The 144,179-nt window shown below is 43.1% G+C and overlaps 2 protein-coding genes and 1 long non-coding RNA gene across 11 annotated transcripts; 2 read left to right on the top strand and 1 right to left on the bottom strand.

The window, feature by feature from the left end:
• Positions 1-60,629: 60,629 nt before the first annotated feature.
• Positions 60,630-76,480, bottom strand: LOC133260169 (uncharacterized). Its single transcript, XM_061438367.1, has 3 exons — positions 76,445-76,480; positions 73,671-74,842; positions 60,630-65,244 (listed from the first exon to the last, which is right to left on the bottom strand). Exons 1-3 carry the CDS (start codon positions 76,478-76,480, stop codon positions 65,151-65,153), a joined length of 1,302 nt encoding a protein of 433 aa, XP_061294351.1. The 3' UTR covers positions 60,630-65,150.
• On the top strand, positions 74,174-122,401 carry PCMTD1 (protein-L-isoaspartate (D-aspartate) O-methyltransferase domain containing 1). 9 transcript variants are annotated; one of them, XM_061438730.1, is made up of 8 exons: positions 74,199-74,264; positions 84,436-84,561; positions 88,024-88,106; positions 92,804-93,235; positions 105,670-105,772; positions 116,532-116,703; positions 118,718-118,841; positions 119,793-122,401. In XM_061438730.1, exons 4-8 carry the CDS (start codon positions 92,929-92,931, stop codon positions 120,155-120,157), a joined length of 1,071 nt encoding a protein of 356 aa, XP_061294714.1. In that variant the 5' UTR covers positions 74,199-74,264; positions 84,436-84,561; positions 88,024-88,106; positions 92,804-92,928; the 3' UTR covers positions 120,158-122,401. The 9 variants fall into 9 exon arrangements, with proteins under 9 accessions (XP_061294717.1, XP_061294712.1, XP_061294716.1 ...); XM_061438733.1 differs by lacking the exons at positions 84,436-84,561; positions 92,804-93,235 and adding an exon at positions 111,554-111,743 and having other exon boundaries at positions 74,174-74,264; XM_061438728.1 differs by lacking the exon at positions 84,436-84,561 and having other exon boundaries at positions 74,174-74,264.
• On the top strand, positions 93,242-103,222 carry LOC133260413 (uncharacterized). The gene is made up of 2 exons (XR_009740806.1): positions 93,242-97,781; positions 98,925-103,222. It is a non-coding gene; the product is annotated as an uncharacterized LOC133260413 (long non-coding RNA).
• Positions 122,402-144,179: the final 21,778 nt, after the last annotated feature.

Here is a 144,179-nt window from a genome sequence, read left to right as displayed (position 1 = left end):
AAAGAAAGGCAATGCCAAAGAACGTTCAAACTATCACACAATTGCACTCATCTCACACGCTAACAAAGTAATGCTCAAAATTCTTAAAGCCAGGCTTCAACAGTACATGAACCGTGAACTTCCAGATGTTCAAGCTGGATTTAGAAAAAGCAGAGGAACAGAGATCAAATTGCCAACATCCACTGGATCATAGAAAAAGCAAGAGAGTTCCAAAAAAAACATCTACTTCTGCTTTATTGACTATGCCAAAGCCTTTGACTGTGTGGATCACAACAAACTGTGGAACATTCTGAAAGAGATGGGAATACCAGACCACCTGACCTGGCTCCCGAGAAATCTGTATGCAGGTCAAGAAACAACAGTTAGAACTGGACATGGAACAATGGACTGGTTCCAAATCGGGAAAGGAGTACGTCAAGGCAGTATTTTGTCACCCTGCTTATTTAACTTACACTCAGAGTATGTAATGCAAAATGCCAGGTTGGATGAAGTACAAGCTGAAGTCAAGACTGGTGGGAGAAAATCAATAACCTCAGATATGCAGATGACACCACGGTTATGGCAGAAAGCAAAGAGGAACTAAAGAGCCTCTTGATGAAAATGAAAGAGGAGAGTGAAAAAGCTGTCTTAAAACTCAACATTCAAAAAACGAAGATAATGGCATCCGGTCCCATCACTTCATGGCAAATACGGGGAAACAATGGAAATAGTGACAGACATTATTTTCTTGGGCTCCACAATCACTGAAGATGGTGACTGCAGCCTTGAAATTAAAAGATGCTTGCTCCTTGGAAGAAAAGCTATGACCAACCTAGACAGCATATTAAAAAGCAGAGACATTACTTTGCCAACAAAGTTCCGTCTAGTCAAAGCTATGGTTTTTCCAGTAATCATGTGTGGATGTGAGAGCTGGACCATAAAGAGAGCTGATCACTTAAGAATTGATGCTTTTGAACTGTGGTGTTGGAGAAGACTCTTGAGTGTCCTTTGGACTGCAAGGAGATCAAACCAGTCAATCCTAAAGGAAATCAGTCCTGAATATATAACGGAAGGACTGATGCTGAAGCTGAAGCTCCAATACTTTGGCCACCTGATGCGAAGAGCTGACTCATTGGAAAAGACCCTGATGCTGGGCAAGATTGAAGGAAGGAGGAGAAGGGGACAACAGGGGATGTGATGGTTGGATGGCATTACCGACTCGATGGACTTGAGTTTGAGCAAACTCCAGGAGATGGTCATGGGCAGGGAAGCCTGATGTGCTGCAGTCTACGGGGTCTCAAAAAGTCAGACACAACTGAGCAACTGAACTGAACTGAAGCTTATTTGGCCAGCCTTGCCACTATAACCTCATTTCTTTAATGGGTTGGGTTTACTTTGCAACAAAATATTTATAAAAAGTTAATTATGACTTATATAAGTGATAAAATAAGTTAATGTGGGTGATGTGTAACTTAAATCCCCAATTAAGCATAATTCAATTTAATTCCTTAGGACATCATTTACATATTATTTAAAATTCTCAGTTTATTTCAAGACACTAGGTGACATGGTGTGGGAAAAGCTGTTTTGAACTTTCTTCCAAATTTGAATACTTTTAGAGAACGAGACTATACAAGCACATGTACATAGAAAGTCATGATTACATAGGCATAGATGTACATGAAGATAGATCAATAGATAAACAGATCCATAGATAAATCAATAGACAGATCTATAGATAGAGAGATACATGATAGATACAGACGTAGTACAGAGTAAAATTGATATGAGCCAAGGTGGAAAAGACACTGAATTAAACTCATTTGACATACATTCTAGCCTTTGATCTGCAAGATATTTCTTATCCAATGATTTTATCTCTTTTTGTCTTCCTCCAACAAAAAAATAAGAAGTTGGATTAGATGATCTCTTGGGGACCTTATTCTAAAGACATTTTATTAAAATACTCCCAGTGAAACAATTTCTACTTCAGTCATCTTACTGCTACTTTATTTTTTCTTGTATCTCTTGCTCAGTTCAGTTCAGTTCAGTTCAGTCGCTCAGTTGCTGACTCTTTACGACCCCATGGACTGTAGCATCCCAGGCTTCCCTGTCTTTCACCATTTCCCGGAGTTTGCTCAAATTCATGTCCATTGAGTCGGAGATGCCGTCTAACCATCTTGTCTTCTGTCTTCCCCTTCTCCTGCCTTCAATCTTTCCCAGCATCAGGGGCTTTTCCAATGCGTTAGCTCTTCACATCAGGTGGCCAAAGTATTGGAGCTTCAGCTTCAGCATCAGTCCTTCCAGTGAATATTCAGGACTGATTTCCGTTAGGATTGACTGGTTTGATCTCCTTGCAGTCCAAAGGACTCTCAAGAGTCTTCTCCAACACCACAAATCAAAAGCACTTTTCTTTTTAACACTAGTTCTAGTAATAGAAGATAATTCTCTTAATAGAAGTCATCAGGTCCAGGTACATTTCATATTGAAAAAGGCATATAAAAATGAAATTAAGGTTAGAGTTTACCTTAAATAACATATTGGAACAAACAAAAGAAATTCTGCATCTATCAAGAATATTGTTTTGGAACCAGTAAATTCACTTAATCTAATAATTCCACATTAATAGCATTTTCTCTCTGGAGCTGAACCACATGAGAGCTATTTATGCAAAAACAGATAAAAACATCTTCATTTCAGATTTTCAGCCTCTTTTGTAAGATAACCTGAGGGAAGTCATTCTAGTAACAATTGATTATATTAGAATTTCAAATTCAAAGTAGAAAAGAATTGCAATATGTGTTGAAATGCCTAGAAAGTGGGCATTTTCTAACTAATATGGATAAACTATACTGTCCATAGAATTCTCCAGGCCAGAATACTGGAGTAGGTAGCCTTTCCCTTCTCCAAAGGATCTTCCCAACCCCAGAAGTCAAACCCAGGTCTCCCACATTGCAGGCAGATTCTTTAAAAACTGAGCTATCAGGGAAGCCCATGGACAAACTAAAATGGTAAATTTCTTCTGATTTATACTACGAGAAAGAAACTTGGTTTTGTGACATTATTTGTATAGAGAAAAGTAGTATTTATATTTCAACTCAACTACCATAAGTGTTGTTTTTTTTTTTAATGTTATACTTAGATACGTTTGGCGTTGGTCAAAATTGATGGTGTCTCAACTCTTTAAGCTAAGCTAAATATATTGATTCTCTGAAAACAAACAAGAAGATGGACATTCTATGATAACAAGAGACTGAGAGAAGTCCAGGACTTTATTACACATGTATCTTGTACCCAAAATGTGATTCAACATTTATTGATAGATATTATTTTCATTAGCCTAGCTTTCTGTTGGTTTCATTTAAGCCATATGCCAGAGAGATTTCTTCTTTTCTTTTTTCTCAAAAGTTGAAACTGGTTCTGAGCCTCACCTCCTTTGGAGGGCAAATACAGAGGGTGAAACATGTAACCATATAGTGTGTGCATGCTCAGTCGTGTCTGAGTCATTGTGACCGATGGCCTGTCACCAGGCTCCTCTGTCCATGAGATTTCCCAGGCAAGAATACTGGGGTGGGTTGCTTTTTGCTCCTCCAGGGAATCTTCCTGACCCAGAGATAGAACCTGTGTCTCCTTCATTGGCAAGTGGATTTTTTACCACTGAGTCACCTGGGAAACCTATATATTCCCTCCCCTGGGGCAGAAATGAAGAGCCATTGTACAACTAATCATTCATATTTGGGTGATGTTTTATGGACAAATTCCTCCCTCTTCCCTAATAACATTTAAAGGGAAATATCCAGAAAATTCAAATTTCATTTTTGCAATATGTACAATGAACAATTCAGGCAAAGATGTTAAAAACCTTGATGTTATTAATTTATAGGACAATAGATAACAGTCTCAGTTTCCCATCACATAGGACTGCTTCCCTGAGAAAGGAAGAGAGTCTGCCTCTCAAGGGTCTCTGTGATACTCGTGATGTACAGTTTACCAGCTGCTGTGACGGGTGGACTAAAGGATAAAGGAGCTGGAAGAGGACACCTTTGCTTTTCGTCAGGGTTTTCTCACCTGCACATCTGTGAACAACAATCTGTAATCACCTCTTTGCAGACACTACTTTGTTCGTTGGGTTTGTGGTAAGAAGTCTCCTCAAAATAAAGTTTTTCCCTCTAGGATAGAAGCTGAGAGGGGCCACCCACACTGACTGCCCTGGGCCCGGTGAGCTTGGTCTTGGTGAATGTCACCTCCTCTGCCCAGTCCCTCCAACCAGCTATGAGAGTCACTCGCAGACTCCATGAGCTTATTTGTAACAGAGAAGAGAAAACAAATTGCTTTACCAGTGTTTTAATTCAATTCCACACATTTTTTAGTCTCAGAATGTCTCAATTGGAAGAATTGGTCTGAAAGTCTTCTTCCAGCAATTCTCCAAACTGCCATTTGGTGCCTGGATAATTATTAACACCAATCTAATAAGAGGAGAACAATCTGTTTGTAGAAATTTTCCTGGCAGTGGTTGTGATGGTTTCAGTCCACTTTACATCATTAGAAAAAAATGTTTCATCCCTTTATGTTATTATCAAGCTGCTAATTTTTTACAGTTAAAAAAAATTCAATTTCATATGGCAAAGACTTTGGGAATTTTTTTTTTATTCATTCTCCTAAGTGAGTGCAAATATTTCTGAAATGATAAAAAAATGCCTAATTTTCCATAGCATTTTATATATCCTTTGGTTCCCTTATATTTTAGAGCTTTGTCCTTCAATACATTTTGAAACATTCTCCTTAGGTAAGCAGCATCAAAATGAATTTTCCTGGTTTGAATATTGATAAATGCATCTTGCCTGTTTTCTGAAATTTTGTTTTATGAATAACATTCAGAAAATTATACACTAGCAATAAATCATAAGAGAGTGAAATAAGTCATTTTAGAATCAGAGATTGTGGTTCACCCTTTTAGTTAAATACAACATCCCTAACATTGTTTACTCCATTTTGTGCTTTTCTATTAGCCCAATCATCTCAGCTGTGCAGAGTGTGTATTTCATAAAGTGACTGTTTCTACCGTTGATAATTGTGAGCACTGCCCTCCTTCTCCTCCCCACCCCCCACCTCATATTGTTATGGCATCACACTCACCCACCACATAATTACAGTTATCAAACACCTGTTATGTTTCATTCAGAATCCAAAGGCATTAAATACCACCTTTTGCTGATGACTCCCAAATTTATGCTTCCAGCTCTGATGTAATCCAAAGCTGCAGCATCAAATTCAATCGCATACCTGATGTCTATTGTTAACTAGCTAACGGACATTTCAAACTTAACACATCGCAAGCACAGTTCTTACATATAAGCCCTTAAACAGAATTTACAACCTCAGTTGTGGTCAGCACCTTCTGCTGCTGCTAAGTCATGTCAGTCGTGTCCGACTCTGTGCGACCCCATAGCCGGCAGCCCACCAGGCTCCCCCATCCCTGGGATTCTCCAGGCAAGAACACTGGAGTGGGTTGCCATTTCCTTCTCCAGTGCATGAAAGTGAAAAGTGAAAGTGAAGTCATTCAGTCCTGATTGCTAAACCTAAAAACCAAGGGGCATCGTGAACTCCTCCATGAACCCAGACAAATCCCCAGTTTACTACTTTTTCTCCTGCCTAGATTGCTAACAAGATTCTATTTTAGACCTCTTTATTTCATTCAGCTCTCAGGAGCCAAAATGATCTTTATAGAACACAAGTCAGATCATGTTACTCCCAAACCCCAACATGCAACACTTCAATACCTTCCCATGTCAGTCCAGTTCAGTCACTCAGTTGTGTCTGACTCTTTTTGATCCCATGGACTGCAGCACATCAGGCTTCCCTGTCCATGACCATCTCCCAGAGTTTGGTCAAACTCAAGTCCATGGAGTCAGTGATGCCATCCAACCATTGCATCCTCTGTTGTCCCCTTCTCCTCCTTCCTTCAATCTTGCCCAGAATCAGGGCCTTTTCCAGTGAGTCAGTTCTTCACATTAGGAGGCTAAAGTATTGGAGTTTCAACTTCAGCATCAGTTCTTCCAATGAATATTCAGGACTGATTTCCTTTAGGATGGATTGGTTGGATCTCCTTGCAGTCCAAAGGACTCTCAAGAGTCTTCTCCAATGCAACAGTTTAAAAGCATCAATTATTCCATATTCAGCTTTCTTATGGCATCCCACTCCAGTACTCTTGCCTGGAAAATCCCATGGATGGAGGAGCCTGGTAGGCTGCAGTCCATGAGGTTGCTAAGAGTTGGATATGACTGAAGCGACTTAGCAGCAGCAGCATAGAGCTTCTACATCTTAGACTGCAAAGAATACGATCAATCTGATTTCAGAATTGACCATCTACTTTTGTCCATGTGTAGAGTCATCTCTTGTGTTGTTAGAAGAGGGTGTTTGCTATGACCAGTGCGTTCTCTTGGCAAAATTCTATTAGCCTTTGCACTGCTTCATTTTATACTCCAATGCCAAACTTGCCTATTACTCCAGGTATCTCTTGACTTCCTACTTTTCCATTCCAGTCCCCTATGATGAAAAGGGCATTTTTTTTTTTTTTTTTTTGGTGTTAGTTCTACAAGGTCTTGTAGGTGATCACAGAACCGTTCAACTTCAGCTTCTTCGGCATCAGTGGTTGGGGCATAGACTTGGATCACTTTGGTATTGAATGGTTTGCCTTGGAAACAAGCAGAGATCATTCTGTCATTTTTGAAACTGCACCCAAGTACTGCATTTTGGACTCTTTTGTTGACTGTGAGGGCTGCTCCATTCTTTCTAAGAGATTCTTGCTCACAGTAGTAGATATAATGGTCATCTGAATTAAATTCACCCATTCTGCTCCATTTTAGTTCACTGATTTCTAAAATGTCGATGTTCACTCTTGCCATTTCCTGTTTGACTACTTCCAATTTACCTTGATTCATGGACCCAACATACCAGGTTCTTATGCAATATTGTTTAGCATTGTACTTTACTTCCATCACCAGTTACATCCACAACTGGGTATTGTTCTTGCTTTGGCTCCATCCCTTCATTCTATCTGGAGTTATTTCTCCACTTTTCTCCAGTAGCATATTGGGCACCTCCTGACCTAGGGAGTTCATTTTTCAGTGCAATATCTTTTGGCCTTTTCATACTGTTCATGGGCTTCTCCCATGGCAACTGGAAAAAAAAAAAAAACACAACTAAGTTATTAATGCTTGTTTTTCACGGGTTAACTGCATAATATCTTGAGCAAGGAGATTAAACCAATCAGTCTTAAAGGAAATCAACTGTGAATTTTCATTGAAAGGACTGATGCTTAAGCTGAATCTCCAATACTTTAGCCACCTGATGTGAAGGGCCGATTCATCAGAAAAAAACCTGATTCTGGGAAGGATTGATGGCAGGGGTAGGGCGACAGAGGATGCAATGGTTGGCGGCATCACCGACTCAATGGACATTCATTTGAGCAAACTCTGGGAGATAATGAAGGACAGGGAAGGCTCACGTGCTGCAGCCCATGCGGTCACAGAGACCCGGACTTGACTTAGCAGCTGAACAACATCTTGTGTCTGCTACACACAGGACAGGGACATACAGAAGGCAACGCACAGCCTCTACTTCTGAGAGCACCGTCAAGAGCCTGCCACTCTAGGTGGGAGCCCGGGCTGCTGTTGACACCGCTGCCCTGGATTGCTGTGTCTTTTAATTTCAAGACTGCAGTCACCATTCACAGCGACTTTGGAGCTGAAGAAAGTAAAATCTGTCACTGTGTCCGCTTATTCCCCATCTATTTGCCATGAAGTGATGGGACAAGATGCCATGATTTTAGTTTTTTGAATGCTGAGTTTCAAGCCTTTTCACTCTACTCTTTCACCCTCATCAAGAGGTTCTTAGACGTATCTATATGTTAAAGTGACTATTTTGACTACGGCTGAGAATGCAGGGCCTGTAAACACAGTTTTTCCTGTTTGCATGAGCACGACCTTTGGAATTGAGAAGAGTGGAGAGAAATCCTGGTTTCATTGATGACTCTCTGTGTGATTTTGGAGGTAACTTCCCTGCAGTCTACTTCCTTTTCCTGTAAAATAATAATAATTCCTGTATCATTATAGATAACATTTTTGGTTCATCAGATGCAATGTTCTGATATTTATTACAATCTTATTCAATTTTTCTTTAGTTCTGTCAGAACTTCTATGAGAACAAAATATTTCTAAAAGTAATTGTTCTTGTATTGGCACTAAGGGGCTTTTCTAGTGGTTCAATCGATAGAGAATCTGCTTGTAATACAGGAGATCCAGGATCAATCCCTGAGTCAGGAAGATTCCCCTGGAGAAGGAAATGGCTACCTACTCCAGTATTCTTGCCTGGAGAATCCCATAGACAGAGGAGCCTGGCGGGCTACAATCCATGGGGTCGCAAGAGTCTGATATGACTTAGGGACTAAACCACGAGCACTGGCACTAAAATTTATATTCATCTATTTGTTGTAGGGACAGCTTTTGAAATTTTGCCTATTTCTACAAAGAATGCACTATTTTCCGTTCCATGAATAGAAAGGCATTTTGTGATGGTTGCTTTTTAATTAATGTCAGAATAAATTCTTATTGCGTGAATTAGCCAATACGTGGCAGAACTTCAGAGAAAACTGACGTTCTGTTGTCCCTGTGCAAACACTGTCTGCGTAACCCAACAGATAATTAACAAAGATGCCTGTGCTCCAGGTCAGAGTTTTCCATTCAAGCTTAGCTTATTTATATTTTAAACGTTATGTCATTTTCTTTCAATATAATAATAATCTGCATTTTTTGGACTTGATCTTAATACAAAAGCATCCCATTTTACAGGAGAGGATGTTGACATGATGTAGAGATAAGGAAAAAAGCTATTTGATAAAACATGAGGAAAGGTACTTAATATATCGTACAGAAGGTGGCTCTTGTTGTTGTTTAATCACTAAGATGTCTGACTCTTTGCCTCCCCATGGACTGTAGCCCACCATGCTCCTCTGTCCATGGGATTCTCTAGGCAAGAATACCGGAGTGAGTTGCTATTTCCTTCTCTGGGGGATCTTCCTGACCCAAGGACTGAACCCAAGTCTCCTGAGTTGGCGGGTGGATTCTTTACTGCTAAGCCACCAGTTTAGGGGAAATGTGTTTTAGGGGAAAGGTAAGGTCCCCAAGGAGGTGGACAAAGAAAGCTGATTGTTCAGCTTAACAAAACAGTAGAAAAAGAAGCAATGGGAACTAAAAATAAATAAACAAATGAAATAAAATGATAGAAAAATCCAAAGAGAGAAGTCGAGTAGCACAGGACCAGGAGAAAAGGTGAGGATGTGAGGTCTCCTTGAGCAGGGTGATCTGGGCTCCCTGCCTCCCGTTTCCTTGCAGCCACCTGCGACTCACCCGAAAAACCTGCAGGTCCTGAAGCACCTTGTGCTTCTGAATATCACGTGCTCTCTCTCCCTGCACTTGCGCTCTCGTGTGCTTCGACGTGCTCTTAGTCCCGGGCTGCATTCAATGCCTCTTTACAGACGTTTGCAAATGTTCTACCCCTTCTGCAGAATCTGCCCTCAAGTTCAAATCTGCCAACAGCAGCTTGGGTTGGGTTTTGTAAATTAAAATAATTTTCAGGCACCCTGGGACATGTGTATCCTATATTACTCTGGCATTCTTGGCAAGAGCTCAAAAGTCATTGTACACCACATTAATATTCAACAAGCCCTTTAAAAATGTTTCCGAAGGTGGGGATGCAATTTCAGGAGCCCATCCGCCTCCCAGGCATTTATAAATATCGAATTGTTTTAGTGCAGAGGCGCTCTCAGTAGACTTCACTATGAACTGTTCCCCTTAAAACAATCTTTCAGCACACCACACAGAAATTCCCAAAACTATGGTGTTGGAGCACATGGCACAATACTGCTGCTCAGCAGTGAGACCAAACTTGGACTGTTAATTCCATTTATGAGATGTAAGTCATGGAGGAGCCTATCGCATTGATAGGCTTGAAACACTCAGAAGCGTGTTTCCAGTTCACACATTTCTTTTTTTTTTTTTTCCAGTTCACACATTTCTGACCTTCTGTCCCACAATAGGAGCGGGATCTGATGATGCTCACACCACTCACACCAGATCACTGCCAGGGATGCAGAGACCCAGCTTGAGGACTGTCTAGGGCTGCCTCAGACAGGACGAAGGCTTGTAACAAGGGACTTCCCCAATGGTCTAGTGGTTAAGACTCTGCACTTCCAATGCAGAAGGCATGGGTTCCATCCCTGGTTGGGGAACTGAGATCCCATGTGCCCCACAGCACAGCCAAAATAATTTTTTAAAGCCTTCTGGCTGGGTCTTCCCTGGTGGCTCAGTGGTAAAGAATCTGCCTGCCAGTGCAGGAGACACAGGTTCCATCCCTGATCCAGGACGATCCCACATGCCGTGGAACAACTAAGCCTATGTGCCACAACTACTGAGTCTGTGCTATAGAGCTTAGGAACCTCTACGTGAGCCCTCTTGCAGCCACTACTGAAGCCCGAGTGCCCTAGAGTCCATGCTCCAGGAACAGTAAGAGAAGCCACCATGATGAGAAACCCTCACACCTCAACGAAAAGTAGCTCCTGCTCGCCACAACTAGAGAAATGCCGTCGTAGCAACAAAGACCCAGCACAGCCAAAAGTAAATAAACACATAATTTTTTTTTTTAAAGCTTCCTGGCAGAACCCCACCCCTGATCCATCTTTCGTTCACTCAAGAGGCCCCTCTGAAACCAGAGGGCAAATGAAAGGACGAAATCTGGCAGAATGAAGTCAGAAGGCAACACCTTATTTTCTAGAACTGAACAGAACACAAAATAACAATGTTTATCAGCAGTTTGAATGATTCAGGAGCTGTCCCACAGGGCAAAGGGCACACTTCATACTAGATAGTGTCTTTGAAAAGAGAATGATTTAAAAAGAAAGACATATTTTTGTTTCTGTTTTTCTCTGTGGGCTTTTTTGTTTGTTTGTTTTGTTTTGTTTTCATTTTGGTAGACTTTGAATTTGAATTTGGTTGTTTGGAGGAGTGAACATCATTGTTTCCTTCTGGAGGGGAGTTCTTCATGGAGTTTCTTTCCCACCCAAATTGATATAGATATTAAAATTTGGTGCTTAAGAGGAAAGACTTTAAAAATGATTAGCAACGTTTCAATTAAAATTACAAATGATAAAAATAAATAAATAAAAATAAAAAGAAAGACATAAACATGTATCCATTCTCCCCCAAAGCCCCCTCCCATCTGGGCTGGTACATAACAGTGGATACATATATATGTTGGGCTGAGTCCCTGTGCTATTCACCTGAAACCACCATGACATTGTCAATCAGCTATACCCCAATGCAAAATAAAAAGTTCGAAGTAAATACAAACATATCGAATATTAATATATTAATATTTTTAAAAAAGAAAGATGAAGGAGGTTGAAGCTTTTCGAGTAGCTCACACTCCTGCTTGTCAACCTGCAGGAGCTGTGTTTGCACTCAGGTGGGAGGGTGGTTTGTAAACCCTCCAAAAGCCTGGAATACCATCCAGTTTGCGGAGAAGTGAGTTAGCAGGTGTTGGTTCTTTTGGAGGTTCATCCAAAAGGACAGAGAAAATCATCTGAAAGAGGAGCTGTCCCTCTCAGAACTTCCACTTAGGGGAAAAAAATGCCAGGATTTCTCTTATTTTGTTTTGGCTCTTTTTTAGTGGTAATAGGAGGAGGTAGGATACTGTTGGCTCAGACTTTTTGGAGAAAGATATTGATGATAAAAGATAATTACAACAGTTATTGTATTAGTCAGTTAGAGATGCTATAACAAAATACCACAGATTGGGCAGCCAAAACAACACAAATGCATTTTCTGACAGTTCGGGGGTTGGAAACTAAGTTCAAATGTGGGCAGGTTTGATTCCACTGAGACCCCTCTCCTTGGCTTGCAGATGGTAAAGAATCTGCCTGCAACACAGGAGATCTGGGTTCGATCTGTCGGTTGGAAAGATGCCCTGGAGGAGGGCATAGCAACCCACTCCAGTATTCTTGCTTGGAGACTCCCATGGACAGAGGAACCTGGCGGGCAACAGTCCATGGGGTCACAAAGAGTCAGACACAACTGAAGCGGCTAACATACTTTGTTTCCGCTGGGGCCCCTCTGGGCTTGCAGACGGTCTGCTGTTCACTGTGTCCTTGTGAGGTCTTTTCTCTGTGCAGGTGCACCCCTGGTGTCTCTTCTTCTTCTTCTTACTATGTTGGATTAGGGCTTACTTTGATTTAATCACCTCTTGACTTACTTTAACCTAGATAGCATATTCAAAAGCAGAGACATTTCTTTGCGAACAAAGATCCATCTAGTCAAGGCTATGGTTTTTCCTGTGGTCATGTATGGATGTGAGAGTTGGACTGTGGTGAAAGCTGAGCGCCGAAGAATTGATGCTTTTGAACTGTGGTGTTGGAGAAGACTTTTGAGACTCCCCTGAACTGCAAGGAGTTCCAACCAGTCCTTTCTAAAGGAGATCAGTCCTGGGATTTCTTTGGAAGGAATGATCCTAAAGCTGAAACTCCAATATTTTGGCCACCTCGTGCGAAGAGTTGACTCATTGGAAAAGACTCTGATGCTGGGAGGGATTGGGGGCAGGCGGAGAAGGGGACGACAGAGGATGAGATGGCTGGATGGCATCACCGACTCGATGGACATGAGTTTGGGTGAACTCTGGGAGCTGGTGATGGACAGGGAGGCCTGGCATGCTGCAGTTCATGGGGTCACAAAGAGTCGGACATGACTGAGCGACTGAACTGAACTGAACTGACTCACTTTAATCACCTACATGACTTACTTTAATTTAATCACCTTTGTAAAACTTTGCAATCTTTTTTTGTTGTTTTGTGTTTTCTTTTAATATATGCTTTTCCATTATGATTTATCACAGGATGTTGAATATAGTTTCCTGTGCTCTACCGTAGGACCTTGTTGTTTATCCTTCCTACATATAAACATTTACATCTGCTAACCCCACCCTCTCACTCCATCCCCCCAGCCCTCCTCTGTGGCAACCACAGTCTATTCTCTATGTCTGTGAGTAAAGGTTTCCAGTCTTTAACATGCTTTTGTTTCCAACATTCTAAACAGAATGGTCTGCTTTAACCAGTGACAAGGGCACTTCCTGACAGCTTTTCCCATCTCAGCATCAAAGGATCCCCTCTTTTGAACCTCTGAAATCTCACAAGAGCTTCCTGAAGCATTGGAGATTCCCAATTATCAAAAAATTTTTTTAGATTCCCTATCTTGAAAGTGCCCAAGTGCGTTTCTACATGACGGCATAAACAGAAGAGAAGTCATGTGCACCGCAGGGTCTGGCCAGTCCCAAAGGATGCAGCCCTTCTCAGCCCTTCTAAGGCCCTGGGGACTGGCCATCAGGCCTCCTGTTTGCCCAGCCACGGGGACCCTCCACATTCGGAGCAATGGTTCACTGGTCATCATCCACAACCCAAGGAAATTTTAAAGTGCCGAGAAGACATTTCTTCTCATTTTGTTTTTGTTATGCGATATTTCAGATAGATACAGTGATAGTTTTGAGAATAATTTTATAAACACTCATATACCCTGAATTCAGCCTGAGAAATCAGACAGTACAGACACATTCTGCTCCTAGATGTTTGAACATTCATTTCATTTGCTCCCTGGGCTTTATTTTAATTACATGACAAGAAGTCTGATAAAACTGCCTGGGCAAAAATTAGAATCCAAAGTTCAGGTCACACCCTTGGCTCAGATGACCTTCCTCCCTCGCCTGTGTCTCAGCCCAGCTGAAGACTTTCTGTCATAATTGCTATCGGCTACTCTGTGTTTTTATTTTTACTTGTTCAAAAGCAAGCGATCAAAAACTTGCCCCCCACCCCAATCCCTTTAAAATCAATCTGTCCCAAACCTTGATCTCTGACATTCACAGGTGAATGCACATTAAGAGAAGCTTTTAGGGTATTGTTAATTACCTTTAAAAACGTCCTAGGCTTCTTTCGTCATTCATTAGCTATTTAGACAATGAATGACTACAACATCTGGTTCTTTTTATGAATTCACATAACATTAGAAGAGGAATGTGGAAAACAGTCATTTCATTTGGGTCATTTTTAGGCTTTCTGAATCAAGAGGTACCCCGGGACCCGGCCATTGACACTTAGTGGAGAGGGAGTTATTTCAGGATCCAGCACTCCCAACATTCCGACTGGAAGTTTGAGCTTGCAGCACAAGTTCTGATTGTAATCTGTTCTAAAGCTGATATAATCACTCGAGTGTCTGTTAAAACCTCTTGTGAAATCATCCTCATTAGAAACAATTGCAGAAGTTTGAGCAAAGCGTATTTACACGCCAATTTATGAACATGGGTTGATTTATCTTGGAAAATATTTGACTGATTCAGAAAACACTTTCTCTGTATGTTTTGCTTCGGTATGTTAGAAGTTGTTTTTGGAACTAAGAAACTGTTCCATTCTTTCATTTACCGGAATGTATACATCATGTCTATTTTCTAAAGAACTGTGAATGAATCATAATATTTTCTTTTATACTTTGGAATGGACCCAGAATTATGACTGATTCACTGGGTTTCTCACAAAATATAATACTTGGTAGGAGAAGAGGACTCAGAGGTAAACCTAAATTTTCTCCTTAGTTTCCTAGACAAAGAGAGATTGTAAGGTCGAATCAGATTCACTACCTGTTGTTCACGCAGAACAAAAATGAAAAATCAAACATGTGAGTCACTCTGTTAGTTTCCTGGGGTGGGAGTAACAAAACAGCACAGCCTGTTCGACTTAAAAACACAAATCCATTTCTCACAGTTTTGGAGGCTGGAGGCCTGAGCTGAGGGTGTAGGCTGGGCTGGTTTCTTGGGAAGCCTGTCCGTGGCTGGCGGGCGGCCATGGGGCTTCTTCTCCTATGGCTTCACTCGGCCTCCCCTCTGGGTGCTCCTGTCTGAGTTTCTGTGTCCTCATCTCCTCTTCTTACAAGGATACCAGTCAGGTTGATGAGAACCCACCCAATGACCTCATTTCACCTTGATTGCCTCTTTAAAGACCTGCAACCACAGTTCTGTTCTCAGGGACTGCGGTTAGGGCCTCATCATGTATAATCTGGGAACATGAGTCAGGCCCCAACGGCTGCACAGCCTGTCTGCAAAGCTGGTTGCTGATGGGCGGCTGGAGGACAGGGCTCAAGGGCTGCTTGCTGGAGGAAGCCCTTATGTTTTAATTCAAGGGGGTGATTTTTATCCCCACTTTCCATTCTGGTTCAGTGTTATCTAGCACAGCAGAACCAAAGAATCTGCTAAATATTGACAGAAAGACGAACAAATTACTGGCTATTCAGCTGAAAAGAAAACATTCACCTTCATTCCCTAAGGCTGCCTGCGCCCTGCGCCCAGGGTGTCTCTGAACCAAGCCGAGCCAAGGCCTCGGCTAAGCACAGACCTGCCTCTGCGAGCCGGGAGCGTGCCCATGACCCCGGAGCATCCCCACAACCCTGAGAAGGAAGGTAGGGACTGGAGCCCTGCATCCGGGCTGTCCCCCTCGGCCACCTCCAGGCACAGGCCATGTCCCTTCTGGGAGGGAACCAGGGGCAGCGCCTGCCTTCACTCTGAGGCCACTTTCTCCAGAAGGCCTCAAATCTGAGTGGAACAATTCCATATAAAACATATAATTCTGCCGTTTTCATTTCCATGAATGGGGAAAATGGAATTTTATGCATACTGTATTTCAGAAAATCCTGTTGTATCCTGGGTACCTAATCTCCATGGTCTGGGGATTTATTGCCATAGAACCTGCCTGGCCTAAGGCTTTCTTGATGATTCTTCAGGAACAGAAGCAATGAGAGATGTGTGTTGTCTTGAATCGATTGATTAGACTTCTAAGGTGCTAAAGAAAGCATGAAGGGTGGAGGCACCAATACCAGGGGTCATGGCGGAGACTTCCTGGCTGAGGTCGAGAGGAATAAAAACCCGGCAGGTGTATTTTTGGTTTCTCCTCTCTCCCTGGAGATCTGTTCGTGTGCAGGATTCACAGTGATCATAGGTGGAGCATTTTTACTCTGCTGGGAACATGTTCAGCTGGCCTTCTGCCTGCATTATATACAATGTCTGGAGGTCTACACTCGACCACCCAGCTGGGCAGGACGGGGGCTGCAGACACAGCAGGAAGGGGCTTGTCACTCAGAACCACACGGTCCTGGAGCAAAGAAGGTGCTTGAGTACCTGTGCCAGTACTGGCATCTACCTGGGAGATTTGGGCCCACCTGGCGGCAGGGGACCCATCTCGTGGAAGCTGGAGCAAGGCTAGTGGAGGAAACATCAGAGTTCTGAAACCTCCATCCAGGGTCTCCTCACCCTGGTTACCACTACGCTTGCCCCTTGTGAACTCTATGCTTCTAGAGTGACCTCGCCGTCTTCTATCACAGTGCAGTGATGCTGGCTTATCCACAACTGGACCCAAAGCCACACGGGGCTGGGAGCACAGTCCAGTCACCCTGAGTCTTAGGACAGTGGCTCCGAAGAGCAGTGAATGCAGGCTTTCTGGAAGAAGGCTCTTTCCCCCCTGATGGAAGTATCAGAAGAGCTCAGCTTTGCTCCTTTGTACGTCCATCCTGTGGGCAAGGAGTCTTTGCCACTCAGAAATGGTGAATTGCATCTCAGATGAAAGCATTTGATTAGAACAGGCCTTGTTGGCCAAAGCACCTCCTGCCAGTCATGGCGAACAGTGCCAGGGTGTGAGCGAGCCAGGTCCTGGCGGCTTGGGGATTTCAATAACCATCCCTACTCACATGCTTAAAGCAGAAGCAAAATCCTTCAAAAGATCTTAAACTGTTGAAGTGAGGATGAAATACATAGCTGATCTGAGAGCTGGCATGGCAGACAGAGCTCTCCTGCTCTTTGATCAATACTGAGATGGGCTGAGTCTCACAACCAAGAAGAACCACCTGGATCACACAGCAGGACACTTCCTTCTGTGCACGAGGGGCTGACGTGGGGAGGGCCAGTGACGCAATGGATGAGCCTATGGCTGGCCGGTGGTTGAGGCGGGTCGGGATATCCACCCCCCGGCTCTGGCTGGGGCTGGGTTGTGGGGGCGGTGGGTACCACTGCAGGGGTGCAGAGCCCACCCTAACCCTACTGCTAACACAGCCATTAATGATCTCTGCCCACAAGGTTCCAAGACCCAGGTCCCAGGAAGGAGGGTCTGGGGTCCTGCTCAAGGCTGGGGAGTGGCAGAAGACCAGCGGCAGGGGGCCCTAGGGAGACTCCGGCCCAGGAGGTGGCCCAGGGTTGGGGGGAGAGGGAGCAGTGGAGTGTGTTTTAGGGGACATATTGAGTGGACCAGCTTCAGAGCATTTTACAAAAGTAGTTTGCTGGATACACTGCTTTCTAAACAAATTAGCAATTGTTGATCCTAGTCATGCTTTATTATGCTTATTTTCCCATGTCTGCTGGCAGATCTTGCCTAAGGCCGTAAGAAAAAATGGTGCAGCTAGAGTTTCTGTCCAGAAGAAACTGTGTCCTCTCTCTTCCCTCTCAGGGGGGGAAACCAAGAGGCCTAGATGCACAAAACAGATGCAGTCACACCTGGAATATTATACAGCTGTGAAAAGGTTGTGTGATTTAGCATCATTCCAAGAGCTCAAAATCCAGGTGGCTCAGTGGTAAAGAAACCACCTGCCAATGCAAGAGACTCAGGAGATGCTGGTTTTACCCCTGGGTCAGGAAGATTCCCTGGAGAAGGAAATGGCAACCCACTCTAGTATTCCTGCCTGGAAAATCCCATGGACAGAGGAGCCTGGCGGGCTACAGTCCATGGAGTCACAAAGAGTAGGACATGACTGAGCAGGCATACATGAATCATGCGAGGCAGCAGACAGCATCGAAGCAACTGGCTACACATTTAGAAAACAGACAGGCAGCCTCAGCCCCACAGACCCCCGTGGACAAGTACAAAGACACCACCCAGAATCAGCCCTGGAGGACCGGGAGCAGGCGCTCAGCAGCCTAGATCTATCCACATTTCTCACGTTGGTGCCAACGAAAGTGTATTTATGTGATTTTTTTTAAAAGATGTATTTAAAAGCATGGTTCCCATACCAATTACTTTTGTCTCGCAAACAAAACGGACACCTCTAGCAAAATTTCCTTGACTTGAGGAGATGAGCAAAAGGTAGAGTGAGAAAGTCTGGGAAAGATGTGGCTTTTTAAAGCTCAAGGAGAGCAAGTCCAAGAATCTGCAGCTGGGCTGGGCTGGGGGTGCTGAAGCACTTGCCCAAGGAGCCCCCAGCTGCCACTAAAACAAAGCCGCCGGCCCCAGACACCTGCAGAGATACCTCAGAGAGGTGCGTCTGATGAGGTCCTACAGGGCCAGCCCATGAGTCAAGGTCTGGGTTAGAAGAACTCAGTGCCCAGTCCATGGTTTCATCCAAACCACAGACTGTTTCTCTTCTAGATTTTCTAGAGTAAGAAAATCCTTCTTTTTCATTACTTAGACTTCTGTTGTGGTTCAGTTGCTAAGTCATGTCCAACTCTTTGTGGCCCCATGGATTGCAGCATGCCAGGCTTCCCTGTCCTTCACCATCTCCCGGAAAATTAGCTCAAACTTAGGCTTTAGAAGATCACATAAGACGACCTCTCTATTATAAAGCAGACCTTGCAAACTTGAGGAGCAGAAAAAATGATATTAACATTTCATCTCACTCTTCTTTCCTTTCATTTTTTCTCCTTTTTTTTTTTACTTACCAAAATAATTTGAGCTTTTACTGTTTTGTTTTTTTTTTAATTAACTTGGGCTCCTTTTATTTTGAAGGGATAACCAACAAGGTTCTACTGTATAGCACAGAGAACTCGGCTCAATGTCAGCGGTCAGCCTGAATGGGAGGGGAGTTCGGGGGAGAATGGATGCATCCATATGTATGGCTGAGTCCCTTTGCTGTCTACCTGAAACTATCACAACATTGTTAATTGGCTATACTCCAATGTAAAATAAAAACTTTTTAAAAAGGAGAATTAAGTTTTAAAAAATAACCTGGTCTCCTAAATAAAGTGATCCAGCAATTAAATAATTGAGTATTTCTAAGATTAATCAAGGATTGCTGAGGGTACCATAATTTTATTATACACATACTATCAAGAAACTACAGAAAAATCACCAGCTCACTTGAAGCTCTGGGAATACTGTTAATATAGATCCTAACAAATGTTGAATGTGCCCCCTTTAAAATGAGAAAATAACCTTCAGCTCCTTTAAAATGTAGAGTTTGGCATTTTACTAAATTTCATAGGGAGAAAATGTAATGAGTCAATAAACCCAATTTGGAGGCTGGTTATTGTCACATAAATTAATTTGCCTGCTAAATGATCAGATTCACATCCACCTTTTTCCCCACCATCTGCCTCACAACAAAGTTGGCATTGGACTCCTTTGAGGACGGCCTGTAAAAATGTCATTACTTAAAGGCTTATTATCCACCGAGTGATGCTGAACTCCAATTTCCCTCTGCTTGCCGGCTGATCAGGTAAAGAAGAGTCTGGAAATTTTTTTTCCCAAAATGGTACCCACCCGCAGTTCGCCTCAAGGCATCTCTTCCTCCAAGGCGGTCATCCAAAGGAGCGGTGTCGCCCTGTGACCTTGGCCTCCCGCTTGGCAGGCCACCGCCGTTTAGTGGGAACATGGCAGGCCTCGTGTCCATGGCTGTATTGCGACTAGGCTCTCCAAACACTTGTGATCTGTGAAATCTCCCCCGACTGTCACACTGAGCGATCCCATCCCAGCTCAAGCAATCAGGCACCTGGCAGGCTCCACCAAGCAGAATGCCGGCCTGGGGGATGTGAGCGCCAAGTCTCTGCTGTGGCCAAGTTCTAAATATGACCCCAATGGACTCTGGGGGCCGAGACACGCCTCACCAGGATCTTCACACCATCCTCGTCTGATGGGAGACGGGGAGATACAGTTGATAGAAAAAGCACAGTAGCTACAAAGGGACTCTTTGATATTTAAGGTTTAAAAGCTAAGCTATAACACTCCGCCATAGGTAATTCTTTGTGTATTTTTATTTTTTGCCTTTTCATCCGTGCTTTTCCCCAACGGTCGAGATGGCATCATCTCAGGCCATGTAATTCCCACTGTGTAAGCTTCACTGTAATGACATGATGTAGATTTCTTATTAGAAAACTCCATATTTTTTTAAAAGATGTGACATGTAAATAACGCAGTGACTCAAATGATGATTGATAATCAGATGACCAAAGAAAGGATATTAGGAATATTTTTTACCTCAGATTTTCACAAATATATTATTAATCTACTAAAAATTTTGAGAATTTACTGTGTTATTAATACACAAAAACAAATGCAACATAGTGAGAGATGGTCCATTCGCACAGGGCTCCGTGTCTAGTCTCTAACAGGAAATTCAGACTGACTGAAACAAGAATCTACTCTAGTACGGGATGAAAAAAAAAAAAAACCTGCTGTGAGGTTCTGTAGAGGGACAGAGCAGGGGTGTCATGCAAGCCTCCCAGTGACAGGCTGAGGTCCCCAAGCGGAGAGACCTCCATGAGGTCATCAGGAAGGGCCCTGGGGAGCGCTGGCTCTAGTGCAGGGTCAAAGCAGGGCAGAAAATCGATTCTCAAGGGTTTCTGTGAAGGGTTTTAGAGTTTGCCCAGTCGAGAGCCATTGAAGAATTTTAGGCAGAAGAGTAACGTGCTCGGGATGAGTTTTAGAAGCTCGTTCATCTGCTAGCATTGCAGCAAAAGTCCTGGGGTGGGTGGATCTGAGCATGGAAACCAGCCTGGAGGCTGTGGGGATTCGCCAGGTGGGAGATGGTGAGTCAGGCAGGGCGGTGGCAGCAGGAAGAGAAGGGTGGTATGTTAGGATGACAAGTGGGGATGAGCCACAGAGGGGACAGCAATGTGGTGGCGGGGTCTGGGTTCCTACCTCAACACAGGCTGTGAGCATCCGAAGACAAGGGAGCCTTGGCTAGTACCACTTGCCTGAAGGATGAACAGTGAACTCATGGACTGTAGCCTGCCAGGCTCCTGTGTCCATGGAATTCTCTAGGCAAGTGGGTTGCCATTCCCCTCTCCATGGGGATGGACCCTCATGGAAGGGATGAGGAAGGAATGGACCCTCCTTCCTGACCCAGGGATTGAACACAGGTCTCCCATTTTATTCATATACACTCTCTAATTTTTAATTTAAAAATAAAAAATATTTCATTTGTTGCTGCTAGTTCAACAACATGATCAAACTTTTCCAAAACCTGCTGCCAAGTCATTGCTGACTTCATTTAAAATCTGATTCTATTTTAAGTATGTCAAAAATTAGGCAAATTTATTTCCTCTAGAAAAGAACTCTCAATGTCGAAACACCTTTTAGTCATGTTGACTCATTTATAATTTTGAAACAAAGTTAATTATGACTGTTTCAAGATAACATAAAAATATAGTTCAGATTTGTTACTAGGCCACGTGTTTGCTTCTCTGTAAGTTGTACTTCCGATTGTGACTTCTGAATTCCTATAAAATGTACTGATCATCCCTTTTTTGTATTTTAACTATTATTATTGCACTTTGTTTTGACTTAATTTTCATTCTCTCTCATTTTTTCTATATAGTCAAACATGGCATATCTAATGTGCCTTCATATATTATACTGTTTTTCAATAACAATAAAGTAAGTGTTTGCTAAAAAAGATATTGGCATAGAATCAATACCGACTGGTGGATAGCTGCATTTCAGTTTGCTTCCTAAAAACTATGATAAGTTTAAACACTAGTCAGCTGAGCAGACCTGGCTATTGGAATAGGACTTGCATTATCTTAAAAGAGATGAAAAAAGGAAAGCCAATCAAATGTCAGGGGTATATTTAATGCTGAACAAACAAACACACACATCCCCCACATGCATGCATACACACACGCACACACTACCCTAACACACAACATGCACATACATGTGCACACACACATGCACACACGTCCCCCGTGCACACACTCACATACATACAAGACATGTGCATGCACACACACACACACACACGCTCCCACATGCACACATACGTGCTTGCATACATATGCACACCCAGTCACAACATGCACACATAAGCACACTCACATGTAAAAACATAGGGACGTGGGTTATCAGTTTCCCAGAATCACACTAGGCAATGTGAAACCAGCAGTATTTGTCTTAGAGCCAGAGACATGAGAAGACCTGCACATTCATTATTCAGGTCTGCACCAACAATGATGAACTGGTGCTATTTAAACTGAATCCTGTTAACTCACTTTGATAATAGGATTAAGTAGTTGAATACTGTTTGCTCACCTCAGAGGCAAGGACAATTTGCTGTCCACAGCTGTTACAATCTGAAAAACACAGTGTTTCCAGAACCCACAGCCCTGACCATTATTTCTTAAAGACTGTGGAGATATCTATTCTACTGCTTAAAATAAAAGGGACACATTTCAGTACATAAATAATATAAAAAGAATATCTAATGAAAAGCAACTATTTGATTCCAGGAGACTCTGCAGCTGCTTCTGAAAAACCCAGGAAGTCAGATGTCTTGACTTCCCAGTGCAGGACTTGAGTCACCATCTTCTTACCAGCATTTGTGATAAACTCTTTTAAGGGAAAATTTTCTTAGTTGTTCCTCACAAAATTAATGTGGATTAGTGTGTAACCATCCCAACAGAGCTTTAAAGGAGCCAAAATAAACAAGGGAAAAACACAGACACTCTGAGTCTGAGGTGAGAAAACTTTCCAGGTAATGAATCAGTGACTTGGCACCCCTTTTGCTCCACAGTGGTCGTCCTGCAAAATCCCACAGCTGTTCTTGTATCTGTCACAGCAAGCCCTGGGGGATGGGAACACCTCTCCCCTGCTTGTAGGAGCTGGCATATAGTTAATCCTCAAATATTTGAGGAATGATTTGATGAAAAGTTTCCAACACTAATTTAAGTGTGAGAACTCAAAGACAAGAAAAGCCTGGGATGATTGAAGGAGCCATGAATGATCTCTATGCATCTCACCGTCTCTTTGTGTTGAATCCGACTTGATAATTATGAAAGTGAAGTCAAAGTCAAAGTCACTTGGTCGTTTCCAACTCTATGAACTATACAGTCCACAGAATTCTCCAGGCCAGAATACTAGAGTGGGTAGCCACTTCCTCCAGCAGATCTTCCCAACCCAGGAAATGAACCGGGGTCTCCTGCATTGCAGGCAGATTCTTTACCAACTGAGCTATCATTATGGGTGAGGCCAAATATGTGTGTATGGGTGCTCAGTCTTGTCTGACTCTTTGCGACCCCATGGACTGTAGCCCAACCGTCTCCTCTGTCCATGGGATTCTCCAGACAAGAATACTGAAGTGGGTTGCCATTTCTCACTTTAGGGGATCTTCCCAGGATTGAACCCGCATCTCTAGTGTATCCTGCAGGAATGTAATCCACCAGCATGATCACAGACGATTTGTCACCACGCCAGGGATACATATTGCTCACAAGACCAAAGAGATCCATGGACCCCAAACAGACGCCAGCCCATCATCCCAGAATCAGGGAGCTTGGATATGACGACCCCAGGTGTGATTCTGGTGACACCTGTCTCCAACAGCTGGAGCAGGTTCCCAAGCTGGGCCCCCACCCTGAGGTCCAAAGCCCAGAACAGGACACAGGAGGGCTTGGGAAACAGACAGACAGGCTGGTGCCGGGGACATCTGCAAGTGGACGGTTGGTATTTCTGAGTCAGAAAATAACACCTGCACCCCCTGCCAGGTGGACCCCCTAAACACGCTAGTGGACCTCCAAGATTTGAGCTTTTGGGGCTTCCCTGGTGGTCCAGCATTAAGACTCTGCTTCCACCAGAGGGGTCGCAGTTTCTATCCCTTGTTGGGGAATTAAGATCCCATATGCCAAGCAGCACAACCAAAAAAAAAAAAAAAATTTGAGCTTTTTTCTTTTCTGAGTGATTTACCACTTTTAGCATATGTGACTGCCTTTTTGTTCATTTCCACCAGGGCGTGACAGTCCTGGCGTGACAGTCCTGGCGTGACCACATAGGGACAAGAAAACACCCCCACCCAGCGTGGAGGAGGAGCTGATGAGGGGAGCATGACATCTACTCAGGAAGGAGGAAAAAGGCGGTCTTCTCCCCTTCCCCACTTCCCTTTGATTGTAAGACTGTAGCCCACCAAGTTCTCGGGGCAGCACCCTCTCCACCCATCTGCCTGTAGGCCTCACAAGGGTCCTCTCTAATAAGTCACTTCTTTTCTCTCACTTTGCCTCCTGCTGGATTCTTCTAGCTCTGAAACATAGAGAACCGGAGCTCCTTGGAGTCCGGAGACCCATTTTAGCGGTTCATTTTCTCTGTCCTTGCTGGGGCAGAGAAACTGATCTCCTTTGATGTTGAGGAGGTATGTCTCCACTGTCTTTCTCAATTCCAGTATTAGAGCATTCTGATCCTGTATGCTTGCTGTCAGCGCCTGTTTTAATCTTGCAGTATATTTAGACTCTTCGCTTTATTGCTCATTGTCTTGAGGAATCAGGTTAGTGGGAGGAGAGGCATTTAAACCAGAAGCTAATGTTCTTCAACTTTGAAAAAAACAAAAAACACTGCATTTTAAAAGAGTCTTTTTCTCACTCCCACTCTTTCTCTTCTAATGAAATTCTTTAGAAGACATTGCAACTAAGCACTATTTTTCTTACTTTCTTATTTTTTCTCTCCCGTTTTTTGGTTTTTACTGTTATATTTTCATTTCTTCTGGTAGGTTTTCTCTACTCTATCTTCCAAATTTCCAACTGAGTTTTTTAGTTTCATTTCTCACATATTCTGTTGTACAAAGCTCTTGTTTCCTCTTTGTGCCTTATGGTATAATTTTCTTGAATAAAATATCATCTCTTATTTCTCTAAGGGTTTTAAGTATAGTTTTACTGTTTTAGGCTAACGTCTGTATTATCATTTTCTTACTAAATTTCTTTATTATTTTCTTATTTTGCTCCTTTTTACTTTTTTAATCATTGAGTGTATGACTGTACTTCTGGCGATTTGCTATTTAGTCCATCTCTGCAACTCCATGGACTGTAGCCCACCAGGCTCCTCTGTCCGTGGGATTCTCCAGGCAAGAATATTGAAATGGGTTGCCGTTTTCTTCTCCAGGGGATATTCCCAACCCAGGGACTGAACCCACATCTCCTGTGTTGCAGACAGATTCTTTACCTGCTGAGCCATCCAGGAAACCCTACTGGTGGTTGCTGGTTGTTAATTCATAATTAAGAATGAAACACTCCGACTTCTCTGGTGGTCCAGTGGTTAGGACTGTAAGCTTAAAGTGTAGCGGGCGTGGGTTCAACCCCTGATCAGGGAACTAAGATCTTACATACCTTTCGATGTGGCCAAAAAAATAAAAAATATTTATTTTTAATATGTAGCTGATGCCCATATTAAAGCAACTAAAAAGAAAAACAAAACAAGAGACATTAACAAGTCTCTTGCAACCCCTTCTCAATGGACAGGACTTAAAGTGGAATCAGCAGTGAGCTGAGGCCTCTGGTCCCTTCCTGGTCTTGATATTTCCCTGAAGCTTTTGGGTTTCTTTAGAGAAGGGTCCCCATGTCCCAGATGGAGGGGATGCCAGGCACCAGGCAGAGCTGAAGTGGCACATTGCCATCCACCTGTGGAATTTCTCTCCATTCTCCTGATTTCTTCACCCTTTGCCAAGCCCAGTGAGTGTGGGTCCAACGTGGCTCATGTCCAGCAGGGTGTTTTTCCTCCATTAGCTTGAAGAACAGAACAATGCAAAATGTTCCATAAAACAAAAAAAGGAAAAATAATTAATCACCTAAGTCCTGACAATGATTTAAAAGAGACTATGTAACAAACATCTCCATGTGAATCATGTTAAACTGTAATATTTCACTTGAATTGAAGACCAGAATTCGTAAGTTCCTTCCCTTCACCCAGAAATAAGGACACCGCTCATTTGTGACATGAGTGCCAGGCAGCCATGATCATGTGGATTTGCAGTCCAATTTCGTCCATACCAGACCAGAAAGACCGAAGTCTGCAAGCTTAGCCCCTAGTCAGTGCTCAGATACCCAGATGCACACTTTAGGAAACAGTTGGTTATTTCTTTGAAACATGCGCTGTGAACACTAAGCTATCCCCAAGGCAGATTTTTCTGTAGGAACAGTTTGTTTTTTGAGAAATGTTTGTTAGAAGAAAAAGATAAATAAAAGTCTTAGTCCTCTGTGGTTTGAAAAACAGTTTGTATTTAAAAAAACAAAAACAAAAAAACCTCGCTGTTACAGCAAGTCTATGAAAACCGGGTGTCTCACTGCCTGTTTTTGTTGTTTTGCTTTTGCTTTGCTCAAGAAAATACTTCACCAATTTTATTTTTTTGAGTTTTTTGTTTATTTTTATTTGTTCTAACAAAAAAGATCATGTTAAACACTTTCTTCATCTTGTAGAAATTCCTCCAAGTCCCTTGACAGCATTTTCATTCTTTTTTTCCATGGCTGCATGTGTTCCTTTGGTGGGAGTATTTCATACGCAGTCCAGCCATGTCCTTGTAATAAGGTATTTATTCTGTTTCCAGTTGTTTCCTGCAAACAGTCTTACAGGAGATACCTTTAATATAACTCCTTAATTCATGGTGATTTTCTTTCTGAAGGCTGGATTCCCAAGAGTGACATTGTTGGGTTAGAAAATGGAAATAGTTTTAATTTTATGAGATGTTTAACCATTATCATTTTACAAATGCAAAAGTCAAGGCTGGGTGATGTTGAGGGGGAGGTGGCAGATCACCCCCAGTGACAGAGGACCCATCTATAGTTAGAGATCCATCATGAGATGGTGGGTGGAGGATGGTCACTTGACATCGATTAAGATGATGCTGAGATTAAAATAGTTTCCCTTAAATGCAAATTTCCTTAAATGTGTTAGCTAGGATTCTCTGTTATGAGCAACAGGAACCCATTCTGCATAACAAGGGAAAAAGGGACTTCCTGCCAAGCCCTCAGTTTGTTCCCAGGATGGAAGAGACGCTGAAGACCTGGGCTTTAGACAACTCTGGAGACCTGGGCCAGGGATGCTTAGATACCTGGACAGCTGGGAGCAGAGTCTGCGATGCAGAGAGAGCATCTCGTTGGCCCAGCAAGTCACCACTGATGGCACAGGATGGGGAAACACTGACGTACAGTCCTGGCGAGACCAAGGCAGAGTGGGGATTAGGGTGGGGGGTCATGACCTGAGAAGAAACAGACGCTGGGCAGGAACAGCGACGTGTGTTCTCTCCTCCTGGTTCATGGATCTGCCTATCTGTGACGATGCTGAATGCAAGGTAATCCAAGCGAACCCATGCAAATACCCAATGGACCTCGTTCTTAACACATGGGGAAAAATAGGGTTTAATAACTGTGGAGTTGGGTAAAATCCCAAAGAACTTGGAATTTCCAAGCCAATACGAATAACTCTTTTATAAATGCAGTTTTCTTCAGGAGAATACAGCTATCAGAGATGAATAGAACATCAGGAGCTCCGTAATTAATGGTCTGAATTAGGTTTGATTTTGTATTTAACCAAATCTCCAACAACTGAGGACCTATGAGTTGTAAATTCTGAATTTCAAGGATGGAAGCCAGTTGTTGCATCCTGGAAATTATCCTGTACAAGTTAATCAACGAAACAGAATTTGCTTTTTTGGTTTGCCTCCCTAATCAGAAGTCAAATCCACAATATGTTGTTATGAAAGTGGCAAGACGAGGCTTGGCCACTGCTTTAGCAGTACTTTACAGCCCACTAGAGTTTTAAGACTTTGTACTAATAGAATGTATCATAAGTATTTTCATTGTAATCTCTGTCGATGCCTCTATTTAATTTCTGCTTACACATTGTTTCATACATTCTATAAATATTTGAGTTTATGATACACCAGTGCCTGTGCTGGGCCTGCTGGGACAAGTGTTCTTTAAGAGGTTGTGGTCTGGCCATGAGGGTGGAGAGAAATGCACCTGCTCTTATAACTACAGCAGCCCCTGGGGAGATGCAGTCGGAGGCGTGGAAGGAGGGGGTGCGAGGAGTCTGCAAGCTGCGGTGCTGGCATCAACCCTCTGCCCCACGGCCTGTCCTTTGTTGGTCACACCAGGATCTTGAGAGGGGCCAGGCACCCAAGCAGGGCACAGGCTTCACACACACATGATGAGGGTCTGAGAAGAGCCAGCGACTCACTTCCCCTTGGAGAGGTGGCAAGCACTGACCACTGGGAGGAAATGTCACACTGTGCTGAGCAGAGAAAGGAAGAAAAAATATTTCACACTGGGCTAAAAAGTTAGCCCAGACGCGAGATGATGTCAACCAGCCAGGGACAGTCTTCAAGGTCATGAGGGAATCAGGATTAACGTGGTGTCCCCCGCGTGCTTCCTTGCTTTCCAAGCAGCATCATGATCAGAGCTGTGCTTTATGAAAACGATATTCCCGGCCATGTGAAAGGGGAGAGGCGAGTGAGAACAGAGACAGGGTGAGGAGACACTGCAAGGCCAGGACCCAACATGGACAGAGGGTCGCTGAGAAGTCTGTCTCGGGATCCTGAGGAAACAGGTGGTGGTAAAGCCATCCACTCCTGGACCATCGGGGACATGGGACCAGGGAAACAAGCGAGCTAGTTCTAATCTGCTGTATCAACACTCATCATCTCAAAGCTGAGGACCAGGGACTGAATGTAGCCATTTGGCAGGAAGCAGACTGGTGTTTCCATGTTGCCAAAGTGAAACATATAGATACATAAGCCCCGAGGTCTGCGTTTCTACATATAACTATGTATCTACATAGTATAAGAATACATTTTCCATACTGACAGTAAAAAATAACCATTAACAAGTACAGCATCCTGGAGCTTCCCTGGTGACTCAGTGTAAAGAATCCGCCTGCCAATGCAGGAGACACAGGTTTGATCCCTGGTCCAGGGAGATCCTACATGACACAGAGCAACAAAGCCCTTTTGCCACAACTACTAAGCCTGTTCTCTCGAGCCTATGCTCTGCAACAAGAGAAGCGACTGCAATGAGAAGCGTGTGCACCACAGCTATAGAAAAGCCTTTGCAGCAATGAAAACCCAGCACAGTCATAAATAAATAAACAACTTTTTAAAAGTACAAAATCCTTCATAGTAAGGACACAATTACTATCACAACAGTGATAACCAATGCTTGGCACTCACGGAGAGGCTGGTGTCCTGTGGAACTCCCACCATTTACAGGACATTCACCAATATCGGACAAGCCATTCTGAGGCCATGACCCAAGAAGGCAAAAGCAAAATCACTGTCTACTTAGAACATCTGCCGTTCAAGCACAAATGACCAAACATCTCCCTCTGCTGGCCAGGATAGGTAATGCGGCTTCTGCACAGATCCCGGCCCTAGCTTTGCCCTAGAAGCAAGACCTCATTTCCTAGGATATGCAGTCAGAGAGTCGTCCCTGCTTTCCGACAGCCTCATGCCTTAGCAGAAACCTTCCTCCCAAATTATCTAAGACAAGCCCAAGTCCCACAGTCCTTTCTTCCAGCACCCCTACTGAGACGTCCGCTGTTCCCCAAGGCACGCTCCCTTCCTGGCTGCCAGCAGCAGTCACCCAGCCTCCTCAGCCTGTGTGTCCCTGTTGTGTTCCAAGGGGTTTCAGTGGTTCTCAAACATCATGAGACTTTTGCCTTTTGTTATTAAAAACAAAAACTCGCAAAACAGCTTCTAATCACTTGTTCATCTAACTCAATAATTTCTTTTAAGTTTGAATTAAGTACTGATGAAGATGAAGGCCACAGCAGGCATCACATATAAAATCGACAGTCATCTGTCCAGAACTGCTTTGCAAGAAGGGGATTATTTCCCAGCAAGAAGTTAGGTAATCTTAACGCTGCATTTTTCATAAGCCCACAATGTGGGGGTTCTCACAGGCTATACCAGTTCCCAGAGCTGCAAGAGCAAAGGGCCCCCAAATCTCCAGGAGGAGGGGGTGGCCTGGTCATTATGATGGGCAAACTTCTGTTCAGAAGGAATCTCAGTGTTTGTCTAGAAAACCCAACATTGAAGATCATCATTTATTTTGCTCGAATTTGTATTTGCTCTTTTCTTTTTTGTTTTCCATGTGAACTTTCCTTTTCTAACAGCCAACAGGAGACACTGTCTACAAAGATGTAGACATGTGTCTTCATGGTCTGGGTGTCTGACTGGTACATGTTCCACTCTCCGGGATGGTTCTACATTATTGTTGGGGCCTCACAAGATACTGGGCCGAGGCTTATTGTCACATTTATAAATATACTTTTCAAAGTTTTCTTATTGATAATCTCAATTTTGTATGGTTTATGGCCAGATCTGACTTTTTTTTTGCCTGTTTTAGGATCAGAGGGACAGCGCTACTCTTTTCTTACTTCCAGCTCGTGTTTATTTTGGTGTCATTGTCTTTGGGCCATGATGTCTTTGCAGGGGTGTTGGGTTAGTTAATACCCGACACCATCATCTGCACTGAACACGGCCCAGCCCCACTGTCACCCTTGGCGGATGCTGAAAGCAATGGAGAGACCCTGGGGCTTGTGGGCGCCACCCTCGTCCCCTAGAAAACCTCACCTGGGCCCCAAAAGTGACCAGACACTCAGACCCTATGAGGATCATATCCATGGGGACAACCAGGGACAGCCGCATCCCGACCAAGCCTGGCACCCAGGCTGGGGACAGTCAAAAGAGGGGTCCACACCCCATAGAGGGATCAGGAAATCGACTTGCTTCCTGTGAAGCAGGTGGGTTGGGCCAGGGGCTGCCCAAGTGCAGGGTTGATGCTCAGAGAGAAGAGGGCAGATGCGGCCACAAAGGTAGAGTCAAAGCGATCTCAGGTCATTCTTGGAACTGTTCGCAGAAACGAAGAGTTTCTGTGCGTGCTAAGTTGCTTCGGCCGTGTCCGACTCTTTGCTACCGTATGGACTGTAGCCTGCATGGGATTCTCCAGGCAAGTGTACTGGAATGGGTTGCCATGCCCTCCTGACTCAGGGATCGAACTCATATCTCTTACATCTCTTGCATTAGTAGGCAAGTTATTTACCACTCAGCCACCTGGGAAGCCCATGAGTTTCTAAATGAGGCCAAGTTAAGTTATTCATGAAGGAGATGAAAATGAAACTCAGTCCACCCTTTGACCTGGGCCCTGAGCAATGCCCCCTGGCCCTTCTGCCATCCCCTCCCTTCCCTTCAGGTACAAGCGACTCAGAATCCTTTCCCCTGTGCCCACATCTGCAGGCAATTTTCATTTTAAAAACTTTATAAAATAAGAAAATTGTAAAACATGCTTCAGAGAAGTACCAGTGCCATGGTATTTAGAAAAAAAAGATAGATCTAAAAAATTGAAGTGTTTGAATATATACCAAGAATAATGATCCTGCTCTTGTCATTTTAATGATCAGATAATCAGTATAAAGTAGCTTAAGTTTTTTCTTTAATATATGCAAATATATGCTATTTTTTATTTTTTAGAAAATGTACATTTTAACATAATTTTTAATACAATTATTTCACAAGTCTGCCACCATAATGGAGCCATTGGGAGTTCAATTTTTTTAAACTTAGAGACTCCCCTTATTCTCAGAAGTGCTCCAGGCTGGATTGTCTACCTTTTTGGTCACCAAGCCCAAAGGAAGCTGCTACCCCTCTCCCGGGCTGTTAGGTTCTTTGATGCTGACGTAAGTCCCAGGGCTGTTGGACTGGTACTCGCACATCCTTCCAGCCACATCCATCCTCCCGTGCCTTCCCATGATGCTCCTCTCCACTCATCTCCTTTTGCATCATCTTCGGATACCTCCACAGCCAGCCCCAGTGTTTCTGCACCTTCTCACCAGGTTAAAGTAGCTTCAAACTAAGAGCTGAATCATTAGCATTTAAAATTTCCCACCCAGGGACTTCCCTGGCAGTCCAGTAGTTAAGAGTCTGAGTTTCCAATGCAGGGGTCAGGGGTTCAGCCCCTAGCGTGGGAACTAAGACCTCACGTGCGTTGTGGCATGGCCATAAAGAAAGTCAGATTTCCCACCCCATTTGCCCTTTCTCAACAGCTCTCCTTTTAGAGACTTTAAAATATCATATGGGACTAAAGAAAGGGTCCTTGTCTTTGAAGTGACTAAATGATTTCAGTTCAACATTTTTATTACCTAGCAACTGTACCTTTCAAGTTCAAGAACACTAATTAAATCAAAGCCCTAGTGGTATAATTTTTAATCATTGCCTAACTCACCAGTATATGTTTAAATGTCAAACAAAATACAGTTTAATTTATATTATGCTATAATTATGTTAATTATACTAATTTACTATATCAATTTATTGACATCCTCAAATACCTAAGATGGCTTAAAAGTGAGTATATAAATGAAAAAGGTAAGAATGTACCTAGGAAGGTTGAAATCAATTTTTTTTTTTTTGTCATTTTGGCTTAGATTTACATTTTCTAACATGTGGTCTTTTCAGATGATTGATTTAGACTCTTCTACTTGAAATATAAAATAAAGGCTGCTGCTGCTGCTAACTCGCTTCAGTCGTGTCCGACTCTGTGTGACCCCATAGACAGCAGCCCACCAGGCTCCCCCGTCCCTGGGATTCTCCAGGCAAGAACACTGGAGTGGGTTGCCATTTCCTTCTCCAATGCAGGAAAGTGAAAAGTTGAAAGTGAAGTCGCTCAGTCGTGTCCGACCCTCAGCGACCCCATGGACTGCAGCCTACCAGGCTCCTCCGCCCATGGGATTTTCCAGGCAAGAGTACTGGAGTGGGGTGCCATCGCCTTAATAAAGGCTAATCAGCAAAAATCTATCCTGCCTAGGACTCCAAAGAACATGGAAATCAGGTGAATTCCAAGAAAAGGACTGAGCGAGCTTTCTGCCTCTCAGCGGGTTTTCTTCTCTGAGCCCTGAAGCCTCATTACCACGCATGCGGTAGCCTGTCCTGCAGGAGACCAGCGCCTGACCCAGAAGTCACAGAGAGCCCCCAGCAGCTCCAGACAGGACTTGCAACAGTAGCTATAATGCTCAGAATTACGGCACCTTTCCATGTGCTTACATGCTAAGTTAGTCGTGTTCAACGCTTTGTGACCCCATGGACTGTAGCCTGCCATGCTCTTATGTCCATGGGATTCTCCAGGCAAGAATACTGGAGTTGGTTGCCATTGTCCTCTCCAGGGGATCTTCCTGATCCAGGAATTGAACCTGCGTCTCTTACTTCTCTTGCTTTGACAGGCAAGTTCTTTACCACTAGCGCCACCTGGCTGTGTTCTTTCATAAACTCAGTCACTGGAAGCTTGGTAAGGATGAAGCTGACTGCGGAGAGGAAACCACATCCTAGTTTAAAAATGTAAAAAAAAAAAAGAAAGAAAGAAATCAGTGATCTAGATAATAGATGGTTTAAACTTTAAAGGAAAACACTGTCTTATCCTGCTTTGATCCTAATATTTAGTCTTTTTCTGCTACTTCATTTAAGTACCATAAATTATGCCAATGGAGTTGTTGAAAGAAAGCTTGAGTTAATGAACTGACATGAATGATATAAATATATTATGTGTTGTTATTCATATTTTATGAGCTACAGAAGAAGAGTGCATCTTAGATATGAGTCCTAGCTATGCTCCAACAAACTGAATGATCTGAGGCAATGTATTAAATATTCATGGAATCTTGTATCCATAAATAGTTAGGATTATGCTGAATTACATGTAAAGGAAACTCCAAATGACAGTGACTTAAGCAAGATAAACATCTGTTTCTGTCACACATAAACTCCACAGTCACTTGAGATTTTCTGCTTTTTCACTCTCAAGTGAAAAAGTTCTGAGTCCCATGGTTCTATCTTTAAGATTACCCCAAGGTCCAATATAGTGCCCAGGGCTCCAACCATCACTTTCATAGTCCAGGAGACAGGAAGAAGTGTCTACCTTTTTGAGGTTCCTGGTTTTAAATACTAGTGAATGTTGTTACATAAATTCTTTCCGTTAAAATAACTGGTGTGGTTTCCTGTTTCTGATGGCCCCCTGACCCATCCAGTGCAAAATAACTGGACTTTTGGGGTTTGGGCACAAAGCCTGGTCACCGCTTCCCAGCCATATAACTTTGGGTGAGTTCAGCCATCCAATCTGTTTCTTCATCTGTAAAAATGAGATGATACTGCCTGACGCTGTTATGGTTTAGTGATATAGTTCAAGTAGAACAGGCCTATCATAAAAAACACATCTCAGGTCTAAAGAAGTAACACAATATTTTTCTATTTTAGAAAACTGCACTGGAAGGGTCTTTCTAGGAAGAGAATGAGGTGGAAATGAACAGAAAGTAATGATTTTTCACTACAAACCCCTCTGCATTGTTTGAGTTTTCTACCACAGGTGTATCACTTTCATTTTATCTTGTCATACTGAGTGAAATAAGTCAGACAGAGAAGAAACATCATATGACACCCCTTACATGCAGAATCTAAGAAGAAATGATACAAATGAACTTATTTAGTAAACAGAAACAGACTCACAGCCCTAGAAAATGAACTTATGGTTGCCGGCAGGTGGTAGGGGAAGGGATAGTTAGGGAGTTTGGGATGGACATGTACACACTGCTGTATTTAAAATGTGTAACTTACAAGGGCCTACTATATCTCATATGGAATTCTGATCAGTGTTATGTGGCAGTCTGGATGGGAGGGGAGTTTGGGGGAAAATGGATACATGTATATTATGGCTGAGTCCCTTTGATGTCCGCCTGAGACCACCACAACATTGTTAATTGGCTATATTCCAATACTAAATAAAAAGTTTAAAGTTTGCAGAAATAAATAAAATGGCAGAGATTTTCTGGGCAGAGGATGATGAGTCATTTTTGCTTTCTTATCTTTTCCACCAAAACTGAGTAAAACCTCAGGACTTTCCTGGAGGCCCAGTGGTTAAGACTTCTTGCTTCTACTGTAGGGGGCATGGGTTCGATCCCTGGTCAGGCAACTAAGATCCCACAAGCCAAATGGCACTGACAAAAGAAAAAAAGAAACAAAAATGAGTCAATGCTTGCCTCGTGGGGAGGGGAATGTGGTAAACTCCTCACGGTGCTTGCAGAGCTGAGTGGGGCTAGTGAAGTGGCCTGGGTCCCCTTCTGCAACAGCTCGTCCAGCCGCTGGTCCTAGGAGGCTTCACAGCTTCAGCACCATGTAGATGGTGTCCAGCATCTGAAGAGACGACAATGCCCAGCCAGAGTAATTGTGGCTTTTAGTCACACAAGGAACATTGCAGGTTTGTGCTAGATGAGGCATGCTCCCAATTTATTATACATTATTCTATGAAGCGTTATTCATTTTTCCACATCTGTGTGAAAGATAATGCCTTTAGTAGGTTAGAGTCAGGCAATGGCTAGGGAGTTCACCAAAAAGAATTGATTTCAAACCATGCTTACTGATTATGACCCTTATTGGAGCAGGGACAGAGAAAGAACTGGTTATGTATTAGCAAAAATCAAATTGTGATTTAAAGGCATTCATTTTGTTAACTAAATGTATGCATGTGATTAAAATGCAATATTGCTGTGGTTATAATGCAATCAGCAAATTATTAAACTGCAATCAGAACGTAAACAAGTCCTATGCGTCTGCCAGGAGTTTCTTCAGCTCATTATTTCAACTTGATCTATAAACTAGTTGTTAATAAATAGACTCTTTTATATTTCTCAGCTGTCACATTTCTTTTTTTTTCCCCTTTATATCTGTTAATTGAAAGAAAATATCAGAGAGACATTTTTAAGGAACATAGTTTATCTTTCCAAATACAATTTTTGTGCATGTCTGCTTGGTCGTGTCTGGCTCTTTGTGACTTCATGGACTAGCCCACCAGGCTCCTCTGTCCATGGGATTTCCCAGGCAAGTGGGTTGCCATTTTCTTCTCCATAAGATCTTCCTGACCGGGGGATCGAACCCACGTCTCCTGCCTAGCAGGCAGATTCTTTACCACTGAGTCACCTAAAGGTGTACAAATCAGGGTTTAGCAGTATTACTGTACAGAATTTGATCTGCTAAAAGGAAAAAATAAATATGCATAAGCATCCTTCTCACTTGTTTATGACACAAAGATGAAGCTGCATGCTAATGAATGATCAGCTTAACACTGTTTTCATGACTGATAAATTAGTTTACAAATTAATTTTTAAAAGACTGCAGTATATAAAGGTGCTCCACAACAGCTTGGATATGATTACACTTTTAAAATATCTTAATGCAGATGATTATTAGATGTTAAAATTATTAAAAATATCTCCAAAATATAGCCATCAAAACATACATTTTTTAAAAGCATGGTAACCATACATGTTAACCACATCTGAACTATCTTTGTTTTGACCATGGTTTGTAAATACCTTGCTGGATTTCTGATCCTGAATCAGAGCAGAAAGAAAGAAACACTAAAATATCTCTCTCATCTTCTTCCAGCACATGCTTCTGAAAGGAAACTTAAAATATTTTCACCAGCTACGTCCTCATTTTTATTTAAGTTAACACTGTCAGGCATATTTAATACGAACCGTCTTCTTCAGGCTCTTTGGAATTCTCTAATCTCAGCTTCCAGCTTTGTTCTTCCCTGGAAACTTCTCCTGGAATCTATGACTATAGCAATGGTGTCGTAATATGGGCAGGTTGAGCCGCCTTGAATAGTTGAAACACAAAGAACTCTTTCTTTTCAGCAAAAGAGATCTCAGAATTGTTTTCTTAGACTAGGGTGGGTCCCAGTGGCAACTGTGGCAGTCAAGGCTTCATTTCTAGCCTGTCTGAATATGAGCATTGTCAGTCTTCAGCCCTAAAGAGCTGGGAGGCATCTTCAAACTAACCTGTATGTTATAGGAATTGCACTGTCTCATTTCTGTGACCTCTCCTTTAAAATAACAACCTACCAAGTTAATACCAAAAAAAAAGATAAAATATAATCTTTTCTGGGACCCTTCAGGTGGTTCTAGTGGTAAAGAATCCACCTGCCAATGCAGGCAATGCAAAAGATTTGGGTTTGATTCCTGGGTCGGGAAGATCCCCTGGAGTAGGGCATGGCAACCTACTCCAGTATTCTTGCCTGGAAAATTCCATGGACAGAGGATTCTGGCAGGTTTATACAAGCAATTTTTTTTCTCACTAAGTAAATAAAATGAAAGGTTTAATCCATAAAACCAAAGTTTGTCCAAGTCACAGAGCTCATAAGTGAAGAAGTCAGGATTTTCTTTTTTTGTCCCACTGTGGTTTCTTTTCTTTTTTTTTTCCAGAGTGTGAAAGTGAAAGTGTTAGTTGCTCAGTCGTGTCTAACTTTTTGCGACCCCATGGACTATACCTCTGTCCATGGGATTCTCCAGGCAATAATATTGGAGTGGGTTGCCATTCCCTTCTCCAGGGGATCTTCCCCATCCAGGGATTGAATCCCTGGTATCCTGCATTGCAGGCAGATTCTTTACCATCAGAGCCACATGGGCCTCTTATTGGAGTATAGGTGATTTAAAATGCTGCATTTGTTCCACAGTTTAACTGTGGTGATGGCTGCTGCTGCTGCTGCTAAGTCGCTTCAGTCGTGTCCGACTCTGTGCGACCCCATAGACGGCAGCCCACCAGGCTCCTCCGTCCCTGGGATTCTCCAGGCAAGAACACTGGAATGGTGATGGCTACCTTTAGTCAAAATTCATAGAAACAGACAAAAGAGAGAGTCCAGAGTGACATGAACTCCACGTGGATTTGCTCAGAGGTGACCAGGTATCTGAAGGGAAGGGAGGCAGGGAGGGGCGAGGGGGGCTCAGGAGGCAGGGGAGGAGAGCCTCACAGAGGAAGGAGGCAGTCGATCCCTGAGGCCAGGCTGTGGGGCTTTGCTAATGGGTGTTTTTCTCACCAAGGTCTGGCTCCTCCTGCGAAGCCCAGACCCCGGGCTCTGGAACAGACAGGAGGCGCTCTGGCCAGCTCTGGTTTCCCAGCAAGCACTCACTTAGTGCTGAAGGTATCACCTGGGTGTTGGCCTCGGACTGGGTTTGCTCAGGTTTCTCCATGGGGGCCAGAGGGGGCTCAGAGGACTTGAGTCTGGTCATAGAGGGAAACTTTGTCACCTCCCAGACTCCGTGTGTGGGCCTGAAGGCCCAGGCTCCTCCGGACAGACAAGCCTGGTGGTGACAGTGAAGGAGGCTCAGGCTGAGTGGCCACCCAGCTGCATTCCTGAGCGGGTTTCTCCTTCTGAATAAACATTACTTTGAGGACACATTTTTTTCCAGAGGAATAGCAGTATACATAGTACATTCCCATCGACAGTTGTCCATAAATGTTACAGACACCCTTCCTCACAGTGCCTGAAAGGACTGTAGAAAGCACCCCAGCTTTTATCAGAGGAAGGAGAAACTGAGACCTCGTGGGCTGCTGGGGTGAGGAGCAGATTCATGGGGAAGTGTGTCCGTGGCTCCAGATTCAGTCTATGTCATAAATGTGTATTCCTTTCCTCTTCTTCTTGCTTAATCTCCCTCTATGCGGGGAAAGGGCAGAACAAATGGGAATAAACAGGCCCCTCCAGCCGTACGAGCCTGTGCTGACCACAGGGCACTCGCAGAGCTGCTACCCTCCAGCACTTCAGGGAGGGCCCGGCCGACCTGCACCTTCTCTGGGGCAGTGGCAGACTTTCTGGCTCATAAAGTGACAAGACGGTAGCGTCCACACTGTGCTGGGCAGCCAGGGGCAGCCATCCTCTACCCTCTCCTGCGCGTTTCCTCTCAGGCTCCCCTAGTTCTCTGTTGTCTCATTCGGCTCGAGCTGCTGTAACAAGAATTCCACAGGCTGGGAGGCTCACAGAAGAGATGTTTAAGAAGGCTGGGAACCCAAGGTCAAGGTGCTGTCCTCGAGGCTTGCAGACCTCCGCCCCCCTGCTGTGTGCTCACGTGGCAGAAGCAGACTGAGGTCACTTCCTGGTGTCTCTTCTTTTAAAGGCACAAACCCCACTCACAGGGGCCCCACCCTCCTGAGCTAATTCCCTCTGAAGGCCCCAAGTTGCACTGGGGGTTGGGGCATTAACATATGGACTTGGGGAACACAGGCTTTCAGTCCACAGCAGAACGCTGGCACCACATGCACACGAGTCAAAAACTAAGATGAAATAGTATATCCCCAACTCCTCATCAATAGCCAGCGACAAGGAAAGTGCATCCGCAAGTTTGCTTTGGATGCTGTCAAATCAGAATGCTTTCCAATGGTGCCTGAGATGTGAAGAGTATCAGCCATCTTTGGCTGAATATATTTGTGTGTGCGTCTTAAACTTGATTCCTGACCAACTAACAATAATTAACCCTCTTACCTTTTAGCTTCTGTATTTTGATTCTTTAAAATGTCAACTTGAATGTTGTATAGCTCTGTGGTACAGAAAATACGCTACTTTAAATATATCCTTACATATTTAAGTCAACACAAAGTATGTTATATCTGATTCTGAATTACGAGGTTTCTGTCTAAATTCAGTGGTGGAGAACACTGATGCTGTTGTTCAGCTGCTCAGTCGTGTCTGTCTCTTTGTGACCCCATGGACTGCAGCACACCAGGCTTTCCTGTCCTTCACCATTTCCCGGAGTTTGCTCAGATTCATCTTCACGGAGTCAACGATGGCATTCAAAGAGAGCTAGCTTCATAAAAATGTTTTAGGACGAGATGGAAATGTTTTGGTTCTGTGTTTCAAGAAAGAAAAGTAATGAGTGTCTGGGATCATTAAACTCTTTAATAAAAAGTTCTTCCACTGGAAACAGTATTATTGTCATTTTAACTAGTGAAAACATCTTTAAAGCCAATAAAATGCTACATAGGTTTGGAAAAAATGACTCATTTGGAGAGTATGAACGTGATTCAGATATTTTGAGCTTCACTTACTACCTAATATGGCTCAGTTCATGGACAGTGGGTGTGTTTGCTTAAGCAGAAAAGCCATGGGGACCCTTACTCCCAGCATTTTAGGAATCTCCCTAAATCTCCTTACCGTGCGGCTCCTGGGTGGGGTAGATTTCATTCAATGGTACGTTTGCTGCTTCACAAAGATCTGCTGGATAAGTGAGACAAGGCCTAGCAGACAGTCACGTGGAGGATTCCATGGCCTGTCCTGGAGCGAGTGATGAAAGCCAGGACATAGTCCAGAGTAAGTTCAAAATCAGCTTAGGTTTGCCCAGGACCTGAAACAAGGGAGTTGATCCCAGGAAATGTGGCCAGCACTCATGGAGGGAGTGAAGCCAGTAACCGGTGTGTTGTAACGGAGCATCTCCCCCAGGCTCCTGGAGTTGAGTCCTGTGGGCCCCCAGGTGCAGAGCTGGAGCAGGGGGCAGGCTAGGGGCACCGGCTGGATAGGGTCACAGGGCTGGGATCCCTGGACTTCAGGAGGTTCACAAACACTCTAAGTGAAAACAAGACCTTCCTGAAATTTCTCACATGCCCTTGGTCTCCCCAGGCATAAACTTGTTTTCACTTCTGGCCTCCAGCTCTTCATCCTATGCCTTCCATCGTTGGTTTGGAAGATGAAAAATGACCGGAAACAATTTTAAATCAGCTGTTTTTGCCTCGAATTTCACATCACCAATAGTTGCTATTCAGAATACTTGATGTTCTGGAAGCACAGGCAGGGAGCATCTCTTCTGCTTGGACGACGGGAGGGGCTTCTCGCAGGGGAGGGGGCCTCTCACAGCAGAGGCCTCTGGGATTTTCAGGGTGGGGAGCCTTGTCACATGCTTTAAGTTTGCTTCAGTTTGTTGACTTGTTTCAGGACTGCTCCTTGGGGTGTACTTTGAAACCCACTACAAAAACACTGTGTGCTGGAATTGTATGGGCTTCCCAGATGGCGCTAGAGGTAAAGAACCCGCCTGCCAATGCAGGAAAACTAAAAGATGCAGTTTTGATCCCTGGGTCGGGAAGATCCCCCAAAGAAGGGCATGGCAACCCACCTCAGTATTCTTGTCTGGAAAATCCCACGGACAGAGGAGCTTGGTGGGCTACAGTCGATAGAGTCGCAGAGTCAGACACGACTGAAGCGACTTAGGACGCACTGGAATTTTACGATAGGTACGAGTTCCTTTTCATTTAATTTTTTAGTGTCATTCATCCCCTCCCCCACAAAACAGACAGTCTTTTGACTCACTGTGATTTCATAATATGGCATTTATCCTGGTTTATAAATTAACACTCAAACTGCCTTATCCTGCCAAGTACAATCCCTAAAATTCACAGTCTTGCCACAGGGGGGCAGTGTCTCCTGCTTTGAGTGATTTAATCTCATCCATTCTTGAGATCCAGACTTCAACGGAAAATTGTGTACAAATTCTGTGTGTCTCTCCAGTGTCTAAGTCTGTGAAAGCAGCTAAACACAACATACGTGAAGGCACACGAAGGCATCGTAGGGGCACCGGCCCAGGAGGATCGATGTTCATCTATTGGCAGCCGTGGCCAGCCCCTGAGAACACAGTCACTAGAGTGCAAGAGAGGGCAGGTTTCTCAGAGTGGGTATCCTCTGGTCTCTTCTCAGTAATCATCACTTCATCGTTCTCAGCGCCACATCGTTACATTCTCCACACTGGCTTTCTGTCTTGCAGTCAAACTCCTGCAAGGATCAGCCCCACCCGTGGTCCTTCAGCCAGGCCTGTACCCCCGAGCCCCGCTAGGTCTGGTCCAGTCATTCCCTCCAGGATGTCACTTGGGCTGCAGTAAAACACTCACTTGTGTCCATCCCAAACTCCCTAATTACCCTTCTCCCCCATCCTTTCCCTCAGCAACCATAACTTCCTTCTCTAAGTTCATGAGTCAGTTTCTGTTTGTAAATTCATCTGAATCATTTCTTTTTAGATTCCACATAGAAGGGATACACACTGCTACATTTAAAATGGATAGCCAACAAGGACCTACTGTACAGGACAGTGAATTCTGCTCAATCTAATGTGGCAGCCTGGATGGAAGCGGGATTTGGGGGAGAACAGATACATGTGAATGTATGGCTGAGCCCCTTCACTGTTCACCTCAAATATCACAACATTGTTGATCGGCTATACTCCAATACCAAATACAAAGTTTGAAAAAAAACGGAGAGAGAGCCCAGGATTATAGACCAAAAAAAAGCCTCTCATGTGTCTGTTGATGTCCAGGACATCAGAGAGGGGAGCAGAACAGGAAGGATCGTGTGGTGGTGATGACGTAATTGTCCCATTTCAGTGGGATGGAGGCCAGCTGCGCCAGGCTGTCTCCCCGCTGCAGACCATGTACTACGTGCTACCTGGGAACTTCCACAATACCCTGCCGGGCAGGTCGCAGCTCCTGTGTCCTGCCCCCAGAGGTCATCGGATGGACGAGGTGTATATGCACATTGTGAACTGCTTAGCACGGTGGTGGCAGCACTCAACCAACTTGAGCCGACATGCTAGACTTGCAGATGCTGTGATAGACCTCAGGAAGCTGATGAACTTCATTTAAGTCATGCTTCTGCTCAGTGATGAACAGACTTGAACCTAGACCCACTAGGTCCAAAACCATGCCTTTGACGTCCTTGCAAAGTTGTCTCTGCTCTGTATGAGAAACGCTGAGTCATGTTTCCTCCATTGAAATATTACTATTTCTTCTTACATTTACAGTTGCATCTGCTGTGCTCTTATTCTTGAATTTTCTCTGAGTGGTTCCTAACTTTCCCAAAGTCACATATGCCTTGAACATCTGATGGAAGTTCTGCACTATTTCCACTCCGAGAACAGATGCCAAGACAACCTTGCATATAATTTCAAGAAGGTTACACACCCCCAGATGTCTTTCATGGAACTTTCAGGAAGAAAGACCATGCTAACTCCTCTTTCACTAGACACCTTATTTTTTAAATCTCTTTTCAGGGTTCAATAGGTGCCTGTTATAAAATTGTGCTTCCCCCGCTCCCAATTCAAATATTGAAGCCCTAATGTCCAGTGTGGCTGTTTTTGTAGACAGAGCTTCAAAGGGAGTTGCTGCTGCTGCTGCTAAGTCGCTTCAGTCGTGTCCAACTCTGCGTGACCCCATAGACGGCAGCCCACCAGGCTACCCCATCCCTGGGACTCTCCAGGCAAGAACACTGGAGTGGGTTGTCATTTCCTTCTCCAATGCATGAAAGTGAAAAGTGAAAGTGAAGTCACTCAGTCGTGTCCGACTCTAGTGACCCCATGGACTTCAGCCCACCAGGCTCCTCCATCCATGGGATTTTCTAGGCAAAAGTACTGGAGTGGGGTGCCATGAGGGGTGGGGGTGTTGACTTGAAAGATTAGTGTCCCTATTAGAAGAGACATGAGAGCTTTCTCCCCAACACACACACATATTCCCCACCACTACCTCATATGCCTGCATAAGGAAAGGCCGTGTGAGAACTCAGCAAGAAGGAACCTTCTGCACACCACGAAGGGAATCCTCACTGGAAACCAGATTGGCCAGAACGTTGGCCTTGGACTTCTCCTACCAGACTTGAGCAAATACATTTCTGTTGTTTTAGCCACCCAGTCTGTGGCAGTCCCTCTTCACTTTCTGCAGTTAGAATTGTATCTTCTGCATATCTGGAGGTTGTTGACATTTCTCCTGGCAATCTTGATTCAGATATGCAGATGATACCAGTCTAATGGCAGAAAGCAGAGAACTAAAGAGCCTCTTGATGAAGGTAAAAGAGGGGAGTGAAAAAGCTAACTTGAAACTCGACTTTCAAAAAACCCAAGATCATGGCATCCAGTCCTATCATTTCATGGCAAACAGAGGGAAAAAAGCAGAATCAGTGACAGATTTTATTTTCTTGGGCTCCAAAATCATTGTGGACAGTGACTGCAGCCATGAAATTAAAAGACATTTGTTCCTTGGAAGGAAAGTTATGACAAACCTAGACAGTATATTAAAAAGCAGAGTCATCACTTGGCCAACAAAAGTCCATATAGTCAAAACTATTATTTTTCCAGTAGTCATGTATGCATGTGAGAGTTGGGCCATAAAGAAGGCTGAGTGCCAAAGAACTGATGTTTTCAAACTGTGGTGCTGGAGAAGACTCTTGAGAGTCCTTTGAATAGCAAGGAGATCAAATCAGTCAGTCCTAAAAAAATCAACCCTAGATATTCATTGGAAGGACTGATGCTGAAGCTGAAGCTTCAGTACTTTGGCCATTGATGTGAAGAGCTGACTCATTGGAAAAGACCCTGATGCTGGGAAAGATCGAAGGCAAAAGGAGAAGGGGGTGACAGAAGATGAGATGGCTAGTTAACATCACCGACTCAATGGACATGAATTTGATCAAACTCCAGGAGACAGAGGAACCTGGCATGCTGCAGTCCATAGAGTCACAAAGAGTTGGACAGGACTTGGTGAATGAACAACAAAAATGAAGTAGCCTACTTGGAATTGGCTTACCTTAATGTAAGCTAATTGTTTGTGGATTTCTAGATTCCCTGAAATAGACAGAAAGGTTGCACTTTGAGGGGTGGACACACACGTCTATGTAGACTCTGTATAGATGGGAAGCTTCTTTCTAAACTGTGATCTTACCTCCCTCTCTAAAGGTCTCCACTGCTTTTAATACCAGACTTGTTCAGCTATCATGTCACGGTGCCTTGGCAGAGAGGTGAATTTATATTTGGAAAAAGCTCATGTGACAATCCTGTGATATGGAAATAGCCTCTATGTCATCAGAAGAGTCTGTTAGTCCGAGAGCCCATTTAGCAGCTGTATTGGGGGGTGGGGGTACTATTTTAGTATCTCTCCATCCACTGAAACTGACAATCTGTGTGCCTTCAACGTCTCTGTTAACTTTGTTTATAAGTAGTGAAAAGTCCCTAAAATTTCAAATACTAAAGGAAGCAACTGACACAGTGGAAATAATAGCTGTGAATTCATAACAATTTAATAATAGACTTTTTTTCTTTTTATGCCTTGGTGCAGTGTTTCCAATAAAGCAATGTTTAATCAACTTTGTAACCAAATTCTGTGTGTCAAGCAGTCCAAGTCAGAGGAGACAGCTTTACCATCTTCCATCTGTAGTTCAGTAAACACTGAGCATGAAGAGTTCTGGGGGTTGTGGGTGCCTATCCTTCCCTTCCTTCACATGCTCCCCAAATGCAATCCTCCAAGTTCACTGGATCTCTTCTAGATCCTCCCCACACTGAGCGCCACTCCTTAGCAGGCTTTATTTTCTCCATCGTGTTATCCCTGTGTCAGACCATATGAACATTTTGCTTACACACATGTCCTTTTCCTTCTCTCTGTTCAACTTCAGAGATGTGTTTGCCTCCTGCAGCCTGAGAACAGAGCCTGCATGTAGAGAGCTCTCAGGACGTGTCTGCTGAGCAAATAAACACAAGCTGACTGTTGGCTGTGCATGAATGTTGTAACCTCTCCAGGCTTCCTATTTAGAGGTGAACAGGCAAGTCGGTGGATTCTAAGCCTTCTCCAGACCTGGGGTTTGGCTTGTCTTCTGTCTCCAGGCAGACACCCCTGATTCTCCTCTAGAGGATCTCACTGGCCTGGTTCACTGTTCTGAAGCCCAGAGGTGTGACACGGTCAGTGGAACGTCTTGGTTCTAAGACAATATTTGATGCAAGTTCATTTACGGAAACTCAGAGAGCCCCAGAAAGAGACAGAGGTGTGAGGGGTAGCAGCTAACATTCGATGAGAAGCATGATGGATTCTGTTTAAACGTTCATGTTGTTTTAACCCCCTCTCCTGCTTGCATGTAATTTTCATTACTGGTGGCAAGTGACACTTGCTGGTAAAGGCCCATCTGCTTTCTTCTGCCTTCCGGAGCAGCTGCTAGAGGAAATTACAAACCCAGCCACCTGGTTTCACTTTAGATTCACGACCACAGGCCTGAACCCAGCTTCAGTGCAGCCCAGGACTCCTGCTCTGGGTCTTCCACAGGCAACTGGTTCAGACAGTTTCCTCTTTTCTAATGTATACACACTTGTTTCCCCGAGACTCCAGACGCCAAAAACTAGGCAGCCTCCCCCTTATTTCTGCTACCAAGTCCATACACCTGCTGGGGTCTCTTTGTCCTTCCCTTTCTATGACAGGAGAAAAAGTGTGTTTCCTTGTTATGGCCTGGATTAATCCACCTCCACAATTCATATGTTGCAGCCCTGAGCCCAGCAGGTGACAATATGACTCCTATAGGCTGACTCTTTGTGTCTCCCCAAGCTCCCCCAGGTCACGTCAAAACCTAACACCCAATGTGATGGGGTTTGGAGGTGGGACCTTTGGGAAGTGATCAAATCCTGTCGGGGGCAGGGTTGGGGGGAAATATTCGCCCTCCAGGCCCTTGAGTTCTGGAGCCTGGACGAATAATAAAGTTGACACAGGACAGCTGAGCAGGAGAAAAAGAAACTGTGTGCATGCAGGTTTCATCAAAAGGAAACCTCAGAAGTGGCCACGGCAGGCAGCTTTTATACTTTCTGGACAAAGAAACAGAACGCTTGTGAGGAATTGACCGGACAAAGAAATTTGGGTCTGGTGCCCAAGTAATGAAGAATGTAAACAGACTTTGGGCTTGGGGTAGTCGATTAAAGAAGTCACAAGGCTTGTTCTCCCAGGCTTCTTGGCCGGATTCCCCATCCCTAGTGATAAATGTTTCCTTCCACTTCCGCTTGCACGGGGGCCCCTTTCACAGGGGAGATTTATTTTCTGCTTCAGGGAAGCAGAAGGGAGTGTCAGAGTGTCCCTCTTGTGTTGGCTGTTTCTTGACTTACTTTAATTCTCAGATAACCAATATGCCATTGTACACATTTGAAGGCAAACTGCTCAGGTCCCCAGACAGTCATGAGAGCAGAGTCCACAGGAATGAAATGAGTGTTTTTGAGAAGAAACCCCAGGGAGCCCCCTTATTCCATGAACAAAGGAAGAGGTCTCATTAGACACCAGATCTGCCTGAGTCTTGATCAGCTTGTACTTGCCAGCCTCCAGAAGAGTGAGGTGGAGAAGGCAATGGCACCCCACTTCAGTACTCTTGCCTGGAAAATCCCATGGATGGAGGAGCCTGGTGGGCTGCAGTCCATGGGGTCGCTAAGAGTTGGACACAACTGAGTGACTTCACTTTCACTTTTCACTTTCATGCATTGGAAAAAGAAATGGCAACCCACTCCAGTGTTCTTGCCTGGAGAATCCCAGGGATGGGGGAGCCTGGTGGGCTGCCGTCTATGGGGTCACACAGAGTCAGACACGACTGAAGCGACTTAGCAGCAGCAGCAGCAGCAGCAGCAGAGTGAGGAACAAATGTTGCTGAAGACATCGAGTCTCTTGATGTTTTCTCAGGTGTGTAAGTTTTAGCCCCATGGAGACAACACCTGTATTTGATTACAGCCCCAACAACCTGTATTTGATTACAGCCCCAACAGTGTCTAGACCAGTTAATACTCTGTAGACTCTTGCTGTTTCGTATTTCAAATTCGGGGTCAAAAGTTCTGGTGAAGCTGTGATTATTTCTCATTTCTGTTACATGAAATGGATTAAGTTTTCCATTAGGGCATTTTCCTCCCCAGATAAGGAATAAGAAAGTCACAGGTTTTTTGGGACTTCCCTGGTGGTCCAGTGGCTATAGGACTCCCTGCCCCCAGTGCAGGGAACCTGGGTTCCATTCCTGGTCAGGGAACTAGATGCCATAGCCAAATTAAAAAAAAAAAAGTAAGTAAATATTTTTAAAAAGAAAGTCACAGGTTTTTCATCTCTCCAAGCCATTTTTTTTTTTTTTTTGGCGTTCTCCTCTCCTTGGGGTTAATGGAGTCCTTGGCTTCCTACATCTTCCTGACGTGTTCACTGTCTGAGTCTGGAAGTTTGGGAGCTCCAATAATTTTGAACTAATTTGATGACAAGGTGTTTAGTAAAGCCAACCTTCAGGAACACCATGCACTTGTTCCCCTAGGGATCTCCACTGTCCCAGGATCCCGTTTGGGAACCCCTCAGATCAGATTCCTCCAGGCCCTCTGTTAGGCACACCCCTCGACCCATCTGCAGGTCTAGGTAGACTCTGCTAGACAGCCCGCCAGGGCCTGTTTTAAAAATAGGGATATCCTCTGGATGTGCCTTCTCTGGTAGCTCAACTGGTAAAGAATTCGCCTGCAATGCAGGAGACCGGGTTCAATCCCTGAGTTGGGAAGATCCCCTGGAGAAGGGAACAGCTACCTACTCCAGTATTCTTGCATGGAGAATCCCATGGACAGAGGAGCCTGGTGGGCTACAGTTCATGGGGTTGCAAAGAATCAGACACAACTGATACGACTGAGCACACAGCACAATCACCCACTTCAGTATTCTTGGGCTTCCCTGGTGGCTCAGCTGGTAAAGAATCTGCCTGCAATGTGGCAGACTGGGTTCGATCCCTGGGTTGAGAAGATCTCCTGGGGAAGGGAATAGCTACCTGCTTCAGTATTTTGGCCTGGAGAATTCCATGGTGTTGCAAAGAGTCGGACACAAGTGACTTTCACTTTCACTTTCTGGATGTGCCAAGTGCTTCTTTAAAAATGGATTTGAGGGAAGACAAAGTTCTAGGAGGAAAACATCTACATTTCATTTCTTTCACTGGATATTTAGTAAGCTTTTCAAATCAGGAACCAAATGTTTTTTCTGACATAAAAATTTCTTGAAATTTCCTATTAAAAACCTCCTCTTCTGGGACTTTCCTGGTGGTCCAGTGGTCAAGATTCTGTGCTTCGAATGCAGGAGGTGCAGGTTCAATGCCTGGCCATCTCTCTAGCAGGATCTGCCGGCCCTGGCCCCCCACCTGCTATCGTCCTCTCTTGTCTTTTCTCTCTGGCATCTACTGCCTCTTGAATCACTCTCATCTATTTCCCCTTTCTGATTACTCTCCATGCATGTAGACACCAGCTCTGCTCCTGTGTGCAGCCGCCTGTCCAGATTTCGAGTCTACAGACACCACCTCTTTATTCATCTTTGCTGCATCAAATCTACCCTTGCTCTAGGCTTGGTCTCACCCAACACCCATCTTGTCAAGGTCACGGGTGTCTCGGTAACTCTTTGTGGTGGGAACTGGAGTCTTGTCTTGCACTCTCTCAGTAGTATCGGCACAGCCGGGCTCTCCTCTCCCAGCAACTCTTCCCGAAGCTCCCAGGACCCCACCCTCTGCCGGTTTCCCTCCCACGTCCGTGGATCCTCCTTAATCCTCTCTGTTGGCATCTTCAGGATTAACCTTTCCCCTTCTCTGAAAAAAGCCTCTGAGAACTCCTTCTTCAAGAATAATCCATGCCCTGGACTGTAAGAGATTAGCCGCCCCCTAGCACCACTGGAACATCACAATTTGTATGAAAAACAAGACAACTTTGGTGTCTGGGCCTCCAAATAATTATGTGAATACCTAGTGTCAAGACAATGTGATTCCTCGTTGGGAATAGGTAGACAAATTCTGGACAAATCCGTGGCCGTTGTTCTTTGTATGACATCCTCTCTCATCAAGTGAAAGGCAAAGCCTAGCTTTGCAATAACAGCAAATCTCAGACTTAAAAGAAACACCTGTCTTACCCAGATCATCCAGAAACTGGAGCAAGGATTAAGTTGCTAAGCTTGCTTAAAAAGGTGCAGGCCCAGAAGGGTGAGGTAAGACGCAGGGGAGAGGACAGGCCAGTGTGTGTGACAGCGCTTCACACCTACCAGTCCACGCGGGACTCTGGAGCGGCCACAAGGGGGTGGGTGTGGGCAGGATGAGCAGTGGTGTTTGTCCAGCTTCCCCCACCCAGTCTCGTTCCTCCCTGTTCAAGGCTCGCTCCCAGGCCCTAACTCCACATTCAGACGTCTGGCCACACGGAGTGGCTCCCGTGTCTCCTAGAGCTCTATCTGAGTCTGCGAGTGGAGGGGACTCAGCCTGGGAGGGACCCCAGCTGACTGGGAGGAAAGGGCAGTCAGGGTGCCTGAATAGAACATCCTGGACCTTCTATACTGCCTCCTCATGAGGCGCTTGTCCAGGCTGAAGTTTAGCACTTCCAGAATTAGCTCCTCCTTTCATTAGACATCTTGCCTTGAGCTGAAACCTGACTCCTGATGGCCAAGGTGGCCTTGCTGCCGCCCGTGCTGTTCTTTCCGAGTCCAGGCACTGGTCACGTGTCCCTCCCACAGCCCTGTGGGGTCAGAGGGCAGTCCCCAGGGCACAGAGAAGGAGCATGATGCTTACGTACACCTGCCAGCAGGGCTGAGTGTCCATGGCCATTGTGAGGTGAACTGGACATGAGCCTGAGCTCGGACTGAGCCAGGCGCTGGACAGTCACCTATCCTGCCCACTGGCCCTCAGTCCCCAAGTGGAGACACCAAGGCCCAAGTTGTTTCCACAACTGTCCTGGGAAGCCTCCTGGGTTACACAATTTTCCCTGAGGTCACCTTGGCTCATATCCTGCCATTTCCACCCTGGAGTGCAAGCAAGGGATGAACAAAGTCCTCTTGGTTTCGAGCTTAATGTGGTCTTTCTTCAAGTAGCATACACATACACACAGACACACACAAACACATATACCCACATAACACACACACATACACACACACACATATATATATACACACAAACACATATACCCACATCACACACAAACACACACCTATATACAAATATAAACACATACACACATATATACACACACACATACACAAACTTCAACCCTAAAATCTTCCCCCACAGCATCAAGTGTGGAACCTGATATGCAGAATTCACAGGTGCACTTCCCAGCTTACTTTTCAGCATTTAGAAGTGTTTCTTGTCTTCTAGCAGAGTTATCAAGTGTTACTATATTGAATTCATTTACAATGTTTCTATTCTGTTTCCAGAAAACTCTAGTTGCTCAAGGACTGTGTGAAAACTGATGCAAAGAACTGACTCATTTGAAAAGACCCTGATGCTGGGAAAGATTGAAGGTAGGAGGAGAAAGGGACGACAGAGGGTAAGATGGTTGGATGACATCACCGACTCAATGGACATGAGTTTGAGTAAACTCCAGGAGTTGGCGATGGACAGGGAGGCCAGGCGTGCTGCAGTCCATGGGGTCACAAAGAGTCAGACATGACTGAGTGACTGAACTGAACTGTGTGAAAACTAACTGCCAAACCATGGAAACAGAAAATTAATGTTAGGATACTATTCCTATTCTGCAGTTCTTATTTGAAAAGTTCTGCATTCTGCATGTCACAGTGTTCACTGATGTAGTTCCTGATGGGTGCAGGTATTAGGTCACTCAAGGTGGAAGCCTGGGGAAGCCTCTGTCGACAAGAGCAGCGTGAGCTCGGTTTCTGGGAAGAACATGTTGGGAATTTCTCACAGGAGACCTGGCCATATAGAGGCATGCGCTGTCACAATGCTCTTAGGGACGGCAGACTCAGAAAGTCCCCACTGAGCACACAGCACACTCCCCGGGGCTGGACTGTGTGCTCAGACCCCAAGGGTGGGAGGCAGGGGGGACCCTGTCCAGGCTGCTGGCCTAGCCGGGCAGGAATGAACTTCTGGTGCCTCCTGGCCGAGGCTCCAGCACACAGTGTCTGAAGGGCTTTGGCTCCCATGCCGGACCTTTGGCCCAAGTGCAGGGTGTTCCAGCACAGCTCAGGTCCTCTCCTCCCCCTGTGGCCTGCCACTCAGCCTCCCACTCAAAGATGTGTTTATTAGTAAGAATGATATTCCCAGTCTCATTTAGGGCAAAAAGGGGAGTTGTGTCTGACTCTGCGACCCTATGGACTATAGCCCGCAAGGCTCCTCTATCCAGGGGATTCTTCAGGCAAGAATACTGGAGTGGCTTGCCAGTCTCTCCTCCAGGGGATCTTCCCAATCCAGGGATCGAACCCAGGTCTCCCACATTGCAGGCAGGTTCTTTACGGTCTGAGCCACCAGGGAAGCAAATAGAGAAGTGGCCCACAAAACGAGGACAAAAGTTAATTTCTCAACGAACACATTCTGCAGGGTTTTAGTGACTGTTCCTCCCACCCTGTGAAAGGTAGAATGCTTGATTCTGAGACCCTGGTGTCATATTGGGGGAGGAGGAGGGGGCAGGAGGGAGAAGAGGAGCGGAGAAGACGGAAGGTAACCAGAACTGATCTCAGAGCACACATCACAATGAAAAGAGGGGGTCTGAAACCCAGACCTGCTTGAAGTCCCATTTACCCCGTTTAACCTTATCTCTGTCAATTTCCTGTTTTATTAAACAGTCACCTCCTCTTACCTAGTCTGGCTTTACCCCACCCTGGTTAAAAAGTGGGCTTTATGTATCTGACAGTTGACATAAAGGAAGATCTTTATTTATTTATTTATTTATTTTACTTTAAAAACCCCATTTATTTGAAAATTAAATGTCCACTTTTTTTTCCTTTTTTTTTTTCATTCTTTTTTTTTTTTAACTTTACAATATTGTATTGGTTTTGCCATATATCAACATGAATCCGCCACGGATATACACGTGTTCCCCATCCTGACCCCTCCTCCCTCCCCATACCATCCCTCTGGGTTGTCCCAGTGCAAACATATGTGAGCCTTGGCAAAAACTCATGTCAAGGTAGGGCTGGGTGTGCCGTCTGATCCACGATGCTGGTGTCTCAGGAAGTCAACGTTTTGCTTGAGGTCTGCATGGAAATGAGGGGTGGGGCAGGGCTGTCTTCTGACCCACCAAGAGGCAATACCTGGTAACTATCTCTTCTGTCTCAGCCGGAACCTACCTCTGGAGGTGGGCAGACCCAAGGCCATCAGTGTCCCAATGCGCTGATAATGTAAATATTTAGCTTTAGGGTTCTTTAAAGGGGATTTGGCTTTTTCAATGAGCTAATTGAAATGGGAAAGTGAAAACAGAAAGAATATAATTTACATTACCTGTATAGTGTACAAAAATATTGTGCCCCTATGGAAATACTTTAAAGTCTTATCTCTGACTGATACATCCTGCAGTCAATGCACACTAAGGAAAGAAACTAATAAACCAGTACATAAACAAGTAACCTTGGATACAGAGTCTGGGAGGAAGCTTTGAAGTTGTCTCTTAGCCAGCCCACTCAAGTAGAACATGAAACAAAATGTTAGGCTGCTACTTGGGTTGTTTCAGCAGCATCAAGGGGCCAGAAACCATGTGGAGTATGGTTTTTCCCACCAGTATAACATTCACCAGGAGGAGGGACCAAAGATCCAGGGTGACTTGCAGGCAGGTGCTAACAGCTGCAGGGCCTTTGGAGCATTTTAGCCCTTTAACCAAACAAGTCTCCTGGGCAAAATCCCTCTTGCCTCCTAAAGAAGCCCTTTAAGAACCACCAGAGTGTTTCAACGTCCACTTTGCTCTAAATGGGTGCTCAGTCAGTCATGTCCAATTCTGGTGACCCCATGGACTGAAGCCCACCAGGCTTCTCTGTCCATGGGATTCTTGAGGCAAGAATACCGGAGTAGGTTGACACTTCCTTTTCCAGGAGATCTTCCCAACTCAGAAATCGAACCCAGGTCTCCTGCACTGGCAGATGGATTTTTAGCACTGAAACTCCTGGGAAGCCCTTTAGCTTTAAATAGCAAGAAAAATTGATGGAAAGCTTGTCAGAGACCTTAGTGGAAGAAAGTTAGCAACAGGGGAGCCCGGAGCTGTGTGTGGTAAGGATGTATGAACCCCAGTGTTGCTATCAGGCAGCGAGACAGGAATATCAGTGGTGATGCACTCACCATAATCATCGCTAAGACTGGTCAACACACTCCTAGTGCAGTGACCTCCATGGACTCCCATCTGAACGTGCTGTGTCTGAAGCTGCAACATAACGTGAAGCGTCTTGTGTTTTCAGACAGGCCTAGCGGGCACTGAAATGTGATTTATGCAAGGAGAAATCACCATCCAAATGTGGGTGTTGTAATGTTGGATACCAAGTGCTTATTAATTTAAATGGTCTTTGGAAATTATTGGCAATAAAATGTTAATAACTTGTACAATATTAACATTGAATGCAATTAATTTGCTAATAAAATTAGTATCCTGAGTGACCGTACATGAAAGAATGTAAAAATTTTGGTTTCAAAATATATTAATGGTGCTACATAATATTTTAAGATCATAAAAAATAAAATGTGAGGTTGGAGAGAGAAGGAGAAAGTATACAGTTAACAATTCTGAATGTAACAGTCTACAAGCCACTGCACGTTGTGAGGACATTGTCTATGATGAACTGGATTTTCTGCCCTAGTGAGTTCTAGAAATAGCCTCTTCAATATCAAGAACAAGAACCAGGAGTGCTGGTTGCATAACTTCACTGAAGAGGTGAGAATGGAAGGAGAGTTTAGAGATGGAAAAACAAGGCCCCAAGAGTGTGAATGACTAGTTCAAGTTCATGCAAGGGTCTTGAAAACAAGTCTTCAGGCAGGTGCTGGGAACCTTTGGTGGTGCCAGCCTGGCTGTGATGAATTAAATCATTCCACTTGGAGACACAGCTGGGGAACCTCGCTCTCGGTGAGGAGCCAAAGCAAACAAGGGCACAGGGTGAAGCGGGGGCCAATTCCTGGGACACCAGCTGAGTGCTTGTGATCAGCCTCCCATTAGAATATTTTCACTGGAATTTTTTAAACTTTTACTTCAACCGTGTCCCACACCCAAGATTTGCAAATCATATATCTGATGAGGGATTAATATCTAGAAAATATAAAGAACTAAAACTCAAAAACAAGAGTAACAACAAAAACCCATCAACCTAATTTTTAAAGGGCAAAATTCTTGAGTAGACATTTCTCCCAAGAAGACACACAGGTGGCCAATAAGCACAAAAAAAAAATGCTCAACAACACTATCTACTAAGTAAATGAAAATCAAAGCCACATAGAGAAATCACTTCTCATTAGGACGGCTCTCATGAAAAAATAAAGCAGAAAGCTGCAAGTGTGGGCCAAGATGTGGAGAAACTGGAACGGTTGTGTATCAGTGGTGGGACCTACAAAAAGATGAAGAAAAGTAGACCTGTATGTCAATTCCTCAGACAGAATTTGTTATTAATTAATTTATTTTGGTTGTGCTGAGTCTTTGTTGCTGCAAGAGGGCTTTCTCTGGTTGCGGTGAGCAGAGGGCTGCTCTCCATGTTGTGGAGCATGGGCTTCTCATTGAGGTGGCTCCTATTGTTGTGGAGCACAGGCTCTAGGGCTCTCAGGCTTCAGTAGCTGTGGCGTACAGGCACTAGTTGCCCCATGGCATGTGGGATCTCTCCTGATCAGGGGTTGAACCCGTGTCCCCTGCATTGGCAGGCAGATTCCCACTGTACCACCAGGGAAGCCCCCATTAGACAAAATTAAAACATAGAATTACTATGCTACTGCTAAGCTGCTAAATCACTTCAGTCGTCTCCGACTCTGTGCAACCCCATAGACGGCAGCCCACCAGGGTTCCACGTCCCTGGGATTCTCCAGGCAAGAACACTGGAGTGGGTTGTCATTTCCTTCTCCAATGCATGAAAGTGAAAAGTGAAAGTGAAGTCACTCAGTCATGTCCTACTCCTAGCGACCCCATGGACTGCAGCCAACCAGGCTCCTCTATCCATGGGATTTTCCAGGCAAGAGTACTGGAGTGGGGTGCCATTACTATATGATCCAGCAATTCCACTTCTGAGAAAATACCCTAAAAGAATTGAAAGCAGGAACTCAGACATTAGTTAGTACACCCAAGTTCACAATAGAATTAATCACAGTGGCCAAGAGATGGAAGGCCACCTAACGATCATCAGTGGATAAATGGGCACACGAAAGGCAGTATGTACTTGCAGTGGAACATCAGCCGTAGAAAGGAAGGGGTTTCTGAGACAGGCAACGACATAGCTGAACCTTGAGAGTATCATGCTGAGTGAAGCGTCTGTCACAAAAAGACAAATACTGTGTCTCACTTGTGTGAGATACAAAAAGTAGTCAAATTCATAGAGACAGAAAGTAAATGGTTGGGACCAGGGACTGGGGAGGTGGAGTTAGCATTTCACGGTTTGGGAAGATGAGAACGTTCTGGAGATGACGGTGGGAATAGTTGACCAACAGTGTAAAATATACTTAGTGCTACTGAACTGTACACTTAAACATGGTAAAATGGTAAATTTTATGTTTATGTATTTTACCACAATTAAAAAAAAATCATACAAAGTAAAAAGAAAAAACCTAATACAATTCTCTTTTGAATATTATAATAACAAATAGTGACCAGGAAAGAATGAAAATGAGGTCTTACGCAATGTGAAAGGGGCTTCCCAGGTGACTCAGTGGGTAAAGAATCTGCCTGCAATTCAGGAGACACCGTTTGATCCCTGGGTCACCAAGATCCCCTGGAGGAGGGCATGGCTACCCACTCCAGTATTCTTGCCTGGAGTATCCCAAGGACAGAGGAGCCTGGCGGGCTACAGCCCGTGGGGTCACAAAAAGTCCGACAGGACTGAAGCGACTGAGCACACACACACACATGCAATATGGAAGATAACAATGAGTTCTAAAAACTTTTGACACTCACAATTATTTGAACAGAAGACTGTCCATTTCCTGGAAAAGAATTTCTTTCTTTAACTTTTAAAATATTTTAGCCATTTCAAAACATGGCTTTCTGCCACATTATTACAGATGCTGTGGGAGAAAGATTTCTTAGGCCCTATTCAGGGACCTGTTAGTTATGTCCAGACACTTTTTCTGTTAAAAAAGTCTTTCTTCTATTTAAACCAAATGTCTCCCATTGCAATTTAGTCTCATTTCTTCTTTTTTAAATCTCCAGTGGATTTGTTGTATTTAATCTATTAGAAAGGATTCCATTTCCAGACTTTTAAACAATGTGGCAATTAAGCTGTCTTTCAGGAAGCAACCTGCATCTTAGGTTTGCAAAACCTTTCATTTCCTTCACAGAAACAGTGCCGTGGAGGCCAGAGCTGGATCCCTGAGACTGAAGCCTCCTTTAGGAGCGCCAGTCCATGGCAGCCACAGTGGTTTGGGTCAGTCCCTGCTGCTGCTGCTGCTGCTAAGTCGCTTCAGTCGTGTCCGACTCTGTGCAACCCCATAGACGGCAGCCCACCAGGCTCCCCTATCCCTGGGGTTCTCCAGGCAAGAACACTGGAGTAGGTTGCCATTTCCTTTTCCAATGCATGAAAGTGAAAAGTGAAAGTGAGGTCATTCAGTCGTGTCTGACTCTTAGGGACCCCATGGACTGCAGCCTACCAGGCTCCTCTGTCCATGGGATTTTCCAGGCAAGAGCACTGGAGTGGGGTGCCATCGCCTTCGCCGGGGTCAGTCCCTATGATGTTACTAAAACAACAAGGACCATCTGCTCCCAGCCAGCACTCCATCCTGGTTAAGGAGCTGTGTTTACTGGTTATATTTAATTAAGGAATAGGTTTAGCTTTCTGTGACCAATCTATTCTGTAATCAGATAACTTGCTTTCTTGAAGTACTATTTTTTTTAAAATTTTTTATTTATTTTAATTGGAGGCTAATTACCTTACAATAATATTGTGGTGGTTTTTGCCATACATTCACATGAATCAGCCATGGGTGTATATGTGTTCCCCATCCTGAAACCCTCTCCCTCATCCCTCCCCATCCCATCCCTCAGGGTCATCCCAGTGCACCAGCCCTGAGCACCCTGTCTCATGCATTGAACCTGGACTGGCGATCTATTTCACATATGATAATATACATGTTTCAATGCTATTCTCTCAAATCATCCCACCCTTGCCTTCTCCCACAGAGTCCAATGGTCTGTTCTTTACATCTGTGTCTCTGTCACTGTCTCGCAAATAGGGTGATGTTCTATTTAATTAATGAATAAAAGATTAATAAGAAGAGTAGAGTTTTCAGCCACAAAAAATAAAATAAGGCCATTTTTAGCAACATGATGCATCTAGAAACTATCATGCTAAATGAAGTCAGACAGGGAAACACAAATATCATGATGGTATCACTTATATGTGGAACCTAAAATATGACACAAATGAACCTACCTATGAAACAGAAGCAGATTCATAGACATAGAGAAAGGACTTGTGGTTGCCAAGGGGGAGGGGGTGTGGGGCAGGGACACACCGGGCATTCAGGATGAGCAGACAGAAACTTTTATATACAGAATGGATAAACAACAAGGCCCTACTCTATAGCACTGCTGCTGCTGCTGCTGCTGCTGCTGCTGCGTCGCTTCAGTTGTGTCCGACTCTGTGCGACCCCATAGACAGCAGCTCACCAGGCTCCCCGTCCCTGGGATTCTCCAGGCAAGAACACTGGAGTTGGTTGCCATGTCCTTCTCCAATGCATGAAAGTGAAAAGTAAAAGTGAAGTCGCTCAGTCATGTCCAACTCCTAGCAACCCCGTGGACTGCAGCCCACCAGGCTCCTCCGTCCATGGGATTTTCCAGGAAGAGTACTGGAGTGGGGTGCCATTGCCTTCTCCGACTCTATAGCACAGGGAACTATATTCGATATCTTATGACAAACCATGAGGAAAAAGAGTATGAAAAAAAAATATATATGTATGTGTGTGTAACTGACTCACTTGGCTATATAGAAGAAATTAACAGCATTGTAAGTCAACTATACTTGAATAAAATAAATTAAAAAAAAATAAAGAATGTTAGATAATGGGGAAAAAATGGATTTCATGGTTCCTTCACCTAACTCCTTCTACCACATCTCACACACATACACACACACACACACACACACGATAGAGGTTTGAAATTTAAAAATATATATTTTTATAAGTTTTCCTTTTGGAATTCTTGGAGGATATACTTCAGAATCACAAAGTATATCCAATAGAAGCTATTAATCTCATTGCAAGTAAAATAAACTACACGAATAAATCTGTATTTCTAGGATAGTTTCTACCTGGTTAAATATTTGCATAATCCAGGAACTGGAATAAATATTCAGAACTGGAGGTCAAGCTTTTTCTGTTCTTATCTATTTCCTCATTCCCCCAAGTAATGACATGCTGCTAAAATTTACAGAAAGAAAAAGCAGAAGGCAATCAGTACATTTTAAAGGTAACTTCATATTTTGATCCATGAATGTAAAATGTTTCACAAATATATTCTTAGCAAGGAGGCTGTTCTAATTCGTGGGTTATCAGCATTCATTTCTCTTAGTGTAAATCATTCTTTTTCCCGTCTTTTTAAAACTTAATAAAAAGCGACTTAAGAAGGCAGAACTAATTAGGCAACACATGTGACCACTGAACTTAGTGGCCAGAACTCCTGAGTAAAATCACCCTCAGCCTGCAGGCGCTCACAGCGTCTGGGCCCTCCTGCTGTTTCATTTAACAGCCCCTCTGTCACCCCCACTTGCTACCGCCTCTGCGCATCTTCTCTCTCTCCTCAGATTATTTTATTTTTTATCTAATTCATATATATTTTAATATGAATGATCTACGATGACCTTTCTTTCTTTTTTTCTTTATTGCCACTCCACAAGTGGGATCTTAGTTTGCTGACCAGGGATCGAACCAGCTCGCCTCACATTGGAAGCTTAGAGTCTTAATCACTCAGCTGCCAGGGAAGTCTCTCAGACTGTGTTAAAGCAGGGAGGGGTCACAACTTCTCTCTCCCACACAGTGTGATGCTGCGGTTGCTGTGAGCCCCTGCCTTTCACACACACTTCTTACCATCTGTTATTTTCCTGAATTAATCCTTCTAACAAGGGAAGGATGGTCTCACCTTACTAGAACAAAAGAAACTGTAAAGGCTCTGTTATGATATAGTGGAAGACAGAAAGATGATTTTTTCTTTTTCACTAAAAGGCATTTCTTTACTTTAGGAAAAAATATTTCAAGGAAAGAAATATTGACTTTTTCATTAGTACATTCCTTCTTGTTTTCAAAGAGGGTGCTGGGCTATGACACATGGTGACTTTGAGCATTTTGAAAAGGCCAGAGCTTTCACAATCCATCAACAGAACCCGACGTCCTTGTGTGTAACCACCTACTGGCCCATGGGCTTATCTGAAAAGGCACGACTTGGAAGGAATGTTGAAATTTAAAAGGCCATTGTCCTTGGTATAGACAACGACTTCCTAGAATTCAACAGTCCTATTTCCTGTCATTTTCATCTTTGGGAAAGTCATGATTTCTGTGAGATGTGACATTTATTTATGGTACTTTTAAAAAGCGTTTGATATGAGCTATTTTCTAATAATTACATAAGGACAAAGTTAGAGGTTGAACCTCAGGTAAATTTACCCACAAACACACCCACATTTATCGATTCAAAAAAAGCGCCAAACACTCTTTCATGTACTATTATATAACTTATGGCTAAAAACATTTATCTTCAAAGCATGATCCATCATGAATTTTTTTTCTTATTTTTGATACAACAAGTTAAAACATTGTTGGACTGTCTTTCATGCTGATTGCAAAGCAATGAATAAAATCCCAATGTACAAAATTGTACTCATTGTATAGATCCAAATGACTGATGATTGGAATGCATGCACCTCAGTTGTTTGAAGTTTCTCAGTCAATTACAAAACAGATGAAGAATTCAGGACTCTAACGTGAAATTAAGGAGTAGGTGAGAAATGCTAAATAAAGGAATCTGCTCCTATTCAAAGAACATTTTGCACATTTTGTAAAAATGTGCTGCGTTTTATAAAAATCTAGCATCACTGTTCCTAAGCCCTTTTTTCTCATCTCATCTAAAATGGCAAAGAATGAAAAACTTCAGGTACTTTATTCAATTAAACTGTGATATATTTTAAAAGTTCTGAGTTTGAAATTTAATAAGGGACTAGACCCTATTTCTCAAAACTCTGATCCTCAAACCACCTGCATCAGAGTTATCTGAGTTGTATTTTTCTCTTAAGGCCTTCAGCTGATTGGATAATGCCAACCTACCTTGTGGAGGGTACTCTGCTTTCCTCAAAGCCTACTGACTTAAATGTTCATCCCATCTTAAAAATACCTTCACAGCAGCATCTAGACTGCTGGCCAAATATGTAGAAACAATGATCCAGGCACTTGACATTTACAATTAACCACCACACAATGGGAAAATAACACTGAATTGATACATGCTTTGTCAATGTAGTAATATTTCCCTTTTCAATAGAATGTTAGAGTTGGAAATATGTTTAAAAATGAAGCGTCTTGACATCAGAGATGCTCAGATCACAGTTGACAACAATCAGAATCACAGAGAGCTGTGTCCTTCAGTTATCTGCTGCTTCCCCAATGACAGACACAATCCTGGCACTCAAGGATGAATTAGTGAATTGCTAACACATACAGCACCACCACGTGTCAGGCGCTGTTTCTTCACAAGCATCGTTAAATCCTCATGACTGTTTTGGGACATGGGTCCTCTGTGACCCCACTCTACAGATGAGGAAGCAAAGGCGTGGAGACACTGAGGACCACACCCAAGCTCAAGTTGCTGCAGGAAGCAGAGCCAACACTCACATCAGCCACTGTGACGCCTGTGTACATTTGCTGAACTGACTAATCTAGCAGTCCTGTGAGCCCTCAGAGTCCCAGAGGAGCACCCTCCGTGTTGTTCAGAGCCCCTCCTTTGGCCTTCTGCAAGGGAGGGAAGTAGTCCCAGCAAATACCAGCTCTTCCCCCAAATTCTCCCTCTTGCCTCTTCAATCCCACCCAGAATTCCACCCCAGGCATCCTTCATGCTGCCTGGGGTGGGTGACTTGTTAGTGTTGGGAGAACTCACTTCATAGCATCTGGTCAGTCCTTGGGGAAATGTTCTAGCACCGCTTTTAGGATCTGACAGTCCTAGACGTGTGTTTTATAGTTTACTATTTTGAGTTCTCTGCAAAGCCCAGAGAATAGTGAAAGTTGTATGGATTTAATATCATGGTGTCTTAGCAAGGCTTACAAGACCCGTGGTTCAGTGTTAAATTGAAAGTTCTGTGAAAAAGACATTATTTCATCTTATTTATTTAATTCTGTCTGCAAAATGTGAAATACTTCTTCTCTACTTATTTATTCCCAACTTAATTAGGGTCCCAGAGTCAACTCCTATTTATAGAGGTGTTTTCTCGAACCAGAGTAGACACCTAGGGATCCCTACAGAATGAGATCCTAAAGGGCTTTTGATGAACCTTGATTGCAGAATTAACTCATATGCATCAACTGAGAGAAAAATGCTAAGCATAAGAGCTGTGAGATGTTTTATTCAAGGTCTTATTGAGAACTATGGGCTTCCTTGGTGGTTTAGATTGTAAAGAATCTGCCTGCAGTGCAGGAGACCTGGGTCTGACCCCTGGGTTGGGAAGATCCCCTGGAGAACGGAATGACAACCCATTCCAGTGTTCTTGCCTGGAGAATCCCATGGACAGAGGAGCCTGGTGGCCTACAGTTGATGAGGTCACAAAGAGTCAGACACAATCGAGCAACTAACACACACACACACACACACACACACACACGCACATTGAGAAATGTAGCCTGGGAGGCAACCTCTCAGGAGCTCTGAGAAGTTGTTCCAAAGAGTGGGAGTGGGAGTGGGAGGTGAGTTTATTCATCCTTTCGGCTGGGGATTACATGCAGGCAAGTCTACATCGCAGTAAAAGGTTACTGGCAGTCACAAAGGTATCTTAAGTTAATGATTTTAGTTCTTTTCTCTGATGGGAAGATGCAAAACTCTGGGTTCATCACCATTCTTCCTGAGACACACACTTTACTTTCTAGTGGCCTGTTTTTCTCATGCCATCGCCTTAAGCCCCTCTGGCTGAAGCAGAGGGCACAGGCCTGCAATGCGTCAGTCCCGGCACAGGCTGGGTGCTAAGCCAGGTCTCCAAGCTCCATTTAAACCAGGCTTGCTTAGAACTTGGATTAAGACCCCAAGACAGTACAAATGCCGTCTCAAGAAGACAGGCAAAGGCCCTCTCAATTAGCTTGCCATGGGCCCCAGGTGGGCAAGTCCTCGTTCTCAGACAGGAGGAAGGTGAAGTGCAGGGGCTCCATTCTGGGATAAAGGGGAAGGCGGATTTGAGATGCTCGAGGTGAACTGATTGCTCAAACAGCCTCTGACTGAGTCCTGGTACACTTGTTTCCTGTGTTTCGGGAGAAGAGATGCTGTGGGCTACATTCCTTTGGAGGAAATTACAGAAAAGTGTTAAGTAGTTAAACAATAAAACAAAACAACAGGATCTCTCAGTTCTTGCAGCCACAGATGTACTGGCACAAAGAAGGGCATGTGGTCGGCCGTGGAACACTGTTTCCACTGAATGATGCTGTGAGCTTGTTAGAAATGCAAACCCACGAGGCCCATTGAGAGCGTCTAAATCAGAATCCCCAGGGATGGAGCCTGCCAAGCTTCAGCTTGTGCTGCTGGAAAACATAACTTGTTTTGCACCAGGAGGCAGGAGAGTGGATAGTGGTGAACACCAGCCACCCTCACTGAGCCAGCCTGCTGCAGGCACTGCCCGGCTTCCAGACACAGAAAGATAAAAGGCCAAACAAGTGCCTGTGTGCACAGAGCTCTCCTTCCATAGCCATTTCCCAGAGGTGCTAGTGGTAAAGAACCCCCCTGCCAAGACCCCCTGGCAAGACATCCCTATCCCAGTATTAAGGCCTGGAAAATCCCACTGACAGAGGAGCCCAGTGGACTGTGGTCAATAGGGTTGAAAAGAGTTGGCCATGACTAAGTGACTTAGCACGCATGCACGCACCTTCTAGAAGGGTGAGTTTCATAAATGCATAAACGGCTCAGTTTCCCATGAGGATGAGAGCTACAGTGAGAATAAATCAGGGTCATAGGGTAGAGAGTGACGAGCACAGCCTTGAGGGAACCCAGCCCTGAGAAGTGGACATTTGGATGAGAAATGAGATGGCAAATGAGACAGTAAACTGTAAGCTGCACAGAATGTGCTATGCTCTGTGTGTCCACAATAATTATGATTATTAAGATTCGGGGGAGCAGATACACATAATTAATAAAAGAAGACTTTCTGGATTATGTAAAACCTGAATCAGGCATTTTGCCCGCCCTGCAAGACATTCTTAGAGGTTAAAGGAATTTATTCATAGAAACTGAAACCTGGAGTGACTGGAGGTGCAAACGCCTGAGAACAGCTTAAGTCACCCCTGGAGGGTCAGCAAGTGTGGAATAAAACCAGGAAGCAGGTCCACTGGACCCACAGAACAGGAGCAGGAAATCCTGCAACAGACTGACCCAGCTGGCTAAAGCTCTCCACAATTCTAAATAAAGAGATATTCAAAGTTCATTTAGAAGAGCCAATTCAAGCCCATTAAACTATGGTATGCAAAATTTGTGGCAAATTATGCATGCTTGAACTGTAAACTACACAATCCTCATTCTCTAGTCATTCTTCTCATTAAGTCCTTTTTTGAGTCTATGTTTATAAAGTCCTGCTTCCCTGGTGGCTCAGAGGATAAAGCATCTGCCTGCAATGCAGGAGACCTGGGTTTGATCCCTGGGTTGGGAAGATCCCCTGGAGAAGGAAATGGCAACCCACTCCAGTATTCTTGCCTGGAGAATCCCATGGACAGAGGAGCCTGACAGGCTACAGTCCCCGGGGTTGCAAAGAGTCGGATACGACTGAGCGACTTCACTTTCACTTATAAAGTCCCAGGTGGAAGAACGCTTCTAAATTCACTATCATTACAATTGTATTACAAATATTAAAAAACGATAACAACCTTGAGAGGTCGCAGAGGTTGTAAAGTGGGAAGGGAAGAGGTAAAGGGTCAGTGGAAGGGAGTACGAGGCTGCAACAGGAGACAAGGGCTGACACAGATGGTCCTAAAGATGGAAATGGTAGTAGGAGACATAAATGCAAAAGGGTAAACGCAGGGGAGCAGGAGCAGTGAGGTAAGTGAACCATCTCCACATCTGCTGTTCGAAGAGGAGAAGAGTGTCTGCATGTGACACAGCAGTTAACCTGTGACTTTAGAAAAAGAAATGAGCGTCCTAAGCATTTTTAAAGGAGTAGTGAGGAGAGTGGGTCAGGGATAAGGAAGGATGGGTGAAGGAACTCTTGGTTTCAGTTCTATAGCAAGATTTGGCTTTTATTCATCATGACACATGTGACTTTGATACAATTGAAAAATGCAAATTATAAAAGCCTTTCCAGGGACCATTATAGATGAATCCCTGGGTGAGTAGGATCTGATGATGAACTTCAGGGCGGCTGCCACGCTCGGATGCTCACAGCAAATGAGGTGCAGTTCTGGATTCAGACTGCCATCTTCTTTGTGTCCTCACATGGCAGGCAGGAGGGCTGAGGGAGCTCTGGGCTTCCCTGGTGGCTCAGATGGTGAAGAATCTGCCTGCAATGTGGGAGACCAGGGTTCAATCCCTGGGTCGGGAAGATCCCTTGGAGAAGGAAAATTCTTGCCTGGGAAATTCCATGGATAGAGGAGCCTGGCAAGCTACAGTCCATGGGGTCACAAAGAGTTGAACATGACTGTCTAACACTTCACTTCTTCATTAGCTAAGTTCGGGGCAATACATATACATTTATGCTGAGTGCATTTCTGTTTCATGACTTTTATTATTCTGTTCTCAGACTGAAAGCATCTTGAGTCATATTTTCAATTTTTTTTTTTCTTGTCTGCTGCTGGTTATTTTACCTTTTCAGTGGCAAACAAAACTTTAAACTCTCTTGCCTCTGAGAACTGGGCCTAGGGTCCTCAGAAGAGTAGCTGTTACTAGAATTGTGGTTTAGTGTGAAGGAAGTGGCTTCCTATTTGAGAGCACATTTCTCAGCTTCATAACACAGCAGTAAACAGGATTCCTGGGCTTCTGGCTTGAATATCTAGCAGGGAGACTTTTCACACTCATATTCTGCTCTTTTCTTCTTGGAAAATTACTGTCCCCCGCCCACAACCTTTGCCAGTAGCTTGAGCCGTGCGAGTAATTCTGGCCAGCAAGTTGGATTATTCATCTGCTGGCGTTAGTGAGCTGAAGAGCTCTCTTTCCCCATGGTAAGGGCTGTGCAGAGCACATGTTGATTTGGTGGGGTCTGGAGTGCTGAGCCAGCCCACTGAGGACAGCGACCTAGAGTTCACCTGCTGGACCTGTGTCCTGGGAGCCAGTGCAGTGTTGTGTTGTAAGAGCGGCCCAGTCTCCCCAGTGCAGCTTGAGAGTAGTACAGGGTTTTGTCAGGGAGCCACACAGTGTCTCCTCCAAATATGCACACTTGACCCTGAAAGGGTTCTCTACTAATAACCATAATGGGAGGACAGTTGTCACCTGGGATGGCCACAAGCAGACCAGGATGTACGGTCATCTTCAGTCTGTGGCCTGAGAATGTCTGACCACCAGACAGCTGCCCAGTAACATTCTCCAGTGGTATACTGGAATGCAGTTCAAACTGCAGCAGATGGTGCAATTTTAGAGCCTAAGTTAAAACAAATATTCTTTCCTAGTCAAGTGAATTTTGGGTGTGAGCTCATAATCTCTGGAACTACTGAGAAATTTCAATTTGAACTACACTTTCAGATCTCCTGTGTCTATAAAGGGGCTTCCTCGGTGGCTCATTGGTAAAGAATCTGCCTGCAATGCAGAAGCCACAGGAAATGAGGGTTTGATCCCTGGTGAGGGAAGATCCCCTGGAGGAGGGCATGGCAACCCACTCCAGTATTCTTCCCTGGAGAATCCCATGGACAGAGGACCTAGCAGGCTACAGTCCATGGGGTCGCAAAGAGTCGGACACAACTGAAGAACTTAGCATGCGTGCATATGTCCATGAAGATGAAACATTCTGCGTTCTTGGTGAGGTCAAATCCTTGAGGTGGCTCTCCTGGTTGGGGGCCGTCATCTCACAGTGCTTACTGCTAAGATGCCCATTGTCCCCATTGGTGTGGACCCTTCACTCCTGGAGGTTCTACTGAGTCTGTTCTACACTACAGACATGAGAAAACTTAGTGAAGCTGGAAACGTCAAGAGTAAAAGACCAGCCTCTCTAGCTATACTGTGCATCCATTTCCTCCGAGGTCTTGTCCCCTGCTTGATAAAAAAGCTTTTGTTTTGTTTTGCTGCTCGCTGGACCCAGGTCATCTGTTTCATTCCCATCTGGGGAATGAGTGAAAGTTAGCTTGGGGCCTAACTGTTATGCACACAAAGTCATCCTTCTGTCCTGCCGACAACTTCATCTCTTCAACAAAGTGAGGAGCCATGTGACTTGGCTACCTGCTTAAACAGATCAAGGGAAAAGGAAAAGGTGCAGAATAAAAATATAAACCAGGATCAGAGATGTATTTCATCTTTCAGCCATTTAAGCAGAAATTGAAGGAAGCTCAGAAAACAGAAAGCCCTCCTCCTGTAACCTTCTGTTGGGGCTTACTACTGAGGTTGAAGTCCTCTGTGATTAGAACTCGGTTAGTTAATTCCTTTGTAAGGATTCTAGCTTTTTTCAACAGTTGTCTTGGTAAATATACTCCTGGAAGGAAACCAAGTTGATTTTTGTATGTGAAGCATCTTGATGTGAATCCCTTTATAGTAAGTTTTTTCGAACACAGTGCTAGTTCTGGGACCAACAGGACATATCATGGAGAAGCAGAGGGAATATCAGGTTAAAAGATCACACAGTGGGGGAAGGTGTGGACAAGACCAGGGAGGCGTCCACTCTGGGTCCTCCCAGTCTCAGGCAGTGTGAGGGACCAGGTAGAGGAGAAGAGCTGAGGTGCTGCTTGTGTTATGTGCTGGTTTGTGTCACATCCTGGCAGGGGGCAGTGGGAGCCATGTGATCCAAGCACCTGTGCTTTGGGACTGCCTCCGTCACCTAACCGTGACCTTCAGATTGGGCTACACTGAATACTTGTCCAGAGTGTCTGGGGTGGACCAGACTCTGTAAACACCTCCTGGAAAAAGCATAGAATTTAAATCACGTTCTGATTTATCTAGCATTTTTGCTAAATGGAATGGTGCTGATAATTATTTAGGCCCAGGCTTTGCTTTAGGATTTTTCACTTAAATTCTCTGTTCTGCCCTAATAATGGATTTGTTGACACAACCCATATTTTCAGTATTATTTTTAGCAAACTATTCCAGTTAATGAGATTTTTAAAAACACTCTGTTCGAAGGCCAGTTGGTTCTAGTCAATTCCTCCTAATTACTGTGTTCAAGATTACCAACCTATTTAGAGCAGGAAGAATCTATAAATACTAGTTACCACTTCACTGCCTAGACTACTCATTGCTATGGTTCAGTTTTGGTCAATAAAGACAGGCTTATTGACCAGGGAATTTATCCTTTTCTTTTCAGAATTCAGATGCCAAGGCTTACACACACACACACACACACACACACACAGTCTGTTTACACTGTGACTCACTGAGGCAAACTCTCAGAAGGATGATAACAAACTCTCACAGCAACAGTGACACATGGTAGACCTCTTAGCTCTGATGGAAGGCTCTGGGGTCAAGGGCACATGAAGAAAATGAACTTGGCTCTTTGTTGCTGCGAGAGTCTAATGACACCAAATCCAGCTGCAGTTTACCTGCCAGACTTAGTCCCCTTACCCCTTTGTGCCCTACGTTCAGATAAGATAGTCTCTACTCTTCAGAAGCACACCGTGAACAACCTGTTAATATTTCAGGGTTACTCTGTGTTACCCTTTGTTCTAAAATAACCATTCTCATTACCTTTGCAATGCAAAATTCTCTTAATTTTGGACCTTTTTTTTTTTTTTTTAATGCTAGTATGGGGCTCCTGGCTGATACTGTTTTTTTTTTTTTTAACTTTTCTTGGCTGTACAGCTTCTGGGATCTTAGTTTCCTGACCAGGGATTGAACCAGTGCCCCCTGCACTGGAAGCATGAAGTCTTAGCCAGGGAGATTACTTTCTGAGCCATCAGGGAAGCCCTAATTGGCTATACTTCAGTGCAAAATAAAAAGTTTAACGAAAAAAGGATGAGGGTTAGATTTCTCTTCTCTTAATGTCTAGTGAGCTCTAAAAATGGAACAACTTCCTGTTTCTATTTATTAGTGCCTGACTGCCCACAGTAGAAAAGATGGTGAAAACTTGTCTCCTTGCAGAAAGGACAGGAAAGAGCTGTAAGTTTTCATGGAAATAGAGTATCTAAAATGCTATTTTTGTCAACAAAAATATCTTCACTATATTATGTTAGTAACTTAAAACATATAAACCTACGATATAAAGTTAGATTATGGCAATTTCTTCCCTAAACTTCTTAACCACATAATGATACTTGAGTTCCAGAAAGCAGCCTGTTTTGCGAATTTTGAAACTAAAATTAAATGTAAGTATTTGTCATAAGGAAGTGATTCTAACTTCTGTACTTTAAACTATTAGAGAGGGGGCAAAATCTGATATGTGGAGCGAAGACAGGTTCCAAGGAAAGTGAAAAAGGCTAAGATAACTATACAGTCATTAAATAATTATCAATTGTTTAAGATAAAGCAATTTATGTCATCACTTCAAAATAGTTATTTCATCTATTTAAGTGTATATGGTAATAAACTATTTTATTCATCAACATCTTAGATCCATGACATAAAAACATATGAGCATAAATACAGCAATCTCTCAAATGATTTTAGAAATAAAATTTGCTCCTTAACTTGGCTGACACTTGCCCTTTTTATCTTATTCTTATTTTCACTGAATCTATTGATTTACTTATTAATAAATGGATACTACACATCACTTTAAAAACCATCTGGCCAACTTAATATTACATAGTATACAACTGCAGTGGTAGGCATATGCAACAAGATAAGTAATCCTGCTGCTGCTGCTGCTGCTGCTGCTAAGTCGCTTCAGTCGTGTTCGACTCTGTGCGACCCCATAGATGGCAGCCCACCAGGCTCCCCCATCCCTGGGATTCTCCAGGCAAGAACACTGGAGTGGGTTGCCATTTCCTTCTCAATGCATAAAAGTGAAAAGTAAAAGTGAAGTTGCTCAGTCGTGTCTGACTCTTCACGACCCCATGGACTGCAGCCTACCAGGCTCCTCCATCCACAGGATTTTCTAGGCAAGAGTACTGGAGTGGGGTGCCATCGCCTTCTCCTAAGACTTCTCAATTTAGGTGGTCAAGGGGCTAGCTGCATAGCTTTCTTTGAGTTTAAAGACTTCCAAACCAATGGAAAAGAGAAAAAGTGTTGATGTAGGAATCAGTAGTCCATTATCAGATAAGTTATTTTCAAGTAAATTCCTGAAAATGTGAGCAAGGAGGCCTAAAACAATCATTTAAATGTCCTTGGCATTTTTATGTATTGTCAGATAGACTGAAAGGCATCTACATATAAAAGCAATGTAACACAGACACATGTTATGGCTTAATATAAGAGATTAAATTTCTAATTAAAATTCATTTCTATTTGGATAGTCTGCACCAACAGGTTTCCTTCTCAATATTAAATAGAGCAGAAATTTTGGAAGTGACTTTGGGAGAGTATTTTCTTTTTAATTGCACATACAATTCCTTTATTACTTTGATTTCAATAGTTACTGAATTTGAGAAGCTAAAACCAACTTTTCTGCTTTTTAAGTATTTTGCTATAAATACTTCCGGTGGAGGCAGGTGGGTGGACAGAGCAAGGTATATGTTTTTACATTTGTTGTTTGGTCTCAAAAGAATTAAATTCCTTACTGTTCCAGGTTGTTTTTTTAAAACACTCTCATCATAAAATAACTTTACATAAACTTTGTCTTTTTTTTTTTTAAACACAGTAAGAAGTTTCAGAAAACACAGACTAGCTTTGAAATGCTGGGAAACTAATGGAGTCTGAAGATCAGCTTGGCATTATGGGTGGATAGTTCGGAGGGAAAAATAAAAAATAAAGAACAGTCACTAAAGGTTGAGGCCCCCAGAAGCAGCAGTGGTGCATGATTCTGGGTGACTTTCCCATTTGGAAAGGATTATGGGAGAAGTCTCTCCCTTCACACCCTCAGTCACGAATAGTACCTTTGAATGTTAACAAGGTCAACAAAACATCAGATCATAGCTCAAAGGACTGAGAAAGCCTCATGAAGAAACCCTTGGGAAGGTCCATGAACAGTAGGTACAATTTCCTTAGCCATGTGATTTACAAACATTGGGAATACCAGGAATGGAACGTTTTCACCAAAGCAAGTTTTTCCACCCAGTTTCATATGTACGAATTGTATGTAACTTAGGGAGGAAAAAGTACTGAAAAAGTGTATTTTTAAGCTTTCAGCATTGACCAGAATCGCCCAGAGGACTAGTTAGCTTGGGGTGGGGCCCCTTGAATTTGCACTTCTGGGAAGTGCCCTTAAGATTTGATGTCTCTGGGCCCAGACCACATTTTGAGAACCACTAATTTACACAAAGTCTATTTCACTTTTCTACTAGAGGACAGCCACCTAGATAGATTGTCATAGAGAAATCCTTAATTTTGACTATGATGTTTCTTAGAATGTGGAGTTAAGTAGTCTTTAGTGACTATGGTGGGACACAATACCAAGGAGATGCCTTGTAGTAAGTGTTGATGGTTGTAAAGATTGTCACCAAGTTGCCCTTTTACCTCTGTCAGCTCTGAGGCTGTGTTATAGTTCCTCAATTTGTAAACTATATAGATATCATTTCTCAGGAATGTAGGGTTAGATGCTTTCTCCACATTTAAATTTAGTTCTACTCTAGAAAATATTGCCATCTTCCCAACAAACTAAATTCCTGTTTCTTAAAATCAGTATGGAAATGCCACTGTGTTGCCCTTGTTTTTCAGAGAAAAATAAGTACAGTGAGACTAATTCTCTTTTATTAGAGAGGAAGTATTTATTTTTATTGTTTTTTTTGGGGGGGGGCGGGGAGAAGGCGATAGACTTGTAACTGTACTGAAAATAGTACAAGGAAATAAAATTGCAGAACAAAACAGTTCCATATTTAGTAGGATTCAGTTCTGGATTTTCCCCAGATATTGCAGGTCAAATGAAAGATAGAAGGAAATTCTTCCAGGCCTCAGACCAGACTTGGCACTCATTACAAATCATAACCAAGGCCCGTTATGCAACAGAAGTGTTTGCAAATGACTAGGTGATTTAAGGTTAATCTGGGCAACCCACAAAGACCTCTAACCCCCAGGTTGAAGAAAACAGGCAACAACTCTTGTCATGACTTTGGGAAATGTGAACTTCTAGGATGGTTACAGTAGTTTGTATTCGGAATTTGATTTCATTTAATAAGCATTTGTTGAATGCTTTGCCAAGTACAAATTGGCACTTGCCATCTATCTACCTCTACAATGATTAAATCATGAGCCCTTGCAGCTGCTGACCTTCAACATCCCCTGAAAGGAGTTCAGGGTGGAGATTAGGAATGAGGAAACCTGTGCTCTGGGAAGAACGCGTAGAACTGGTCTTCAGATAGTTTCAGATTTTATGAGCCTAATTCCTATATCTCCCCATAGCTAGAAAAGTACTAAAAGCATCATTGATGACATCTGCTCCTTGTGATTAGCAGCAAGGCTGCCCAAATGCCTATGTACCCCACCTTCACAAAAATTATATGCAATACAAACCTTCACCCCTACCACTTTGGAGTAGTTCTTCAGAGCTACCTCAATTGCTGTCTGTCTCCTGGGCTATAGCTCTCATTTCCCCGAATAAAACTTAACTCACAATGCTCATGTGGTGCTTTTTCCCCCCTCCAGTCAATGGCCTCATGTGTGCAAATTAGAGATTTTTTGATATCACAAGGCTCCTGGCTACCCAGGGTTCTGTATTCGCAGTGTATTCACTCTGGTTATTTTATGCTTAAAGTTAAAACTGAAGCAACCTGGTGTGAAGAATTAATTTATGAAGGCAAGGGAGCAAGGGTTACTTCCTGTTTCCAGGGCCAGACCTGCTGCAACTACAAGCCAAGAACTCTAGGAATAAACTGTCTTGTGGGAATCTAGATTAGTAAAGTCCAAATAAATTTCTAAATAATTCCAGATGATGGGATAGTTTAAAATCCTACTAGCCATTCAACAAACGTAGAGTATCAGTCTTGCAGGAGACCCTGCACTGGGCGCTGGAGAGCAGCAGAGAACGAAGCGGGCCTGGGTGCAGACTTTGGGGATCACACACCAGTAGGAACGCACACTTACCAGAAGCAAATCATTCACGAAAAGTGCTAACTGGAAGGCATACTCAGACATGGTTTGAAGGTGGAGAACCCTGGGAAGACCCTGAGCTGTCCCCTGATCTGCTGTCTGCTGTCGAACACCTCACCCATAAGAACAGCACTGGGTCCTGTTTGATAATTCGTACTTACTAGCAGTCTTGTTACAAATGACCTGTGGTCAGCTTTCAAGCAATTGCGGAAGAAGAGAAAAAAAGAGGTCAATTACTCTGAGAAATTCCTATAATAGACTGCAGAAAGTAAACATAGAAAGAAATGGAAAAATCTGAGAAAATGCTGTGGCAGGTGTTTCAGCAGTTTTCCTAACTTGACCATTTTTAGTTACCTAGCCCATGTAGGAGATTTTCGGGTGCTGAAATTCCTGCTTGGTACGGCAGAAAGCGAACCTTGCGAGACTGCCACGTGGGCCCGTCACAGCTGGGACCTGGGGCCGGGCGCCGCAGATGGAGCGATCCTGCAGGAGACCCGGGAGGGCGGCCGCCGGGCCTGCATTCATGCTCCGTCCGCTGCAAATATAGCAAACGGGACAGCAACTGCTCTGCTCGCCTGCGCTCTCGCAGGTTCTCCGCCAACAGCATCTGACTTAAACGGTTCCGTACACGGTCAGCGCGACATCCCGAGCGCCCCAAATAGCTGCTCACCGGGAGGCCCACAACGGAGGCGGCCCGCACGTTCGTAAGGCCCGCAGCCGCGGACAGAGCCCTTCCGCCGGGCAGCCCTCGGTCCGCTCCCGGCGCCGCCTGCCCTGACTGACGTACAGGCGCCCACACAGCAGCGGGCACCGCAGAGCAGCTGCACCTAGCGCCCAGGTCTCGGTTCTGGGACCGGCCAGGGAGCGCTGGATAGCAGCTGCAACGCGGAAACCGGTTTCCCGGGCTTCCTCTTTCTGAAGCCGCGTCCCGGGACCCTCGAGACCTCGCGTGGTTTGGGTCTGGGGGCGGGGCGACCCGAGGGGCGGCGCCGGATGGAGCGTCCCCGGGCCTTGTTGACATCGGCGTCCTCCCGCCCGCCGCCGTCCGCGCATGCCCGGTAGCCGCCGGCTCCGAGGCCGCGGCGCTCGGGCTTCCCCCACCTGCGTCCCGGCCCCGCCCCTCCCCCCGGCGGCGGCGGCGGCGGCGGAGGCTGCTGCGGCGGACGTGTTGTTTTGGCGGCGGCGCTGGCTGCTGAGGAGCCAACCGAGACCCAGCGCCTCACCAGCACCGGCTGCGGCGGGCCCACCGACCGCGTCGCCACAGGTAAGGCCTCCGTCGAGGGCTGAGGGCGGGGGCGGGGCCCAAGGGTAGGGTCCGAGGGGCCGGAAGGGGAGATGGAGGCTGCAGGGGTGAGTCCCGGAGGGTGGTCGCTGGCCCGGAGGCTGAGGGGCGTGAGGGAGGTTGGGGGTCGGGTGGGTCAGGGCCCGGGAGTCGAGAAGGGGGATCGGGGGTCTGTGTCGGGATTCTGGGCCAGGCGGCTGAGGTCGAGGGGGGCCGGGGGCCGGGAGTCGGGTCCGAGCCGCTGAGGTGGTCGAGGGAGCCTGCGGGTGGAGAGAGACGGGTCCGGGGGTCTGAGGAGTCGGAAGGGTCGCGGGGGCCGGGGCTCGGGGCCGGGCTGCCGAGGGGTGTCGAGGGGGCCGGGGGTCTAAGTAATCGGAAAGGTCGCGGGGGCCGGGGTTGGGGGCCGGGGGTCGGGGCCTGGCGGCTGAAGAGGTCGAGGGGACCGGGGCGGGGGGTGGGGGTGGAGGGAGACTGGGGCCCCGGGTTCTAAGGAGTCGGAAGGATCGCGGAGGCCGGGGGTCGGGGCCGGGCTGCTGAGGGGCGTCGAGGGGGCCCGGGGTCTAAGGAGTGGGGAGGCTCGCAGGGCCCGGGGTCGCGCCCGCCGCTGGGCAGTTCCCCGCCCCCGTGACTTTGTTGTTGTCTTGGAGGAGGCGGACCTGCCCGCTGGGGCCAGAGCGGAGGGGAGGGGGTGTTGGGGCTGGAGCGGCGCAGCCTGTTCCCACTTTCGGTTTTGGGGTTGGGCGGTTACTCATGTGAAGTGCGGGCTGGTCCCTAGGGGGTTTCTAGCGCCGGCGTGGAGGGGACCCAGGAACCGGGCAGCAAGGAGGGGAGGATTGTACGAGTCCGCGGCCATCCCCCACCCCAATACTGTGCTTTCATCTGTCTTCTTTAACATTTAGAGAACCTAACTATGTTTTTTAATGTTACTTACTAGAATCATTTGGGTATGGAGGAGGTACAGTTTGTGCCAATAATTTTTTCTCCTAGTTTTTAATTTACCTTTATTACTGAAGTATTACATTCTCTTTGAAGAAAGAAATTTAGCAGCCTAACCATACAGAAAGTCTCCTCCTTCCCCTCACCCACCTCACTCGCACCCATTTCCCCTCCCTCCCTTAATACCCAGAATGTAACCAGTCTTAAAGTGTGGTGTTCAGCCATTAAGGATTTTTCATTGCATGTTAAACTTATTGTAAATCGACTATACTTCAAGCAGACAAAAACGAAAAACAAAATGGGATCATACCTAGCACATAGTTTTTATTGGTCAACAATATCACAATTATTTCTCTTTTTTTTTTTTTTACATACCTCATTCTTTCAATAAACTACAGAGCTATATATGTAAATTTAATAGCTGACCATTGTTATTATTTCTATAATCTTAGCTTTTATTTAGCTTTTAATAAAGTCTACAAAGTGATATTTTGAAACATAATAAAACTAAGAATGTCTGAGGCCAGTTGAGGATACTTACATATTAGAAAATTGAGTAATATGTTTACATAAAACTTAATGGCAGCTTGCAGGAGGCTTGGATGACTTCACAAAGCAAGTTACTGAAATAGTTTCTTTTTTGTTTTTTTTAAGAGTACTTTTCAGAGTAAACTTAAATTCCATAGGGCCAGTTGAAAGCAAATTCTGTCACTCAAAGGAAAACTGGACTGTGTATGAGGAGGAGGTAGGATAGAAGGCCAGCAGCCCACAGGTTCGTGTTTCAGGCCGGTAGGAGGTAAACTCTTAAGTGGAAGGGTGACCCTAGCTGCTTACCATTCAGCAAGATAGAAAGCTAGGAAGTTAAGTTTTATAGTTCTGTGTGCAGACGCTGGAGGCTTTGGTGATTTAATCACTGCCCTGTGCTTATTGAAAATGTACCGCATGTTCATCTTGCCCTCCAGGGAGGACAACTTAGTAAGGGAATCATATGGAACCACTTGATTCTCAGCATATGTAGCCCGCGATCATAGGCCCGGCTGTGTAGCGTTTTATTATTTGGGAAGCTGTGTTCAGAAGGAATCAGAAACATCCATGGCATTTTTAGTTATCGTGGCTGGTAATAGAAACACTCTTTCATGTATTTCTCACAACCTAGGTGGCATGCTGTCCATTCTATGGATTTTTAAACAGAGGCTCTCAAAGTCAACTGCTCAAAACCCTGTTACCTTTTTACTGGTAGTGGCTAAATTAGACTTGGGCATGCTTCATGCTCCACACATGCTGCCAAGATCATGTGGTTTGCTCTGCCGTGCTACCCCCCATTAGTGAAAATTACCTTACAAAATCACTGATCTCAGAGTTTCCTTCTCCTTTTTGGCTTGTAAATGTTCCTTAAGAGTAGAGACATGAATATAATTGTGTGCATTGAAAAATAATCTAAAGGATAGTTAGTGTGAATCTATAGTGATATCTTTTTAGATGAGGTTTCTGATGGAGTGTTATTAAAATATTGAATACCTTGGAGTGATGCCGTTAACCGGGAAGATGGGGATTGTGTTACTTTAGTCTTTGGTTACTCTACTAGATGCCGTGCTCATTTGGGCATCATAGTAAATTGTAGCTCTTACAGATACTTCTATTCTGTTCCTTAAAGACTAGTCTCATTTCGTTTAGAATTATGAACCCAGTTACACTCTTTGTAAACTAATATGATGAAAAGAATACAAAGAGGGCCCTAAAAAGATTGATTTCCATATTTATTTTGGTCTTGTAAAACGACATCGTGACTGGCAATTTAATAGCATCTATGTCTTAATGTTATGGTTATTAATCTGTTTTGGTTTTCCGGCATGTGTGAAAACTGGATTAAAGAAATATGGCAAATACTGAGGTTAAAGTGTGATAGTTGTAATATATATGTATTTGAGAAGAAACCCACGTATAGGAAAATATTTGAGCTTTTATTCTTGGCAGTTGTTAAAGGATGTAATTAGATGCACATTTAAGTGGCTAATCTGCCATCGCTTGTCTCTTGGACGACTCATGCTGGATGTAAGTGGGTTTATAGCTGTGGGATATAAACAACAGTGCAGCACCAGCAAGATGTCTTTAGGATACACTGGTACTCCCAGCCCTAGGAGAATGGAGAGTCCAATACTGTGTGTGCATATTCTCAGAAATTAGTAAGAGAGGTCTTATGACTGGTGGGTAGTAATAAAAAGTTTTCCAGTTTAGCCTAAAAAATCCTTTCCGTGGGGGGAATGCATTCATGAGTAGCCAGAAATCAATAAACTTTTACATCCTATGAATGGTAACGGTAGCATCAGCATCACCTAGAGTTTAAAATCTAGATGGGATTTAAAAGCTAAGTATAAAACAACTCTGGAATTGCCGAAAGGACCTGTTGCCTGACAACTTTGTTTCTAAGGAGAAGCTAGTTCAGATGCAAGATCTTGAAGCCAGAATTAGAGGGGAGAAAATGTGAGAGTTGGCCCTCAGTGTAGATGGAGGGGAGTCAGCTATGTGGATGGAGGTCAAGGGAAATAAGAATGTGAAAGTTACAGTTCTGAGCTTAGAGATACTGAAAAAAAGTATGTCTGGGGGTTGAGTTGCAATAATTAACACTATATGGTAACCTGCAGGCTCTTGTAAACCCATAATGACCACATTATCATGAGTCAGTTGAGTCTGTAATCTGAAATGCAGTGAGCATCTGAGAACTGTGACAAGGGAAGGCCCTTGTCTTCCCTGTTCTCCTGGCCAGCATCTCAGACTCCTGGGCCCCGTGGCCTTTGTTTTCTCACCTCACTGAGGTGCAGGCCACCTGAGAGGGCCTCCTCATCTCCCTTTGGGAGCTTTGTTTTCTCCCTTTTGGCCACCACAGGCCTCTTGTTCCCACTGTTCTTTCCCTCTTTGCGAGGCCCGAGTTCTGCATAGCTTCATTTTCTTTCCAAAGCTTCAGATTTGCCTTTAACTTGGTTTCCTTGAAAAACTCTTTTAAGTGGCTGTCATTTTGTTATCTTGAATCAAATACATTCAGAGCTGAAGTGTTTTGTTTTCAGATTTAATTTTTTTTCTCCATTTACTTGTTTATATTAATCATCACGTTTTCTTAGTCATCTGGACTCAAAGGACATCTTTGATTCCTCACTTTACTTTTTTTAGAAATGATTTGTCATTTTATTGCACATTGTTCCTGATTCTCCTGTCTTGCATTTTCACGGCGGTGAAACAGTTTTAATCCCTTTGCTTCAGCTGTCGTTAACAGGAGACAACCATAATCTCCAAGTTTGTGCCATCCATCATGCATACTGCTATCAAGTTAACTGTCCTAAATGCAACCCTGATCATTTTTTTCCCTGCATGGGAACAAAGCAGAGCTCCAAATTTACTGTTTCTTCTGACAAAAGTCACTGTGCTGGCATGCTTTGTCTCATTTGGTCCTCATGATAGTTTATGTCTTTATGTCTTAGGTACTATTGTGTCTTAAGTACTTTATGTCTTAGGTACTATTGTGCCACTTTACAGGGAAAGAATTTGAGACTTCGTGAACCTGAAGGAGTTGCTAATAGGTGGAAGACCTGGAGTTTGAATTCCCAGCCTGTCTTCCAGTTCTGTGTTCTTGAAGAGTTCTGTACCTCCACCCAGTGGCTTTTGATCAACTCTGGGATACAGTCCCTGTTCTTCACCTTTGCCTTTCAAAAGTGCCTTACCTGGACCCAGCACTCCTTCTCACATTTGTTTCTTGTTTTATTCAGGCTTTTGGTTTCTTATATATTTTCATTCAGGATTTACTCCCTTTCCCATGTCTGCTTTTCAAGGAGGTGCCTGTGCAGAAAGGCTAGCTGATGGGCTGTATTTCCTTAGGGCTCCTGTTCCCTGTCTGCTAGCGAGGTCTTTTTTCATTCATATAGTTGTTAACCTCGTGATGAGAACCTTATACTCTGAATTTTGAGTACTCTAACAGTTGTAATTGGATTATAAAATGTTAGAAAGCAGAAAATGTATTGTAGACGCTTAGGAGATGTGTGTGAATGAAAATGATCTCTGGTCACCTGCCCCATTAATGGTAATTTAAGTAGTTTTTTATTTTAATTGGTAGATGACACAGTAGTTTAATGGAGTTTTTAATTTTGTGTATGTAACAAAACCGGATTTCCTTATTGTAGGCTATCAAATGAGTTAAAATTTCAGACTCATTTCTAGGTAATTGTGATAAGTAATTTGTAAAACTACTTATAAGTGTTTTTTTACATGCACATGTCTAACCTTGAATTTATCATGGTTAATGATTACCATGCAGAGGTTAAAATTTTATATTTCTCTATATTGCCTTTTGGAGAAGCAAATGGCAACCCACTCTGGTATTCTTGCCTGGAGAAATCCATGGACAGAGGAGCCTGGCGGGCTACAGTCCATGGAGTCACAAACAGTCTTACATGACTGAGCAACTAAACAACAACAACATATTGCCTTTGCATCTTGTATTACAATTTAAGTATTACATTACTGTAAGTACTATATTAATGTAAGTATTTTATTAAGTAATTTGTTTTTGCTTTGTTATATAAAAATATAATCCTTTCTGGTAGAAGTTGAGAATGTAGGCTATCTCAGTGATGGCATTGGAGTTTAATAAAAGTGTTTATAGAAGTTTATTAGAAAAGTGTTTAAATAATAAAAGTGTTATTCTCAGACTAATCAGTTTGTCAGTCTTCCAGCTCTCAACTTTATAAAGGATAAAAATAATCATAAATACTTCTCTGAAAATAAAAGTTTTAATCAAGTTTATAGTAATTGATTTTAAAAACATATAGTCACATGGGTCAAGGTATAAGTGTTATAAAAAGTTTATAGACTGAAAGTGACTCCTCTTCCACCTCACATTTTCCCTACTGAGAGGTAGTCACTTATCTTTGGAATGATATAGAAGAAGCAGTTTGTTTGTTTATAAGTATATTTGAATAAATATTTTTCTTTCAAATTATGATAAAGTATAATGTATTGCAAATAGTTTCACTTGCATTTTTCACTCAGTGTACCTCTGATATTCCATAACAGTAGATAAAGAATGTCTTCATTCTTTAAAATTTTTTTGCAGCCTCAAAGGATCAGCTGTATATCACTACATATATAGACTATATATATATATATATATATATAATCATTTATTTAACCATATTCCCTACTGATGGACATTTAGATTGTTTCACATTCTTTACTGTTACACACATCCATTGAAGCAACTGTTTGAAGGAAGAGAAATAAAAACTGGAAGATCTTTCTAGAGAAAAATAAAATTTGAAAGCTAAAATGGCTGTTTCTTGGTGGAGAATCAGATGGATGCCTTTTGAGGCTGCTGATGAAGGGTGAGTGAATGGAGAGAAGAAGGGGACCATGTGAGGATTCTGGGAGCTGTTGACAACCTAATGGGAAGAGGGGGGATGGCAGTGGTGAATGGCAGCAGCTTCCGGGACCAATTGTCTGCTCTGGACGAGGCCTGCTATGCCTGTATTTACAAGTTCTGTGCTCAGAAATGATTCTTGATATCTGGAAAATCATCTCTGGGACTGTGGCCTATAGTAGTATATCTAACATAGGCAACCTTTTCAGGGAATGGAATAAGGTATCTGGGTGTTTTCTGGAAGGAAATGTCATGGCCAACAACACAATATATTTTATGAGGTCATTAACTTTTTTACTGTAATATTGTGTGTTCAGAGATAAGATTTAAAGTACTGAAATAAATGAAGTTAAACAAATTCCTCCTTCAGCAAACCTCTGCCATCCACATCTGTTCCTCATGGGTTGTTTGGGTAATAATGATGGCTTTTTAACAGTGTGGTGTGAGTCTTTTCAGAGTTTATGTATAAACAAAAATAACATTCATGCATCTTAGACATGTCAGTCAGAATCCTACTGAATAGCAAGTAATGATAAGACTAATGAAGGTCAGAATTGTATGGTTTAACAAGTAAGTGACGGTGTGTACCAGGTAAACAGTGAGTGCTCCTCGATTCCTTCAGACCAAGGGCGCTCTGAGTGCACAGTGGCGGTGTACAGCGTGTCTCAGCTGCTGAAGTGGTGCAGCTGTTCTGCCAGCTCACTCCTAACTGGTCCAGGAAGGTTTCCCAGGCTGTGCTTCATCCGTGGTGGTGTAGTGGTGGTGTATTTAGTAAGCATGGCTTACTAAATAGGGTTACTGAACAGGATAATAAAAGGTCATTTGTTTTTGTTCATCCACGGACCCCCGCCACATATATTAGCTATACCAATTCACTGTAGAAAGACTAGAAGATATGGATAAAAAAGAAATAGATCATTGGGAATGCAATCATTGGGATGGTGTCTCCTTTAGTTAATTCTCAGAGATTTCTGTATTAATGAGAACACCAGCTAGAAGAGCCCAGCTTTATAAACCCTGCTGTCAAATAAGATAGATATATTTACTTGGTGATAGAAGCATGGAAATTGTGATCACTTGAATTTTCTCTGACCTGCACGCTCTGCCAGGTAACCAGGACTGTGGCAAGGCCTCGGCTCAGCCATCAGGTTGTTTGTGCACATGGTTGAGTGCTGAGTGGTGTAGCTGTTGTGAGGGAGCCCAATGTGTCAGTGGGTGTCGGTACCCTCCTCTGTTGCTGCTCCTGTGTTAATAGTTCAGAGCTCTTACTCTGATAACAAATCATTGTATTTTTGTAATCCATCTTTAAAATACTGGATCTTTAAGTGCCTTAGAGATATTTACAAATGCCATAGCTCAAAAACAAAACAAAAAAAAAACACAAAAAAACACCCGCACAAGTGAACCTTTCTTTGTCAGACAGTTTTGAGAAGGAGGGTGTATTTTATCACCCTCCTTAGTCTCCTGTTTGCATTGTAGTCTCTTGATGACTAGAATAGATTTTTAAATTCATGGTCAGTCATCTCGATACTCAAATATAAGAGCAAGTTTTGGAATACATGAAGGTAGTTACTACAGTTTTACTTTTAAGAAAAAGCCTGGCAGTGCTCTGTAGTGATTTAACATATATTGTAAAAGAATACATTGTGAAAGAATTACTTTAAATACTTCTGAACCATTTTAATGGTTTAATGGACTTGACTTTTTTCCTGCAAATAGAGTGATTTTGAACCTTTATTCTTTTTTGAACCGCAGAAATTAGAAATGGAAAAAGAAAGATTTAGGCTTTTCTACAGTAATTTATATAAATATCTATATTGTAACTGTTCCTGAAATTGGTTTGGTTCTGAAGGAAAGGGAGGGAAGTCACCATGGTCCTAAACTAGCTGAGTTACCTCACTGTTGATGGCAAAAAAGCTTTCTGCAGGCTTTCTTCTTATTAAGGAATTGTTCAGTTGTCACTTTATTTTAATAACCCCTGGTTTTATTGTGCCTGCATGGTACATTTTATATGTATGTGGTCCACACCTGCACACAGACGTGTGCCTGAATGCCCTGTTTTCACAGATACCATTCCCTGTGCTGCCTCAGGAAGTCTCACAGCTATGTGGCTGATGCTCCTGCAAGCTGTGCAGTGCGTGCGTGCTCACTCAGTCGTGTCTGACTCTTTGCAACCCCTTGGACTGTAGCCCATTAGGCTCCTCTGCCCATGGGATTCGCCAGGCGAAAATACTGGAGAGGGTTGCCATTTCCTTCTTCAAGGGATATTCCTGACCCAGGGGTTGAACCTGGGTCTCCTGCATCGCAGGCAGTTTCTTTACCACTGAGCCACCTGGAAACCATATCTGGGAGTTGTGCAATATGAGATGCTAATATTTTGGTGCTTTAACATTTTCACACTTTCATGTAAGTATTTAATCTTTCCAACAGCCTTGTCAAAGAGGATCTTGTCTGGTGAGTATCACTAGTCTCATTTTTATAGATGCAGGAATTGAGACTCAGAGTTACTTCCTTGTCCTGAGTCTTGTTTTCTTTCCTGTGAAATGATCTGCAGTCTTCAAGAACAAAGGGCTTGATGTAAGAATAGATCTTGAACTCAAAGCCTTTTCTGTCTCCTAAGCAAGTTGGGTAACCCCTTTCCTTGGAAGTAATACTGTTACATAGAGTTTTGAGTTAACGTACATAAAAATGCTAAAGCTTAATACACAGTAAGTGCTCAGCTAATGACAGTTGCACTAATGATAAAGATAATAATGTTTTAGGAGTCACATACTACTTTTCAAAGATTATGGAACCTCACGCGGTGGCTCAGTGGTAAAGAACCACCTGCCAATGCAGGAGACATGGGTTCAATCCCTGGGTTGGGAAGATCCCCTGGAGTAGGAATTTCCAGTATTCTTGCCTGGGAAATTCCATGGACAGAGGAGCCTGGTGGGCTACAGTTCATGGGGTCCCAAAGAGTTGGACATGACTTAGAAGCTAAACAGTAACAGGAGTCACATGCTGTTCAGAGATTATGAGACCTTACATAGCAGTAGTGTCCATTTAAATGAGAGGCCAGGCCTGGGAGCAGTCTCACATCATCAGTATTGTGTGGGTGAAGTCAGAAGTGAAAGGAGAGAGAGCCTTGGAGGAGCCAGGAGAGCGGTGGTTCTGGAGCCACATCAGGTCTATATGGTCATGTGTAAAACAGCAAATTTGAGTCATCTGGTCAACAAGAAACGAGAAATTCCTACGCGAAAGGGAAAGACCGAATTCTACACTGTGGAGCATGTGTCCTGCATGCGTTAGTCCCTGAGGTGTTCCTAACATACTGTTGTCACTGATGTTTTTGGTAATGATCTGGGACCATCAAGAAATGTTGACTTATATTGGATATTTTCAAAGATTGTGGAACTGTCACACCGTAGGAAGACTTTGATCAATTTATTTTACTCTTTGAAGCTTAAAGAACTATCTTTCAGTTATCTGTAGCATTAGTTCTTTTGGCTGTCTGTGGTGTTAGAGAAAATGAATTTTACTAAATTTGAATATGTACATTTTATTTAATTCTTAATAAAATAAAGAGTATAGTTGATAGTAAGGTTCATGGTCAGTGTTAAGGTAAACGCCAGGAGTTTAGACCTTCATAAATATGTTTGATTCTGGGCCTTTTTCTCACTTAGTTCAAAGCTTATTTATAAAGTTCAGTGTCTGCTTGCTTCTTTTTATATACATTAATCGCTCTGTTGTGCAGAGTGTTATTAAAATCAAGTCCTGCTCCTAATTGTCTTAATATCCTTTTTGCTCACGCATCTTTCCATTCATTTTTAGTGGTAACACACAAAGCACCACCTGCAGGGCAGTGTGTTCTTAAAAGCGTGCTCCCTCTTGCGGCCAACCTGGGTCATACTGCATTCAAGTTGGACAGTTTTGAATCTGCTGCAAATATCCTGAAAGGTACCAGCAACTGAGAAAAGGTGCCAACTCTCACATATGGGGTCTTACTCATGCTGCCCTTACTTTCTGTCAGCACTCAGAATCTGTGTAGTGGCTTCCCACTGTCCTAAAAGCAAGGTCAGGAATGAAGCAGATTGGTGCCCTAAGTGGTTTTAAGCTTGAGCACAGTTTTTCCCAATGGTATAATATATTAGGAATGCTAAAGTTTTTTTTGTGATAATGCTCAAGGCTTAGGGCTGGGCATACATTGTCTTTTATAAGAAAAAAATGATACATGGCTTAAGAATAACCAAAGCAAAACATTGATGGTTTTATTTGTTGTAGTATTTACAGTTAGTACATCAAGTGGAATTTCAGGGTCACCTTTAAAGTCCTCGTGCAGTTATTGTGTGGTATAGTTGTTATTGTTGCAGAGGGCTTTAGATTGTCTTCACATGATCATGCCTTATACTTAAGTGAATTCCAAGTTCTGTAAAGGAACATGAGCAAATCTCTTGCCACTGATTATACTGTGATCTCTTGTTTCTTTTCCTGTGTCTTGGGTGAGTAATAGGTGGGAATGGATTCAGTCCCCAAGTGTACAGATTTAATTCCCCATGGATCAGCGTTCTACTATAGAGTTTGGGTGGTATGGCAGACAGGTAATGCCTCCTTCCCCAAGATGTTCTTATGTTAATTCCTGAGCCCTGTCACAATGTATTGGTCATCCTGTATGGCCAAGGGGAATTAAGGTTGCTGATTAGCTGACTTTAAGATGGGGAGAGTATCCTATATTACTCTGATGGGTCCAGTGTAATCACAGGGTTCCTTAAAAGTGGAAGGAGGAGGCACAGTGAGCACTCAGCCTGATGGGGCTGCTTGGAAGACAGTGGAAAGGGCCATAAGCCAAAGAAAGCAGGCAGACAGCAGAGAAGTTGTTGTGGTGCCTCCTTGATCAAGTCACCAGCAATCTGCTCTCTGGGGTACCAGGCAGAGATGTTCACTGAGAGCTGTTTCACCAGAGGCCGCTTTCCACCAGATGCCCATGGGAGCTGCTGAGGGAACTGGGTGCAGGGACCCCCGCTGAGCTGGGGAGCCTGCCAAGAGATGACCAGACTGTCCAAGGTCAGGAGTCCGCAAGAGGAGTGAGGCAGAAAGTTAGGGTGAGGAGCGGAGAGGAACAGGAGAGCGTGAGAAGGAAGCATTATTTGTGGGGCCTGTTTGGTTTGGGAAGAGAGTGGTCCTGACAGGTGTCAGCAAACTGACCCATGGGTTAAACTGGGCCAGCAGTTACGTGTAGCCTGCAAACTAAGAATCATGTTTACATTTTTAAATGGTTGGAAAAAAAAAACAGAAAAAGAGTAATATTTTATGATGTGAAAATTGTATGTAATCAGGTTTCAAGTGTCCATAAATCAACCTTCTGGAACACAGCCACCCTGTTTAACTTATAAGCTGGTTGTGGCTGCTTTGCTCTGGAAGCGCAGTTCAGAAGCTGTGATGGAAACTGTGGCCTGCAAATCCTAAAATATGTGCAGACTGACCTTTTATAGGAGTTCAAGGCCTGAAGGTTAAGTACAGTGGTGGAAGGGTCAGTGATTCGATACAAAACATGCTTGGAGAATGAGATGAGGACCTGGAGGGGCAGTGGGAGCAGCTCCTCAGAGATTCCGACAGTGCAGTTGTTGGGGCTTTGGAGTTTGAACAGTTGTGAGGGTGCCCAGGATGATGGTTAGGTCTGGCAACAGAGGACCTGCAGCTCAGATGCCAGAGTCCTTGCTGATGACGGGGCCTGGACCCTGAGGGCCCTCAGTGTGGATGGGGAGGTCGACAGAGTGAAAAGCAGTCATTGCCAATCTTATAGGCCTTCATAAACAAGGTGTGTGTGTGTGTGTGTACACATAAATACTGTAAACTCATATCATGTGTTCACATTGATTCCTCCAGTTCCATCCAGCTCACCAGATATACCCTCATGGTGTGTATGTTGAGAACTTTATATGTAGCTCATTGTTTACTCTTCACAACTTGATGATGTGGTTATTTTTCCCATTTTATAGACAGGGAAACTGAAGACCACAGGTTAAACAATTGGCCTGAGACGCATGGTCAGTAAATGACATCAGATGCTTTGTTTCCCTCTGATGTGATCTTTCTTTGGAACCAAAAGTCCAAAAGGCAGGAAGAGGAGGAAATGAGAGGTTGAGGAGAGGGAAGGAGAGCTGAATTGAACATCTTTTCAGCTAAGAGAATGGGAAGTTCTTCTGAGTGAGGGGTCAAGAACCTGTGGGCCAGCTGTTGTGTTTCAGAAAGGTTCATGGCTTGATAGACTGGATTTGAGTTGTGGCTCAGCCCCTGCCATCTGTGAGCTTGTCTCGTGGTCTCTGAGCTCTGTCCTCCTCAGTAAAATAAAATTGGTGCCTCTTCATAGGTATGCTGAAGATATAAACTCCAGTGCTTAGTAGGTAGTAGGTGCATAGGAAATTGCCCATGTGTATGTTACCACTGCTAAAACAAGGGTAGGGTTTGTATTACCATTGATGTAAAGTTAAGTGAATGTTCTCAGCAGTGTTTGGCATGGAGTAGTGAAGTCTAGCTTATCCTCTTCTTTTTCTATATTCCCTGAAACCTATTTGTCATGATTGAAAAAGGATTTCCCCTGTGCGGTTGCCTCCGTACTTGAAGCAGCCTTGGTCCATAGCTCCCATGACAAGATCCTTGAGGGCCCAAAAGAGAAAGGTCCTTTGTTCATGCCCTCAGATAGTGTGTTCTGCTTTGTGTGGGTCACTCATCTTCTTCCCCCAAAGCTGGGAGCTCTCTGTCCCCACCTCTGCAGAGAGAGGAGCACACAGGAGCTGCCATTGGCTGCTTGCCACTGAGCCAGGAGGAGAGGGAGGAGTCATTGTTCAGTCTGTTCTCTTCCCCTTTCACGACATCTGTCTGCCATCTGCTTGTTTCCCACCTCCTTTGACTTGTCTTTAACCTTCTGTAAAACATCCCTGAGCTGCCTGAAAGACATCATAATATTAAACTGCGTCACCAGTAGTTCTTCCCCTCAACCCAAATACATTCCAGTCGCAGATCTGATTTTGAAAGAATAGCAAGCAACCTTTGGAGCACTTACAAATCATGTCAGGTGAGCTTCTGTGAATGTGCCCTCTGTTCTTCCATGCCAGACACATCCTAGAGAGAAAAGGCTGCGGGGTGAGATGTGTTCTAGGAGTATAGGCGACTGCTTCCTTAAACTATTCAGTCCTTTATTCTACATTTTGTCCCTTTCTGCCTTCATCCTTTCTTCTTGTTCTCAGAGTCCTTATTTTGCTTTTATGTTTAATGTAGGACTTGAACACCCCTAAAACTTTTTTTCTGTGTTACAGAAAATGGCAGAAGGGAAGCAGAAAAAATTGTGATTGAAGTAACAGAAACGCTGAGACAAGAATACTCATTCCTAGATAACTAAAACTCAGTTGTGTTCAAATGCAGGTTTAACCGATGCCCAACTAGCAGAGAAGTCAGAGCCCTGGGGAACCTTAGGAATCAGAGAATTTAGCCTCTTCATTTCACAGGTGAGGAAATGATGTCCTGGAGGGATACCTAGAGCCATACAGCAAAGTTGTCACTGGGGTCAAGGCTGGACCTTGGTCTCTTAACTTGTGTTTGGTACTTTGCATGATTGAGATGGAATTACCTCAGAATTAAATGGCAAACACATCCCATGATGTACTGCTGTAATGGGTTTTTAAACTACTGTTTTCTTTACTCATAAATGAACTGTATTTCAAGTTAGGGGATTATGGTTGAATTATCAAAATATTCACTACAGGTTTAACTTGCAGACTCTTCATATGTACATTGATTCTGATCAATTTACAATCTCTTGCTCCATAGTCAGGGGATTGGCTACTTGGATGCATCTATCTGGTGGCATATCATGGCCTTGGATTTTGCAAGTATTTTTGATGGCATGAATAAATAATTAAGACGTATCAAGTGAAAGTCTGAAATATATATATATACAGTATAATACTAACATTGTGTTAAAAAAACAAGAATATTCATGCCTAGAGAGTAAATAATAGTGGCTCTTTGAAGGTTAGGATTATCAGTAATCTTTATTTTACTTGGTTTTCAAGTTTTCTGTGAATTTGTATACTACTATTATAATCAAATCAGTGAATATTATAAAATGGAATTTATAATAATTATGCATATAATTTATATGTAATATAGGATTCATTTTTCACTTTTTTCAGAAAAATGTATATGATAAATGACATCTTTGAAGCTCTGTGATGTAAATTATTTATATTATGACCTTTTTCTGTTCCTTGATTTTTCTGCTGTATACTTTTATTTAGTGTATTTTTATTCCTTAGGAAATTATTGTCCGTGTGTCTCTATTGTACTTCATCTGGTCTAAATAAATCAATACTGCTCTCTTTATTTTTACCTTGTCAGTTTTGTTCACATAACGCATGCACACAGTTGAGAAGGTTAAGTGATACTACAGGCCTTGACGACAGCACAGCAGCTCCCGGCTCCACCTGTCCCTACTCAGGAGACTGACACCAGAGGGGATGGGACGGCATGGAGCCACCACAGAGCACGGGAATGCTGCCTCCACGGTGCACACTGAGATACTTGTGCAGCGTAGACAGCTCTTACTCTCCATTGCAGATAAAGGGTTAGCTCCCATTCCCCTTGACATCTCTACTCTCATTCGCCCCGGGTGGTTAAACGACTATTCAGATTAAATAAGGAATTATGTTTGCACTGGTGCTACTATGTAAATACTAAATATTGTCTTCCACAGACCAAATAACGAGTTCCCATTCTAAAGGTCCTTTTGTTTTCTGGTGGGTATTGGTTTTCCCTTAACATCCTGTTTTAGTCCCTCAGTGTGCCCTGTCTGCCTCTGAGCCTTCCCTGGCAGTCTGAGGCCCAGGCTCTGTGTCCTGGGGCCTGCCAGCTTGCCTAGATCCCGGGTTCTTCTGGCCTCAGCAGCACTGCTGTCTTCCCCAGGCTCAGCTCTGCGGTGCTGTGTATAGTGCCTTGAGTGGGCACGTGGCCCCCATCTCTTCTACATCCCGACACCTTTCCTTCCTTCTGCTGTCTGTGCTTCTCCAGGCAACTCTTCTGATTCTTCATTCCACCTGTATCTGGGCTGGGTGCCCTGTAACATCCTTGTGTAACTTCTGTGCTCATCTCGTTTTGGAATTGTTTATGCCAGTTGTTTTCCACATGTGGTCTGGAGTCCTTGAGGTCTTCTGAGAGCTTTTTAAGGGCCTGAGAAGTCTGTCCTGGGTTTTCTACTGTAACCTCTGAAAACACCTACTGTTCTGCAAAGCAATTGGGCTTGTGGGAAGCACAGCTTTGGGTGTAACATTCAAAGCCTGTGCAGCCAGCTGTACCAGCAGAAACAACAATCTCAATAAAATTTCTAGTGCAGCTAAGTCTCTGCTGGGGTCTGTACCTGGCTTTAGTCAATCAGTCCTCCACAGTCGTAACCCCAGTGATCATGGTCCTGCTTTAACCGTGCTTTGACATTTTGACATTTGACCTGCTTTGACATTCAGGCCCTGAATATCATTTTACGTGGAGACAGATGTCATTTTTATTTATTAAAATTAAAAAATCTGAACCTGGTTATAGCCTTCATTAGTCTGTTTTACAGAGAAGGCAATGGCACCCCACTCCAATACTCTTGCCTGGAAAATCCCATGGACAGAGGAGCCTGTTGGGCTGCAGTCCATGGGGTCTCTAAGAGTCAGACATGACTGAGCGACTTCACTTTCACTTTTCACTTGCATGCACTGGAGAAGGAAATGGCAACCCACTCCAGTGTTCTTGCCTGGAGAATCCCAGGGACGGGGGAGCCTGGTGGGCTGCCGTCTATGGGGTCGCACAGAGTCGGACACGACTGAAGTGACTTAGCAGCAGCAGCAGTCTGTTTTAATTCATGGAAAATGTCTTAGTGTTTTTTCATCTGTATGCACAGTCCCCCGGATCACTTGAAGACACTGTCCATTGTCTTACAGGAAGGTACTCTATTCTCAGCTTTTTGTTGAAAGTTTTCATAAGCTGCTGAGGTGTGGCTCTAAAGTGTGGAAGCTTGTCCCTTCCTGTCACTTCAGAACATGCACATATATTGTGACCACCACACCTTCATCTTTATCTCCATGTCATTACTCTGTTGACTGTGAGCTCATTTGTGTGTTGGGATTCTCTGGTGGCTCAAACAGTAAAGAATCTGCCTGCAATGCAGGAGACCTAGGTTCAATCCCTGGGTTGGGAAGATCCCCGGGAAAAGGAAATGGCAACCTACTTCAGTATTCTTGCCCGAAGAATTCCATGAACAGAAGAGCTTGGCGGGCTACAGTCCACAGAGACAGTCCACAGGCAAAGAGTTGGACATGACTGAGCAACTAAGTAACTTTCATTTGTGTTAAAGAAACATGCATCCTAGCAGGTTGTACCTTATATTCCGGGAAGCCTTTCCTGACTTCCTCCTGCATTACCCTTTGAGCTTTCTGTTCAGATCTGTTTGTCTTTCCTACCAGACTAGAGGGAAAGGAGTCAGGGAAGTCTGCTTCCACAGGGTGTGGTGCACCTGGGTGACAAGGTCGTGTTCTCTCTAGCCTTCTGAGTGCCTGTGTCTAAGGCCTGTAGCGGTAGATCTGAAACACAGATGCCCTGCACTTTCTAAATGGAGATGTAATTTCCCGTGTTAATACTTGACTTACTGTCACCTGAAAGGGCTTCCCTAGTGGCTCAGACAGTAAAGTGTCTGCCTGCAGTGCTGGAGACTCGGGTTTGATCCCTGGCTCGGGAAGATGCCCTGCAGAAGGAAGTGGCACGCCACTCCAGTACTTGTGCCTGGAAAATCCCATGGACAGAGGACCTGGTAGGCTACCTTCCATGGGGTCGTGACGAGTCGGACATGACTGAGCGACTTAAGTTACTTACTGTCACCTGTAGTAGATGTTCCTAAGCTGCAGTAGACTCAGGGGCCTCTGGGAATTCAGGAGCCTTCTGAAATTGTATGCAAAACTTCCAGTTTGTTCATTTTTTAGTAGAGAGAGGGGAGTTTATGGTCAGACTCTCAGAGGGGGGAAGTAGGAGAAGACGAGGGGCTCAGGCAGTGGGGCAGCCTGCTGGTGCGGGACCCTGCTCCTCTCACTGCTTCTCTCTTCTCTAGTTCCTGGCCAGAGTGTGCGTCAGAACGCTTGTTTTTGGCCATGGCTATTTCATTTCTCACTTTCCCCCTTATCTGATTTATTAATTCAGAATTTAATTGATATATGAGTTTGCTTATTAACTTGTTGAATAAAGCTTAAATTGTGTATTCAGTATTGAAATTCTTATTTTAACAAGTTGTACTTATGTTTCCATTCAACTATGCTGAGTTTGTTAAAGAAGTTGTTGTACGCATGTGTGTATAACTTACGTTCTAGTGCTTAAACTATTAAAAGTTGTTAACAAAGTTTGTGGTCTCATCGTGACAGAATTTACCAAAGAAAATCTTAAGAGTTGTATATGTATATATATATGTATGTATATATATATATATATATATAGATTTAAATACACACACATTTTAAATATGTGAGTCTCTTTTTAAGTTCCATTTTGTATTCAGTGATTAGGTAATATGTTCTTCTGTTAACATTTTGAATTTATGTGGTGTGTTTAGGAATTGTTAATGGATTGTTTAGGAATTTTAAATGAAGTAACACGTGCATATTTATCTAGGCTTTCCACACTCTGTAGAAGTCCATGTGACTCAGTGATGACGAGCATGGTCTCTGAAGTCTAGACCAGCAGGGACCTCACCCCAGCAGCATCACCTTCCAGAGCAGCATTGTCCTCTATGGCAGCCACTGGTCACGTGGGGCTGTTCAGCACTTGGAGTGTGGCTGGTGTGACTGGCTGGATTTTTAGGTGTATTTAATTTTAATCAGCCTATGTCTTGGCAGCCCTGTGTGAACTGTGGCTGCTATACTGGGCCTTACAAGATGAGGTGACTTGACTCTTCTGTGTCCCAGGTTTCCTCTCTGGAGAGATGAGATCACACTTAAGCTACCCTTTGTGGTGGTTTTAAGAATAAATACTATATTTAAGGAGCTTAACTCTGTGCCTGGAAGAGACTATGTCCTTGAGAAGTGGTCGTTAGTTACAATGACTATTATATATTTAATAAACTAGAATTACTTTTCTTTTGAGCATTCATTTAAACCTGTTTATTTTTATTCTTCCCTTTCAGGATTAATTTATTTTTGGAAATCAAGTGCAATATTAAAAGGAAAACAAAACCACACTACATTATTGGAAGCCATTTCTGCTAATTTTATTACAGTTTAAAATTTATGGTTTGATTTGAATACTATCATGGGAGGAGCTGTGAGTGCTGGGGAAGATAATGATGACTTAATTGATAACTTAAAAGAAGCCCAGTATATCCGCACTGAAAGAGTGGAGCAAGCCTTCAGAGCGATTGATCGCGGAGATTACTATTTGGAAGGCTACCGAGACAATGCGTACAAAGACTTAGCCTGGAAGCATGGCAACATACACTTGTCAGCACCTTGCATTTATTCTGAAGTTATGGAAGCATTGAAACTTCAACCAGGATTGTCTTTTCTTAACCTGGGAAGTGGAACCGGATATTTAAGTACAATGGTGGGCTTAATTTTAGGTAATTTTATTTTTGTAAAATTCTTTTTTAAAAAGTAAGCTGAGTTTGTACTGCTGTTTCTGATTTACAGGGTTTATAACTTTGTATACAGCATATGTTTGAATGCTCAAAGTAGTTCCTTCCTTCCTTAAGGTCAGAGTAGTCATCTTTTCTTATTTTCAGCCCTGACCCCCATAGTTAACTTTGCTTTCAGTGCTAGACGTGAAAAGTTCTTGGAACTGTTTTTGATCCTCCAACCACTGTCTGTACTGTAACAACTGAGCAGTTGGCAGGTGAGAGGCTCCAGAGCATCTTGTAGCCTACTTGAGGTCAAGCATCCTGACAGCGGCTGGGAGAGTTTGGTGGGCCCTGGTGTCCTGTGCTGAAAGGGGTGGTGCTGTACTTGTTAGGGATCTAGAACCCTGTGGGGGGCGGAAGATGTGGCACTGCTGGGGCAAAGCACAGGACGCAGGGCGGAGAAGAGGGGGAAGAGCGTGGGTTGTTAATGTGTCCGCCAAGCGTTATTTCTGAAGCAAGGGAACAGCAGTAATCAGAAGGGACAGCTAGCACTGCCTTCACAAAGCTTCCTGGTACTCACGATGAAGGCTTGGCATTGCTGAAAGCACTTGACACAGTCTAGTAACTTGTTTAGTGTTCCCAGTAACCATGTGAAGTGTGTATTGTCATGGTTCCTGTGTGTTTAAACTGAGTCACTGAAGTTCAGTGACTTGCCTGTGGTCCCATAGCTAGGAGATGAGAGCTGTGAAGTTGAGCCTGTGTGTGGACAAAGCATGCCAGGGGAGACACTGCTGAAAGGCATGGTGACCTCGGGCGGAGGATGGACAACCACAGCTCACAGCTCCCTTTGGTGTTTGCTGGGCACCACCACGTGACAGGCATCAAGGTGCAACACCAAGGCCCATGTGACACAGACTTGCCCTGGGGTTTGCAGACTAGACTGGCGGGGGTGGAGAGACAGGAAGTGAGCGGTTCTTATCCCATGTGATGTTTCCTGTGGCTGAGGTGTCGTCCCAGGTTACAGGGTCGAGGCTGTGGCTTACAGTTCACTCTGGAGTGCGGGGGAATCATTGGAGGACTTTAGAGAAATGACTGTGATCCCCCTGTGACTAAGCAGTCCTGATTTTTTTTGATTATCCTAGTGTCAATATTAGTAATGTCCTTTTTGTTGCCAAAGTGTCCCAGTTTGGACAGTAAATTATGTGCTCACATCGTATAGCTTCAGGCGTTTTCAAGCCTGAAATCCCATTGCTCCGTGCTGGCTGTCTCTACTCTTTTTCTCCCAGTCATGGAGCCTGCAGTTGTTTCACTTAAAAGAAGCCTGTTTATCTCACTACGGAGTCAGTTCCTGATACGTAGTAACTGGTCAGAAAGGTGACATTATTCATTTTTGCCCAGAGAGAAGGTAAGCAGTTTGCATTTACATTTGGTGATCTCTGTGATTCTGAGATAGCATTTTCATCAGGTTGGGATTCCAAGAAATCCAACTCTTGTATCATGAGAGCCTCTAGAAAAGGGATCCAGGATTTGAGAGGATCTCCAAATCCAAGGAGCAGAGTGGAGTGGTAGAGAGAGCTTCTTCCCAAAGTGGGCTTGCTGTCCTTGAGTCAGTGTGCTTCTTTACCAGCTCTAGCCACTAGGGCTCGAGTCCAGCCTCAGATAAGTGTTCTGCTCCTCCAGCTGGTTAGCTGGCTCCTGATGCAGGCGGGAGTTTAGCCAAAGGCCTGGCGGAGAGAAAAGGAATCACAGTTAGCAGCCTTGCTGACTCAATCCATTCCCTAGTCCTGGTCCCTAAGAAATGGGCTTCCTGGGGCTAGCTGCTTTTGTGGGCCATCCGCCAACTTTATTGACTTTTTTTTTTTAATTGGAGGGAAATTGCTTTACAATGTTTTTTTGGTCTTTGCAGTACAACAGCATGAATCAGCCATAATTGTACACATATCCCCTCCCTCTTGAGCTTTCCACACCTCATCTCAGCCCTCTAGGTCATCACAGAGCGCCAGGCTGGGCTCACTGTGTTATTCAGCAGCTTCCCGCTAGCTGTCTGTTTTACATATGGTAGTGTGTGTATGTCAGTGCCTCTTTTCTTAATTTGTCCCACCCTCTCCTTCCCCTGCTATGTCCACAAGTCCATTCTCTGTGTTTGCATCTCCATTCCTATCCTGCAGATAGGTTCATCAGTACTGTTTTTCTAGATTTCATGTATATGCGTTAATTTATTGTGTCTGGAATGTTTCCTCCTCCAACCTGAAGGCAGTGTGGAAACACAGACCCTTGTGTGGCAGTCCATAGGGAGGACATCTCCTCCTGCTCCCAGGCTCCAGGGAGTCACAAGTGTTCAGTCACAGGCATGACCACCCTTACTGGATATTGTTCGGGGATTCGTCTGTGTGTGTTCCTGCAGTCAGGATCAAGGTATAATTTCTCTCCTTTTGATGAGGAAAGTATTTGATGAGAAAGATAAAAACTTTTTAAAAGGAAAGAAAGAACAGAGCCTGTAAAACTGTGATTACAGTTAATCTTGCATCTCTCCAGCTTCTGAGAAGCTAATCATTTTTCTGCTGCTCCCCTTGTTTGGTTTGTGTTTCTTGAGCATTTAATTAAATCGAGGGGACACTTCCACAGAAATCACTTAGCACTCACTCCAGAGGAGGGTGCTTACATGCTCCCTGTAATTATTTGAGTGTGGTGCCTCAGGCTGGGTCCTGGTGCTTCCCATGACCTTGTCTTATTAAGTTCTGATAGCACCCTGGCACTCAGCACTGCCCTTCAGTCACAAGACGAGGGTGACAGGTGCTCCCTGGTAACAGCAGCTCTCATCCAGGGACGTGCTGGTGTAATCTGGGGGTCCAGGCTAAGGCGGGGAGAGTGGGGGTCTGTGGAGGAGGCCTCTTGGGGAATCTCTACCTTGCAGTCTTGAGAGCTCTTGTTCAGTGAGAGGAGTTAGGTTTATCCTCACTTCAGGAGATTTCTCATGATTAAAGTATACTTGAAGCAGTTATTCATAAATGGAATTTATTTTTGCCCCACACAGAGAAGATGGATGATTCCAAGTTCTAAATTGTACCTCATTTCAGATAACTTGTTTAGTTTCCAGTTGAAGATACATTCATATTCTAAGAGTCTTCCTATGAAGAACTGTCACAGAGAATCTAGTCCTTCATTGATGAAGGTAATCCATTTTGAGAGCCCTTCCATCACCCCGTGAAGATTCCCTCCCCCAGCCCCTGGCAGCCGCTTGCCTCTTTGCTGTCTCTAGGTTTTCTTTTTCTGTGCAGTTCATGTCAGTGGGATCGTGTAGCGTATGATCTTTCTGTATGCTTGCTTTCCCTGAGTGTTAGATTTTCAGGGTTCACCCGTGCTGTGACATGTATCATTACTCCATTCCTCTTGGTGGCTGAGCAACACTGTGTTGTGTGGGTAGACCGCATTTTGTTTGTTCTTTCACCACTTGATGCCTGTTTTGAATGATGCTGATGTGAACATTCATGTGTAAGACTTGGTGGAGACATCCATTTTCATTTCTCTCAGGTGGATTCCTAGGAGTGAGATTGCTGGACTGTATGGTAAGTTTGTGTTTAACTTTTTAAGAACTTGCCAAACTTTTCTGGAGTGGCTGCACCATTTTCTGTTCCCACCAACAATGTATGAGGGTTCCAGTTTCTCCATATCTTCACTGGTAGTGTTTTGTTTTATTTTAAATAGCATCTTCGTGGGCATAACATGGTATCTTGTGGTTTAAACTTGTACCTCCCTGATGACTAATGATGTAGAGCGTTATGTTCCTATGATTTTTGGTCATTCCTCTATCTTCTTTGGTGAAATGTCTATTCAGCTGTTTGCTCCACTTTTAAATTACATTGTTGGCATCCTTATTATTAATGAGTTGTAAGTGTTCTTTTAAGTACAAGCCCTTTTTCAGAAGTATGATTTTCAAATCTCTCTTCATTTCCTTTTAAGCACCCCTTTAGAAAACTCTCATGCCTCCCTTGAGGCCCGAGAGTGAGGGAGATCCAGAGCCTCCTTTCCCCTATCCCTTTTTTTCTGGACAGAACACAGTTCTGCAGGTTTCCATGGTTCTCTCTAAGGCAGATTTTCTTCTCTGCATTAAGCTAAACTTCAGTTTTCCCTCTATCTTTTTACCCTACTTTTTTTTTTTTTTTTTAAGGAATTACAGACTATTCTTGGTATGTGCTTTATTTTGGGCTGTGAGTAAATCTATTTTGAAAAGAACCCTTTCCTTTAGGCTACTAAGATTTTCTGAAATCAGTAAAGCTCCTTACCATTTAAACTGTTTGTTCTTAGTCCTAGTTGGGCTTCTGTGTATTTTTTTTCTGTCCATATACCCTGAAGGAAAAGGCAACCCACTCCAGTATTCTTGCCTGGAGAATCCGATGGACAGAGGAACCTGGCGGGCTACAGTCCATGGGGTCGCAAGAGTCGGACACGACTGAGTGACTTTGACTTGACTGACCCTGTATCAGGGACTTCCCAGGTGGCTCAGTGATGAAGAATCCGCCTGCCAGTGCAGCAGCTGCAGGAGACTCAGGTTTGGTCCCTGGTTTGGGCAGATACCCTGGAGGAGGAAATAGCAACCCATTCTTGTATTCTGCCTGTGGGAAATCCCATGGATGTAGGAGCCTGGTGTGCTGTATAGTCCATAGGATTGCAGAGAGATGGGCATGACTGAGCATACACACACATGTACAAGTTTTAGAAATTTTGCAAATTTTACAGTAATTTGAGTATATTTCCCTATTAGAGGTTGAAAGGCAGTTCCTTCAGTGCTGTGAAGGGTGTCAGGTGGATCTCTTGGCATAGTGAGGCATCTTGAGTTTTTACTTTCAGGCTTAACTCCCCAATCTGCATTATCTGTCAGCTGAGCACAGTTGAGCTGTATTTGTGAATTTGCTTCCTTTCTGAAGTGTGTCTGTAACCCTCACGTCAGTATTCGTCACTGGTGCATGTGTTCTGGGACGGAGTGAGTTGCTCTCTGGACATGGTGCCCCTGGGCCAGGTCAGGGGTGCAGTCCTGCTCATGTCTCAGGGCAGTGGCCAGAGGATGCACTCACAGCATGGTGCAAACAACTCTGGTGCTGGGCCAGTTTCTTCTGGAGCTCATTTCTTTCATAAAAGAAAACAGACTCTTCTAGGGTGAGTTCTTAGGACTGAAAATTGTTGTCTGTTTGAGGTAGGTATATATGTGTAGTATATGCACACTCTTCCCTTGAAGCTATTTGCATATTGTTTTTCTGGACTTTATAGAACATAAACTACCACAAATAATGAGTACTGACTGGATGCTTCAGAAAATGACTAAACCTTTCTCAGTTTGTGTATCTGTATGAAATAATTTGTGAATCTCCAGTTTTCCAGTGAGGCACTACTCTGGAGCGGGCTCCGTGGCCTCAGCTCTCTCCTCAGTCTTTCCTGGGCTGAGATGTGCTGGACTAGCGCCCATGTGAGCGGCTTACCTGTATCGCAGGGCTGCACCTGCACTGGCCTTCACACCCTGTGTGGGCGGCTCCTGCAGCATCAGCCTGGCCACCATCCCATGCCTTCTGCCTGCAAAGATTCTTTTGATGGATTTCACTCCTCTTTGCGTTTCCTTTATAGACACTTACTTTAGCCTGTTGTGGAAGCTTCTTTGCCTTCAGCCTGTGGTGAAGGGCGGCTCCTCTTCTGTCTTCAGGTTACCTCCACGTGCAGAGGATTCACAGGTTTCCAGCACCAGGTCTCTCTGCGGAGCTGTGGACACTGCATCTTCCAAGCTGACCAACAAACTGGATACTTGATTTTCCTGTGCTTACTGCATATCTCTTCTTCAGTGTGCACGAGATTCTGAAAGTTCAACCTGTCTCCACCTCGAGTGACCCTTCCTCACCCTAGCCACACACCAGAGCAGTTGAGGTTGGCTTCTGCCCCCTGTGTATCTATTGGTGACTCAAGGCAGAAACCTGAACACCACTCTCTCTTCTCTCTAATTATATTTGGTGGAATAGGCAATACGTTCACTGAGTTAAATAATCCAAAAGAATCAAAAGGCATACTTTTAAAGATTTTCCTTACCTGCCTCTCCTCCACTTTGTCTGGTTGCCCTCCCCACTTGAAGAACAGCGTATGGAGCCCTGGGAACACCTCCGCTTCTGCACAGACTCAATGTTTATGGGGATGATGGTTGACTTGAAATCAGAAGAATATTCTTAGGTACATGAAGGAAAATATGAATTGCATTTTAGAAGATTTCTAGCAAGCCGCTAAAATTAATAAATTTATTTTGAATGGAATATACTTTTCTGTGTAAGATGTACTTCTGTACAATGCCTCATTCTGTGATGAAATAGATGTGACACTTGGTTTTTTGCCAGTATACTTATAAAGACATGAAAAATACACATTTTTATGCTTTGTATAGATGATTGGCCTCAGTCTTACTTGTAAACCTTTTTAAATTTGGGACCATAGCTCCCTTTATGTACATTTATCTTTCTTCAAAGAGTATTTGTTATGTGTGCCTTTGTGCGAGCTGCTGAGCATACGGCTGTGCAGAAGACATCCCACATATTGTGCGTGTTATTTCTGAACCAGCAGCAGGAGCATTGAGTCAGTTTTGTTGGCTGTTCTTCATTTAGGTCAGGAAATAGTTGTTGAGTATCGATGTGTCTTGGTTACTTGTGACTTGATCACATGCATTGGCCCTGGAGTGTCTTTTGCAGGTGAATACACAGTGCAGCGAAAGAGCTGATGAAATGGCTTCCAGGGGAAGAGGACTGATAACGAATGCTGTTTACATTGCCTTTTAAACCATGTTCTGTTATGTTATAGTTGAGCATACCTTCTCAGTTTACTGACTTTGCTTTGGTGTAATGTTCCAGTGTAGACATGTGAGTTGCAGTTGTAAATTACTCAGCCACGTTAGACTTGGTGGGTATTATCAGCCCACTGGGTGGAGGTATCTAAAGCAGCTGGTTCTGACATCTGTTCTTGATAGTTTGACATTTTAGGAATGCATTTTACTTTGGGCCTTGAGCCTTTGGTCCATAATTGTTTAAACCAACCTTTTCAGATTTTGTTAAACATATTTTTCAGATTTGGGTGGTGTTTAGTCACTAAGTCACGTCCAACTCTTTTGTGATCCCACGGACTGTAGCCCCCCAGGCTCCTCTGTCCATGGAAAGAATATTGGAGCGGGTTGCCATTTTCTCCTCCACGGGATCTTCCTGACCCAGGGATTGACCCAGGATCCCGACCCTGCAGTGGCAGGTGGATTCTTTACTGCTGAGCCACCTGGGGAACCAGCGCTTCATTCCATAAGCTGAGGGAAGCCCACAGGACTGGAACTTCCTCTTTAATTGCAAAACTTGCCTCACAAGGCCAATGACAAACCTAGAGAGCAGGTTTCTAGTCTTAGGTGTGCCCTGCTAGCCAAAGAATTTGAAGCTTTAACGTGGTAAGATTGAGTAAACGTTCGACAGTGCTTTTTTAACGTCATATAATCAAATGGAGAAACCATAGGAAAATAGGTGTATCTTAGTAAGTTTCTCTTAATTTGGTTGTGATTCCTTAATCTTTGGCTGATTCATTTTCTTCCCCATTCTTTTGTCTCCCTTTGTACTGCTTTGTCTTTTTGCAGTACACTGGCAGGGTGTTCTCAGAAAGAGACCTGCTCATGTCTGCTCTCCACCTGTTATTACTGTCTCTGAATCCTTATAAAGTTACTCCTGAATCTTCCCAAAGATGCCCGGAATTAGTAACGAAGTATCATTGCAGTTTATTTAAGGGTGTTTTTCCATATATAGTTGACCTTCCATATCCAGGGTTTGAGGATTCATCTCCCAAGCAAAACTTGAATTTATCGCATGCTGGCAACTGTATACATAGCATTTACATTGTATTTACAACTGTATGCATAACATTCACATTTACATTGTATTGGGTATTGAGTAGTTGAGACAGTTAGGGGAGGATGTACAGATGTGCAGGTCATATATGCAAATACTCCTCCCATTTATACAAGGGACCTGTGTGTCCACAGTCCGTAGATTTTGGTATTTTCAGGGTCTGGTCCTAGAGTCAGCCCCCCACCATTCTCCCCCAATCCCCATATACCGAAGGATGACTGTATGTTTTAATTCTTGCTGAGAAACTTTTCACTAGTTTCCTAAAAACCAAATAACTGGTTCACTTACTCCCTCTTGTGGTAAATACTTAGTTTTATCCTGATGCTTTTATTTGTGGTTGTTAATCTCTCTCTTTTTTTGTGTGTGTGGTGGTTATCTCTCTATGTCATTTTACCCAAGACAGCACAGATCTGATAGTCCAAAGAGATTTAAACACACATTTAGGTTGGGCACTGCAGTAATGAGGGGAGTGTTGATAGTGTGATCACAAAGATGCCCGTTAGGGTCACCTGCAGTGCCTGGGCCTCTCCCTGAGGGACTCCCTGCCTCTGTTCACAGTTTAAATCAGAATAAATTTAATCTACTTTTACATTTAATTTAAAAATTCTCAGGTTATTCTAATGTGCAGTCAGGGTAGACAACCACTTATAAACAGGCTGCGGTTTTGGTGCTGTGGTTAACATAGTGTTCGCAAAGAGAGCATGCTTTAATTTTTGGTGATTTGTAGCTGTCTTGTATTTTATGGTATGAAAGACTCTGACATCATTTAGTGATTTCCCACAGACCCATTTTACACAGTAGAAAGGACCTCACGGGGAACGTGACTGGTCTGACTGCAGCTGTAGGAGCCAGAGTTGGAAACTGAGGCACTGGCCTTGAATCCGCTGTGTCTCCCCCTGCACCCCCCGGCCCCCTCCACCTGCCCCAGTGACTGAGTAAGTGCATCTTTAGGGCTCCTCTAGTCACGTACCGTGTGCTGTGAAGTGGTCTTGCTAAGGCTGTTCCACAGATTAGCTCTCCACAAAGGACGGAGGGCACAGCGTCCTCGGCTCATGCTGCTCTCAGGTTCCCACGCCTGCCAGGGCAGCCTTCCACCTGCACACCACACTCTGTCACCTTTCTGGTACTTCAGAGAGGAGAGGAGTAAGGGGTATATAGATGAGAAATGGAGGTGTTGATAGACTCCTGATAGCTAGACATAATAATCGGTGACCTTTATGTATAAGTTCTGATTATTGACTAACTGGAAAGTGATAAATAAGCTAATTCAAGTACCACAAAAGAAAAACATTCTCTAGAGATTATTATTATATTGACATTGTATTTGTTACTGCTCTTAGTAAATGAACTTTTGCCAGCCTTAAAAATAATTTCTAATATAGGGTATCTAGGTTTTTCTAATAATTGTATTTGTCTTAATAAATGTTGACTTCTGTGTAAGTTTCTCTTTCAATACTTAGCTATTAAAGATAGTGGTCAACTGTTAGTACTTTGATTTTTTTTTAAATAATTGTATGACAGGGTTTTTAAAGTTAAAAAAATTGTATGACAGAAATTAAACATTTATTATTTCTAGAAAGATCTCTTCCCATTGGCACATACAGAGTAACGTTGGAATCTGCTCAGTGCAGTCAGATTCATGCTAACATCATGTTAGATGATGTTAGGAAATCTTAGGCTTTGCTTTTGTGTGCCTTTTTCATTTTCTCCAGTGACAGCTTATATCTTTCTGTTAGAATTATTTTGTATTATTTATCCATTTCTTTGAAAATAGTGTACTTAAAAAAAAAATCTCTGAGTAGCACATCACTTTTTGGTTGAAAAAGTTGTGCATGCCTGTGTTGACACACTTTAGACAACAGGGTGTAATGGTGGAAATGCCTCTTCCCACCCAGACCTCTTCGTCCCCTTCCTTGGAAGCAGCTGCATATTTTTCAGTTTTCTATGTCCTATTTTTCTGTTCTGTTTAATACAGGTGTCAAATGAACTGTAATAAAAAGCATCACATACACTTCTATCATATCCTCGATGTGTTCTACTTGTATATCACATTCTAAATAAATGAGATGTTGGTGACATTGCCATATAAGTTCTGCCTTCTATTAGTGCATTCTTTTCAGTATATTAATTACTGTTTAATTTATTAGTGATAATAAAGATATACCTCCATGTTGTTTTAAAATTAAACAAGTCCATCCATTAAATCATCAGTGGTGTTTGTATCAGAATTAATAATAGTATGTACATTTATCTGTCAAATCCATTGTATGTTAATGAAATTGTCTTTATTTTGTGTCAAGGTGATGTGAAAAAGTCTTAAATTTTCTTAGCAAACTTTAAGCCTTATTTCTAAAAGTTGCCACTTTGTTCTTAGATATTATGTGAGCAGAAAGCAAGAAAAGGAAAATGAGACCAGAGCTGTCTTAAGTGACAGAGTATGTAGTCCCTTTTGGTCCAGAGCACTCAAGTTGACTCCCTCTGCTAGTAAAGCAGTTTGAAATACTGAATAGCAGCCTAGACTTCTACATTCTTTACTTGACACCTTTCTTAGAGTGCTTATTCATTCAGTTCTATTGGAAACTTCAACCCTAGAAATATTGGCCTTTTAGTGATTTCTCATCCATACAACTAGATTCTTAATAGTTAATGAAAATATAAAAGTCTCTTAATGTTTTACATTCAATGGATTGCTATAAAAGGGTAAGAGAAAAATTAGATTTCCTAGAGCAATATTTTCCTTACTATGTTTATAATGTTAAGTAATTGTAGTGTAATTTGAGGTTTTTAAATGAGGAGAACTTTGTTCATCATCATTATTCATCATTGACTCAATGGACATGAATTTGAGCAAACTCTGGGAGGTGGTGAAGGACACGGAAGCCTGGTGTGCTATAGTCCATGGGTCGCAAAGAGTCGGACACGACTGAGTGACCGAACAACAACAAGACAAAACTTTATTCAGGGTTTCTTAGCCTTTTTTGTTTCCTTAAGGAAGTCCAAGTTTTCACACTACTCAAGACTGAATACTAAAAAAGTGGCATCACTGTATGTACTTCTCTGTTTAATTTTTTTTTTGCCATTTTCATTTATTTTTTGAAAAAAAGAAAATTCTAAGTTTTGTCTATTTGTCTTTGTTAATAATAAGGAATTATAAGAGATCTTAAATAATATTGAGTGGATGCTCTAATTTGCAGATAAAGGCTAATGGTTTGATGAAACAAAAACCGAGAAGTGAAAAGATTACATTGATCAGAATAACTTAAAAAAAAGTATAAAAGCAGCAAAGGAATTTAATGCTGTTACGTGGTATGATGGATCAAGTACCTTTTTACTTAATCTTTTCATCTAAATACATTTTTCAAGTAGCATCAGTTTTTTTTTTTTTTTTCAAAGCAAATCAGTAGAAATATAGTAGGTTTATCTGCTTTCGACTTGAAGATGGTTTCCGAACATTTGGTTTAATTTTTGTCATTCGGTAATTCCTAGATTACAAGCTGGTATTTTCATACCCTTCCTGTACATTCAAAAATGTTCATTTGAATGTAAATGTGATTTTTTGGTTATTTTAAAGTTCTTCGAGGTCCGTAGCACTCCCATATATGTTGTGTTTTTAATGGCATTCAGTAGGGGCACATTCAGGTAGTTCCAAAGATATGTACCAGATAACCAAAAAATAACACCCATGCACCAACCACCGCCCCCCCCCCCCACCCCCACACACTTTTTTCTGGGAGACCAGTTGCAAAGTAAGATAAAAATATAACTAAAATTTGGAAAAAGAAATGTAGAGTGAAAAACCCGATTGGCTCAGTGTCAGAAGTCTGGGAGGAGCGAGGTGACTAGGTGAGATAGTGTGTCACTGTCAGGGGGTCGCAGAGCAGGCAGGAAACACAGTCGCCTTAGGAAATAGGAATCCAGGTGGTCGTGTTCTCGGCCAGGACCAGGGTTGGGGAAGGAGCCATCCCGGGACTGTCCCCCCTGCTCCTCATTCCTGGATGGTCACCCATCCTTGGCTGTGTACAGGAAGAAATACCAAGTAAGAAGTCAGAAGTGCACTGGAACAGGAGCGTCTACCAGCTTTGCCCAGTGGCCACACTCCCTTGGACCCTGGGAGCTCTAGGGACAGAGGGTGTGGTCTCAGCCCTGGAAGAATTTACTGGGCAATGGGTGCACACCTGTGTCAGCCCATGGATTCAGACATTTGAGAGTTAACAAAGCTTTTTAACAGGTGATAAATAATGGTAAATTATGATGGCAAAATGGAAAACAATGGCAAATGACTTAAACTTCATATAGAAATGTGATTATTTCTTTGGTGATATTGTCCTGACAGATAAAATATACTCCTGAGAGAACTCTTTATGACTGACTTTTTTAAAGCAATGTAAATATATTTCCATATAGCTTTATAAATCTGTGGCCAGCAGATACATTTTGAGTTCTCTTTAAATGCTCCTATGATAGATAAATGAACAAATTAAAAGAGCTCTGTAAAGGCATTCTTAATGTTTATAAATGCTGCTGCTACAATTGCAGGTCCTTTTGGAATAAATCATGGGATTGAACTTCATTCAGATGTGGTGGAATATGCCAAGGAAAAACTGGAGAGCTTCATCAAAAATAGTGATAGCTTTGATAAGTAAGTATTCATATCTATGGTTTTGCTTTGAAAGCACTTGATAAGTAGATAGAGTGACATGTGTGTTCCTCACTACTGTTAGTTCATTGATCCTGGCTTGATTGAGTGCAGCAAAAATCAGCACGCTATAAAATGCAAGAGGAAAGTAAGTTAGAAAACTATGTTCTAATTCTTACTCTGTGTAAACATACAGTAGATTACAAGTAAATAACTTTTAGGTTTTAATTATATGCTGTTGTCAATTTATTAGTAGGGTGTTGTTCCATTCATTAATGTCACACAGGTACCTTTTCTGAAGATAGAAGTTAAAGATGTTCCTGGCCATAGAATCTTTGGCAACTGTGTTTATACCTTTGGGGATAGTAATTTAATATGAGCGATACCTCTTAGCATATGGAGGACTTTTTCTTAAAAACATAAAGTTACTTAATAATATAGCTAAATGAAATTATCATAGAAATATATCACTATGTCCTTTGAGAAATCTGTTTCTAAAACCATTGTTCTGAACTACTTTCCCTTGGGAAAAATACTGCACAGGCGTTGGTCCTTGCAGGAAAGTCTGTTTGGTGTGTCATGTCCCTAAATTCAGCAAGCAGTGATGGTAATGTGGATAGTACTGTGAAGCTGAAAAATTTAGATGGCATTTTTCTCTCAGCTAGTCATATTTTCAGAGAAGGGCTAACAAAGGATGAGAATTGAGCTTAAAACTTAGTCACTTTACATGACAGAGCTTTGGTCCAGAGTTCTGGTCCAGAGTTCCAACCCAGCTTGTTGGGTGTGAGCCTCCCTCACTCGGCTCTGATCTGGCCATGGCCGTGGCCATAGAGGTGAGAGATCTACGAGTGGGCAGGGGTCTAAGCTGAAGGTTGTCTTCTGAGTTCAGGCATCTCCTGGCATGTCTCCCCCATTTGCCTCCCTCCTCTGCCTCCCACACCCTGGCAGTGGCACTTGGTGGGCTGAGGAACTTAAGCCTGTGCTGCAGCTTCAGTCCTCAGTACAGAGGGAGGGCTGGGGTGTGTGGGAGGGGTGTCCAGACCTGAGACCAGTGAGCCGGGAGAGTGCACGTGCTGGGGTTTGGGTTTGTTCTGTAATCAGTCCGTTGAGTTTGAGCAGGTCACTGGAATCTTCTGTACCAGTTTGCTGAACACTGTCCTTTTATCTTATTCTGTCTTAATAAATAGTTAACCTTTAATTCACATTTTTGAATCATTTTTCAAGCGCTTACCATGTTGGTTCATATTCTGTTTCCATTTCCAAGAAAAACATACTGTTTGGCAGAAATAAAATGGATTTTAGTCCAAGTTACTTTGTAAGAAATTGAGATTCAATTGTAGTACGCTTTGTGTCTTCATCATTTCTGTTTGTCTTAGTGGTATGGTAAGTGCTAAAAATGTGGGCATGGGTATTTTCATATTGTTTATTAGAACTGTGGAATTTTGTGGAATTTATTGAATTTCTATTGTAAGTATTTGTTTTGGTGTTGAAACTTAATTATACATATAAGACCATTTGAATACAATTAAACTTAGCAAATATGAAAGTAATATTAGTAAAAGCATATATTTAAGGTTTATCTTAATATATTAGATAATAATACATTTCAGGTATTAACACATAAAGGCACAGATAATTCACTTTTGGGTCATTAATCAGGCAGAACAAGCTCAAGGAAGAACTTTGAATCATGGAAGCACCTCTACAGTATCTATGGAGACAAGTCTTGCTGACAAGGGCATGGTCCTGGCAAACAGTAAAACATGTCATTCTTTAAAGTCTTTCTTTTGCTTTAAATTAATTTATTTCAATTGGAGAGTAATTACTTTATAATATCCTGATGGTTTTTGCCATACATCATCATGAATTGGCCACAGGTATACATATGTCCCCCCAATCCTGAATCCCCCTCTCTCTTTCCTCCCCACCTATCCCTCCGGGTTGTCCCGGAGCGCTGGCTTTCTGTGTCGATGTAATTTAAATATTGAATAATCTAGAACACAGTTAAGTTTGAAGGCTACATGTGTTTAAGTGTCTCAAGTTTAAAAAAATTGTCTAAAATTGTTTTCATGTAATCATGAGATACCAAATGTCCTTCACTTGTATTTCTTGAGTGTTGTTGTTAGACCGTGTTGTACAGGTTTGTTATTCTTAAAATGGTGAATCATCTCAAATACGGTGATATGACTGACCTAAATGTTTCTTCATAATTTTTAATGGTCTTATTATTTTAGTTAAAATAATCAGGCTTTATAATATGGTTGTTTCTGAAATGTTACTTTTAAAACAGATTCTTCTGTTAATAGACTATTCTTAAAAAAACAGTCCTGGAAATGTTACCTATTTTGGTTTTCAGGTAGCTTCTGAAATAGTAGTTGTGTACTTCAGATTATAAAGGTATCTTGCTTACCAAGGTAGCAGGTACTGGCAAATGCTTCGTTTTGCATAAAGTCATGACTTGGTTGGAAGTTAAGTAGTCAAAGCTGATGGGTCATTTAATGGACTCCTTTTGGGGTCATTTATCATTTGATTTTGGTTATAGAAATGATAAAGATGTAGCAATTTTCTTCCTGTCTTTATGTTTTGATGATTTCTTTGCGATTTTTCTTGGTGTTTGTGGAGAATATTTCTATTTACTTTCAGTTTTTAAATTTGAAAAACTTGCCATGCAAAGTGACTTTAAAAATTATATTCCTAAGCAGTTTTACTATATTTAGTTGTTTACAGATCATCAAAATACTTGTTTTAATTAATAAAATATAAAGTAACTCAGGAAACAAAATTGCTATTTATGTATCCCTTAGGACTTAGGACCAGGCCACCTTGATTGTGTGTAACAGGAGGACAATAGAAAGCTAAAACCTAATATTTATCCAGTATTATTTATCCTCTTGGTTTGGATCTTACCAGTTCCTTTTTCAAAAGTATTATATCACTTATGATTTAAACTGTATCTTTGAAGTTCTCTTATATGTATCAGAGATCATAATAAACTCCCAAATATAGTAGGTAAGAATAGAGTCAATAAACTACTCAACATAAGAATGTATAATGTAAGATAATAAATTTTAAAAAAAGTGCAGGTGTGTGTTTTTGTGTATGCTTTATAAAGGAGCCTTGGTTCCTGAGTCTTGAAGGTACTATTTCTTCTTTCAGAAAAAAATATCCTTAATACAGTGTTAATACTCGTAAACTTTGTTTCTGTGTCTTAGTTCTGTATCAGCAAACGCGAAGATTTGGTGAGGCTACTGTGAGTTTACTGTGCTCCGAGGCGAGAGAGAAGGCAGGTTCTCCAGTGTGGTTTCTGCCTGTGCTCTGCCTCCGATGTTCCCAGACTCACTGACCTGCCCTTAGGAACTGACGCTTGATTTCACAGGTTCTCTAAAACACTGGCAAGCGTCTGAAGGAGCAGATAGTAAATATTTCTGGTGTCTTGGGCTAGGTGGTCTTTGTGGCAGTACACAGCCTTCCTCAGGTGCTCTGAGCAGGTGTGGGTGAGGGGTTCCGTCCACTTCATTGGAGCAAGTGCAGGTCGCGTGCAACCTGTTGTCCGCAGCGTGCTGACCTGGTCTGCTCTTCACACGCGTTCTCCAGGACGTCCTTACTTTAGCCCATTTCTGTTGTAAAGTCTTCCAGCCCCAGGTTTATAGTCCCTTGGGTATCTGGCTTTCATGGGGGAAGGCCAGATCATCTGAATCAGTTTTGTGCATGTACCATAAGCGAAACAGTCTCTCCAGCTGTGTTTACTTGGAAGAGGAGGTCAGATAAAAGGAGCCTGGATTATACCCTGTAAGTGCTTTGTGAGTTGATAATTGGCATAGCATTTATTCACAACTACATGTATGTGTTTGTGTAATATGTGTAAATGTGCATGCAGCTGACCTGACTCCTTGGAGGGCATGCTTTGGGGTGAGCTGTTTTCCTGTGAGACAATAGGTCCTGTCTCCTCCCCCCTCCAAGGACACTGTACCTTGTTTTGGAAATGCTGTCCTGCCAGAAGCCACATGAGTGCAGCTTTGTCTGCTTTATTGAAGATTTTCATTCTGTTTGCATGGAGGACCATTGTTTCCTGTAGTTTGTTGTATAAATGAGTCACAATGTGAGTACTGAAGACAGTAATGAAATTATGAAAATGACAGCAGCTAATGTGTGTCGTCTGCACCATTCTCAGCTGTACCCACAGTCCTGGAGGCAGTGTTGGTGTCCATGTTTCCCAGATGGGAGGACAGGACCAGACAGGCCGTAACTTCAGCCAGGCCTGTCTTGTTGTTTAGTTCTGATTTAGCTATAATGATATAAAAACGGATATATTCTAATGTTCTTCCCAACAGTCAGATTGCCAATGAATTACAGTCTAGCAGCTTAGCTCCAGATAACAGAGGTTGAAGCGGCACCTTTATTTTCGTCATTTGTTTTTCTCTAGGTTAGAATTTAGGGAGTGCTCTTAGCCTGGTTAAATGCATGATAACCTTTTTATCACAGAGAACACGTGCCCTGTTCATTAATGAGACTTGCCTCTGGGGTGGATGTCTGGGGGTCAGAGATGAGCTGGAGAGGCTGTGCCTTCTTCAGGTGTAGTCAAGGTATAAATTCTAAATTAAATTCAGGGTTAGCGTAGTCATTTACATTTTAGAAGATTTAATGGATGTATGGCTGGGTGTAGTATCCTAATTTTATTTTTGATTATAGGCTCCTTTTTCACGTAATTGATATTGGATTGGAGAAAATGAAATGATACTGTGTTCTGTCACCTTTATCACTGGAGCAGTCGCACTTCATCTTGAAGAGAATTGTGGCATACTTGAAGAAGTTTTGCTATCTGTAGATACATAGTCAACATTATTTTGAACTCTTTCTACGATAGTTGAACATTTGGGTATATCGGTCATGTTCAGATGGTAGTTTTATGAGAAATACAGGTTTTAAACACAGTTTTTAAACATGACAGACATTCAAATGGTGGGACAGAGAAATGCTTAAAAATAGTCCTCTAAGCTATCAGTTATGTATTTTAACATCAGTTAGAAACGGTATGAGGGGAGGTTTGATAGCTTCTGACACATTATTGGGAAAAGAAGAAATTATTCCAAGAATAAAACACTGACAGAAATAAAAGTTTGTAGCCCAAGTTATTTTATAAGAAATTATTGTTGAAATATGAAGGCTCACTCTCATATCATGTACCGTTCACGCTTCCTTTAAAATGTTTAGAGATTGGTTTTGGTCCTATGGCGTTTCCTAAAGCTCTGTTCAGTGAAAAATCTGTGTATTTACTCTTAACACTTTGCTTTAAATAATGTTTAAATTATTCTGAGGTGAGTTTGGTGCAGTTGGAAGGGAAACCTCTTATAAAGGTAAAGTCTTTGTTTTTAAAATTTTGTAAAATTCAATAGCTTAATTCTTGGTTATAAGAGTTTTTAATGGTATAACTGTATTTGGAAAAGAAGAGATGATTATTTTCCTGGGTTTTCTTCCCAGTGGAAGGTTGTGAAGTTTGTCTTGTTTTAATGAAGTTGTCATAGCTGTCACAGTTCAAAACGCACATTTTGACAAAGTGTTTTAAGAAAAAGAAGTATCTGTGATTAATTTGGCAGGTTGTTTTGGGTGAGGTATGAGAACACTATAGGAGTCTTTCCTGTGTCCCTGAAATCCTTTATTGCGCTGGAACGATAGTCTAAAATGTTGATGACAGCATCCTGTGGCACGTGATAATCTAGGTGTGCAAATTTTCAGCCCCGATTTCAACAGTGTATTGAAGGGGAATGTTGTTTTTTCTACTCTCAGTCAGCTCCTAGACCTAGAATACCCGTCTAAGAGGGAAGCTGCAGGGCAAGGCTAGGTCACCCTGATCTCCTAGCAGCTTATCAGAGAATTATGTGGGCACGTTGGCAAGGTCCCTGCTGTGAATGGAACGTCTGTGCATCTGGAGATGAAGATAACCCAGCGTGCACCTGTAAAGGAGCCCCCAGCCGAGGTAAGTGATGGAGTCGGTGCCCTTTTGGCCAAGCGCTTATGTCATAAACCAAGATACCTGTGCTCTCGGTTTTCCCACAAATATTGTTTGTATGTTTTGTTTTAGTAAGGGTATGTCAGATACTCTCCCCTTTCTACGTAAGTCTAAAAAGCCATTAGGTTTTCAGGTTTAAATCAATAAATGATTGTAAGTCTAAAGTGATTGAATTTGTAGTTATTACAGTTCAGAACTACTTCTTTTTTTGTATACAGATAATTTACATGGTTAGGAAGTATAACTTGGTGGAATTCAGAAGTGTAAGACATCTGTACCTGGGAAATTTTGTTTTGGAAAATGTCTTCAAAGAATAAAAATGATTGCTACTTTTCATGTTACTAACAGACAAAAAATTTTAATGAGCTGCCCTAAAGTATGAAAACTAGGAGAGAACACAAGATCGATACTTTCAGGATTAAAATTAGAACCATGGAAAATATCCTTTTGGTAGGCCTCTTGCCATTTTTTAAAAAATTTTTGTTGTTTTATTTTCCTTTCTTGGGTTCCCTTTATTTGTAGTTGATGTGAAAAGTGGAATTTAGATTTTCTCTTTTACTGTTTTCAAACCTAGATTTTATGTGCAAATCTACAAATAGTGAAAACCTCTGGTTGGTTCATTAATGCAGACTTCTGGATTATACAGACTTGTGTTTATGGTATAAAATATGTCCTTTGCCTACAGAGGTTTGTGGAGACTTAGAGAAGGTGCAGCTTTCAGAATCTAGTTAAAGCTAAAAGGAAGAAACTTTTATTTTCCTCTTTACTCTGGAAACATTAATAGCAGTTGTAATTTACTCTTACCACCTGGTAGCTGTCATTCTTGCCTCACATCAGTCAGTGTTCTTTATACATATATGAGCATATCCGTAAACATTTGCCTGAAGAATTTTAATTATAGATTTTTGGAAAAATATTGTTAGCAGTAGAATTTGTATGAATTTATTTACATGAAATGCTGTTATAAAAACAAGCCGTAATTTCAATGTCAGAATATAAACTAAGTAAGATCCTCATCTCTACCTAGTCAGAAATGCTAACACTTCTCCAAGTCCTTTTAGGAAGGATCATCTTTAACCCATGTATGTATTAAAAAATAATGTTGTAAGTATAGGCAGTTTGAGAGTTGTTTTGTTTCCTTTACTATCATGAAGGACTTGCCTATTACTGGAGAAGGTGAAGCCACAGCTGTGGATGTAATAAACAGTCCCCAGATGAAACACTGTCTCTGCTAGGCTGTTTCTTGTAACTATTAAGTCATTGTGTTTTAGTGTTTATATTTAAAATATCACACCTTTCTCCCTGATTATGTCCTTGAAACTTTACTATTTTGTATCTAGAAATAATCTAGTCCTACTACTCCTTTTGGAATGTTGCCTCAGTTCAGTTAAACTTTCAAATTTGAGTGTGCTGGTAAAGGAAATGAATTTGGTATACTAAATGAAAGGGTCTTCACACTTTCGAAGACCCCCTATACATGTTAGAAGTGTATGTTCCATTTGCATTAGTAGAAGTCATTTGTAAATGTAAAGGTCTAACTTTTCTCTGTAGTGATTCTTTGTAACACTTCCTAAATGGAATAAGATAGTATACTTGGCTCAGATCTGCCTTGTTAGGGGAAAAGCCTTTGTTTCCTAGAATAAAGAAGGGTGGCTTATTTAAGATCTTCAGAGAGGCCACTAAAAAGCACTTTTAAGTTAGGTGACAGTTGGTTTATTAAAGGCACGGTGGTTTTGTTTTGGCTTTTTTACTGTTTAAGTTTTGCTTTTTTTGGTACATTGTGGGAAAAATGATGTGTTTTGTAACATGAAACTACAGCTATTTATAGTTTCCAATTTAGTAAAGCAAGAACCATCATGTTGATTTAGAGGGTGCCACAGGCACACATTTTTTTCTGTAACTGTTTCTCTAGTCCTGAGATTCTTGTGATTAGCGTATTTGTCAAGTTTGAGTTCATGTTCAAAGTTGGTAGGTGGAAAAGATGACAAATCAATTACATTTCTTAGGTTTCTCACTTAATAGGTATTTCTTGAGGACTGTAAAAGGTGATGAAGATATAATTAAAGTTCAGAAGACGTGTTCAAAGGGATAATCAGGGAAAGCAGGAGAATGTCCCAGAGGAAAGACTGTGCTCAGGAAAGTATTTGAAGCTCCTGTTCACAGTTGATAAAGTAGAAGGGTGGTTGCTTAGTGCTTTCAGTTTATGTGGCTGTTGAAATACACACACATACACACGTATTTAAACGAGATCCTGAGATGTTTTACATGCTAAATATTTGAGATATTGAGATCTCATATGATTTTTATCCTTTCCGTGCATCTCATTTTCCACCAGCCACATCTCATTTTCCAGCAGCCACAGGGCTTCTGTCTGCACAAGGCTGGTGGCTAGTGGGGTTGATTGCCCTGTCTCACCTTTCAGATCCCAACTCACCATTTCTTGGGGAGCCTTACTCTGGCTCCCCAGGCCTGTCAGTTCCCTTGCATCCTCAGCCATACTTACGGAGTGGTGTTCCTTTAGAGCATTTTTCACCCTCATTCAGTTCAGTTCAGTTTAGTCGCTCAGTCGTGTCCGACTCTTTGCGACCCCATGAATTGCAGCACGCCAGGCCTCTCTGTCCATCACCAACTCCTGGAGTTCACTCAAACTCACGTCCATCGAGTCAGTGATGCCATCCAGCCATCTCATCCTCTGTCGTCCCCTTCTCCTCCTGCCTCCATAAGTTCATCTTTAATTGGTGAGATTGTTGTCTCTCTCACTGCATTAGGCATGAGTGCCTCCCACTTCATATCCAGTCTTTACACACAACAGGGGCTTCACAAATAATGTTTGGAGTGAATTGTGCTAATTGCTAGTGTCAAGCCACTTGACCAGAGTCACATTTGATTTTAGAATCAGGCACTCAGTCCTTTATAGTTCATTTTGCTGGGATGAGAGTGTATAAAAATAACACAAATTATTTACTTGTAATGGTGTTTTTGTAGATAATAGTTCTGTAAGCTGTAGGAAGCTTTTAAACTATAAGCATATTTTTAAGTTGATTTAACAGACTGATAAAAGAGGTTTAATAATACAAAATAATTTTACTTAAATTCTTTGCTCACGTTCATCTAGAAAATTTTAAGAGTGGCTTAAATTATTGTAAAATTAAGTTATTTAAAATGAATTTTTATAATAATGAGGGTTTTTAGATTGAAAATACTAGTCTTTTTTCTTTTCAAAGAATGCTTACTGTAACTTTGAGATGATTAAACCATGTGATCCACAATATCTAGTTATTTAAAGGCCAAGAGATTGTTTTGGCTGTATTTTAGACAATCTTAGGTTGTCCAATAGTCTTGAGTATAATAGAGAAATTAAATGCTGTCCATTACATATATAAGTTTATACTTTCGTGAGCGTTATGCAAGTAGCAAGACTGAGATCTTCCCGAAGAGCTGGGTAAGAGTGCTTGTGTAGTGTAGCTCGTGTTTGAACTGTGTCTTGAAGGGATGCTGGGCATTTAAGCAGCAGAGAGGGAGGGGCCATGCAGGCACAGGAACAGCACAGACCTTGTAGTATTTCCTCTAAATGACGGGAGGCCTGTAATTCCACCCATGGCTACAGCAGTGTCTCTGGGATGGGGGCAGAGCCAGGAAGGGCCCCATGTGGCCTCTGAGAGGTGGGAACCTGTCCTGAGCAGCTGGGCACAGGGTGGTGCTGGGGGTGGCGGACACCCAGAAAGTGTGGGCACTGTCATAGTAGAAGTAGTCATAGTAGAAGTCATAGTAGAAGCTGGGGTTAGGATCACCCGCCCCTGTGGGTGTCGAGAAGAGAGGGCAGGGTCTGCATTGTTTCCCACCCTACTCCCCATCCTGGAACAGGAAGCTAAGGACTGGGCATCATTCTGAGAAACTCTTCTTTAAATATCAGTGACCATGGGGTATCTGTATATTTAGTGAATTTAATGGAAACATATTGTGTGAAAAGTCTGTGCTGTGCTTGGTTGCTCAGTCATGTCCGACTCTTTGCGACCCCATGGACTGCAGCCCGCCAGGCTCCTCTGTCCATGGGATTCTCCAGGCAGGAATATTGGAGTGGGTTGCCATGCCCTCCTCCAGGGGATCGTCCCAACCCAGGGATGGAAGCCAGGTCTCCTGCATTGCAGGCAGATTCTTTACCATCTGAGCCACCAGAGAATCCCTGGTAATAAGTCTGTTAATTACCAAAGGGCAGGATGCATTTTACAAAATAAAAATGATTTCAGAGACATTTTTCACTGCATACTGAGCCTTTTAATGCAAATTATTTTGTCCTCAGATGATAACTTTGCTGTGTGGTCATATTAATTTCAATCGACTTAAAATTGAGAGGGTATTTTCATGAATTAATTTCCTAAAATTACTGTACATGTTTTATTAGTGTATTGGGGTTTTAACTATGTATGTTAGAGACTGTTTCAGTTAGTCAGTCACAAGAGTGTTATTGTGATAGCTTTTCACTATACTCACCTTCTGAGCCTTAAGTAAGGTTTCAGTGTTGGAGAAAAAAGAGGTTGATGTTTTGGAAAAATGTACACTGTGTCATTGATAATAAAACAATATATTTGATCACTGTTAGATTTCATAAATATACATAATTCAAATTCAAATTTTATGATATTTTATTCTTATAATTTTAGTAAAACTTCACTTTCAAAGAGTTGGATTATGTTAAGTTTTTAGGTCTCATCTTTTGTTTAAATGAATTAAAATACTTTTTATTTCTCCATACAGGTTTGAGTTCTGTGAGCCTGCATTTGTGGTTGGTAATTGCCTGCAGATAGCATCGGACAGTCACCAGTATGATCGAATTTACTGTGGAGCTGGGGTCCAGAAGGACCATGAAAACTACATGAAGATTCTGCTGAAAGTCGGGGGCATTCTGGTCATGCCCATAGAGGACCAGGTAGCGACCACCGTCCTGCTCCATGGCGCGGGAGACACGCTCAGTGTAGGATGGGGGCCGATGCGCCAGTGAAAGGCGCACTGGGATTGTTGAGGAAGAAGTGCTCGCCGCACAGGTGCCTGTATAGGAAAGCACTGAAATGGACTCAAAGCTCTTAACCAGAGCAGGTGTGGAAAAGGCCCCTTAGCTAGGGAAAGAAGAGCCAAGCTGAGCTCTGCCCGTGCGTGGTGTTGGCCATGCTGCCCCTCCACACACACCCCCCGACCCACCAGTGTCCTTGCTGTTGAATGTGGTGGCCTCTTCTAGCTGAAGGAGTGGTTGGAACTACTTAACTCCATTTCAGAAACCAGTAAATTTTTAGATCTTCTTTTAGTACTACATAGACTCATTTGGGAGAAGGCAATGGCAACCCACTCCAGTACTCTTGCCTGGAAAATCCCATGGATGGAGGAGCCTGGTGGGCTGCAGTCCATGGGGTCGCTAGGAGTCAGACGCGACTGAGGGACTTCACTTTCACTTTTCACTTTCATGCATTGGAGAAGGAAATGACAGCCCACTCTAGTGTTCTTCCTGGAGAATCCCAGGGACTGGGGAGCCTGGTGGGCTGCCGTCTGTGGGGTCGCACAGAGTCAGACATGACTGAAGTGACTTAGCAGCAGCAGCAGCAGCAGCAGACTCATTTGAAACTTATTTTTCACCTACTTGCCTGCCTTTGATTTGGAATTATTAGGTATAATAAACGTGTGAAATAATTATTCAGAAAATGGGTGGATCTTTTACTTTAAAATTTATAAATATACATTTCAAAAAGTATCTTTTATGTTCATACTAACCTAAGTCTGCAGAGAAGGCAATGGCACCCCACTCCAGTACTCTTGCCTGGAAAATCCCATGGATGGAGGAGCCTGGTGGGCTGCAGTCCATGGGGTCGCTAAGTGTTGGACACGACTGAGCGACTTCACTTTCACTTTTATGCATTGGAGAAGGAAATGGCAACCCACTCCAGTGTTCTTGCCTGGAGAATCCCAGGAACAGAGGAGCCTGGTGGGCTGCCATCTTTGGGGTTGCACAGAGTCGGACATGACTGAAGTGACTTAGCAGCAGCAGCAACCTAAGTCTGAGATGTGTACAACAGCCTGTGGTTTGTAAGTGGGAGCTGGACTGTCCCAGATGACTGGGACCTAGTGTGGTCATCTTGGCGTCTCTGAGAGTTCTCTACTTTCACAGCATGTGAATTGCAGGTCAGAGGACTTCATCACACTGTGTTTATCAATTATTAAAAAGAGACTATAAAGCATTCATTAACATACGTTCTTGGAAAAACATTAACTTGAATGCTTCCAGAGTTGAGACTCCCAGATCAATCATCTTTTTCCTGTTTTCCTTTAAAGATATATTTTTAAAGATCTAAAATATGGTTTCCCATTGGTATTTTATTGAATATTTCTTATATACATTATGCTAATATAAAATATAATAATGGGTTGACTTTTTTAATTGACAATACTGATTTGTCCTGATCAAGCCATGTACTGCTGATGGGTGTTTGCTGAGTGGGAAAGCTCTAATGCCTTTGTGACTAATTACATTTATTCATGAAATATGAAGTTGGGATTAGAATCTGTATTTTATTACCACCCTGGAAGATTGTGAAGTTGACTCATTGGTTCAGTAATCAAAATGCGTTTTTACTGATATAACACTTTAACTACACAACTGTGTGAGACGTGTGTTTTGGGAGCCAGTGGCAGGTGTGTGTTAGAATAACACCCCTTGATGACATCAGACCCCCATGTTAATATAACCTGCAGAGCCATTTGTGTGCATGGAATATGTTGTGAAACCAGTACTTGTGATTCCTCCTGTACTAATATTTAAATGAAGATAATTGGGTGCATTCAAATACAAGTGATTATAGAGCAATCTCTGCTATTTTTCTGTTAAACTTGTGAGGGTAAGGTGGTCCACTTCCCTGATGGAGCCATTCTGTTTTTTTTTTTCGCCCTCTAAATAGTTAACACAAATTATGCGAACTGGACAGAACACTTGGGAAAGTAAAAACATCCTTGCTGTGTCATTTGCTCCACTTGTGCAGCCAAGTAAGAATGACAACGGCAAGCCAGACTCTGTGGGCCTCCGTAAGTACCCTTGTGGGAGATAAACAGAGCTGACTGTGTGTGTTAGAGAGAACCTTCCCTGTAGTTGTGGCCTGAGAGCTTCAGTTCACACTACAGTTCAATAGCAGTCAGGACTAGTATTGTCTGGTCCACTGGATCTTCTCATGACTAGGAACCAGGAGGATAAAAGTACAGAAAACACTATTTTTGAATAATTAGGGCTGAGAATTGTCTGAAAGTTTCTGTATTATCAGAAGAACGTTTAAATGAAGCTCGTGTGGAAGCTATTTTAGGACTTGGGAGTGTTAGAAGTGGCTGAAGCAGGTCTGAGTCCTTTTCCACTCTGGGACCCTTGGGTTCTTCTGAACTTGGGCTGCTGTGACAGGGCATCGGTGTGGTGGGTCCCTGGAACAGCAGGCAATGTTGGCAGGAGAGGCAGACAGTGCAGGTGTCGAAAGAGCACCTGGTGTGCGGGGGAGTCGGGAGCAGAGCCACCGAGAAGATGGAGATGTTTCTTAGCATCTTTTTAACTTCTGAAGCTGTTTCCTGGGTGATTCTCCACCCCACCTCCTGCGGCAACCCCTCCATGTTTGCCTCCCCTATCTGCCCCCCTGGTCTTAGCAGGTCATGGGGCTGACAGCAGGTTATGGTGGGCTGACACCCCCATTTCTGTCGCCAGCCCTGCCCCTGCCCCTCAGTCCCCTGACTACTCAGTTCTCTGTGCTCCACTTCCTGTGAGTTACCTGTCCTTCCCAAGAGGGTTTATGCATGTGCCTGGGTTGTCTGCCCACAACGCCTTTGCCACCCCATCCGCTGGCCTTGGTGCTGGAGTGATCTGCACATAGTCAGTGCTCTTCCCTGAGTCTTTGTTTGATGAAAGTCAAAGTTTTTACAAGTCTCTGTCTTCTGATGTTCACTCAGAAGTGAACAGTATGTAATGTTTCACTTTTTATGTTTTCCGTGTGTTTTTAGCCCCTTGTGCTGTCAGGAACCTGCAGGACTTGGCTCGCATTTACATCCGACGCACACTTAGGAATTTCATAAACGATGAGATGCAGGCCAAGGGGATTCCTCAGAGGGCTCCGCCCAAAAGGAAGAGGAAGCGGGTCAAGCAGAGGATTAACACTTACGTCTTTGTGGGCAACCAACTCATCCCCCAGCCTCTCGACAGTGAGGAGGACGAGAAGATGGAGGAAGACAAAGAGGAGGAGGAGAAGGAGCCGGGTGAAGCCTTGAAGCCGGAGGAGCCACCCCAAAACCTGCTGCGGGAGAAGATCATGAAGCTGCCCCTGCCAGAGTCTCTAAAAGCCTACTTGACATACTTCAGGGAGAAGTAGCTTAGAGCAAAAAGAAAGGATGCCTACTGATAATTCCTTGCGTCTTGAAAATGTAGCATTTGTTAGGAGTTAAAAGAGAATTCTTTCTTTCATCAGAGTGAATTTATAGTGGAAAAAGGTATAACTTGTTTCTGTCTTAGTAATAAAAATGATGTATTCAGTGATTAAAAAGAATCCCTTTTATAAAATATATTTTTCTTTAAAATTGGAAAAATTGCTGTTTTAACTCAGAGCAGCTTCAGGAGTGGAACTCAGCTGTAGTCAGGACTGGGTCTGCAGATCCCCGTTTGGTTCCTGACGGATCTAGTTAGTGGTGAGGGCTTGACTTAACTTCCCTCAGGGAGACACAATCGTGAAGCGCATGTGATCGGATTTGAACTGCAGTCATGTACAGTTCTGCCTGGGAACTCTGTCTAGCAAGGAAGGCAGACGCTTTGCAGACCCCCTACTTGCGTTGCAGTCCCCACTGCCAAGTTGCTGTAGACCTACTCCGGGCAATGTATGAGTGCAATAACAATGCAGATACTGAATAATTTAGCTTTAAAAACCCACGTTTCATGGAATTCAACAGCACCGCTACTCTCGCTTTTGAATCTGTTGCCAAAAGACATGGGGAAAATGTCTGCTTCTCTCATCAAGATTTTAAGAGCACATCAAGTGAATATCAGAGCAAAACGTACATGCTTAATACAGCTCTTAGTTTGTATGGACCTTTGACATTTTCAGTATTTAAACATGATGAGGCTGTGTTACTTTGAAGTTTTAGAAGGTAGTGGTGTATTTAGGACTGTTTTCCTTGTCGTCCACTGTATAGAGTATTTGGTTCAGGAGAGGCATAGTTCTGTGTGACTGTCGATGGCTCGTGGGTGAGTCAGGCCCGAGCAGGCTGGCCACAGGTGCACTTTAGCAGAGGGAACTTCTGGTTGATTGCAGGTTTGCGCTGGACAGGTAGGGCAGGACAGCCTGCCCTGGTCTGAAACTCACCTCTGTGGTGTCGGGAGTGTTCACAGAAATGACGTGGAGATGCCTTTTGCTTTGAAAATCTGGAATCATAGTTTAATCTTGGGACCTGCATTGGGCTCATCTAACTTCTTCCCATGTTTTTATTTTGTGGTTGTTTCTTGTGGTGAAATAACAGTGGTTTTCATTTTTCGCTTAGTATCACATACTTTATTATTTGAATGTCAGTGGTAAAACAGGTAGTAAAGGCCATTCTTAGCTTACTAGGGCCTGAAGAGTCATTCCTTGCTTAGGAAAGTAAACAGTGTAGTCTATTTACTATTTAGTGTTCTGATGGATTATATACATTTTTAGAAGGAAGAATTTGAGAGTGTCACTTACTGCCACCAGCATCACTGTTATAACTGTTGATCAGACATGCTTGAGGAAATGCAGTCACAGTGCAGTTGAAGGACTATGATGTTCTGCAGAGGTTCACACATGGACGGTTCCAAAAACACCTCAATTCTGAAAACTCTACATGTAAAAACAAGTGTTCGAAGTATTCTGAGCATGAATTATCCCAGGATCCCTTTAGTAACGTCAAAGATGATTTCACGGAAGCTGCTGGTTTTTATACCAGTGACTGAGCTGGGGGCTAGGAGGTTGGGGGTATAGTGTCTCCACAGGGTTTCTTAGAGGACTACTAAGCTGTAGTTACTGGTGCGTGCCCATCTTATTTCTGTCAAGGAAAAACAGTTGTTTCATACAGTTATATTAGAAATGGTCATTTTTTTTTTTAAACAAACGTGTTTTAGGAGATGAATCTTGAGTTCCTGGTGCCCACATATTTTTATCTTGTACCCCCACCCCAGCTTTGTTGTTTTTGAAGCAAGTGTCCACGTATGTAAAGATAACCTTTTCTTAAATGATTTTACTATTCATGAGGGAAGTTTTTGTTAAGGATCTATTTGAAGATTGACTTTTTCATATCAGCTTTCATTCTGTTGGCCTTGGTAAAATGTATAATAGATTTTCATAATCATTGCCAATTTTTGGTCACTGAAATGTATCTTTTGTGTTTTTAAATGCATTTGTTTTACAGTTGTGACTTTACTATTGAAGAAGTAGAAATAAAAAATTAAATTTTACATGAAAGCCCTTTATCTATTAATGGGAATATATTAGAATGATTGAGGATATTTTGGGTGTTTATTTTTTAATGAATCATGTTATATTTGAGTGTGAATAATTATGCTTTATAAGTGGAGAGGTTGCAAATAAAGATGAAGTAATTGAAGGTGATGAGCAGTGCATTCATGGGGTTTTACAGCAGGATAAGCTTTATTTATTTTGCAGAGAGGAAGTAGGCCTGAAGGGGGGAGCAACCCTTCCCCAAGACCACTGGTGGGAGATGGCGTGAATAGTGTCCAGCATCTGATAAAGTCCAAAAACTGCCAGCCACACTGTAACTACCAGGAAGGTCATTTAAATCTGTGCTGCTTGTTGGTTGATATATCTTGGTTCTAGTATTAATAAAGATGTTATTAAAATAGCATTCGTAGATAAAATACAGAAAATGTAAGCATTGGTTTCTAGTTGTTTAAGAGGATAAAAGTGAAGCAAAAGCTGTTAAATTACAGGAAAACTTGGAAAATTATTTTAAATAAACACTTGCATATAATTAAGCATTGCTGTCAGTGGCCTGCGTTTTTTTTCCCTTTTCAGGTTTAGAGACGCTCAGTACCTGAGGATCTATGCTGAATTACAGCATGGAGGTGTCTGTGTCTGGACATCTCGTGGCCTTTTGACTGCTGCCACGTCTGAAGGCTGTGGGGTTCTTAGAAGTTAATTTTTATAAACTATTTGAGTAGAGATGAGGGATATTTATAAGGTGCATGCAAAGTCTAAGGACTGATTGAATGTACATGTAAGGGCAGGCATCTGGCTTTCTGCCGTGGTTTTACACACACTTGTATCTCTAAGCGATGTGGAGTGCACCCTGTGCATTCCTGTGCACTCACTTTTCACTGCACATTGTCTCTCTGAGCCTGGTCCCTGTTGTCTGTAGCGATGCTAGGTTACAGCTCAGTTACCTGTTCATCCTACTGCTGACGGACAGGTGGTCCCCCAGACCACTCAGCATGCCTGTGGCTTTGTGCGCCAGAGTCCTCAAGCACCCAGCCAAGAGCAGAAACCACTGCCCAGAGGCCGTGACGATGTCCACCTTTCCCAGATGGTGCAGAATCGTGCAGACTTGTGTCCCAGCAGTGTTTAAATGTTCTAGGTATTCTGTATCCTCACCTACATCTGATACTGAAGTGCTGTTGGGCTTTGCCACTCATTAGGTTTGCATCTTTTCAAGTGCTTCTTGGGTTCAGGTTTCCTTTTGGTAAAATTCCCATTAAAATTTGGTAAAATCTAAATTCACCAAAATCCTTTTGGTAAAATTCCCATAAAAAAATAAAAGATGCTTGCTCCTTGGAAGAAAAGCCATGACAAAGCTTATGACAAAAGCTAGATGTATTTTAAAAGGAGACATTGCCAACAAAGGTTCATCTAGTCAAAGCTATGGTTTTTCCAGTAGTCATGTATAGATGTGAGAGTTGGACCATAAAGAAAGCTGAGCACCAAAGAATTGATGCTTTTGAACTGTGGTGTTGGAGAAGACTCTTGAGAGTCCCTTGGACTGCAAGGAGATCCAACCAGTCCATCCTAAAGGAAATCAGTCCTGAATATTCATTGGAAGGACTGATTCTGAAGCTGAAGTTCCAATACTTGGGCCACCTGATGTGAAGAACTGACTAGTTAGAAAAGATTGAAGGCAGGAGAAAAAGGGGATGACAGAGGGTGAGATGGTTGGATGGTATCACCGACTCAATGGACATGAGTTTGAGTAAGCTCCGGGAGTTGGTGATAGGGAAGCCTGGTGTGCTGCAGTCCATGGGGTCATAAAGAGTTGGACATGACTGAGTGACAGAACTGAACTGAAAATCCCTATTCAGGTCTTTGGTAAATTTTTGTACTGATTGTTTGTTTTTAAAGATGTTTTTATTTTCAACCTTCGTGGTATCCTTGTGTCTTTACATGTGTTTCTCACTAACTTCACAGACTCTGCCCTCAGTCTTTCCCAGGATCAGAATATTTTCCAGTGAGTCAGCTCTTCACATCAGATGGCCAAAGTATTGGAGCTTCAGCATCAGTTCTTCCAGTAAATATTCAGGGTTGATGCCATGTCTAATTCCAGTATCTGAACTCTACGGTGGGCTTTATCTCATGAAAGCTAACCTGTCAGCTAGCTTTCATAAGCCCTGTTTCTCTTGTACTTTGTGAGCACTGCTGGTTCACTGACCTCTTTAAGTCCTGGACTTAAGGTTTTCACACCACTCAGGAAGAGTGGCATGAACATCCATGGCAAAGCGAATCTGGGCATGTTACATCTTCAGGGAGACTTAACTCCCTTCCTCCTTTGAATAGCAAATTTTGAAATAGGCAGTTTTCTTTGCTTTCTCTGGGAGCTGGGGGTGGGTAGATGGATTATTTTTAGTTCACCATTACTGAACTTGATAGGGATGGAGATTCTAGCCAAGACTGCGGGGAGCGAGCTCCGCCTCTGGCAAAGGTCATGAGGAAGGAGGCTTGGCATACGCAAAGGCGGGATCAAGCCTCAGGAGTCTCCCTGGAAATTCTCGAGCAATCTACCCCCAAAACCAGAGTCTGCCTACTTTCTGCTTTGTGCTTTCACCTACACCTCTGACTTTACGGGGGCTGTCCCCCACTACCTCTCTGAAAAGTTAGCTTACAGCTCCAGTTAATAATTCCTGGGTGTGACAGTGTTTAACTTACAAACTCCTTTGGAAATCCTCTAGCCTGCCTGAATAGGTTTTTCCGGCCTCATGTGATTGTTCAGAGCCTCCCAACTGTGAGAGGCAGGAGATGTTCTAAACTGTCTAAACACAGATTCTTTTGAGTAGTTAAAAGATTGATTAGAAATTGTATTGGTGAAGGGATTTTCACTTGTTGGGCCAATGTTTGCTGCTAAGTCTCCATATCCCTTACCTGCTGTGTCCCTGGCAGTGTATTGGTTAATATAATTGGTGTAAATAGTAGCTTTAATGTTTGTAACCTGGGACCCTTGAGTTAATTCTTTTTCTTGTTGTAGCCCACCACACCTTTGCGCTGTAGGAATGCAACTTTATCTAATGCTTTTGGAGGGTGGCTCCTGACCAATCACCTTTAGAGAAAAATAAGTTTTCTGAAGAAAAGGTCTTAAAATGTTAACAGGCCTCCGGGCCAGAAGATGATGCAAATCACCTAACTTTTGCATATGCTAAGTTTGCAGGAAGAAAGCCTGGCTTGCTGCCTGACTCTACCCCTTCCCCCATTATCCTCTATGCATAACTTAAGGTATAAAAACTACTTTGGAAAATAAAGTACGGGCCTTGTTCACCGAAACTTGGTCTCACCATGTCGTTCTTTCTCTTACCTTCTGGCTGAATTATTCAGCCTCTTTTCTCCACTGAATTTCCTCACTGAGCTATCCTTATTTCAGCCTCTTTTCTCCACTGAATTTCTTCACTGAGCTATCCTCATTCTATTACTCTTTATATCCTTAATTAACATTTAATTAAGCAATTGTCTCCTGATCTTCGCCTACGCCGTCTCTCCTTCGAATACCCTGGATCAGCCGGGGCTGGTCCCCGGCACAAGACTCCCCATTTAATTTAGGAAAGGGCTTTTCTCTTCTTCCTGTGGCCCTGCTGTCCCAAATCTGTAGTTAATGCGACTTGCTTAGTTGCTCAGTTGTGTCCGACTCTTGTGACCCTATGGACTGTAGCCCACCAGGCTCCTCTGTCCATGGGATTCTCCAGGCAAGAATACCAGAGTGGGTTGCCATTTTCTCCTCCAGAGGATCTTCCTGACCCAGGGATCAAATCTGAATTTCTGGCATCACTTAGTTAAGTAAATTCTCCAGCTAAACAAGAGTCTACCTTGCTGACTTTGCATTTTCACGACACAGCTGTCATTCGTAAGCTCCCTGGGTCCTGTAGTTCTTAGCCTTATATTCACGGAATGCAACAGTAGGGTTTTTTTTTTTTCTTCTCATTAAACATCAGCTTAGGTTTTTAAACTAGAAAGTTTTTAGTCTTTCCTTCCAGAAAAAAATGCCCTACTAATACAATGTAATATTTATGATACTTTGAGCTGAAAATGGTAATAAACTTGCTCCTATCGGCCAAGTTCTCCAAATTGCAAACATCAGCAAGAGCGGTGGAATGATAGCAATCGGCCTGAAAGGAAGAAGCCGGCTTTGTGGTTTATTGATAACAGACAATAAAAGACACATGAACGATGTCAAGCATAGTTCAAAGTTATTTTAAGACAAATCATTCTTGTTCATGGAGAAGAGTTTTTTCTTCTTTTTTTATATTAAAAAAAAAACACCCACGTATTTAAAAAGTTCGAACATTCTGCCAAAAGAGGGCAGTATTCACTTACAGTAGAATAGAAAGTGACTAAACAATTACTGAGAGAAGGCGAATGAATGTTTTCCCTCATACTCAGAAGGTGGATAAAATTTGACAAAACGTTCTCCACTCACCATCTTTGTCTCCCCCGCTGGTCATCTGGAATTGTTGCTTAAATTGACCCAAGTTTTACGTTGTTTTTCTGTTTTATATATATTTTAAGTTCTACTTTATGGATGAGAGTTGTTTGAAGATTTCAGTCTCTAAAGATAGAACCAAGAACTTCTCATACGTACCTGCTTACCGAGCGACCGGAAAGTGCACGCTGAACCGAGAGACGCATTCACTGTATAAGCTGCTCCTTCCACCGGTACTGGTGGTGCACGAAGCGGGCAAGCGCCCGGTCTGGAGGCGCGGGGCCCCCGGGGGCTCTCCGCGCACACGCGCGTCCGCGGGCAAGTCTGCTCCAGGGGCGAGGGCGGGGGCTCAGGGCCACACCGGTCCTGTTACATATTCAGTAGTCAGGGAGAAATCAGAAATCACTGGCCCAGTGTCTGAGGAGCGAATATACAGAAAGAAAGGAAACCATCTTTTGAGAGCAGACAGGAGTAGGGGGTATGTGCACCTAGATAAGCCAGTTATCACCACACCTGCCCGTTAGGGTGTGAAATGTTATCGGATAAAAAGAAGAAAAGCTGTCCTGCGTGGACGAAATAACTAGTCACCGTGAGCTCCGAAGCCCTCCCGGCAGCTGAGAGGCTGGGCTCCGGAAACGGTGCCGCGACCGCGGGGGAAGGACGCGCGCATGCCCGTTGGCTTTGGCGTGGATGGGTCCTCGATCCGCGACCCCCGCACGCCCCAGACGAGCCCGCCGGGCCCTCCTCCTCCACCGCCAGGTCCCCAGATGGTGGTCAGAGCCGGCTTCTACCTTTCCTGCGACCCCAGGCCTCCGCGCTTAGACTGGAAGGAAAGCGCGAGCAAGTGAAGCGCTGAAATGAACTGGTGTGCTCCTGGGTCCGTCTCCTTTCCAACTTCTTCCAGAAATTTCCACAGAGAATTTTCATCTTCATTCCTTTAGTAACTTTACTGCTTCATTCCTTTAGTAACTTTCCTGCACAGATTCCCAATTTAGTCCCTTTATCATCCTCACACCCACCCCACCCAATTCCCATCTTTCCTACTCTGAATTGAACGAACAGGATCTGTTGCATTTGGAAATAACTCACGTAATCTCGCGCGGGGCTCGCGTCCACGCGCCCCGCAGTCTCTGGTGGGTGATGCTCCCGGTTCCCCCAAACCGCTCTCCCCCCGACACCCCCCGCCCCCGCCCCCAGCCACCAGGCCAGCATCTCAGGGGTGGGGCCTGTGGACACCCAGTTCAGCACCCAGGAGCCCCCGTGGGCTGGGAGAGCACACCACATCCTACTTCCGCGTGGGATGTGGGGAATCATGAAATGAGGGTTTTTAGCTCGGTAATGAAAGTTGACACTGGTGGTTGGCTGTTGCACATGAAACATATCTATTCGGCCCGTATGTCTTCATCGTAATTTTTGTTAAGTATTTTGTTAATTTTGTATGATCCTGAATATGGAATTGTCTTACTAGAAAAACTCACAAGACAGATTCTTAAGCCTAGGGCCACTTGCGCAAAGTGGATGCTCTTCCTGGCTTGTCAAGTCTCAGGACTGTAAATAGCAAATCTCTGCGTGTTTTTTAGAAAGTAAAAGAGCATACTTTTGGAAAAGAATACTTGCAGAAACTGAATCATAAATAAAATATAGCTTCTGGCAGGAATTGGGTTGCCAAGAAGAAGACGTAAGGGCTATTTTAAGAACAGTCCTGGTCTGCCCTTTGCAAGTGAAGGCGTGAGGGCTGCACACAGGAGGAGCTGAATTCAGCGACCTGGGTGTGAAGCTGGCTCTGCCTGGTCCTCCCTGGGATTCAGGGCGAGATGCTCAGTCCCACAGAGCCTGTTCCTTCCTCCACAGCAACAACAATATCTGACTTGGAGAGTTGTGGGTCTGGAACAAATAAGGAGCAAGAAGTGCCTCGAGAATGCCTGGTCCATGGGAACCATGCAGTGGGTAAATTCTGTGTTTCTTACAGATGTGTGTAGAGGAGGACGTGGAGGAGGAAGACGATGAGGACACGAGGGTGACGTGTCTGAGCCTCTCAGGGAGCAGAGGGTCAGGGCAAGGAGCAGGTGGACACCCGCCCACCTCCCACCCCAGCCTGAGGTGGTCACCTGAGTGAAGTCATCCTGGGGCCTCGCCTCCGATGGTGTGGCTCATGGCTACTGTGGAGAAGCGATTCAGGTCTAGGTCTATGAGTGTTGCTCAGATCTGGGCTCTGTTTCCACCCGCATCTCTTTGCCTGCCTTGCTTCCTGTCACACCCCAGAGGACACTCTCACTACCCCCCACCCCCGACTCCAGCTCACTTTATGCAGTGTGTGTGCTTTGCACTGACTAAATTGTGGGTAAAAGGGCACTTATTAGAAATCTGAGAACTGAAGGTGAGGCTGGGAGGTACCTTGACCTCCTGTTCTGCTGAGGGTGGGTGAGCTCTCACCTGGCACCAAGTGCTGTGGGAGCCCTGTGACTCTGGCTGCCAAGCTTACTGGGGATCATTGCTTCTGGAGCCCTTCCGGGGTGTCAGTGTCCTGGTGCTCACACCATCCTCTGTGCTTGATGACGATGAGGTTCCTACCACAGCGATGTGGAGGGGGTGCTCGGAGGGGTACTCTGTCCCCCTCATGGGTAAAAGGGGGGAATCGAGTCTTCCTGCCATGGGAGGGAGCAGTGATGACAGAGGTTCTAGGCTGTTGTGTCGTGTGTACACGTGGGCAGGTGGCTGCGAGACTGCATGTAGGAAAAGGGAAGTTCGTGCATCTTATTTACCTCGCTTTGCCTTGAACGTGAAAATGTTGAAGGTTTGAGTCACAACTCGTGAGCCTGCTGTGAAGAATGTAGCCACTGACAGAGGTGAGGACAGCCTGGTGCGGTGGGCTGACTGTGCCTGCCTGTGTGTCAAAGTGTCTGTGATAGGGGATGCACACAGGGGTCTACTCTGAACACAAGGGGGCTTATAGCCCAGGAGGGGATTTGGGGTGGTAGGTGCGAGATGACTAAGAGGAGACGTGGTCGTGGTGGGGGGGTCTCTTGCTGGAGGTGGAATGGGAGGGTCACACCTTGGGGTGGGGGGTCACTCTACACCCACCTGGCAGATAGAAGAGGAGCTGTCCCCCCTATACTTTTGAACGACAGTGAGTGGAACAATGTGTTAAGTTGCTGTTGGTATTTTTCTTTATGGATTAATTTCATGATAAAGGTAATAAATATTAGAACCACTGATTTTCTACCTTTTGTCCATTTAGCTTTTTCTCTATTGAGGATACAAAGTTTATCTCCTTTTGTTCTGCTAAGGTTTGAAATCATCAGTCAGTCAGTTCAGTCTCTCAGTCGTGTCCAACTCTTTGAGACCCCATGAATCACAGCATCAGCCTGTAAATTTGCACCAATGCACTTTGTGAATGCTGCTGCTGCTGCTAAGTCACTTCAGTCGTGTCCGACTCTGTGCGACCCCATAGATGGCAGCCCACCAGGCCCCGCCGTCCCTGGGATTCTCCAATGGAGAGTACTAATTAGTAAGCCAGCTACCTGTGTAAATAACTACTATATAAATACATGTCCAACATAGTTTATGGGAGAACAAGCCCTATAAAACCTATATTATTCTTATGTACTTATTTAATTTTGGAACAAAATGAATTACTGTGAAACCTTAAATTTCAGAAGCCCTTCCTTGGGTAAACTGTATGCAGAATACAATTTCACAATGACTGAAAATAGCTTGTGTGTCTACTCTAAAGTGTGAAAATGTGTTATGATAATAGGCACATTTTTTGATCTTTTATATGAATTTCATAAAATAATATGGAGGAATTAGGTATATACATTTTCAAATTATAGTTTTTTTTTTTAAGAAATAACCAGTGTCTGTTCTTTTGTGTCTACTCTATTGATATACTTTTAACTCATTCTTTTAAATCTCTTTTGTGAACTTACATATTCAGAAGACATATGATTCTTTTAATCATTTAAATATCAACAGCAATCTAAAGTTATTAATACTTTCATCTTCCCACCATAGATAATTCAGAAACAGTAACATTGATGACATTTCTCTGGAAAGCATTAAGGAATAGCCTTTAAAAATGACGGTTAATAAAGCATTTCTATTAACTAGCTAGTTACTGCCATTGGAAGTTACATTGATTTTAATCTTTTGAGGTTCGACACTATTATTGTTGAGTGGGGGGGAAAATTCTGATATTCTTCCAAAACAAATTGTTGTTCAGCTTCTCCCATCCTTTGTGAACCCATGGACTGCAGCATGTTAGGCTTCCCGGGCCTTCACTATCTCCCGGAGTTTGTCCACTGAGTCAGTGATGCTAACTAACCATCTCATCTTCTGCTGCCCTCTTCTCCTACCTTCAATCTTTCCCAACATCAGGATCTTTGCCAATGAGTTATCAGGTGGCCAAAGTGTTGGAGCTTCAGCTTTAGCATCAGTCCTTCCAGTGAATATTCAGGGTTGATTTCCTTTAGGATTGACTGCTTTGATCTCCTTGTTGTTCATGGGACTCTCAAAAATCTTCTTCAGCACCATAATTCAAGACCATCAGTTCTTTGGCACTCAGCATTCTTTATTGTCCAACTCTCACATCCGTGTATGACTACTGGATAGACCATAGCTTTGACTATGCAGACCTTTGTTGGCAAAGTGACATCTCTGCTTTTTAATATGCTGTCTAGGTTGGTCATAGGGCTTCCCTGATAGCTCAGTTGGTAAAGAATATGCCTGCAATGTAGGAGACCCTGGTTTGATTCCTGGGTCAGGAAGATCCACTGGAGAAGGGATAGGCTATCCACTTCAGTATTCTTGGGCTTCCCTTGTGGCTCTGCTGGTAAAGAATCTGCCTGCAGTGTGGGAGACCTGGGGTGATCCCTGGGTTGGGAAGATCCCCTGGAGAAGGAAAAGGCTACCCACTCCCGTATTCTGGCCTGGAGAATTCCATGGAGTGCAGTCCATGTGGCCGCAAAGAGTTGGACATGACTAAGCAACTTTTACTTTCACTAGGTTGGTCATAGCATTCCTTCTAAGAGGCAAGTATCTTAATTTCATGGCTGCAGTCATCATCTGCAGTGATTTTTGGAGCCCAAGAAAATAAAATCTGTCACTACTTCCATTTTTTCCCCATCTATTTGCCATGAATTGATGGGACCAAATGTAAAACATAGACTTCACTTTGAAAATTCGCTTAAAGTTCTGAATATTATGAAGTGAAAGAATCCTGTTGTTTCAGTCACCATTAAACCATTAAAATTGCAGAGATATTAAACAGCTTTCCTATGGATTATACGTCAGTGGATTAAATAGGACATTCATATCAAGGCTGCTGCAGCTGCTAAGTCACTTCAGTCGTGTCTGACTCTGCGCAACCCCATAGACGGCAGCCCACTAGGCTCCTCTGTCCCTGGGATTCTCCAGGCAAGAACACTGGAGTGGGTTGCCATTTCTTTCTCCAATGCATGAAAGTGAAAAGTGAAAGTGAAGTCGCTCGGTCGTGCCCAACTCTTAGCGACTCCATGGACTGCAGCCTACCAGGCTCCACCATCCATGGGATTTTCCAGGCAAGAGTGGGCTGCCATTGCCTTCTCCACACTGCATTTAAATTACACTGCAATCAGTATTTGATGCTCTTTTAAAATCATATTCTACATAGTAGCCATCTCTTCTTATATCAATTTACATGTTTCCTAAGATTTTCTTAAACATGACTCCCGGGAGCAGGATTCTTTTGGGGAGAGTGTTTCCTGGAAAAGGCAAGGGCTGCTGTAGAGGACTGCAAGCCACTTTTCATGTTGCACATAAAGATTCAGTTCAGTAGAGCAGCCTTGAATAATGGTAATAAAAAATGGACTGCTGCTGGAAATGGTATAAATTGTATACACTTAGTGAAAGGACTTTTCAATGTGAAAGACTCAAGATGCCCTGTTTCTTAGCAGAATGTTGAATTTGATAACATGGTAAATAAAGGCATGGGCTTCCCTGTTGGCTCAGTGGTAAAGAACCTGCCTGCAATGCAGGAGATGAGGGTTTGATCCCTGGATTGGAAAGATCCCCTGGAGAAGGAAATGACAATCCATTCCAATATTCTTGCCTGGGGAATCCCATGGACACAGAAACGTGGTGGGCATCCATGGGGTCACAAGAGTCAGACAGACTTAGAGACTAAACAACAAATAACAAACAAAGGTAACCAATCTGGTCAAACTATAGCAAGTGAAAATGGCTCAGTCATGTCCGACTCTTTGTGACCCCATGGACTCTACTCCCCATAGTCCACAGAATTCTCCAGGCCAGACCCTAACATGTAAAGAATCTCAGGCAGATTCTTTACCAACTGAGCTATCAGGGAAGCTTCCCTGGTAATTCAGATGGTAAAATGTCTGCTTGCAATGCAGAAGACCTGGGTTTGATCCCTGGGTTGGGAGGATCCCCTGGAGAAAGGAATGGCAACCCACTCCAGTATTATTACCTGGAGAATTCCATGGACAGAGGAACCCGGTGGACTGCAGTCCATGGGGTGACAAAGAGTTGGACCAACCAAATTATAGCAAAGTGATCTGCTATATGGAACCTCCAAGAGGAACCCCAATGCAGAACGCAGGCTGGAAAGTGGGGCTGGCTGGATCTGCCCCAGGGGAGTCTGGTCTACCCTGAGGGTCCCATCCTCCACCACATCCCTTCTCAGTCTTGGGTTCAGCAATAGATTCCTGGATACAATACCAAAAGCACAGTGACAAAAGAAAAAGTAGATAAATAGTTCTTTACCAAAATTAGCAACTAGAGCACCATTAAAAAATAAGACAAAGAATGGGAGAAAATTTTCAGATCATATATCTGACAAGAGTCTTTTGTAAATAGAACAAAGAGCCCTTCCCTCTCGACAACAGCAACAACAAAACAGGTAACACAGTCAAAATTGAGGAAAGTATTTGAAGAGCTGTTTGTTGAAAGAAAATACACAAATGACCAAGAAAGCCCATCAGAAGATGCTCAATGTCATTAGTCACTAAGGAGATGCAAATCAAAGCTAAAATGAGCTACAACTTTAACCCTTCAGATTAGATCAGTCGCTCAGTCGTGTCTGACTCTTTGCGACCCCATGAATCGCAGCATGCCAGGCTTTCCTGTCCATCACCAACTCCCGGAGTTCACTGAGACTCACATCCATCGAGTCAGTGATGCCATCCAGCCATCTCATCCTCTGTCATCCCCTTCTCCTCCTGCCCCCAGTCCCTCCCAGCATCAGAATCTTTTCCAATGAGGCAACTCTTCGCATGAGGTGGCCAAAGGACTGGAGTTTCAGCTTTAGCATCATTCCTTCCAAAGAAATCCCAGGGCTGATCTCCTTCAGAATGGACTGGTTGGATCTCCTTGCAGTCCAAGGGACTCTCAAGAGACTTCTCCAACACCACAGTTCAAAAGCATCAATTCTTCCACACTCAGCTTTCTTCACAGTCCAACTCTCACATCCATACATGACCACTGAAAAAACCATAGCCTTGACTAGACGGACCTTTGTTGGCAAAGTAATGTCTCTGCTTTTGAATATGCTATCTAGGTTGGTCATAACTTTCCTTCCAAGGAGTAAGCGTCTTTTAATTTCATGGCTGCAGTCATCATCTGTAGTGATTTCGGAGCCCAGAAAAATAAAGTCTGACACTGTTTCCACTGTTTCCCCATCTATTTCCCATGAAGTGGTGGGACCGGATGACATGATCTTCGTTTTCTGAATGTTGAGCTTTAAGCCAACTTTTTCACTCTCCTCTTTCACTTTCATCAAGAGGCTTTTGAGTTCCTCTTCACTTTCTGCCATAAGGGTGGTGTCATCTGCATATCTGAGGTTATTGATATTTCTCCTGGCAATCTTGATTCCAGCTTGTGTTTCTTCCAGTCCAGCGTTTCTCATGATGTACTCTGCATATAAGTTAAATAAACAGGGTGACAATATACAGCCTTGACGAACTCCTTTTCCTATTTGGAACCAGTCTGTTGTTCCATGTCCAGTTCTAACTGTTGCTTCCTGACCTGCATACAAATTTCTCAAGAGGCAGATCAGGTGGTCTGGTATTCCCATCTCTTTCAGAATGTTCCACAGTTTATTGTGATCCACACAGTCAAAGGCTTTGGTATAGTCAATAAAGCAGAAATAGATGTTTTTCTGGAACTCTCTTGCTTTTTCCATGATCCAGCGGATGTTGGCAATTTGATCTCTGGTTCCTCTGCCTTTTCTAAAACCAGCTTGAACATCAGGAAGTTCACGGTTCACATATTGCTGAAGCCTGGCTTGGAGAATTTTGAGCATTACTTTACTAGTGTGTGAGATGAGTGCAATTGTGCAGTAGTTTGAGCATTCTTTGGCATTGCCTTTCTTTGGGATCGGAATGAAAACTGACCTTTTCCAGTCCTGTGGCCACTGCTGAGTTTTCCAAATTTGCTGGCATATTGAGTGCAGCACTTTCACAGCATCATCTTTCAGGATTTGGAATAGCTCAACTAGAATTCCATCACCTTCACTAGCTTTGTTCATAGTGATGCTTTCTAAGGCCCACTTGACTTCACATTCCAGGATGTCTGGCTCTAGGTCAGTGATCACACCATCGTGATTATCTGGGTTGTGAAGATCTTTTTGTACAGTTCTTCTGTGTATTCTTGTCATCTCTTCTTAATATCTTCTGATTCTGTTAGGTCCATACCATTTCTGTCCTTTTTCGAGCCCATCTTTGCATGAAATGTTCCTTTGGTATCTCTGATTTTCTTGAAGAGATCCCTAGTCTTTCCCATTCTGTAGTTTTCCTCTATTTCTTTGCATTGATCACTGAAGAAGGCTTTCTTATCTCTTCTTGCTATTCTTTGGAACTCTGCATTCAGATGTTTATATCTTTCCTTTTCTCCTTTGCTTTTTGCTTCTCTTCTTTTCACAGCTATTTGTAAGGCCTCCCCAGACAGCCATTTTGCTTTTTTGCATTTCTTTTCTATGGGAATGGTCTTGATCCCTGTCTCCTGTACAATGTCATGAACCTCATTCCATAGTGCATCAGACACTCTATCTATCAGATCTAGGCCCTTAAATCTATTTCTCACTTCCACTGTATAATCATAAGGGATTTGATTTAGGTCATACCTGAATGGTCTAGTGGTTTTCCCTACTTTCTTCAATATAAGTCTGAATTTGGCAATAAGGAGTTCATGGTCTGAGCCACAGTCAGCTCCTGGTCTTGTTTGTGCTGACTGTATAGAGCTTCTCCATCTTTGGCTGCAAAGAATACAATCAATCTGATTTCAGTGTTGACCATCTGGTAATGTCCATGTATAGAGTCTTCTCTTGTGTTGTTGGAAGAGGGTGTTTGTTATGACCAGTGCATTTTCTTGGCAAAACGCTATTAGTCTTTGCCCTGCTTCATTCCGTATTCCAAGGCCAAATTTGCCTGTTACTCCAGGTGTTTCTTGACTTCCTACTTTTGCATTCCAGTCCCCTATGATGAAAAGGACATCTCTTTTGGGTGTTAGTTCTAAAAGGTCTTGTAGGTCTTCATAGAACTGTTCAACTTCAGCTTCTTCAGCGTTACTGGTTGGGGCATAGACTTGGATTACTGTGATATTGAATGGTTTGCCTTGGAAACGAACAGAGATCATTCTGTCATTTTTGAGATTGCATCCAAGTACTGTATTTTGGACTCTTTTGTTGACGATGATGGCCACTCCATTTCTTCTGAGGGATTCCTGCCCACAGTAGTAGATATAATGGTCATCTGAGTTAAATTCACCCATTCCAGTCCATTTGAGTTCGCTGATTCCTAGAATGTTGACATTCACTCTCGCCATTTCTTGTTTGACCACTTCCAATTTGCCTTGATTCAATGGACCTGACATTCCAGGTTCCTATGCAATATTGCTCTTTACAGCATCGGACCTTGCTTCTATCACCAGTCACATCCACAGCTGGGTATTCTTTTTGCTTTGGCTCCATCCCTTCATTGTTTCTGGAGTTATTTCTCCACTGATCTCCAGTAGCATATTGGGCACCTACTGACCTGGGGAGTTTCTCTTTCAGTATCCTGTCATTTTGCCTTGAGAATGGTGAAAATAAAAAGATAAAAACAAGTGTCAGCAAGGATGTGGAGAAACCCTGCTGATGGAATTGTGAAATGAACCACTTTGGCAAACTTCTTGGCAATTCCTCAAAGCCTTAAATGTAGAATTACCATATGACCCAGTAACCCTAGTCCTAGGTAGATAACCAAGATAGACAAAGACATGTTTCCACACAAAAGGCTGTACAGGGGTGTTTCTAGTAGTGTTTCATTGTTCAGTTGCTAAGTCATCTCTGAATCTGCAACCCCATGGACTGCAGCATGCCAGGCTCCTTTGTCCTCCACTAACTCCTAGAGTTTGCTCAGATTCATGTCCATTGAGTTGATGATGCTATGTAACCATCTCATCCTCTGCCACCCCCTTTTTCTCCTGCCCTCAGTCTTTCCAGCATCAGATTTTTTCCCAATGAATCAGCTCCTAGTAGTAGGGTTCATCAGGACATGATTCAAATGCCCATCAACAGATAAGTGGATAGAGACAATGTGGTCTGTCCATTCCTTGGCATATCCTTCAGCAGTAAAAGGGCAGTACTGATTCATGCTACAGTGTTGAAAACGCTTTGCTTAGTGAAAGGAGCCAGACACAAACCAACATATATTGTATGGTTTCATTTGTATAAGCATCTAGATATACACATCATGAGGGCAATCTGGTTTCGACGTCTGTCACCTCATTGATCACCAGGGTTGATTTGGCTGATCTGGCTGGCTAGGGGGGTGTCCCCTTTCCTTTCTCACCTCTCCCTGTGCATCCCTCCCAAAGCTGCATGCTCGGTTGAAGAGGACAACCATCCCCAAGAGAGGAGGACCGGTCCTCGGTCAAGGGCATGCAAGCAGTGGTGCTTCCCTGCTAGAACCTCCAACAAGCTCTCAGAATAGATACCTTGTAGAGACAGTGATGTAGGGGCCATGGAGTGGGTGAGTCCATGGGAGGATTTCTGCTCGTGAGGATGTGTTATGAGATAGATGAACGTGGGGCGTGATGATGTGTTTTGGGTTTTTCTGGGGTGGTGCAAATATTCTAAAAGTAGATACTGGTGATTGCTGCACAGCTCTGTCAAGATGCTAGAAACACTGAATTGTGCACTTTAAGTGGGTGAGTTTTTTGGCATGCAAATTCTATTTCAGTATGGCTGTTATACAGTTTTCCCCTTGGCTTTCATTTTCTCATTTGAGAAATGAGAAAGTTGGGGTTGATTTTAGCTTCTTCTAGGGCTTCCCTGGTGGCTCAGATGGTGGGAAGATCCTCTGGAGAAGGGGATGGAAACTTACTCCAGTATTCTTGCCTAGAGAATCCCATGGACAGAGGAGCCTAGCAGGTTAGAGTCATGAGGTCACAAAGAGTCGGACACAGCTAAGCACACACACACATCCTGTAAGGTGAATCTCATTTGAGTCTCAGTTAAGTTCAGTCATTCAGTTCGTGTCCGACTATTTGCAACCCCATGGACTGCAGCACGCCAGGCCTCCCTGTCCATCACCAACTCCCAGAGCTTACTCAGACTCCATCGAGTTGGTGATACCATCCAGCCATCTCATCCTCTGTCGTCCCCTTCTCCTTCCACCTTCAATCTTTCCCAGCATCAGGGTCTTTTCAAATGAGTTAGTTCCTTGCATCAGGTGGCCAAAGTATTGAAGTTTCAGCTTCAGCATCAGTCCTTCCAATGAATATTCAGGACTGATTTCCTTTAGGATGGACTGGTTGGATCTCCTTGCAATAGACATTTGAGTCTATGTCAGTGTATATGTTTGTCTCACATCCTGTGACAGATTTTTAAATGAGGATTCATGTTATTTCTATACTCTGAAGTGCCTGTTAAACAACATGTATATTTAGTACAAAATGCTGTTTACTGCACTTCCACAATAGTGTTTTCTTTTTTAGCAGCTCAGTAAGCCATCCTAACTTTATGAGCTATAGTAACTTCATTAACTGTCTTGTTCCCTCCCACAGGTCCATAATCTTGTTAAACTAAACCAGCAGCTGGAATGTGGAGTTAATTTAAAAATTAACTTCCCTTATACTTGTTAAGGATGAGAGATTTCCTAATTAGTCCTGACAAAGAGTCAGTTTTGATGGACTTTTTAATTTTAATAACGTATTAGCTTACATATTTGTTTGTCAGATATGTAGAGCAGCAGGGGTATCTTTTATCTAATCTTACAATTAGAATTCCAAACTAATTGTAAAGAAATTTGAGCTTTTTCCTTTTTCTTCAGGGAATTAGTCCAGATCTAAGAGAGAAGTTGGAGCTCTGGACTAAAAGAATCCCCAGGGGCAGCACCCAGTGGGTATTGGGAGGGGCTGGATTCAGCAAGGTTTGCTCAGGGTTTGTGTTTCTTGTAGCCTCGCTCTGATGTCTGTGTACGTGGGGGAGCAGTCCCCTCTCATTCTGGACAGACTGATGTTGGTGTAGGAGGACCGTGACCGTGCGTGGTGAGAGGCCCTGGCTGGGTGGGGATGGTGGTTCTGACTGGGGGCTGCCCTGTGTGGAGGCTGTCTGCAGTGCCATCGGGTGGGGGCGGTGCTGATGAAGACTGCAGGGCTCCTCGAGGGCCAGTGCTGCCTCTGCACAGATGCAGAGTCTACTTCGGTAGAAAGTGAAAGTGTTAGTCACTCAGTCCTGTCCGACTCTTTGTGACCCCATGGACTGTAGCTCGCCAGGCTCCTCTGTCCATGGAACTCTCCAGGCAAGAGTACTGGAGTGGGTTGCCATTTCCTTTTCCAGGGGATTTTCCTGACCCAAGGATTACACCCTGGTCTCCTGCATTGCAGGCAGATTCTTTACTGCCTGAGCCACCAAGGCAGAGTCTGCTGGGACCACCTAATATTTTTCCTTCCATGGGTGATGCCTGTGGGGTTTTTTTGGCAACTGGCCCAGCTTGTGGTTGTCTTCATGGTGGTGATGTCACAGGTGTGGGTGTGTGGGTGCCTGTGCAGTGGCCGTAGGCCTGGGGTCTGGACAGCTGGCCCTTGTGAGTCAGCCTCAGCTTCTGCTGGCCGGCCTGTAGCAGTGCTGGGTAGGGAGCCTGAGATGAGGGAGCAGAGCTGTTGTCTGCTGGGGAGCACAGAGCAAGCCAAGCAGGCTCTGGGGCTGGGTATACCCTGGGGTAGAGTGCTGGCAGCTGTGGTTGTAGGCAGTTCGACAGAGGCACTGTTGGGATCCCCAGTGGCAAAGTCAGCCTGGGCCCCATAAACCGGGCCACGGGCCCACAGTGGTGCCTGCTGTGTGGCTGGTGTTGCTGGACCACCTTCTTCTTTGATCCTCGCTGCCTCCAGTGTATTTGCTGAGCTGCTCTCCCCATCAGTCCTTTCTGTGCAGTTTTTCTCCTTTTTTGCTCCACCGTGTTGCTGTAGGTTCTTAATTGGACTCTTCAGCCCTAAAGCTATTTTCATTTGTGAATAGCTGTCTAATTGTTTTTTTTGTTGTTGCAGGGAATGAAGGCTGGTATCTCCTACTATGTCATCTTGCTCAGTTTAGATTTTTTTTAAATTATTATCAAAATATGTATGAAAAATAATGTGTTCGGTTTTGTATATTTAACTTGGATTTTTATGAGTATATATTCAAATAGTCTTTGGATACAATCATGTTTAAAGAATTCTTTAGACCATTGAGAAACAGTACATGACAAGATAGGGTTGGAAAAGAAGACATAAAAATAGAGTTCAGAAAAAGGTAAAATAGCAGCAGAAAGGTAGTGTTTTAGAAGCAGTCTGCTTAAATTTTTAAAAGCTGATAATAATGAAAGAGCAGGCTTCTGCCATTCATGACCCATATAAAATCTGCAGAGTTCATTACACATTTTTCAGGTTTAATTACTGATCTAAACAATAAAAACAAGCCAACTGGACATTGCAAATTGTTTAGATTTTTTTTTACTACTGATCAAAATAATGAAAATGAGCAAGGAAATTATTCTCATCAAATCCACAATTTTATCAGGTTTGATCAAACTGATAAAACTACAGTCTTTACCAAATGAAGCTTGAATTACTGATCAAAATAATGAGAACAAATGCCAAAAGCATTTACATCAAATTCCTAACCCAGAAGCACAGATGCAATTCTTGTCTGGCATAAGATGATGAAGAAAGTGGCTTCCCAGAATGAGCAGGTCGGAGCGGGGAGTCGGGACCGGGAGCCCCACTGTCTTCTGAGAGCCCATCCTGGAGGGTGGCCCTGCTTCCAGGAAACAAAGCAATTTGGGTTCATGACGAAGAACCTTTTCATCGGGTGAAGAAGAAATAGAAACGAGCCTTTACATTCACAGATCGTGCATATCTTGTAACTGTTTTTCTGTGTTTTCTAGTCTTCTGTCAGTTATTCATGATGGAAGAATTTGAGTTCTTTATGAGGAGACTATTTAAAAATTGCTATTACAGAGAAAAGCACACATAATACAAAGGCTAGAATTGAAAAATTCTGAAGAAATAGCAAAAAATTGATATTTAACAAAGAGAGTGAAGTCAAAGTCACTCAGTTGTGTCTGACTATTGCAACCCCATGGACTGTAGCCTGCCAGGCTCCTCTGTCCATGGAATTTTCCAGGCAAGAATTTTGGATTGGGTTGCCATTTCCCTACTCCACTAAGAAAGAGAAGTAATAGTAAAAAAAAAAAAAAAAAAAAAAATTGGTATAATGTTCTAGAAGTACTTAGTCAAACATAGCGATGCTTTATTTATTTATAGGGCTTCCCTGGTAAAGAATTCAGTGTATTTTCCTTGACCATGAATATAATTGGTGATGGAGATAACCAGAGATTTTTTAAAATTATCACTAAATTGGATGATCATGTACAAATAATTAGGAACAGCTGGTTTCTTATTAAAACTCATCTATTAATTTTTTCAAATATCATAATTTCATTTTTGGAAGCTCTGTTCAGAAATGTATCCATTTAACTTGTTATCCAGTTGGTTACCTGCTAATATTTAAATTTATCCAGAATCTTTATAAGCAAATTCATGAAGAAATTTAGAATGTAAAAATCCCTGCATGTACAGTTAGCTTACAATTATAGATATGATTCATGGTTACTTTTTTTTAATGAAAATATACTGGTTATGATTGTTAAATCAAATATATCTATTTAAATAAATATGTATTCTTGAATAGGGAAGACTTAACATCATAAAGACAAAATCAGGCATGTTCAGGGTAATGTGGCTGTAGACTGGATTCCACATCATAAAGGTCTTTTTTAAAAGTTAACTTATGTATTTATTATAGTACAGTAAAAGTACCATTAGATTTTTTTTTTTTCTGGAATGAGATAAGTTGATTATAAAGTCCACTCAGAGGAAAATATAGGTAAGAATTGCTAGAAAAACTCTAAGGGCAACAGGGCCAGTTAGAAGCTCTAGATATAGCAGATAATAAAGCTCATGACAAAGCTTCTCAGAAAAATAATAAACTGGGAAATTCTAGTAAGGTTAGCAGATGAGGTTAAGGATGCCCTTGGGCTTAATTATTACAAATTTATGAAGAATCTACTCTTCAGGGTCAGAGGTTTTCCCCAGCAAAGGACTGCAGCATGAGCTGACAATTAGCCTGTGAATAGTTGGCCTCAGAAAGCAAAGAGGAACTGAAGAGTCTTTTGATGAAAGTTAAAGAGAAGAGTGAACAAATTGGCATAAAACTCAACATTCAAAAAACTAAAATCCTGACATCCAGTCCCATCACTTCATGGCAAATAGAGAGGAAATGATGGAAACAGTGACAGACTTTATTTTCTTGGGCTCTGCAGATGGTGACTGCAGCCATGAAATTAAAAGACGCTTGCTCCTTGGAAGAAAAACTATGACCATCCTAGATAGCATATTAAAAAGCAGAGCCATTACTTTGCCAACAAAGGTCTGTCTAGTCAAAGCTATGGTTTTCCAGCAGTCATGTATGGATGTGAGAGTTGGACTATAAAGAAAGCTGAGGGCCAAAGGATTGATGCTTTTGAATTGTGGTGTTGGAGAAGACTCTTGAGAGTCCCTTGGACTGCAAGGAGATCCAACCAGTCCATCCTGAAGGAAATCAGTCCTGAATATTCATTGGAAATACTGATGCTGAAGCTGCAATACTTTGGCCACCTGATGAGAAGAACTAACTCATTTGAAAAGACCCTGATGCTGGCAAAGATTGAAGGCAGGAGGAGAAGGGGACGACAGAGGATGAGATGGTTGAATGGCATCACTGACTTGAGGGACATGAGTTTGAGCAAGCTCTGGGAGTTTGTGATGGACAGGGAAGCTTGGCGTGCTGCAGTTCATGGGGTTGCAAAGAGTTGGACACGAACTGAGAGACTGAACTGAACAGATAGGTTTATTATAGTCATAAAAATACTGCACACATTTATACATAACACTGAGTGACTGAACTGAACTGAATTGGCCTTAAACATAGTTTGGCTCATTCCAGGTGTAGACCAGTTACAGAGGAGAAACAAGAGAGCTGAATGAATATATAGAGAAAAATTACAAATCTGATTCATCTCATTTAAACTGTGCTGCATAGATAGGATATGGATGACACACACAGGCAGGGGTGGTTTAGGTGTTGATAAGATTAACAGGTGATAAGTTTTGATGGAAGTGAGGAATTTATGAAGTTGAGGAAGTACAGAGAATAATCCTTTTCTGTCCTCAAGGAGTTCAAAAGTTAGTGGGCAGTTAAACAACATACACACAAACACACATGCAAAGACACACAAAATCTAAGTATAAACAATTCAGATGGCATTATGAGATCCTTTATGTAATTGGAAATTGTGTGTATATATATATATATATATATATATATGTTTTCTTGATGTTGATGAAAAAATTAAATGTGCTCTTGTAAACCTGTTAATCTCTATTGTAGGAATATACATGTTCAGTATAAGTGTGGCAGAACAACTTCATGGTGGCAGAACAGTGTGAACAGAAAGTGTAAGACTGTCCGTGTGGACATAGCCTAGATGATGACAGCTTGAATTCTTTCCAGGGTTGTTCACCCTTTAAAACTTTGATAACAAAAGTAGTCTTTTTGGTTCATGATGGCAGATTGATTGCCTTGTATATTTACATTTTACTAGGTTCACTGATATGACTGTTAAAATTGACTATTTGTTAAAACACAAATTGTTTGTTTCACAATGACAACTTGATGGGCTTTTGAAAGCAGTTATATTTACGTTTTACAGGATCTGCTCTTCTGAACATTTGTCAGTATAACAGGATCCACCTTTGACACTTGCTTTTAAGCAAAAGCCAAGAAGAGCAAGTTTGAAAGTGTGTTTGGAGGTTCTGAACAGAGCATGTGTCTACCCAAGAAAGTTCTCCTTCTCCACGAAGCAGTATGTGTATGGAGGATGCACGCGAACAAATGAAGGAAGGACTGCAGGTCTGCCAGCC

Source organism: Bos javanicus, chromosome 14, assembly GCF_032452875.1.
Source record: "Bos javanicus breed banteng chromosome 14, ARS-OSU_banteng_1.0, whole genome shotgun sequence".
NCBI lineage: Eukaryota > Metazoa > Chordata > Mammalia > Artiodactyla > Bovidae > Bos > Bos javanicus.
The sequence above is the reverse complement of the archived record's forward strand: the minus strand, read 5'-3'. Positions and strand labels throughout refer to the sequence as shown.

Bases quoted from the DNA above. Each gene is read 5' to 3' on its own strand.
- LOC133260169 (XM_061438367.1), bottom strand. From the start codon at position 76,480: ATGCCCAAGTCTAATTTAGCCACTACCAGTAAAAAG. The intron at 74,843-76,444 runs GTAACAGGGTTT...CCCACTCCTTAG, and splicing joins TAGCCACTACCAGTAAAAAG to ACCCCGGGCCCCCTCGACGC. The intron at 65,245-73,670 runs GTGAGCAGCTAT...CCCACATTGCAG, and splicing joins CCTCCGTTGTGGGCCTCCCG to GCAGATTCTTCACCATCTGA.
- PCMTD1 (XM_061438728.1), top strand. From the start codon at position 92,929: ATGGGAGGAGCTGTGAGTGCTGGGGAAGATAATGATGACTTAATTGAT. The intron at 116,704-118,717 runs GTAGCGACCACC...CCCTCTAAATAG, and splicing joins TCATGCCCATAGAGGACCAG to TTAACACAAATTATGCGAAC. The intron at 118,842-119,792 runs GTAAGTACCCTT...GTGTGTTTTTAG, and splicing joins GCCAGACTCTGTGGGCCTCC to CCCCTTGTGCTGTCAGGAAC.